Below are 144179 nucleotides of genomic sequence, written 5' to 3'. Positions count from 1 at the left end.
TAAAACTTGTGCCTCTGTGCTTACTGGACTACATTTTGTTTTTACTTGTCTAATAAAAGCAAGTTTTAATCTACTACCCTCCTTGATGCTGGATATTTGCCTTTCTTCAAGTTGTCATTCCGCCCGGGCCTGGGCGTTCCCTGCATCGGTTGGAGTCTGAGAGTGAAGAGGGGTGAGCTGACTATGGTTTTTTGTTTATCTCCCTAAGCTCCCGCTGTCTTTCTAGTGACGCTCGTGGCACCGGTAGTATTTCTGAAAACACCACCTTGGAGGTCCTGGACTTCAGCTTCTCTCCAAGTTCCCTGTAATCATTTTTAAGGACCTTCCACCTGCCTCTAACTTTGTCATTAGTACCAATGTGAACCATGACCGCGGGGTTTTCCCCAGCCCCACCCAGCAATCTGTCTATCCGATCCACAATATGCCGAACCCGAGCACCCGGCAGACAACACACTCTTCGGCATTCATGGTCTCGGCGACAGATGACCCTGTCTGTCCGCCTAATTATAGAGTGGTATGGCCAAACAAAAGCAAAAGACAGCACCTGGCCTATCAATCCAATGGAAACTCATAGGGATCACAGTCCATTAGCCAAGGGAATTTCATGCAGCCTTACAAAGTCCATAGGCCTTGCCTAAGAGTTGAACCCACAATCTCTCGCAGCCTAAGCAAAGAGCCTACCACTACACCAACACAAAGAAGTGGCAGATTGAATCTACATTAATTCACATAATCCTAGTGACTGCGCACACAACATGGCCAAACGAAAGCAAAAGACAGTACCTGGCTTATCAATCCAATGGAAACTCATAGGCAACACAGTCCATTGGACTAGGCAATTACATGCCGCCATACAAAGTCCATGGGCCTTGCCTCAGAATCTAACCCACATCCTCTCGTAGCCAAAGCAAAGAGCCTACCACCACACCAACACAGAGAAGTGGGAGAGGGACTCTACATTAATTCACATAATCCTAGTGACTGCGCACACAACATGGCCAAACAAAAGCAAACGACAGTACCTGGCCAGTCAATCCAATGGAAATTCATAGGCAACATAGTCCATTAGACTAGGCATCTACATGCAGCCACACAAAGTCCATAGGCCTTGCCTCAGAGTCGAACTCACAACCTCTTGCAGCCCAAGCAAAGAACCTACCACTACACCAACACAGAGAAGTGGGAAACTGACTCTACATTAATTCACATAATCCTAGTGACTGCGCACACCACATGGCCAAACGAAAGCAAAAGACAGTACATGGCCTTTCAACCCAATGAAAACTCATAGGCAACATAGTCCTTTGGACTAGGAAATTACATGCAGCCATACAAAGCCCATGTGACTTGCCTCAGAGACGAACCCACAACCTCTCGTAGCCCAAGCAAAGAGCCTACCACTACACCAACACAGAGAAGTGTAGAATTGACTCTACATTAATTCACATAATCCTAGTGACTGCGCACACAACATGGCCAAACGAAAGCAAAAGACAGTACCTTGCCTACCAATCCAATGAAAACTCATAGGTAATACAGTCCATAGGATTAGGCAACTTCATGCAGCCATACAAAGTTCGTGGGCCTTGCATCAGAGTCGAACTCACAACCTCTCACAGCCCAAGCAAAGTTCCTACCACTACACAAACACAGAGAAGTGTGAAACGGACACTACATTAATTCACATAATCCTAGTGACTGCGCACACAAGATGGCCAAACAAAAGCAGAATACAGTACCTGGCCTAACAATCCAATAGAATCTCATAGGCAACACAGTCCATTGGACCAGGCAATTGCATGCAGCCATACAAAGTCCATGGGCCTTGCCTCAAAGTCGAACTCACAATCTCTCGGAGCCCAAGCAAAGAGCCTACCACTACACCAACACAGAGTAGTGGGAAACTGACTCTACATTACTTCACATAATCCTGGTGACTGCGCACACAACATAACCAAACGACAGTACCTGGCCTTTCAATCCAATGGAAACTCATAGGTAACACAGTCCCTTGGACTATGCATTTACATGCAGTCATACAAAGTCCATGGGCCTTGCTTCAGAGTCAAACTCACAACCTCTCGCAGCCCTAGCAAAGAGCCTACCACTACACCAACACAGAGAAGTTTGATATTGACTCTACATTAATTCACATAATCCTAGTGACTGCGCACACAACATGGCCAAACGAAAGCAAAAGACAGTAACTTGCCTATCAATCCAATGAAAATTTATAGGTAACACAGTCCATAGGATTAGGCAATTTCATGCAGCCATAAAAAGTCCACGTGCCTTTCCTCAGAGTCGAACTTACAACCTCTCGCAGCCCAAGCAAAGTTGCTACCACTACACCAACACAGAGAAGTGTGAAACTGACACTACATTAATTCACATAATCCTAGTGACTGCGCACACAACATGGCCAAATGATAGCAAAAGACAGTACCTGGCCTATCAATCCAATGGAAACTCATAGGCAACACAGTCCATTGGACTATGCATTTACATGCAGCCATACAAAGTCCACGGGCCTTGCCTCAGAGTCAAACTCACAATCTCTCGGAGCCCAAGCAATGTGCCTACCACTACAACAACACAGCGTAGTGGCAAACTGACTCTACATTAATTCACATAATCCTAGTGACTGCGCACACAACATGGCCAAACGAAAGCAAAATACTGTACCTGGCCTATCAATCCAATAGAAACTCATAGGCAACATAGTCCATTGGACTAGAAAATTACATGCAGCCATACAAAGTCCATGGGCCTTGCCTCAGAGTCGAACCCACAACCTCTCGTAGCCCAAGCAAAGAGCCTACCACTACACCAACACTGAGAAGTGGGAAACTGGTTCTACAATAATTCACATAATCCTAGTAACTGTGCACACAACATGGCCAAACAAAAGCAAAAAACTGTACCTGGCCTATCAATCCAATGGAAACTCATTGGCAACACAGTCCATTGGATTAAGCAATTACATGCAGCCATACAAAGTCCATGGGCCTTGCCTCAGAATCAAACCCTCAACCTCTCTCAGCCCAAACAAAGAGCCTACCACTACACCAACACAGAGAAGTGGGAAGCTGATTCTACATTAATTCACATAATCCTAGTGACTGCACACACAACATGGCCAAACAAAAGCAAAAGACAGTACCTGGTCTATCAATCCAATGGAAACTCATAGTCAACACAGTCCATTGGACTTGGCATTTACATGCAGCCATACAAAGTCCATGGGCCTTGCCTCAGAGTCGAACCCACAACCTCTACGTAGCCCAAGCAAAGAGCCTACCACTATACCAACACAGAGAAGTGGGAAACTGATTTTGCAATAATTCACATAATCCTAGTGACTGCGCACACAACATGGCCAAACAAAAGCAAAAGACTGTACCTGGCCTATCAATCCAATGGAAACTCATTGGCAACACAGTCCATTGGAATAAACAATTACATGCAGCCATACAAAGTCCATGGGCCTTGCCTCAGAGTCATACCCACAACCTCTTTCAGCCCAAGCAAAGAGCCTACCACTACACCAACACAGAGAAGTGGGAAACTGATTCTACAATAATTCACATAATCCTAGTGACTGCGCACACAACATGGCCAAACAAAAGCAAAAGACTGTACCTGGCCTATCAATCCAATGGAAACTCATAGGCAACACAGTCCATTGGACTAATCAATTACATGCAGCCATACAAAGTCCATGGGCCTTGCCTCAGAGTCATACCCACAACCTCTTTCAGCCAAAGGAAAGAGCCTACCACTACACCAACACAGAGAAGTGGGAAACTGATTCTACATTAATTCACATAATCCTAGTGACTGCGCAAACAACATGGCCAAACAAAAGCAAAAGACAGTAGTTCGCCTATCAATCCAATGGAAACTCATAGGCAACACAGTCCATTGTACTATGCAATTACATGCAGCCTTACAAAGTCCATGGGCCTTGCCTCAGAGTCATACCCACAACCTCTTTCAGCCCAAGCAAAGAGCCTACCACTACACCAACACAGAGAAGTGGGAAACTGGTTCTACATTAATTCACATAATCCTAGTGACTGCGCACACAAGATGGCCAAACAAAAGCAATATACAGTACCTGGCATATTAAACAAAAAGAATCTCATAGGCAACACAGTCCATTGGACTAGGCAATTTCATGCAGCCATACAAAGTCCATGGGCCTTGCCTCAGAGGCGAACCCACAACTTCTCGTAACCCAAGCAAAGAGCCTACAACTACACCAACACAGAGAAATGGGAAGCTGACTCTACATTAATTCACATAATGCTAGTGACTGCGCACACAACATGGCCAAACGAAAGCAAAAGACAGTACCTGGCCTATCAATCCAATGGAAACTCATAGGCAACATATTCCATTGGACTAGAAAAGTACATGCAGCCATACAAAGTCTATGGGCCTTGCCGCAGAGTCAAACCCACAATCTCTTGTAGCTCAAGCAAAGAGCCTACCACTACACCAACACATAGCAGTGGGAAACTGGCTCTACATTAATTCACATAATCCTAGTGACTGCGCACACAACATGGCCAAACAAAAGCAAACGACAGTACCTGGCCTATCAATCCAATGGAATCTCATAGGCAACACAGTCCATCGGACTAGACAATTACATGCAGTCATACAAAGTCTATGGGCCTTGCTTCAGAGTCAAACCCACAACTTCTTGTAGCCCAAGGAAAGAGCCTAAAACTACACCAACACAGAGAAGTGGGAAACTGATTCTACATTAATTCACATAATCCTAGTGACTGCGCACACAACATGGCCTAACTAAAGCAAAAGACAGTACATGGCCTATGAATCCAATGAAAACTCATAGACAACATAGTCCTTTGGACTAGAAAATTACATGCAGCCATACAAAGTCTATGGGCCTTGCCTCAAAGTCGAGCCCACAACCTCTCTCAACCCAAAAAAGGAGCCTATCACTACACCAACACAGAGAAGCAGGAAACGGACTCTACATTTATTCACATAATCCTACTGACTGCGCACACAACATGGCCAAACAAAAGCAAAAGACAGAACCTGGCCTATCAATCCAATGGAAATTCAAAGGCAACACAGTCCATTTGACTAGAAAATTACATGCAGCCATACAAAGTTCATGGGCCTTGCCTCAGAGTCGAACTCACAACCTCTCGCAGCCCAAGCAAAGAACCTACCACTACACCAAAACAGAGAAGTGGGAAACTAACTCTACATTAATTCACATAATCCTAGTGACTGCGCACACAACATGGCCAAACGAAAGCAAAAGACAGTACCTTGCCTATCAATCCAACAGAAACTCATAGGTAACACAGTTCATTGGATTAGGCAATTTCATGCAGCCATTCAAAGTCCATGGGCCTTGCCTCAGAGTCAAACCCACAATCTCTCTCAGCCCAAACAAGGAGCCTACCACTACAACAACACAGTGAAGTTGGAAGTTTATTTTTCATTAATTCACATAATCCTAGTGACTGCACTCACAACATGGCCAAACAAAAGCAAAAGACAGTACCTGGCCTATCAATCCATTGGAAACTCATAGGTAACACAGTCCATTGGACTATGCAATTACATGCAGCCATACAAAGTCCATGGGCCTTGACACAAAGTCGAACCCATAACCACTCGTAGCCCAAGCAAAGAGCCTTCCACTACACCAACACAGAGAAGTGGGAAACTGGTTCTACAATAATTCACATAATCCTAGTAACTGTGCACACAACATGGCCAAACAAAAGCAAAAAACTGTACCTGGCCTATCAATCCAATGGAAACTCATTGGCAACACAGTCCATTGGATTAAGCAATTACATGCAGCCATACAAAGTCCATGGGCCTTGCCTCAGAATCAAACCCTCAACCTCTCTCAGCCCAAACAAAGAGCCTACCACTACACCAACACAGAGAAGTGGGAAGCTGCTTCTACATTAATTCACATAATCCTAGTGACTGCACACACAACATGGCCAAACAAAAGCAAAAGACAGTACCTGGTCTATCAATCCAATGGAAACTCATAGTCAACACAGTCCATTGGACTTGGCATTTACATGCAGCCATACAAAGTCCATGGGCCTTGCCTCAGAGTCGAACCCACAACCTCTACGTAGCCCAAGCAAAGAGCCTACCACTATACCAACACAGAGAAGTGGGAAACTGATTTTGCAATAATTCACATAATCCTAGTGACTGCGCACACAACATGGCCAAACAAAAGCAAAAGACTGTACCTGGCCTATCAATCCAATGGAAACTCATTGGCAACACAGTCCATTGGAATAAACAATTACATGCAGCCATACAAAGTCCATGGGCCTTGCCTCAGAGTCATACCCACAACCTCTTTCAGCCCAAGCAAAGAGCCTACCACTACACCAACACAGAGAAGTGGGAAACTGATTCTACAATAATTCACATAATCCTAGTGACTGCGCACACAACATGGCCAAACAAAAGCAAAAGACTGTACCTGGCCTATCAATCCAATGGAAACTCATAGGCAACACAGTCCATTGGACTAATCAATTACATGCAGCCATACAAAGTCCATGGGCCTTGCCTCAGAGTCATACCCACAACCTCTTTCAGCCAAAGGAAAGAGCCTACCACTACACCAACACAGAGAAGTGGGAAACTGATTCTACATTAATTCACATAATCCTAGTGACTGCGCAAACAACATGGCCAAACAAAAGCAAAAGACAGTAGTTCGCCTATCAATCCAATGGAAACTCATAGGCAACACAGTCCATTGTACTATGCAATTACATGCAGCCTTACAAAGTCCATGGGCCTTGCCTCAGAGTCATACCCACAACCTCTTTCAGCCCAAGCAAAGAGCCTACCACTACACCAACACAGAGAAGTGGGAAACTGGTTCTACATTAATTCACATAATCCTAGTGACTGCGCACACAAGATGGCCAAACAAAAGCAATATACAGTACCTGGCATATTAAACAAAAAGAATCTCATAGGCAACACAGTCCATTGGACTAGGCAATTTCATGCAGCCATACAAAGTCCATGGGCCTTGCCTCAGAGGCGAACCCACAACTTCTCGTAACCCAAGCAAAGAGCCTACAACTACACCAACACAGAGAAATGGGAAGCTGACTCTACATTAATTCACATAATGCTAGTGACTGCGCACACAACATGGCCAAACGAAAGCAAAAGACAGTACCTGGCCTATCAATCCAATGGAAACTCATAGGCAACATATTCCATTGGACTAGAAAAGTACATGCAGCCATACAAAGTCTATGGGCCTTGCCGCAGAGTCAAACCCACAATCTCTTGTAGCTCAAGCAAAGAGCCTACCACTACACCAACACATAGCAGTGGGAAACTGGCTCTACATTAATTCACATAATCCTAGTGACTGCGCACACAACATGGCCAAACAAAAGCAAACGACAGTACCTGGCCTATCAATCCAATGGAATCTCATAGGCAACACAGTCCATCGGACTAGACAATTACATGCAGTCATACAAAGTCTATGGGCCTTGCTTCAGAGTCAAACCCACAACTTCTTGTAGCCCAAGGAAAGAGCCTAAAACTACACCAACACAGAGAAGTGGGAAACTGATTCTACATTAATTCACATAATCCTAGTGACTGCGCACACAACATGGCCTAACTAAAGCAAAAGACAGTACATGGCCTATGAATCCAATGAAAACTCATAGACAACATAGTCCTTTGGACTAGAAAATTACATGCAGCCATACAAAGTCTATGGGCCTTGCCTCAAAGTCGAGCCCACAACCTCTCTCAACCCAAAAAAGGAGCCTATCACTACACCAACACAGAGAAGCAGGAAACGGACTCTACATTTATTCACATAATCCTACTGACTGCGCACACAACATGGCCAAACAAAAGCAAAAGACAGAACCTGGCCTATCAATCCAATGGAAATTCAAAGGCAACACAGTCCATTTGACTAGAAAATTACATGCAGCCATACAAAGTTCATGGGCCTTGCCTCAGAGTCGAACTCACAACCTCTCGCAGCCCAAGCAAAGAACCTACCACTACACCAAAACAGAGAAGTGGGAAACTAACTCTACATTAATTCACATAATCCTAGTGACTGCGCACACAACATGGCCAAACGAAAGCAAAAGACAGTACCTTGCCTATCAATCCAACAGAAACTCATAGGTAACACAGTTCATTGGATTAGGCAATTTCATGCAGCCATTCAAAGTCCATGGGCCTTGCCTCAGAGTCAAACCCACAATCTCTCTCAGCCCAAACAAGGAGCCTACCACTACAACAACACAGTGAAGTTGGAAGTTTATTTTTCATTAATTCACATAATCCTAGTGACTGCACTCACAACATGGCCAAACAAAAGCAAAAGACAGTACCTGGCCTATCAATCCATTGGAAACTCATAGGTAACACAGTCCATTGGACTATGCAATTACATGCAGCTATACAAAGTCCATGGGCCTTGACACAGAGTCGAACCCATAACCACTCGTAGCCCAAGCAAAGAGCCTTCCACTACACCAACACAGAGAAGTGGGAAACTGGTTCTACAATAATTCACATAATCCTAGTAACTGTGCACACAACATGGCCAAACAAAAGCAAAAAACTGTACCTGGCCTATCAATCCAATGGAAACTCATTGGCAACACAGTCCATTGGATTAAGCAATTACATGCAGCCATACAAAGTCCATGGGCCTTGCCTCAGAATCAAACCCTCAACCTCTCTCAGCCCAAACAAAGAGCCTACCACTACACCAACACAGAGAAGTGGGAAGCTGCTTCTACATTAATTCACATAATCCTAGTGACTGCACACACAACATGGCCAAACAAAAGCAAAAGACAGTACCTGGTCTATCAATCCAATGGAAACTCATAGTCAACACAGTCCATTGGACTTGGCATTTACATGCAGCCATACAAAGTCCATGGGCCTTGCCTCAGAGTCGAACCCACAACCTCTACGTAGCCCAAGCAAAGAGCCTACCACTATACCAACACAGAGAAATGGGAAATTGGCTCTACATTAATTCACATAATCCTAGTGACTGCGCACACAACATGGCCAAACAAAAGCATAAGACAGTACCCGGCCTATCAATCCAATGGAAACTCATAGGCAACACAGTCCATTGGACTAGGCAATTAGTTGCAGCCTTACAAAGTCCATGGGCCTTGCCTCAAAGTCGAACCCACAACTTCTCGTAGCCCAAGAAAAGAGCCTACCACTACACCAACACAAAGAAGTGGGAAATTGGTTCTACATTAATTCACATAATCCTAGTGACTGCGCACACAAGATGGCCAAACAAAAGCATAAGACAGTACCCGGCCTATCAATCCAATGGAAACACATAGGAAACACGGTCCATTGGACTAGGCAATTACATGCAATCATACAAAGTCCATGGGCCTTGCCTCAGAGTCGAACCCACAACCTCTCGTAGCAAAAGCCTAGAGCCTACCACTACACCAACGCAGAGAAGTGGTAAACTGATTCTACAATAATTCTCATAATCCTAGTGACTGCGCACACAACATGGCCAAACACAGTACCTGGTCTATCAATCCATTGGAAACTCATAGGAAACACAGTCCATTGGACTAGACAATTACATGCAGCCATACAAAGTCAAAGAGCCTTGCCTCAGAGTCAAACCCACATCCTCTCGCAGCCCAAGCAAAAAGCCTACCACTACACCAACACAGAGAAGTGGGAAACTGACTCTACATTAATTCACATAATCCTAGTGACTGCCACACAAAAGCAAAAGATAGCACCAGGCATATCAATCCAATGAAAACTCATAGGCAACACAGTCCATTGGACTAAGCAATTACATGCAGCCATACTACGTCCATGGGCTTTGTCTCAGAATCAAACCCACAATTTCACTCAGCCCATGCAAAGAGCCTACCACTAAACCAACACAAAGAAGTGGGAAGCTGATTCTACATTAATTCACATAATCCTAGTGACTGCGCACACAACGTGGCCAAACAAAAGCAAAAGACAGTACCTGGCCTATCAATCCAATGGGCACTCATAGGTAACACAGTCCATTGGACTAGGCAATTACATGCAGCCATACAAAGTCCATGGGCCTTGACACAGAGTCGAACCCATAACCACTCGTAGCCCAAGCAAAGAGCCTTCCACTACACCAACACAGAGAAGTGGGAAGCTGACTCTACATTAATTCACATAATCCTAGTAACTGCGCACACAACATAGTTACATAGTTTTACATAGTTACTAAGGTTGAAAAAAGACCTAGGTCCATCTAGCTCAACCTTCCTACATTTGGTCATTAAGTCATTTATAACCAACAATGTTGTGTGTACTGAGGAAATCATCCAGCCCTTTTTTGAAAGCTGTTATAGTATCTGCCATAACTACCTCTTGTGGTAGGGTATTCCACAGTCTGACTGCTCTAACTGTAAAGAACCCTTTCCTATTTAGCTGTCGGAATCGCTTTTCTTCCACTCGCAGTGAGTGCCCCCTGGTCCTTAGTATTGTCTTCGGAAGAAATAAGTCATGTGCCAGTCCTTTATATTGACCCCACATATATTTATACATATATATGAGATCTCCTCTGAGAAGTCTTTTTTCTAAGCTAAACATATCTAACTTTTTCAACCTTTCATCATATCGGAGGCATTCCATTCCTTGTAGTAGTCTAGTTGCCTGCCTTTGAACTGACTCTAACTTCTGAATGTCCTTTTTAAAATGTGGAGTCCAAAACTGGATCCCATATTCCAGATGTGGCCTTACAAGTGATTTATAGAGGGGTAATAATACGTTGGGATCGCGGGATCTAATCTCTCTTTTTATACACCCTAGAATCTTGTTTGCTTTTGCAGCTGCTGCTTGACATTGAGTGCTGCTGCTCAGCTTATTTGTAATGAGAATACCCAAGTCCTTCTCCTGTTCTGTAGTCCCGAGTTTACTTCCATTTAATGTATACGCAGTTATAGGATTACTCCGTCCTAGGTGCATTACTTTACATTTATTAACATTAAATCTCATTTGCCAAGTATCTGCCCATTCTGACATCTTATCCAGATCTTTTTGTAATATTATACTATCAAGGTCAGTTTTTAATATCTTACATAGTTTGGTGTCATCAGCAAAGACTGACACTTTACTATCAATCCCATCCACAAGGTCATTAATAAAGAGATTAAAAAGAATTGGTCCTAGCACAGATCCCTGCGGCACCCCACTGCCTACTATGGCCCATTTAGAGAATGTTCCATTTATGACTACTCTTTGTTTCCTATCTTTTAGCCAATTCCTTACCCAGTTGCATATAGTTTCCCCCAGTCCTTGCTTCTGGAGCTTTAGTATAAGCCTATTATGTGGTACAGTATCAAATGCCTTTGCAAAGTCCAAATAAATCACATCAGCTGCATTACCAATATCCAGGTTTGCACTTACCCCCTCATAGAACCCCAACAGGTTGGTTAGACACGACTTATCTTTCATGAATCCATGCTGTCTGTCAGTTATTATAATATTTTCTGCAACATATTTTTGCATGTCATCCCTTAAAATGCCCTCAAAAACTTTGCATACTACTGATGTCAGGCTTACTGGACGGTAGTTGCCTGGATCTACCCTCTTACCTTTCTTAAATATCGGTACCACATCAGCAATCCTCCAATCCTGAGGCACCAACCCTGTTACAAGCGAGTCTACAAAGATGAGATACAGCGGTCTGTCAATTACGGAGCTCAATTCCCTCAATATTCGTGGATGAATGCCATCTGGCCCTGGGGATTTGTCAATGTTTAATTTACTCAGACGTAGGCGTACTTCTTCTTGTGTTAAATTAATTATATCGGGTGGTGAACTTTCATTTTTCACTTGTTGAATGATGCCTGGTACAGTCAGTTCCTTGGTGAACACAGATGAGAAATGCCTATTTAATATCTCAGTCTTTTGTTTGTCCTCTATAACTAACTTGTTATTATATTTTAAGGGGCCAATACTATCCTTTGTTTTCCTTTTGGCATTAATGTATTTATAAAAGATTTTGGGATTTATTTTAATGTCATTGGCGATTTTTGTTTCAGTAGCTAGTTTTGCTTGTTTGATTTCTTTTTTGAATTGCCTATTGATATCTTTATACTCCTGCAATGCTATTTCTGTATTCTCAGCCTTCAAGATTTTAAACGCCCTTTGTTTTTGTTTTATTATACTTTGTGCAGTCTTATTTATCCATAGTGGTTTCTTTTTATTCCGGGACGTTTTATTACCAGAGGGTATAAGTTTTTTACAGGACTCTAGCAATATATCCTTAAACTTTCCCCATTTATGTTCAGTATCCCCAGTTACCATGACTTTGTCCCAATCTACACATTTAAGCTCTTCCCTTAATTTATTGAAATCAGCTATCCTAAAATTCCAGGTTTTAGCATTTCCCCTTTGAAATGTTCTATTGAATATTACGTTGAAGCTTACCATATTATGATCGCTGGTGCCCAAGTGCTCCCGGACCTGTAGATCTGAAATTATATCCGGTCTATTTGACAGGACCAAATCTAGCAAATTTTCGGTTCATCTACCATCTGAGAGAGGAAATGGTCTTGAATGGTAGATAAGAATTTACAGCTTTTAGTACAACCAGAAGATTCTATGTCCCACTGTATGTCTGGATAGTTGAAATCCCCCATAATAAGAACCCGATTATTATTATTATTAGCTGCCTTTTCAATTTGTTCCAGTATTTCACCCTCTATTTGTTCAAGTATGTTAGGAGGCTTATAGCAAACTCCAATTATCATTTTTCCATTATTCTCCTCCCCATGTACATTTACCCATACTGACTCTACATTGTTGCAGTTCCCCCCAATGTCATCATTCAACACAGGTTTTAGGTTAGATTTGATAAATATACACACCCCAGCACCTTTTTTGTCTTTCCTGTCCCTCCTAAATGTACTATAACCCTGTATGTTTGTCACCCAGTCATGGCTTTCATCCAGCCGGTTTCCGTAATGCCCACCACATCATAATCCATGGTTAACATAAGAGTCTCCAATTCATTCATTTTGTTTGCAAGACTTCTTGCATTTGCCGGTAGACATTTAATCCTATTAACACCTTTATTACTCCTAGCCTCCCTACGTTCCTTGCATGTCCCCCTAATCCTTCATTGACCCCTACCATCTCACTGTCTCTATCTGCTCTATCTATCCCCTTTTTTGCTCCACTACCCTCCCTCCCCCCAGATCTTAGTTTAAAAGCTCCTCCATCCGTCTGACCATTTTCTCCCCCAGCACAGCTGCACCTCCCCCATTGAGGTGCAGCCCGTCCCTACCGTAGACCCTGTAGTCGACTGAGAAGTCAGCCCAGTTCTCCATGAACCCGAACCCTTCCTTCCTGCACCAATTTCTAAGCCACGTGTTTATCTCCCTAAGCTCCCGCTGTCTTTCTAGTGACGCTCGTGGCACCGGTAGTATTTCTGAAAACACCACCTTGGAGGTCCTGGACTTCAGCTTCTCTCCAAGTTCCCTGTAATCATTTTTAAGGACCTTCCACCTGCCTCTAACTTTGTCATTAGTACCAATGTGCACCATGACCACTGGGTTTTCCCCAGCCCCTCCCAGCAATCTGTCTATCCGATCCACAATATGCCGAACCCGAGGACCCGGCAGACAACACACTCTTCGGCATTCATGGTCTCGGCGACAGATGACCCTGTCTGTCCGCCTAATTATAGAGTGGTATGGCCAAACAAGCCGTACCTGGCCTATCAATCCAATGGAAACTCATAGGTATCACAGTCCATTGGACTAGGCAATCACATGCAGCCATACAAAGTCCATGGGCCTTGCCTCAGAGTCGAACCCACAACCTCTCGTAGCCCAAGCAAAAAGCCTACCACTACACCAACACAGAGAAGTGGGCAACTGACTCTACATTAATACACATAATCCTAGTGACTGCGCACACAACATGGCCAAACAAAAGCAAAAACAAGTACCTGGCCTATCAATCCAATGGAAATTCATAGGCAATATAGTCCATTGGACTAGGAATCTACATGCAGCCATACAAAGTCCATGAGCGTTGCCTCAGAGTCAAACCCACAACTTCTTATAGGCCAAGGAAAGAGCCTACAACTACACCAACACAGAGAAGTTGGTAACTGATTCTACATTAATTCACATAATCCTAGTGACTGCGCACACAACATGGCCAAACAAAAGCAAAAGACGGTACCCGGCCTATCAATCCAATGGAAACTCAAAGGCAACACAGTCTATTGGAATAAGCAATTACGTGCAGCCATACAAAGTCCATGGGCCTTGCATCAGAGTCGAACTCACAACCTCTCGCAGCCCAAGCAAAGAACCTACCACTACACCAACACAGAGAAGTGTAAAATTGACTCTACATTAATTCACATAATCCTAGTGACTGCACACACAACATGGCCAAACAAAAGCAAAAGATAGTACCTTGCCTATCAATCCAATGAAAACTCATAGGTAACATAGTCCATAGGATTAGGCAATTTCATGCAGCCATACAAATTCCATGTACCTTGCTTCAGAGTCGAACTTACAACCTCTCGCAGCCCAAGTAAAATTGCTGCCACTACACCAACACAGAGAAGTGTGAAACTGACACTACATTAATTCACATAATCCTAGTGACTGCGCACACAAGATGGCCAAATGATAGCGAAATACAGTACCTGGCCTATCAATCCAATTGAAACTCATAGGCAACACAGTCCATTGGACTATGCAATTACATGCAGCCATACAAAGTCCATGGGCCTTGCCTCAGACTTGATCCCACAACATCTCGTAGCCCAAGCAAAGAGCCTACCAGTACACCAACACAGAGAAGTGGGAAACTGGTTCTACATTAATTCACATAATCCTAGTGACTGTGCACACAAGATGGCCAAACAAAAGCAAAATACAGTACCTGGCCTATCAATCCAATAGAACCTCATAGGCAACACAGTCCATTGGACTAGGCAATTACATGCAGTCTTACAAAGTCCATGGGCTTTGTCTCAGAGTTGAACTCACAACCTCTTGGAGCCCAAGCAAAGAGCCTACCACTACACCAATACGGAGTAGTGGGACACTGATTCTACATTAATTCACATAATCCTAGTGACTGCGCACACAACATGGCCAAACAAAAGCAGAAGACAGTACCTGGCCTATCAATCCAATGGAAACTCATAGGTAACACAGTCCCTTGGACTAGGCATTTACATGCAGCCATACAAAGTCCATGGGCCTTGCTTCAGAGTCAAACTCACAACCTCTCACAGCCCTAGCAAAGCGCCTACCACTACACCAACACAGAGAAGTGGGAAACTGCCTCCACATTAATTTACATAATCCTAGTGACTGCGCACACAACATGGCAAAACGAAAGCAAAAGACAGTACCTGGCCTACCAATCTAATGGGAACTCATAGACAACACAGCCCATTAGCCAAGGGAATTTCATGCAGCCATACAAAGTCCATAGGCCTTGCCTCAGAGTCTATCCCACAATCTCTCGCAGCCTAAGCAAAGAACCTACCACTACACCAACAGAAAGAAACGGGAAACTGACTCTACATTAATTCACATAATCCTAGTGACTGCGCACACAACATGGCCAAACAAAAGCAAAAGACAGTACCTGGCCCTTCAATCCAATGGAAACTCATAGGCAACACAGTCCATCGGACTAGACAATTACATGCAGCCATACAAAGTCCATGGGCCTTGCATCAGAGTCAAACCCACAACCTCTCGTAGCCCAAGCAAAGAGCCTACCACTATACCAACACAGAGAAGTGGGAAACTGATTCCACAATAATTCACATAATCCTAGTGACTGCGCACACAACATAGCCAAACAAAAGCAAAAGACTGTATCTGGCCTATCAATACAATGGAAACTCATCGGCAACACAGTCCATTGGACTAAGCAATTACATGCAGCCATACAAAGTCCATGGGCCCTGCCTCAGAGTCAAACCCACAACCTCTCCCAGCCCAAACAAAGAGCCTACCACTACACCAACACAGAGAAGTGGGAAACTGATTCTACATTAATTCACATAATCCTAGTGACTGCACACACAACATGGCCAAACAAAAGCAAAAGACAGTACCTGGTCTATCAATCCATTGGAAACTCATAGGAAACACAGTCCATTGGACTAGACAATTACATGCAGCCATACAAAGTCCGAGAGCCTTGCCGCAAGGTCAAACCCACATCCTCTCGCAGCCCAAGCAAAGAGCCTACCACTTCACCAACACAGAGAAGTGGGAAACCATCTCTACATTAATTCACATAATCCTAGTGACTGCCACACAAAAGCAAAAGATAGCACCAGGCTAATCAATCCAATGGAAACTCATAGGCAACACAGTCCATTGGACTAAGCAATTACATGCAGCCATACAACGTCCATGGGCTTTGCCTCAGAGTCAAACCCACAACCTCACTCAGCCCAAGCAAAGAGCCTACCACTACACCAACACAAAGAAGTGGGAAACTGATTCTACATTAATTCACATAATCCTAGTGACTGCGCACACAACGTGGCCAAACAAAAGCAAAAGACAGTACCTGGTCTATCAATCCAATGGGCACTCATAGGTAACACAGTCCATTGGACTAGGCAATTACATGCAGCCATACAAAGTCCATGGGCCTTGCCACAGAGTCGAATCCATAACCACTCGTAGCCCAAGCAAAGAGCCTTCCACTACACCAACACAGAGAAGTGGGAAGCTGACTATACATTAATTCACATAATCCTAGTGACTGCGCACACAACATAGTTACATAGTTTTACATAGTTACATAGTTACTAAGGTTGAAAAAAAGACCTAGGTCCATCTAGTTCAGCCTTCCTACATTTGTTCACTTAGTCATTTATAACCAACAATGTTGTGTGTACTGAGGAAATCATCTAGCCCTTTTTTGAAAGCTGTTATAGTATCTGCCATAACTACCTCTTGTGGTAGGGTATTCCACAGTCTGACTGCTCTAACTGTAAAGAACCCTTTCCTATTTAGCTGTCGGAATCGCTTTTCTTCCACTCGCAGTGAGTGCCCCCTGGTCCTTAGTATTGTCTTCGGAAGAAATAAGTCATGTGCCAGTCCTTTATATTGATTACACATATATTTATACATATAAATGAGATCTCCTCTGAGAAGTCTTTTTTCTAAGCTAAACATATCTAACTTTTTCAACCTTTCATCATATCGGAGGCCTTCCTTTCCTTGTAGTAGTCTAGTTGCCTGCCTTTGAACTGACTCTAACTTCTGAATGTCCTTTTTAAAATGTGGAGTCCAAAACTACATCCCATATTCCAGATGTGGCCTTACAAGTGATATATAGAGGGGTAATAATATGTTGGGATCGCGGGATCTAATCTCTCTTTTTATACACCCTAGAATCTTGTTTGCTTTTGCAGCTGCTGCTTGACATTGAGTGCTGCTGCTCAGCTTATTTGTAATGAGAATACCCAAGTCCTTCTCCTGTTCTGTAGTCCCGAGTTTACTTCCATTTAATGTATACGCAGTTATAGGATTACTCCGTCCTAGGTGCATTACTTTACATTTATTAACATTAAATCTCATTTGCCAAGTATCTGCCCATTCTGACATCTTATCCAGATCTTTTTGTAATATTATACTATCAAGGTCAGTTTTTAATATCCTACATAGTTTGGTGTCATCAGCAAAGACTGACACTTTACTATCAATCCCATCCACAAGGTCATTAATAAAGAGATTAAAAAGAATTGGTCCTAGCACAGATCCCTGCGGCACCCCACTGCTGACTATGGCCCATTTAGAGAATGTTCCATTTATGACTACTCTTTGTTTCCTATCTTTTAGCCAATTCCTTACCCAGTTGCATATAGTTTCCCCCAGTCCTTGCTTCTGGAGCTTTAGTATAAGCCTATTACGTGGTACAGTATCAAATGCCTTTGCAAAGTCCAAATAAATCACATCAGCTGCATTACCAATATCCAGGTTTGCACTTACCCCCTCATAGAACCCCAACAGGTTGGTTAGACACGACTTATCTTTCATGAATCCATGCTGTCTGTCAGTTATTATATTATTTTCTGCAACATATTTTTGCATGTAATCCCTTAAAATGCCCTCAAAAACTTTGCATAATACTGATGTCAGGCTTACTGGACGGTAGTTGCCTGGATCTACCCTCTTACCTTTCTTAAATATCGGTACCAAATCAGCAATCCTCCAATCCTGAGGCACCAGCCCTGTTACAAGCGAGTCTAAAAAGATGAGATACAGCGGTCTGTCAATTACGGAGCTCAATTCCCTCAATATTCGTGGATGAATGCCATCTGGCCCTGGGGATTTGTCAATGTTTAATTTACTCAGACGTAGGCGTACTTCTTCTTGTGTTAAATTAATTATATCGGGTGGTGAACTTTGATTTTTCACTTGTTGAATGATGCCTGGTACAGTCAGTTCCTTGGTGAACACAGATGAGAAATGCCTATTTAATATCTCAGTCTTTTGTTTGTCCTCTATAACTAACTTGTTATTATATTTTAAGGGGCCAATACTATCCATTGTTTTCCTTTTGGCATTAATGTATTTATAAAAGATTTTAGGATTTATTTTAATGTCATTGGCGATTTTTGTTTCAGTAGCTAGTTTTGCTTGTTTGATTTCTTTTTTGCATTGCCTATTGATATCTTTATACTCCTGCAATGCTATTTCTGTATTCTCAGCCTTCAAGATATTAAATGCCCTTTGTTTTTGTTTTATTATACTTTGTACAGTCTTATTTATCCACAGTGGTTTCTTTTTATTCCGGGACGTTTTATTACCAGAGGGTATAAGTTTTTTACAGGACTCTAGCAATATATCCTTAAACTTTCCCCATTTATGTTCAGTATCCCCAGTTACCATGACTTTGTCCCAATCTCCACATTTAAGCTCTTCCCTTAATTTATTGAAATCAGCTATCCTAAAATTCCAGGTCTGAAATTATATCCGGTCTATTTGACAGGACCAAATCTAGCAAATTATCTCCCCTCGTCGGTTCATCTACCATCTGAGAGAGGAAATGGTCTTGAATGGTAGATAAGAATTTACAGCTTTTAGCACAACCAGAAGATTCTATGTCCCACTGTATGTCTGGATAGTTGAAATCCCCCATAATAAGAACCCGATTATTATTATTATTAGCTGCCTTTTCAATTTGTTCCAGTATTTCACCCTCTATTTGTTCAAGTATGTTAGGAGGCTTATAGCAAACTCCAATTAGCATTTTTCCATTATTCTCCTCCCCATGTACATTTACCCATACTGACTCTACATTGTTGCAGTTCCCCCCAATGTCATCATTCAACACAGGTTTTAGGTTAGATTTGATAAATATACACACCCCAGCACCTTTTTTGTCTTTCCTGTCCCTCCTAAGTGTACTATAACCCTGTATGTTTGTCACCCAGTCATGGCTTTCATCCAGCCGGTTTCCGTAATGCCCACCACATCATAATCCATGGTTAACATAAGAGTCTCCAATTCATTCATTTTGTTTGCAAGACTTCTTGCATTTGCCGGTAGACATTTAATCCTATTAACACCTTTATTACTCCTAGCCTCCCTACGTTCCTTGCATGTCCCCCTAATCCTTCATTGACCCCTACCATCTCACTGTCTCTATCTGCTTTACCTATCCCCTTTTTTGCTCTATACCCTCCCTCACCCCAGATCCTAGTTTAAAAGCTCCTCCATCCGTCTGACCATTTTCTCCCCCAGCACAGCTGCACCTTCCCCATTGAGGTGAAGCCCGTCCCTACCGTAGAGCCTGTAGTCGACGGAGAAGTCAGCCCAGTTCTCCATGAACCCGAACCCTTCCTTCCTGCACCAATTTCTAAGCCACGTGTTTATCTCCCTAAGCTCCCGCTGTCTTTCTAGTGACGCTCGTGGCACCGGTAGTATTTCTGAAAACACCACCTTGGAGGTCCTGGACTTCAGCTTCTCTCCAAGTTCCCTGTAATCATTTTTAAGGACCTTCCACCTGCCTCTAACTTTGTCATTAGTACCAATGTGAACCATGACCGCTGGGTTTTCCCCAGCCCCACCCAGCATTCTGTCTATCCGATCCACAATATGCCGAGCTCGAGCACCCGGCAGACAACACACTCTTCGGCATTCATGGTCTCGGCGACAGATGACCCTGTCTGTCCGCCTAATTATAGAGTGGTATGGCCAAACAAAAGCTAAAGACAGTACCTGGCCTATCATTCCAATGGAAACTCATAGGTATCAAAGTCCATTGGACTAGGCAATTACATGCAGCCATACAAAGTCCATGGGCCTTGCCTCAGAGTCGAACCCACAATCTCTCGTAGCCCAAGCAAAGAGCCTACCACTACACCAACACAGAGAAGTGGGAAACTGACTCTACATTAATACACATAATCCTAGTGACTGCGCACACAACATGGTGAAACAAAAGCAAAAAACAGTACGTGGCCTACCAATCCAATGGAATCTCATAGGCAACACAGTCCATTGGACTAGGCCAGGGGTGGGGAACCTTTTTACTGCCGGGGGCCATCTGGAAATTTCTACGAACCATCGGGGGCCGCACAAAATTATCAATGTGAAAATTACCCCGCTACATTTGGTCAAGCAATTAATTAACTCACCCCTATTGTGGTGGCCAGAGATGCTTCTGTTTGGCGCAGCGGTTAATTTTAGGTGATATTGATCATGTTGCTTCTCACAGCTGCTTTTCCAGGATTGTCTCTGTCTGGAGCAGTCAACTCTTTGTGATTAATAAGATTGGTAAATCATATACATCACAACTGACACTGGGACTGCTGTGTATATATATATACATCACAGGAGGGGCTGGGGGCATATACATCACATAGGAGACGCTGGAACTACTGTATATACATCACATAGGAGACGCTGGGACAGCTGTATATATATTAAAGGAGATGCCCCAGGCCCTCCTGTGATGTATATGCCACCAGCCCCTCCTGTGATGTATATGCCCCCAGTGTCTCCTGTGATGTGTATGCTCCAGCCCCACCTGTAATATATACATTACAGAAGACAATGGGGCATATACATTTCAGGAGGGGCTGGGGGCATATACATCACAGGATATATGCCCCCAGCCCCTCCTGTGATGTATATTTCCCCAGTGTCTCCTGTGATGTGTATGCTCCAGCCCCACCTGTAATATATACATTACAGGAGACAATGGGGTATATACATCACAGGTGGGGCTGGGAGCATATTCATCACAGGTGGGGCTGGGAGAATATATACGTCACAAAAAAGGCTGAGGACATATACATCACTGGGAGGCATAGATATGGCTTTGGAGCGCAGACAGCACGGGGGGGCACGGACAGCACTAAGGGGGGCACGGACAGCATTGGGGGGGGCATGGACAGCACTGGGGGGGCATGGACAGCAATAGGGGGGCACGGACAGCAATAGGGGGGCACGGGGGAAACTGACAACACATGCAGAGCCCAGACATTGCAACGGGGGCGAAGACAGCATGGGGGAGCATGGACATCACTGGAGGCACAGCACTGGGGGGTGGGGGGGGAGTCACACAGCTCTGGGGGAGTGGGGGGCACACAGCTCTGGGGGAGTGGGGGGCACACAGCTCTGGGGGAGTGGGGGGCACAGACCTAGTGGAGGGGGGGCACACAGACCTAGTGGAGGGGGGCACACAGACCTTGTGGAGGGGGGGCACACAGACCTTGTGGAGGGGGGGCACACAGACCTTGTGGGGGGGGGGCACACAGACCTAGTGGAGAGGGGAGACACACAGACCTAGGGGAGGGGGGGCACACAGCCCTGGGGGCCACACAAACCTGGGGGACACACAACCCTGGGGGACACACAACCCTGGGGGACACACAACCCTGGGGGACACACAACCCTGGGGAAGAAGCACACAACCCTGGGGAAGAAGCACACAACCCTGGTGGAGCGGACACAGAGGGAGCAGGCACACGGCAGCTGGGAAATGAGCACATAGCAGCACAGTGGGAATGGGCACACAGCACAGTGGGAGCGCACACGGGGGAGCGGGTGCGGAGGAGCTGGCACAAAGGAGCGTGCACGGGGGAACTGTAACGGAGAAGCGGGCAAGGGTGAGCGCGCACGGAGAAGCGGGCACGGGGGAGCGAGCACGTGTTAGCTGGCACACAGCACGGGGGAGCGCGCACAGAAGAGCTGGCACGCAGCAGGGGGGGAGCGCGCACTTACTAGTTGAAGCCGTCAAACTGCTGCTGGGCTTCTGTGGGACGGGGCGAAAGTGTTAACCCCGCCCACAAAATAAATCCTCCTGGGCACACATGCACTGACCAGCGTTCAGTAGTGAACGCTGAATGCGCGTCCTCGTAGCGCGCATGGGGATTTAAAGGGCCGGCAACCGGCAAGACGCGGCTGCTGGCAGAGTCCCGGGGGCCGTACAAAAGGTTCCCCACCCCTGGACTAGGCAATTACATTACATGCAGCCATAGAAAGTCCATGGGCCTTGCCTCAGAGTCGAACCCACAACCTCTCGTAGACCAAGCAAAAAGCCTACCACTACACCAACACAAAGAAGTAGGAAACTGCCTCTACATTAATTCACATCATCCTAGTGACTGCGCACACAACATGGCCAAACCAAAGCAAAAGACAGTACCTGGCCTATCAATCCAATAGAAACTCATAGGCAACACAGTCCATTGGACTAAGCAATTACATGCAGCCGTACAACGTCCATGGGCTTTTCCTCAGAGACAAACCCACAACCTCTCGCAGCCCAAGCAAAGAGCCTACCACCGCACCAACACAGAGAAGTGGGAAACTGATTCTACATTAATTCAAATAATCCTACCGACTGCACACACAACATGGCCAAACAAAAGCAAAAGACAGTACCTCGCCTATCAATCCAATAGAAACTCATATGCAACACAGTACATTGGACTAGGCAAATACATGCAGCTATATAAATTCCATTGACCTTGCCTCAGAGTCAAACCCACAACCTCTCGTAGCCCAAGCAAAGAGCCTACCACTACACCAACACAGAGAAGTGTGAAACAAACACTACATTAATTCACATAATCCTAGTGACTGCGCAAACAACATGGCCAAACAAAAGCAAAAGACAGTACTTCACCTATCAATCCAATGAACACTCATATGCAACACAGTCCATTGGACTAGGCAATTACATGCAGCCATACAAAGTCCATAGGCCTTGCCTCAGAGTCAAACCTAAAAACTCTCATAGTCCAAGATAAGAGCCTACCACTACACCAACACAGAAAAGTGGGAAACTGATTCTACATTAATTCACATAATCCTAGTGACTGCACACACAACATGGCCAAACAAAAGCAAAAGACAATACCTGGTCTATCAATCCATTGAAAAATCATAGGTAACACAGTCCATTTGACTAGACAATTACATGCAGCCATACAAAGTCCATGGGCCTTGCCTCTGAGTTGAACCCACAACCTCACGCAGCCTAAGCAAAGAGCCTACCACTACACCAACACAGAGAAGTGGTAAACTGACTCTACAATAATTCCCATAATCCTAGTGACTGCGCAAACAACATGGCCAAACAAAAGCAAAAGACAGTACCTGGCCTATCAATCCAATGGAAAATCATAGGCAACACAGTCCATTGGACTAGGCAATTACATGCAGCCATAAAAAGTCCATGGGCGTTGCCTCAGAGTCGAACTCACAACTTCTCGCAGCCAAAGCAAAGAGCCTACCACCACAGAGAAGTGTGAAACTGACTCTACATTTATTCACATAATCCTAGTGACTGCGCACACAACATGGTTAAACGAAAGCAAAAGACAGTACCTGGCCTATCAATCCTATGGAAACTCATAGCCAACACAGTCCATTGGACTAGGCAATTACATGCAGCCATACAAAGTCCATGGGCCTTGCCTCAGAGTCAAACCCACAACCTCTCGTAGCCAAAGCAAAGAGCCTACCACCACACCAACACAGAGAAGTCAGAGAAGGATTCTACATTAATTCACATAATCCTAGTGACTGTGCACACAACATGGCCAAACAAAAGCAAAAGACAGTACATGGCCTATCAATCCAATGGAAACTCATAGGCAATATAGTCCATTGGACTAAGCAATTACATGCAGCCATACAAAGTCCATGAGCCTTGCCTCAGAGTCTAACCCACAACTTCTTGTAGCCCAAGGGAAGAGCCTACAACTACACCAACACAGAGATGTGGGAAACTGCTTCTACATTAATTCACATAATCCTAGTGACTGCGCACACCACATGGCCAAACAAAAGAAAAAGACAGTACCTGGCCTATCAACCCAATGGAAACTCAAATGCAACAAAGTCCATTGGACTGGGCAATTACATGCAGCCAAACAAAGTCCATGGGCCTTGCCTCAGAGTCAAACCCACAACCTCTCGTAGCCCAAGCAAAGAGCCTACCACTACACCAACACAGAGAAGTGTGAAACTGGCTATACATTAATTCACATAATCCTAGTGACTGCGCACACTATGTGGCCAAACAAAAGCAAATGACAGTACCTGGCCTATCAATCCAATGGTATCTCATAGGTAACGCAGTCCATTGGAGAAGGTAATTATATGCAGCCATACAAAGTCCATGGGCCTTGCCTCAAAGTCGAACTCACAACCTCTCTCAGCCCTAGCAAAGAGGCTTCCACTACACCAACACAGAGAAGTAGGAAACTAATTCTACAATATTTCACATAATCCTAGTGACTGCGCACACAACATGGCCAAACAAAAGCAAAAGACTGTACCTGGCCTATCAATCCAATGGAATCTCATAGGCAACACAGTCCATTGGACTAAGCAATTACATGCAGCCTTACAAAGTCCATGGGCCTTGCATCAGAGTCAAACCAACAACATCTCTCAGCCCAAACAAAGAGCCTACCACTAAACCAATACAGAGAAGTGGGAAGCTGATTCTACATTAATTCACATAATCCTAGTGACTGCGCACACAACATGGCCAAACAAAAGCACAAGACAGTACCTGGTGTATCAATCCAATGGAAACTCTTAGGCAACACAGTCCATTGGACTAGGCAATTACATGCAGCCATACAAAGTCAATGGGCCTTGCCTCAGAGTCAAACCCACAAACTCTCGCATCCTAAGCAAAGTGCCTACCACTACACCAACATAGAGAAGTGGGAAACTAACTCTACAATAATTCACATAATCCTAGTGACTTCGCAAACAACATGGCTAAACAAAAGCAAAAGACAGTACCTGGCCTATCAATCCAATAGAAACTCAGAGGCAACACAGTCAATTGGACAAGGCAATATCATGCAGCCATAAAAAGTCCATTAGCCTTGCCTTAGAGTCGAACCCACAACCTCTCGCAGCGAAAGCAAAGAGCCTACCACTACACCAACACAGAGAAGTGGGAAACTACGTCTACATTAATTCACATAATCCTAGTGACTGCGCACACAACATGTCCAAACAAAAGCAAAACACAGTACCTGGTCCATCAATCCAATGGAAACTCATAAGCAACACAGTCTACTGGATTAAGCAATTACATGCAGTCATGCAAAGTCCATGGGGCTTCCCTCAGAGTCAAACCAACAACCTCTCTCAGCCCAAGCAAAGAGCCTACCACTACACCAACACAGAGAAGTGGGAAACTGATTCTACATTAATTCACATAATCCTAGTGACTGCGCACACAACATGGCCAAACAACAGCAAATTACAGTACCTGGCCTATCAATCCAATGGAAACTCATAGGCCACACAGTCCATTAGACTAGGCAATTACATGCATCCATACAAAGTCCGTGGACCTTGCCTCAGAGTCGAACCCACAACCTCTAACAGCCCAAGCAAAGAGCCTCCCACTACACCAACACAGAGAAATGAGAAACTGATTCTACATTAATTCACATAATCCTAGTGACTGCGCACACAGCATGGCCAAACAAAAGCAAAAGACAGTACCTGGCCTATCAATCTAATGAAAACACATAGGCAACACAGTCCATCAGACTAGGGAATTACATGCAGCCATACAAAGTCCATTGGCCTTGACTCAGAGTCGAAATCACAATCTCTCGCAGCCCAAGCAAAGAGCCTACCACTACACCAACACAGAAAAGTGGGAAACTGATTCTGCATTAATTCACATAATCCTAGTGACTGCGCACACAACATGGCCAAACAAAAGGAAAAAACAGTACGTGGCCAATCAATCCAATGGAAACTCACAGGTAACACAGTCCATTAAACTAGGCAATTACATGCAGCCATACAAAGTCCACGGGCCTTGCCACAAAGTTGAACTCACAACCTCTCGCAGCCCTAGCAAAGAGGCTTCCACTACACCAACACAGAGAAGTGGGAAACTGATGCTACATTAATTCACATAATCCTAGTGACTGCACACACAACATGGCCAAACAAAAGCAAAAGACTGTACCTGGCCTAGCAATCCAATGGAAACTCATAGGCAACACAGTCCTTCGGACTAGACAATTACATGCAGCCATACAAAGTCCGTGGGCCTTGCCTCAGAGTCAAACCCACAACCTCTCGTAGCCCAAGCAAAGAGCCTACCACTATACCAACACAGAGAAGTGGGAAACTAATTCTACAATATTTCACATAATCCTAGTGACTGCGCACACAACATGGCCAAACAAAAGCACAAGACAGTACCGGGCCGATCAATCCAATGGAAACTCTTAGGCAACACAGTCCATTGGACTAGGCAAATACATGCAGCCATACAAAGTCAATGGGCCTTGCCTCAGAGTCAAACCCACAACCTATCGCAGCCAAAGTAAAGAGCCTTCCACTACACCAACACAGAGAAGTGGGAAAGTGATTCTACAATAATTCACATCATCCTAGTGACTGCGCACACAACATGGCCAAACAAAAGCAAAAGACAGTACCTGGCCTATCAATCTAATGAAAACCCATAGGCAACACAGTCCATCAGACTAGGGAATTACATGCAGCCATACAAAGTCCATTGGCCTTGCCTCAGAGTCGAAATCACAATCTCTTGCAGCCCAAGCAAAGAGCCTACCAGTACAGCAACACAGAGAAGTGGGAAACTTATTCTACATTAATTCACATAATCCTAGTGACTGCGCACACAACATGGCCAAACAAAAGCAAAAGACAATACCTGGCCAACCCATCCAATGAAAACTCATAAGAAACACTGACCTTTGGACAAGGCAATTACATGCAGCCATACAAAATCCATGGGCCTTGCCTCAGAGTCAAACCCACAACCTCTGGCAGAACAAGCAAAGAGCCTACCACTACACCAACATAAAGAAGTTGGAAGTTGGGTCTACATTAATTCACATAAACCTAGTGACTGCGCACACAACATGGCCAAACAAAAGCAAAAGACTGTACCTGGCCTATATATCCAATGGAAACTCATAGGCAACACAGTCTATTGGAAAAAGCAATTACATGCAGCCATATAAAGTCCATGGGCCTTGCCTCAGAGTCAAACCCACAACCTCTCGCAGCCCAAGCAAAGAGCCTATCACTACACCAACACAGAGAAGTGGAAAACTGATTCTACATTAATTCACATAATCCTACCGACTGCGCACACAACATGGCCAAAAAAAAGCAAAAGACAGTACCTGGCCTATCAATCTAATGGAAACTCAAAGGTAACACTGTCCATTAGACTAGGGAAATACATGCAGCCATACAAAGTCTATTGGCCTTGCCTCAGAGTCAATCCCTCAACCTCTCGTAGCCGAAGCAAAGAGCCTACCACTACACCAACACAGAGAAGTGGGAAACTGATTCTACAATAATTCACATAATCCTAGTGACTGCGCACACAGCATGGCCAAACAAAAGGAAAAAACAGTACATGGCCAATCAATCCAATGGAAACTCACAGGTAACACAGTTCATTAAACTAGGCAATTAGATGCAGCCATACAAAGTCCATGGTCCTTGCCTCAGAGTCGAAGCCACAATCTCTCTCAGCCCAAGCAAAGAGTCTACCACTACACCAACACAGAGAAGTAGGAAGAAGCCTCTACATTAATTTACATAATCCTGGTGACTGCGCACACAACATGGCAAAAGAAAAGCAAAAGACAGTACCTGGCCTATCAATCCAATGAAAACTCATAGGCAACACAGTCCATTGGACTAGGTAATTACATGCAGCCATGCAAAGTCCATGGGCCTTGCCTCAGAGTCAAACCCACAACCACTCGTAGCCCAAGAAAAGAGCCTTCCACTACACCAACACAGAGAAGTGGGAAAGTGATTCTACAATAATTCACATCATCCTAGTGACTGCGCACACAACATGGCCAAACAAAAGCAAAAGACAGTACCTGGCCTATCAATCTAATGAAAACCCATAGGCAACACAGTCCATCAGACTAGGGTATTACATTACGTGCAGCCATACAAAGTCCATTGGCCTTGCCTCAGAGTCGAAATCACAATCTCTCGCAGCCCAAGAAAAGAGCCTACCACTACACCAACACAGAGAAGTGGGAAACTGCTTCTACATTAATTCACATAATCCTAGTGACTGCGCACACAACATGGCCAAACTAAAGCAAAAGACTGTACCTGGCCTAACAATCCAATGGCAACTCATTGGTAACACAGTCTATTGGAAAAAGCAATTACATGCAGCCATATAAAGTCCATGGGCCTTGCCTCAGAGACAAACCCACAACCTCGCGCAGCCCAAGAAAAGAGCCTACCACTACACCAACACAGAGAAGTGGGAAACTGATTCTACATTAATTCACATAATCCTACCGACTGCGCACACAACATGGCCAAAAAAAAGCAAAAGACAGTACCTGGCCTTTCAATCTAATGGAAACTCAAAGGTAACACTGTCCATTAGACTAGGCAATTACATACAGCCATACAAAGTCCATGGGCCTTGCCTCAGAGTCGACCCCACAACCTTTTGGAGAACAAGCAAAGAGCCTACCACTACACCAAAACAAAGAAGTGGGAAGCTAAGTCTACATTAATTCACATAATCATAGTGACTGCGCACACAACATGGCCAAACAAAAGCAAAACACAGTACCTGGCCTATCAATCCAATGGAAACTCAAAGGTAACACAGTCCATTGGACTAGACAATTGCATGCAGCCATACAAAGCCCATGGGCGTTGCCCCAGAGTCGAACCCACAACCTCTCGTAGCCTAAGCAAAGAGCCTACCACTACACCAACACAGAGAAGTGGTAAACTGATCCTTCAATAATTCACATAATCCTAGTGACTGCGCACACAACATGGCCAAACAAAAGCAAAATATTGTATCTGGCCTAACAATCCAATGGAAATTCATAGGCAGCACAGTCCATTGGACTAAGCAATAACATGACGCCATACAAAGTCCATGGACCTTGCCTCAGAGTCTAACCCACAACCTCTAACATCCCAAGCAAAGAGCCTACCACTACACAAACACAGAGAAGTGGGAAACTGATTCTACATTAATTCTCATAATCCTAGTGACTGCGCACACAACATGGCCAAACAAAAGCTAAAGACAGTACCTGGCCTATCAATCCATTGGAAACTCATAGGTAACACAGTCCATTGGACTAGGCAATTACATGCAGCCATACAACGTCCATGGGCCTTGCCTCAGAATCAAACCCAGAACCTCTCTCAGCCCCAACAAAGAGCCTACCACTACACCAACACAGAGAAGTGCGAAGCTGATTCTACATTAATTCACATAATCCTAGTGACTGCACACACAACATGGCAAAATAAAAGCAAAAGACAGAACCAGGCCAATAAATCCAATGGAAACTCATAGGCAACACAGTCCATTGGACTAAGCAATTACATGCAGCCATACAAAGTCCATAGGCCTTGCCTCAGAGTCGAACCCACAACCTATCGTAGCCCAAGCAAAGAGCCTACCACTACACCAACACAGAGAAGTGGGAAACTGGTTCTACATTAATTCACATAATCCTAGTGACTGCGCACACAAGATGGCCAAACAAAAGCAAAATACAGTACCTGGCCTAACAATCCAATAGAATCTCATAGGCAACACAGTCCATTGGACTAGGCAATTACATGCAGCCATACAAAGTCCATAGGCCTTGCCTCAGAGTCGAACCCACAACCTCTCGTAGCCAAAGCAAAGAGCCTACCACCACACCAACACAGAGAAGTGAGAAACTGTTTCTACATTAATTCGCATAATCCTAGTGACTGCGCACACAACATGGCCAAACAAAAGCAAAAGACAGTACCTGGTCTATCAATCCATTGGAAACTCATAGGTAACACAGTCCATTGGACTAGACAAATACATGCAACCATACAAAGTCCATGGGCCTTGTCTCAGAGTCAAACCCACATCCTCTCGCAGCCCAAGCTAAGAGCCTACTACTACACCAACACAGAGAAGTGGGAAACAGACTCTACATTAATTCAGATAATCCTAGTGACTGCCACACAATATAGCCAAAAAGAAAGCAAAAGACAGTACCAGGCCTATCAATCCAATGGAAAATCATAGGCAACACAGTCCACTGGACTAGGCATTCACATGCAGCCATACAAATTCCATGGGCCTTGCCTCAGAATCAAACCCACAACCTCTCGCCGCCCAAACAAAGAGCCTACCACTACACCAACACAGAGAAGTGGAAACTGATTCTACATTAATTCACATAATCCTCGTTAATGCGCAAACAACATGGCCAAACAAAAGCAAAAGACAGTACTTCACCTATCAATCCAATGAACACTCATAGGCAACCCAGTCCATTGGACTAGGCAATTATATGCAGCCATACAAAGTCCATGGGCCTTGCCTCAGAGTCAAACCTAAAACCTCTCATAGGCCAAGGAAAGAGCCTACCACTACACCAACACAGAGAAGTGGGAAACTGATTCTACATTAATTCACATAATCCTAGTGACTGCGCAAACAACATGGCCAAACAAAAGCAAAAGACAGTACCTGGCCTATCAATCCAATGGAAACGCATAGGCAACACAGTCCATTGGACTAGGCAATTACATGCAGCGATAAAAAGTCCATGGGCGTTGCCTCAGAGTAGAACTCACAACTTCTCGCAGCCAAAGCAAAGAGATTACCAACACAGAGAAGTGTGAAACTGACTCTACAATTATTCACATAATCCTAGTGACTGCGCACACAACATGGCCAAACAAAAGCAAAAGACAGTACCCGGCCTATCAATCCAATGGAAACTCAAAGGCAACACAGTCCATTGGACCTGGCAATTACATGCAGCCATACATGGGCCTTGCCTCAGAGTCGAACCCTCAACTTCTTGCAGCCCAAGGAAAGAGCCTACAACTACACCAACACAGAGAAGTGGGAAACTGACTCTACATTAATTCACATAATCCTAGTGACTGCGCACACAACATGGCCAAACGAAAGCAAAAGACAGTACCTGGCCTATCAATCCAATGGAAACTCATAGGCAACACAGTCTATTGGACTAGGCAATTACATGCAGCCATAAAAAGTCCATGGGCCTTGCCTCAGAGTCTAACCTAAAACCTCTCATAGGCCAAGCAAAGAGCCTACCACTACACGAACACAGAGAAGTGGGAAACTGGTTCTACATTAATTCATATAATCCTAGTGACTGCGCACACAAGATGGCCAAACAAAAGCAATATACAGTACCTGGCATATTAAACAAATAGAATCTTATAGGCAACACAGTCCATTTGACTAGGCATTTACATTCAGCCATACAAAGTCCATGGGCCTTGCCTCAGAGTTGAACCCACAACTTCTCATAAGCCAAGCAAAGAGCCTACCACTACACCAACACAGAGAAGTGGGAAACTGGCTCTACATTAATTCACATAATCCTAGTAACTGCGCACACAACATGGCCAAACGAAAGCAAAAGACAGTACCTGGCCTATCAATCCAATGGAAACTCATAGGCAACATATTCCATTGGACTAGAAAAGTCCATGAGCCTTGCCTCTGAGTCAAACCCACAATCTCTCGCAGCCCAAGCAAAGAGCCTACCACTACACCAACACAGAGAAGTGGGAAACTAGCTCTACATTAATTCACATAATCCTAGTTAATGCGCAAACAACATGGCCAAACAAAAGCAATAGACAGTAGTGATGAGCGAGTACTAAAAAGCTCGGGTGCTCGAAGCTCGGGCCGAGCATCCCAAGATACTCGTGTACTCGGGCCGAGCAACGAGCCCAATGTTATCCTATGGGAGACCCGAGTATTTTTGTGAAATGACCCCCCGGCAGCATGGAGAAACCCTAAAAATGTCACAAAAGTCTCAGAAGAGTGCTCAAATGACATGGCAACAGCATGGGGAAGACCCCTTGAAGCATTTATCACTGAAAAGTCACAGCTGTGAACAATTTTGTCCGCGTTTTACGCCATTTTTACGGACTCACCAGAAAACCTTCCAAAATGACCCCAAAATGATTTTTCATGGCGGAAATATTAAGGGCACATACCCAATAGTGAGATAGAGCTGGTGTATGTTACTTTTTGAGATTAATACATGAAAGATTTTACGTGAAAACATTGTGTGGCACTCCGATGTCCCTGAGAAGAGACGTACATGAAGGCCTCTTGAGTCTAATGTGCCCATTTTGAGGAAGTGAGTCTTTGTAGTATTTTCCTTTGCCAGGGCAGTCCAAAATTGTGAGGTTCACCAATGCCCCTGCATACAGACGTGCATGAGGGCCTGTAAACCTGAAGTGCCCATTGGAAGGAAGTGGGTCTATTATAGTATAGCCCTTAGGCAGGGCAGCCAAAAATTGGGAGGCTCCACGTTGTCCCTGGGTAGAGACGTGCATGAGGGCCTTTAAACCTGAAGTGCCCATTGTAAGGAAGTGGGTCTATTTCAGTATAGCCCTTTGCCAGGGCAGCCAAAAATTGGGAGGCTCCACATTGTCCCTGGGTAGAGACGTGCATGAGGGCCTTTAAACCTGAAGTGCCCATTGTAAGGAAGTGGGTCTATTTCAGTATAGCCCTTTGCCAGGGCAGCCAAAAATTGGGAGGCTCCACATTGTCCCTGGGTAGAGACGTGCATGAGGGCCTTTAAACCTGAAGTGCCCATTGTAAGGAAGTGGGTCTATTTCAGTATAGCCCTTTGCCAGGGCAGCCAAAAATTGGGAGGCTCCACATTGTCCCTGGGTAGAGACGTGCATGAGGGCCTTTAAACCTGAAGTGCCCATTGTAAGGAAGTGGGTCTATTTCAGTATAGCCCTTTGCCAGGGCAGCCAAAAATTGGGAGGCTCCACATTGTCCCTGGGTAGAGACGTGCATGAGGGCCTCAAAACATTAAGTGTCCATTTTAAGGAAGTGGGTGTATTATAGTATAGCCCTTAGGCAGGGCAGCCAAAAATTGGGAGGCTCCACGTTGTCCCTGGGTAGAGACGTGCATGAGGGCCTCAAAACATTAAGTGTCCATTTTAAGTAAGTGGGTGTATTATAGTATAGCCCTTAGGCAGGGCAGCCAAAAATTGGGAGGCTCCACGTTGTCCCTGGGTAGAGACGTGCATGAGGGCCTCAAAACATTGTTCCCATTGCAAAGGAGCGGGTCTCCTGTCGTTGTAATGTCCATTCTGCAAAGAATGGGCGAAAAAATTTACCACTGGGGGTATACCTGAAACAAAGGCCTAAGTATTGCAATTTGTAACGGTCATCATCATGGTGGCGCATGAGGAGAAGGAGGAGGAGTCCAGCGATTATCCAAAGTCCAGAAGTGTGTACCCATGGGTGAGTGGAGGTACATGGCAAACTTTAAATTCCGCTCTCATTTGCTGGTGGTGTGGTGAAGTCTGGCCCAATCCAACCCTTGTTCATCTTGATCAGAGTCAGCCTGTCAGCATTTTCAGTTGACAGGCGGGTGCGTTTATCTGTAATGATTCCACCTGCGGCACTAAAAACACGCTCTGACAAAACGCTAGCAGCAGGGCAGGCCAGGACTTCCAAGGCGTAGAGAGCCAATTCATGCCACGTGTCCAGCTTGGATACCCAATAATTGTAAGGCACAGAGGAATGTCGGAGTACTGTTGTTCGATCTGCAAGGTACTCCTTCAGCATCTGGGCAAACTTAGGATTTCTTGTGGCACTACCCCGCACCTCAGGGGCTGTGGTACGTGAGGGGCTGAGAAAACTGTCCCACATCTTAAAGACTGTTCCCCTACCTCTGGCGGATTGGACTTGTGCCTCTCTCGGCTGTACGCCTCGGTTGTCCACTGATTCATGACCTATGCCGCTAGCGTTTTGTGAGGGGAATGCTTTGCCTACTTCCGTGAGTATGGCCTTCCGAAACTGCTGCATTTTGGTTGACCTCTCCTCCACGGGAATAAGAGACAAAAAGTTCTCCTTGTAGCGTGGGTCTAACAGTGTTACCAACCAGTAATGATTGTCGGCCAAGATGTTCTTAACGCGAGGGTCACGAGACAGGCAGCTTACCATAAAGTCAGCCATGTGCGCCAGACTCTTAACAGCCAGGACTTCAGTAGCCTGACCAACAAGATGACTGAACATGCTGTCCTCCTCCTCCTCCTCCTCCTCCTCATCTACCCTGTCCTCTGGCCAGCCACGCTGAACCGAGGATATGACTGGTGTGCATGTCATATCCTCAATTTGGCCGGAGAGTTGCTCCATGTCTTCATCCTCCTCCTCGTCATAGTCCTCCACTGCACGTTGTGATGAGACGAGGCTGGGCTGTGTGTTATCACCCACACCCACTACTGTTTCTTGCTGCAACTCATCGCGCTCCGCCTGCAATGCATCATGTTTGTTTTTCAGCAGAGACCGTTTTAGAAGGCAGAGTAGCGGTATGGTGACGCTAATAATGGCGTCATCACCACTCACCATCTTGGTGGAGTCCTCAAAGTTTTGGAGGATGGTACATAGGTCTGACATCCATCTCCACTCCTCAGGTGTTATGTGTGGAGTTTGACCCATTTCCCGACGGCTTAGGTGATGCAGGTACTCAACAACTGCCCTCTTCTGCTCACATATCCTGACCAACATGTGCAGAGTTGAATTCCAACGCGTGGGGACATCACACACCAGTCTGTGAGCCGGAAGATGCAAACGGCGCTGAAAGCCGGCAAGGCCGGCTGAAGCAGTAGGTGACTTTCGAAAATGTGCAGACAGGCGGCGAACTTTTACCAGTAGATCAGACAGCTCTGGGTATGACTTTATAAACCGCTGAACCACGAGGTTGAGCACATGGGCCACGCATGGAACATGTGTCAGCTGGCCTCGCCTCAAAGCCGCCACCAGGTTCCGGCCATTGTCACACACGACCTTTCCTGGCTTTAGGTTCAGAGGTGTGAGCCAGTGATCTGCCTGCTGTTTCAGAGCTGTCCACAGCTCTTCTGCATTGTGGGGTTTGTCACCTATGCAGATTAGCTTCAGCACAGCCTGTTGCCGCTTCGCCGAGGCAGTGCTGCAGTGCTTCCAGCTTGTGACTGGTGTGGAGGGCACAGTGGATGAGGATGCGCAGGAGGAGGAGGAGGCTGAAGAGCATGACATTCCGGAGCTGTAGAGTGTGGGTGAAACACTGACTGAGGTAGGGCCTGCAAACCTTGGTGTGGGAAGGACGTGTTCCGTCCCTCGCTCAGACTGGGTCCAAGCTTCCACAATATTAACCCAGTGTGCCGTCAACGAGATGTAGCGGCCTTGCCCACAAGCACTTGTCCACGTGTCTGTGGTTAGGTGGACCTTGGGTGAAACAGCGTTGTTCAGGGCACGTGTGATGTTTTGTGACACGTGGTTATGCAACGCGGGGACGGCACACCGGGAGAAATAGTGGCGGCTGGGGACCGAGTAACGTGGGACAGCTGCCGCCATCAGGTCACGGAATGCTTCAGTCTCCACCAGCCTAAAAGGCAACATTTCCAGCGCAAGCAGTCGCGAAATGTTAGCATTTAGAACTGTGGCATGTGGGGTGTTGGCAGTGTATTTGCGCCTGCGTTCAAAGGTTTGCTGAATGGATAACTGAACGCTGCGCTGGGACAAGGACGTGCTTGATGATGGTGTTCTTTCTGCGTAGGCAACTGCAGGTGCAGGAGTGGAGGAGGCTTGTTCGCAGGCAGCATGGACAGAGGATTGGCTCGCATGCACAACCAGCGAAGACGTAGCAGTGACATCAGCAAGCACTGCTCCTCGACTCTGTTGTACTTCCCACAAAGTCGGGTGCTTGGCTGACATGTGCCTGATCATGCTGGTGGTGGTCAGGCTGCTAGTTTTGGTACCCCTGCTGATGCTGGCACGGCAGGTGTTGCAAATGGCCTTTTTTGAATCATCTGGATCCAACTTAAAAACTGCCAGACTCGGGAAGACCTAACATTTGTACAGGCACCTTGTGTCGTCGTGTTGTTCCGGGGAACGGTTGCCTGACTTCTGCCTGGGGCCACCACCCTGCTTCTTACTGCCTGTTGTGATGCTACGCCTCCCTCCCCCTGTGCACTGCTGTCCTCGCTCTGCATATCCTCCTGCCAGGTTGGGTCAGTTACTGGATCATCCACCACGTCGTCTTCCTCTTCCGCACCCTGCTCCTCCTCCTGACTTGCTGACAATTGTGTCTCATCATCGTCCACCACTTGTTGAGACACGTTGCCAACTTCGTGAGAACGTGGCTGCTCAAATATTTGGCCATCTGTACAGACGATCTCCTCATGACCCACTTCAATATGAGCTGGCGAGAGGCCAGAATGTGTGAATGGAAACGTGAACAGCTCTTCCGAGTGTCCAAGTGTGGGATCATTAATGTCCGAGGAGGACGTGTACTCAGCCTGGTGGTAGGAAGGAGGATCAGGTTCAGAAATGTGCGGTGCAGTATCACGGCTACTGACACTTGACCGTGTGGAAGACAGAGTGTTTGTGGTGGTGCCAATCTGACTGGAAGCATTATCTGCTATCCAACTAACAACCTGTTGACACTGGTCTTGGTTCAAGAGCGGTGTACTGCTGCGGTCCCCAAGAATTTGGGACAGGACGTGCGAGCGACTAGATGTGGCCCTTTGTTGTGGCGAAATTAGAGCTTGCCCACGACCTCGGCCTCTGCCTGCACCACCATCACGTCCACTTCCTTGTTCCTTGCCAATGCCCTTGCGCATTTTGCAATGCTGTGCACTGCTGACGTGTATATTCACTACTTGTGCGTTATATCAAAGTGTGTGGAAATTGCACACAAGTGCACCTGTACGCTGCCACCAACAGGCACACACGTGCGGTTTTAAAAACCAAGCACGGACGCAATAATAACCTAACAGGTTTTTTTTGGGAGCGACAATTACAGACAAGTCAGACACTATCTGGACTGTTTTACACTGTGTACACCAGCCCCAGATATGATGAAGGCTGGTATACGGTCACCACTACCCTGCCTGCCTGCCTGCCTGTATACTGGTACAATAGTCCTGACAAGGACTCTTTTGGTCACTAGCCTGTATTCAGACCTGGCTATACCCTGCCTGTATATAGCAACAGTAGTCCTGAGAAGGACTCTGCTACTGTACTCCGACCTGGCTATACCCTGCCTGCCTGTATACAACTAGAATAGTCCTGAGAAGGACTTTTGGTCACACTGTTTGCAGCCCTGCAACTGAAAAAGCTATAAAGGGCCGCAAAGCTTTCCCTGAATCAGCGACACTCTCCCTACACTGAATGTCTGAATAGCTGTGAGCAGAGCACAGCGCGCCAGCTGATATAAAGGCTCAGTCACGCTGTGCAGGCCGGCCAATCACTGCAATTCCACAACTAACAGGGCTGTGGCATTGCAGTGGTCTGCCAGCCAATCCCTGCATGAGGGCTGGCTCTCAAAAGAGCGCCAACATGCAGGGATGAAGACCACGAGTACAGCACGAGTATCGCGAGATTACTCGGTCCCCGCCGAGCAGCCCGAATACAGCGATACTCGTGCGAGTACCGAGTAGTGACAAGCATGCTCGCTCATCACTAATAGACAGTACTTCACCTATCAATCCAATGAACACTCATAGGCAACCCAGTCCATTGGACTAGGCAATTATATGCAGCCATACAAAGTCCATGGGCCTTGCCTCAGAGTCAAACCTAAAACCTCGCATAGGCCAAGCAAAGAGCCTACCACTACACCAACACAGAGAAGTGGGAAACTGATTCTACATTAATTCACATAATCCTAGTGACTGCGCAAACAACATGGCCAAACAAAAGCAAAAGACAGTACCTGGCCTATCAATCCAATGGAAACTCATAGATAACACAGTCCATTGGACTAGGCATTTACATGCAGCCATACAAAGTCCATGAGCGTTGCCTCTGAGTCGAACCCACAACTTCTTGTAGCCCAAGGAAAGAGCCTATCACTACACCAACACAAAGAAGTGGGAGACTGAATCTACATTAATTCACATAATCCTAGTGACTGCGCACACAACATGGCCAAACGAAAGCAAAAGACAGTACCTGGCCTTTCAATCCAATGGAAACTCATAGGCAACTCAGTCCATTGGACTAGGCAATTACATGCAGCCATACAAAGTCCATGGGCCTTGCCTCAGAGTCGAACTCACAACCTTTCGCAACCCAAGCAAAGAACCTACAACTACACCAACACAGAGAAGTGGGAAACTGACTCTACATTAATTCACATTATCCTAGTGACTGCGCACACAACATGGCCAAACGAAAGCAAAAGACAGTACATGGCCTATCAATCCAATGAAAACTCATAGGCAACATAGTCCTTTGGACTAGGAAATTAAATGCAGCCATACAAAGTCCATGGGCCTTGCCTCAGAGTCAAACCCACAACCTCTACGTAGCCTAAGCAAAGAGCCTACCACTACACCAACACAAAGAAGCGAGAAACTGATTCTACATTAATTCATATAATCCTAGTGACTGAGCACACAACATGGCCAAACAAAAGCAAAAGACAGTACCTGGCATATCAGTCCAAAGAAACGCATAGGTAACACAGTACATAGGATTAGGCAATTTCAGGCAGCTATATAAAGTCCATGTGCCTTGCCTCAGAATCGAACTAACAACCTCTCGCAGCCCAAGCAAAGTTGCTACCACTACACCAACACAGAGAAGTGTGAAACTGACACTACATTAATTCACATAATCCTAGTGACTGCGCACACAACATGGCCAAATGATAGCAAAAGACAGAACCTGGCCTATCAATCCAATGTAAACTCATAGACAACACAGTCCATCGGACTATGCAATTACATGCAGCCATGCAAAGTCCATGGGCCTTGCCTCAGAATCGAACTCACAATCTCTCGGAGCCCAAGCAAAGAGCCTACCACTGCACCAAAACAAAGAAGTGGGAAATTGACTCTACATTAATTCACATAATCCTAGTGACTGCGCACACAACATGGCCAAACGAAAGCAAAAGACAGTACCTGGCCTATCAATCCAATGGAAACTCATAGGCAACATAGTCCATTGGAGTAGAAAATTACATGCAGCCATACAAAGTCCATGGGCTTTGCCTCAGAGTCAAACCCACAATCTCTCGCAGCCCAAGCAAAGAGCCTACCACTACACCAACACAAAGAAGCGAGAAAATGATTCTACATTAATTCACATAATCCTAGTGACTGCGCACACAACATGGCCAAACAAAAGCAAGAGACAGTACCTGGCCTATCAATCCAATGGAAACTCATAGGCAACACGGTCCATCGGACTAGACAATTACATGCAGCCATACAAAGTCCATGGGCCTTGCCTCAGAGTCGAACCCACAACCTCTCTTAGCCCAAGCAAAGAGCCTACCACTACAACAACATAGAGAAGTGGGTAACTGATTCTACATTAAATCACATAATCCTAGTAACTGTGCACACAACATGGCAAAATAAAAGCAAAAGACAGTACCTGGCCTATCAATCCAATGGAAACTCATAGGCAACAGAGTCCATTGGACTAAGCAATTACATGCAGCCATAAAAAGTCCATGGGCCTTGCCTCAGAGTCTAACCCACAACCTCTCGCAGCCCAAGCAAAGAGCCTACCACTACACCAACACAGAGAAGTGGGAAACTGACTCTACATTAATTGACATAATCCTAGTGACTGCGCACACAACATGGCCAAACGCAAGCAAAAGACAGTACCTGGCCTATCAATCCAATGGAAACTCATAGGCAACACAGTCCATTGGACTTGGCATTTACATGCAGTCATACAAAGTCCATGAGCCTTGCCTCAGAGTCTAACCCACAACCTCTCGCAGCTCAAGCAAAGAGCCTACCACTACACCAACACAGAGTAGTGGGAAACTGACTCTACAATAATTCCCATAATCCTAGTGACTGCGCACACAACATGGCCAAACAAAAGAAAAAGACAGTACCTGGCCTATCAATCCAATGGAAACTCATATGCAACACGGTCTATCGGACTAGACAATTACATGCAGCTATACAAAGTCCATGGGCCTTGCCTCAGAGTCGAACCCACAACCTCTCGTAGCCCAAGCAAAGAGCCTACCACTACACCAACACAGAAAAGTGGGAAACTGATTCTACAATAATTCACATAATCCTAGTAACTGTGCACACAACATGGCCAAACAAAAGCAAAAGACTGTACCTGGCCTATCAACCCAATGGAAACTCATTGGCAACACAGTCCATTGGATTAAGCAATTACATGCAGCCATACAAAGTCCATGGGCCTTGCCTCAGAATCAAACTCAGAACCTCTCTCAGCCCAAACAAAGAGCCTACCACTACACCACCACAGAGAAGTGGGAAGCTGATTCTACATTAATTCACATAATCCTAGTGACTGCACACACAACATGGCCAAATAAAAGCAAAAGACAGTATCTGGTCTATCAATCCAATGGAAACTCATAGGAAACACAATCGATTGGACTTGGTATTTACATGCAGCCATATAAAGTCCATGGGCCTTGCCTCAGAGTCAAACTCACAACCTCTCACACCCCTAACAAAGAGCCTACCACTACACCAACACAGAGAAGTAGGAAATTGACTCTACATTAATTTACATAATCCTAGTGACTGCGCACACAACATGGCCAAACGAAAGCAAAAGACAGTACCTGGCCTATCAATCCATTGGAAACTCATAGGCAACATAGTCCATTGGACTATGCAATTACAAGCAGCCATACAAAGTCCATGGGCCTTGCCTCAGAGTCAAACCCACAACCTCTCTCAGCCTAAACAAAGAGCCTACCACTACACCAACACAGAGAAGTGGGAAACTGATTCTACAATAATTCACATAATCCTAATGACTGCGCACACAACATGGCCAAAAAAAAGCAAAAGACTGTACCTGGCCTATCAATCCAATGGAAACTCATAGGCAACACAGTCCATTGGACTAGGCAATTACATGCAGCCATAAAAAGTCCATGGGCGTTGCCTCAGAGTCGAACTCACAACTTCTCGCAGCCGAAGAAAGGAGCCTACCAACACAGAGAAGTGTGAAACAGACTCTACATTAATTCCCATAATCCTAGTGACTGCGCACACAACATGGCCAAACAAAAGAAAAAGACAGTACCTGGCCTATCAATACAATTGAAACTCATAGGTAACACAGTCCATTGGATTAGGCAATTTCATACAGCCAGACAAAGACCATGGGCCTTGCCTCTGAGTCGAACTCACAACCTTTCACGGCCCAAGCAAAGTTCCTACCACTACACCAACACAGATAAGTGTGCAACTGACACTACATTAATTCACATAATCCTAGTGACTGCGCACACAACATTGTTAAACGAAAGCAAAAGACAGTACCTGGCCTATCAATCCAATGGAAATTCATAGGCAATATAGTTCATTGGACTAGAAAATTACATGCAGCCATACAAAGTCCATGGGTCTTGCCTCAGAGTCAAATCCACAACCTCTCGCAGCCAAAGCAAAGACCCTACCACTACACCAACACAGAGAAGTGGAAACTAACTCTACATTAATTCACATAATCCTAGTGACTGCGCACACAACATGGCCAAACAAAACCAAAAGACAGTACCTGGCCTATCAATCCAATGGAAACTCATACGCAACACAGTCCATTGGACTAGGAAATTACATGCAGCCATACAAAGTCCATGGGCCTTGCCTCAGAGTCGAACCCACAATCTTTCATAGCCAAAGCAAAGAGCCTACCACCACACCAACACAGAGAAGTGGGAGAAGGACTCTACATTAATTCACATAATCCTAGTGACTGCGCACACAACATGGCCAAACAAAAGCAAAAGACAGTACCTGGCTTATCAATCCAATGGAAACTCATAGGCAATATAGTCCATTGGACTAGGCAATTACAAGCAGCCATACAAAGTCCATGAGCCTTGCCTCAGAGTCGAACCCACAACTTCTTGTAGCCCAAGGAAAGAGCCTACAACTACACCAACACAGAGAGGTGGGAAACTGATTCTACATTAATTCAGATAATCCTAGTGACTGCCACACAAAAGCAAAGGATAGCACCAGGCCAATCAATCCAATGGAAACTCATAGGCAACACAGTCCATTGTACTAAGCAATTACATGCAGCCATACAAAGTCCATGGGCCTTGCCTCAGAGTCAAACCCACAACCTATCGTAGCCCAAGCAAAGAGCCTACCACTACACCAACACAGAAAAGTGGGAAACTGGTTCTACATTAATTCACATAATCCTAGTGACTGCGCACACAAGATGGCCAAACAAAAGCAAAATACAGTACCTGGCCTAACAATCCAATAGAATCTCATAGACAACACAGTCCATTGGACTAGGCACTTACATGCAGCCATACAAAGTCCATAGACCTTGCCTCAGAGTCGAACCCACAACCTCTCGTAGCCAAAGCAAAGAGCCTACCACCACACCACCACAGAGAAGTGGGAAACTGTTTCTACATTAATTCACATAATCCTAGTGACTGCGCACACAACATGGCCAAATAAAAGCAAAAGACAGTACCTGGTCTATCAATCCATTGGAAACTCATAGGTAACACAGTCCATTGGACTAGACAAATACATGCAACCATACAAAGTCCATGGGCCTTGTCTCAGAGTCAAACCCACATCCTCTCGCAGCCCAAGAAAAGAGCCTACTACTACACCAACACAGAGAAGTGGGAAACAAACTCTACATTAATTCAGATAATCCTAGTGACTGCCACACAAAAGCAAAAGATAGCACCAGGCCAAACAATCCAATGGAAACTCATAGGCTACACGGTCCATTGGACTAAGCAATTACATGCAGCCATACAACGTCCATGGGCTTTGCCTCAGAGTCAAACCCACAACCTCTCGAAGCCCAAGCAAAGAGCCTACCACTACACCAACACAGAAAAGTGGGAAACTGATTCTACATTGATTCACATAATCCTAGTGACTGCACACACAACATGGCCAAGCAAAAGCAAAAGACAGTACCTGGTCTATCAATCCATTGAAAAATCATAGGTAACACAGTCCATTGGACTTGACAATTACATGCAACCATACAATGTCCATGGGCCTTGCCTCAGAGCCCAACCCACAACCTCACGCAGCCCAAGCAAAGAGCCTACCACTACACCAACACAGAGAAGAGGTAAACTGACTCTACAATAATTCTCATAATCCTAGTGACTGCACACACAACATGGCCAAACAAAAGCAAAAGACAGTACCTGGCCTATCAATCCAATGGAAACCCATAGGCAACACAGTCCAGTGGACTAGGCAATTATATGCAGCCATAAGAAGTCCATGGGCGTTGCCTCAGAGTCAAACTCACAACTTCTCCCAGCCGAAGCAAAGAGCCTACCGACACAGAGAAGTGGTAAACTGACTCTACAATAATCCCCATAATCCTAGTGACTGCACACACAACATGGCCAAACAAAAGCAAAAGACAGTTCCTGGCCTATTAATCCATTGGAAACTCATAGGCAACACAGTCCATTGGACTAAACAGTTACATGCAGCCATACAAAGCCCATGGGCCTCGCCTCAGAATCGAACCCACAACCTCTCGTAGCCTAAGCAAAGAGCCTACCACGACACCAACACAGAGAAGTGGGAAACTGACTCTACATTACTTCAAATAATCCTGGGGACTGCGCACACAACATGGCCAAACAAAAGCAAAAGACAGTATCTGGCCTATCAATCCAATGGAAACATAGTGCATTGGACTAGGCAATTACATTACATGCAGCCATACAAAGTCCATGGGCCTTGCCTCAGAATCGAACCCACAACCTCTCGCAGCCCAAGCAAAGTTCCTACCACTACACCAACGCAGTGAAGTGTGAAACTGACATTACATTAATTCACATAATCCTAGTGACTGCGCACACAACATGGCCAAACAAAAGCAAAAGACAGTACCTGGCCTATCAATCTAATGGGAACTCATAGGCAACACAATCCATAAGCTAAGGGAATTTCATGCAGCATTACAAAGTCCATAGGCCTTGCCTTAGAGTCGATCCCACAATCTCTCGCAGCCTAAGCAACGAGCCTACCACTACACCAACACAAAGAAGTGGGAGATTGAATCTACATTAATTCACATAATCCTAGTGACTGCGCACACAACATGGCCAAACGAAACCAAAAGACAGTACCTGGCCTATCAATCCAATGGAAACTCATAGGTAACACAGTCCCTTGGACTAGGCATTTACATGCAGCCATACAAAGTCCATGGGCCTTGCTTCAGAGTCAAACTCACAACCTCTCACAGCCCTAGCAAAGAGCCTACCACTACACCAACACAGAGAAGTGGGAACCTGACTCTACATTAATTCACATAATCCTAGTGACTGCACAAACAACATAGCCAAACAAAAGCAAAAGACAGTACCTGGTCTATCAATCCATTGGAAACTCATAGGAAACACAGTCCATTGGACTAGACAATTACATGCAGCCATACAAAGTCCATGGGCCTTGCCTCAGAGTCAAACCCACATCCTCTCGCAGCCGAAGCAAAGAGCCTACCACTACACCAACACAGAGAAGTGGGAAACCGACACTACATTAATTTACATAATCCTAGTGACTGCCACACAAAAGCAAAAGATAGCACCAGGCCAATCAATCCAATGGAAACTCATAGGCAACACAGTCCATTGGACTAGGCAATTACATGCAGCCATAAAAAGTCCATGGGCGTTGCTTCAGAGTCGAACTCACAACTTCTCGCAGCCGAAGCAAAGAGCCTACCACTACACCAACAAAGAGAAGTGGGAAACTGACTCTACATTAATTTACATAATCCTAGTGACTGCGCACACAACATGGTTAAACGAACGCAAAAGACAGTACCTGGCCTATCAATCCAATGAAAACTCATAGGCAACACAGTCCATTGGACATGGCAATTACATAAAGCCATACAAATTCCATGTGCCTTGCTTCAGAGTTGAACTCCCAACCTCTCACAGCCCTAGCAAAGAGCCTACCACTACACCAACAAAGAGAAGTGGGAAACTGACTCTACATTAATTTACATAATCCTAGTGACTGCGCACACAACATGGCCAAACGAAAGGAAAAGACAGTACCTGGCCTATCAATCCAATGGAAACTCATAGGCAACACAGTCCATTGGACTAGGCAATTACATGCAGCCATAAAAAGTCCATGGGCTTTGCCTCAGAGTCTAACCCACAACCTCTCGCAGCCCAAGCAAAGAGCCTACAACTACACCAACACAGAGAAGAGGGAAACTGATTCTACATTAATTCACATAATCCTAGTGACTGCGCACACAACATGGCCAAACAAAAGCAAAAGACTGTACCTGGCCTACCAATCCAATGCAAACTCATTGGCAACACAGTCCATTGGAGTAAGAAATTACATGCAGCCATACAAAGTCCATGAGCCTTGCCTCAGAGTCAAACCCACAACCTCTCTCTGCCCAAACAAAGAGCCTACCACAACACCAACACAGAGAAGTGGGAAACTGATTCTACATTAATTCACATAATCCTAGTGACTGTACACACAACATGGCCAAACAAAAGCAAAAGACAGTACCTGGTCTATCAATCCATTGGAAAGCATTGGAAACACAGTCCATTGGACTAGACAATTACATGCAGCCATACAAAGTCCATGGGCCGTGCCTCAGAGTCAAACCCCCATCCTCTCGCAGCCCAAGCAAGGAGCCTACCACTACACCAACACAGAGAAGTGGGAACCTGAGTCTACATTAATTCACATAATCCTAGTGACTGCGCACACAACATGGCCAAACAAAAGCAAAAGACTGTACCTGGCCTATCAATCCAATGGAAACTCATTGGCAACAAAGTCCATTGGACTAAGCAATTACATGCAGCCATACAAAGTCCATGGGCCTTGCCTCAGAGTCAAACCCACAACCTCTCTCAGCCCAAACAAAGAGCCTACCACTACACCAACACAGAGAAGTGGGAAACTGATTCTACATTAATTCACATAATCCTAGTGACTGCCACACAAAAGCAAAAGATAGCGCCAGGCCAATCAATCCAATGGAAACTCATAGGCAACACAGTCCATTGGACTAAGCAATTACATGCAGCCATACAAGGTCCATGGGCTTTGTCTCAGAGTCAAACACACAACCTCACTCAGCCCAAGCAAAAAGCCTACCACTACACCAACACAAAGAAGTAGGAAACTGATTCTACATTAATTCACATAATCCTAGTGACTGCGCACACAACATGGCCAAACAAAAGCAAAAGTCAGTACCTGGCCTATAAATCCATTGGAAACTCATAGGCAACACAGTCCATTGGACTATGCTATTACATACAGCCATACAAAGTCCATGGGCCTTGCTTCAGAGTCAAACCCACAACCTCTCGCAGCCCAAGTAAAGAGCCTACCACTACACCAACACAGAGAAGCTGGAAACTGACTCTACATTAATTCACATAATCCTAGTGACTGCGCACACAACATGGCCAAACAAAAGCAAAAGACAGTACCTGGCCTATCAATCCAATGGAAACGCATAGGTAACACAGTCCATAGGATTAGGCAATTTCATGCAGCTATACAAAGTCCATGTGCCTTTCCTCAGAGTCGCACTTACAACCTCTCGCTGCCCAAGCAAAGTTGCTACCACTACACCAACACAGAGAAGTGTGAGAGTGACACTACATTAATTCACATAATCCTAGTGACTGCGCACACAACATGGCCAAAAGATAGCAAAAGACAGTACCTGGCCTATCAATCCAATGGAAACTCATAGGCAACACAGTCCATTGGACTAGGCAATTACATGCAGCCATAAAAAGTCCATGGGCCTTGCCTCAGAGTCAAACCCACAACCTCACTCAGCCCAAGCAAAGAGCCTACCACTACACCAACACAAAGAAGTGGGAAACTGATTCTACATTAATTCACATAATCCTAGTGACTGCGCACACAACGTGGCCAAACAAAAGCAAAAGACAGTACCTTGTCTATCAATCCAGTGGGCACTCATAGGTAACACAGTCCATTGGACTAGGCAATTACATGCAGCCATAAAAAGTCCATGGGCCTTGCCACAGAATCGAACCCATAACCACTTGTAGCACAAGCAAAGAGCCTTCCACTACACCAACACAGAGAAGAGGGAAGCTGACTCTACATTAATTCACATAATCCTAGTGACTGCGCACACAACATAGTTACATAGTTTTACATAGTTACATAGTTACTAAGGTTGAAAAAAGACCTAGGTCCATCTAGTTCAACCTTCCTACATTTGGTCACTAAGTCATTTATAACCAACAATGTTGTGTGTACTGATGAAATCATCCAGCCCTTTTTTGAAAGCTGTTATAGTATCTGCCATAACTACCTCTTGTGGTAGGGTTTTCCACAGTCTGACTGCTCTAACTGTAAAAAACCCTTTCCTATTTAGCTGTTGGAATCGCTTTTCTTCCACTCGCAGTGAGTGCCCCCTGGTCCTTAGTATTGTCTTCGGAAGAAATAAGTCATGTGCCTGTCCTTTATATTGACCACACATATATTTATACATATAAATGAGATCTCCTCTGAGAAGTCGTTTTTCTAAGCTAAACATATCTAACTTTTTCAACCTTTCATCATATCGGAGGCCTTCCATTCCTTGTAGTAGTCTAGTTGCCTGCCTTTGAACTGACTCTAACTTCTGAATGTCCTTTTTAAAATGTGGAGTCCAAAACTGGATCCCATATTCCAGATGTGGCCTTACAAGTGATTTAAAGAGGGTTAATAATATGTTGGGATCGCGGGATCTAATCTCTCTTTTTATACACCCTAGAATCTTGTTTGCTTTTGCAGCTGCTGCTTCACATTGAGTGCTGCTGCTCAGCTTATTTGTAATGAGAATACCAAAGTCCTTCTCCTGTTCTGTAGTCCCGAGTTTACTTCCATTTAATGTATACGCAGTTATAGGATTACTCCGTCCTAGGTGCATTACTTTACAGTTATTAACTTTAAATCTCATTTGCCAAGTATCTGCCCATTCTGACATCTTATCCAGATCTTTTTGTAATATTATACTATCAAGGTCAGTTTTTAATATCCTACATAGTTTGGTGTCATCAGCAAAGACTGACACTTTACTATCAATCCCATCCACAAGGTCATTAATAAAGAGATTAAAAAGAATTGGTCCTAGCACAGATCCCTGCGGCACCCCACTGCTGACTATGGCCCATTTAGAGAATGTTCCATTTATGACTACTCTTTGTTTCCTATCTTTTAGCCAATTCCTTAACCAGTTGCATATAGTTTCCCCCAGTCCTTGCTTCTGGAGCTTTAGTATAAGCCTATTATGTGGTACAGTATCAAATGCCTTTGCAAAGTCCAAATAAATCACATCAGCTGCATTACCAATATCCAGGTTTGCACTTACCCCCTCATAGAACCCCAACAGGTTGGTTAGACACGACTTATCTTTCATGAATCCATGCTGTCTGTCAGTTATTATATTATTTTCTGCAACATATTTTTGCATGTCATCCCTTAAAATGCCCTCAAAAACTTTGCATACTACTGATGTCAGGCTTACTGGACGGTAGTTGCCTGGATCTACCCTCTTACCTTTCTTAAATATCGGTACCACATCAGCAATCCTCCAATCCTGAGGCACCAACCCTGTTACAAGCGAGTCTAAAAAGATGAGATACAGCGGTCTGTCAATTACGGAGCTCAATTCCCTCAATATTCGTGGATGAATGCCATCTGGCCCTGGGGATTTGTCAATGTTTAATTTACTCAGACGTAGGCGTACTTCTTCTTGTGTTAAATTAATTATATCGGGTGGTGAACTTTGATTTTTCACTTGTTGAATGATGCCTGGTACAGTCAGTTCCTTGGTGAACACAGATGAGAAATGCCTATTTAATATCTCAGTCTTTTGTTTGTCCTCTATAACTAACTTGTTATTATATTTTAAGGGAACAATACTATCCTTTGTTTTCCTTTTGGCATTAATGTATTTATAAAAGATTTTGGGATTTATTTTAATGTCATTGGCGATTTTTGTTTCAGTAGCTAGTTTTGCTTGTTTGATTTCTTTTTTGCATTGCCTATTGATATCTTTATACTCCTGCAATGCTATTTCTGTATTCTCAGCCTTCAAGATTTTAAACGCCCTTTGTTTTTGTTTTATTATACTTTGTACAGTCTTATTTATCCATAGTGGTTTCTTTTTATTCCGGGACGTTTTATTACCAGAGGGTATAAGTTTTTTACAGGACTCTAGCAATATATCCTTAAACTTTCCCCATTTATGCTCAGTATCCCCAGTTACCATGACTTTGTCCCAATCTACACATTTAAGCTCTTCCCTTAATTTATTGAAATCAGCTATCCTAAAATTCCAGGTTTTAGCATTTCCCCTTTGAAATGTTCTATTAAATATTACGTTGAAGCTTACCATATTATGATCGCTGGTGCCCAAGTGCTCCCGGACCTGTAGATTTGAAATTATATCCGGTCTATTTGACAGGACCAAATCTAGCAAATTATCTCCCCTCGTCGGTTCATCTACCATCTGAGAGAGGAAATGGTCTTGAATAGTGATGAGCGAGTACTAAAAAGCTCGGGTGCTCGAAGCTCGGGCCGAGCCTCCCAAGATACTCGTGTACTCGGCCCGAGCAACGAGCCCAATGTTATCCTATGGGAGACCCAAGTATTTTTGTGAAATGACCCCCCGGCAGCATGGAGAAACCCTAAAAATGTCACAAAAGTCTCAGAAGAGTGCTCAAATGACATGGCAACAGCATGGGGAAGACCCCTTGAAGCATTTTTCACTGAAAAGTCAGAGCTGTGAACAATTTTGTCCGCGTTTTACGCCATTTTTACGGACTCACCAGAAAACCTTCCAAAATGACCCCAAAATGATTTTTCATGGCGGAAATGTTAAGGGCACATACCCAATAGTGAGATAGAGCTGGTGTATATTACTTTTTGAGATTAATACATGAAAGATTTTACGTGAAAACATTGTGTGGCACTCCGATGTCCCTGAGAAGAGACGTACATGAAGGCCTCTTGAGTCTAATGTGCCCATTTTGAGGAAGTGAGTCTTTGTAGTATTTTCCTTTGCCAGGGCAGTCCAAAATTGTGAGGTTCACCAATGCCCCTGCATACAGACGTGCATGAGGGCCTGTAAACCTGAAGTGCCCATTGTAAGGAAGTGGGTCTATTGTAGTATAGCCCTTAGGCAGGGCAGCCAAAAATTGGGAGGCTCCACATTGTCCCTGGATAGAGACGTGCATGAGGGCCTGTAAACCTGAAGTGTCCATTGTAAGGAAGTGGGTCTATTGTAGTAAAGCCCTTAGGCAGGGCAGCCAAAAATTGTGAGGCTCCACATTGTCCCTGGATAGAGACGTGCATGAGGGCCTGTAAACCTGAAGTGCCCATTGGAAGGAAGTGGGTCTATTGTAGTATAGCCCTTAGGCAGGGCAGCCAAAAATTGGGAGGCTCCACGTTGTCCCTGGGTAGAGACGTGCATGAGGGCCTCAAAACATTAAGTGTCCATTGTCAGGAAGTGGGTGTATTATAGTATAGCCCTTAGGCAGGGCAGCCAAAAATTGGGAGGCTCCACGTTGTCCCTGGGTAGAGACGTGCATGAGGGCCTCAAAACATTAAGTGTCCATTGTAAGGAAGTGGGTCTATTGTAGTATAGCCCTTAGGCAGGGCAGCCAAAAATTGGGAGGCTCCACGTTGTCCCTGGGTAGAGACGTGCATGAGGGCCTCAAAACATTAAGTGTCCATTGTCAGGAAGTGGGTGTATTATAGTATAGCCCTTAGGCAGGGCAGCCAAAAATTGGGAGGCTCCACGTTGTCCCTGGGTAGAGACGTGCATGAGGGCCTCAAAACATTGTTCCCATTGCAAAGGAGCGGGTCTCCTGTCGTTGTAATGTCCATTCTGCAAAGAATGGGCGAAAAAATTTACCACTGGGGGTATACCTGAAACAAAGGCCTAAGTATTGCAATTTGTAACAGTCATCATCATGGTGGCGCATGAGGAGAAGGAGGAGCAGTCCAGCGATTATCCAAAGTCCAGAAGTGTGTACCCATGGGTGAGTGGCGGTACATGGCAAACTTTAAATTCCGCTCTCATTTGCTGGTGGTGTGGTGAAGTCTGGCCCAATCCAACCCTTGTTCATCTTGATCAGAGTCAGCCTGTCAGCATTTTCAGTTGACAGGCGGGTGCGTTTATCTGTAATGATTCCACCTGCGGCACTAAAAACACGCTCTGACAAAACGCTAGCAGCAGGGCAGGCCAGGACTTCCAAGGCGTAGAGAGTAGAGTTGAGCGCGGTTCGTGGTTCGTGGTTCTCCAGTTCTAGGCTCGAGTGATTTTGGGGCATGTTCTAGATCGAACTAGAACTCGAGCTTTTTTCAAAAGCTCGATAGTTCTAGAAACGTTCGAGAACGGTTCTAGCAGCCAAAAAACAGCTAAATCATAGCTTGGTTTCTGCTGTAATAGTGTAAGTCACTCTGTGAATCAAACTATTATCACATTTCAGTGTATAGTGTGCGTGAACAGCGCCTTCAGATCACTGCTGTTTCTATAATGGCGATCGCCATTTTTTTTTTTTTTTTTCTTGTCTTCCTTCCCTAAGCGCGCGCGTCTTGTGGGGCGGGCCAGCATGTCAGCCAATCACAGACACACACACAGCTAAGTGGACTTGGAGCCAGAGAAGCAACGGCATGTGTGATAGGATCTGCATGTCACATGTCCCTGCATTATAAAACCGGACATTTTCTTCACGGACGCCATTATCTGCCTTCTGCGTCTTTGGTGTCAGACATCACTGTCGCAGCTCCGTCTTGAGTCCTATCGCTGATACAGCTGTATGCGCTGCATACACAGCGTTAGACAGCATAGGGAGAGCACTTTATAGCAGTCCTTTTAAGGGCTCAAACCGGCAGGGTCAGAGTTAAGGTGACAGGTCCTGAAAACAGCGCCAGCGTCTGTGTAGCCAAGGTCAGGGATTTCCTACCTGCATTTCACCATTAGGAGGGAATAGAAAGGGAGGCTTCCATTCCTTTACCCAGAGCACCACAATCCTGCCACTGTACCCTCTTGTCCTCTGCATACTCCAACTCATTATAACTAAGCCATTATACTAGCAAACACTCAGTGTACCTAGTGGCATCCTATCTGTGGCTATTGGACTTTGCTATAGTCCCACTAGTGCCAAGACATTTGCAGAGCGCATCTGCCTGCGTTGCACACTCCAACTAATTATAACTAAGCCATTATACTAGCAAACACTCAGTGTACCTAGTGGCATCCTATACGTGGCTATTGGACTTTGCTATAGTCCCACTAGTGCCAAGACATTTGCAGAGCGCATCTGCCTGCGTTGCACACTCCAACTAATTATAACTAAGCCATTATACTAGCAAACACTCAGTGTACCTAGTGGCATCCTATACGTGGCTATTGGACTTTGCTATAGTCCCACTAGTGCCAAGACATTTGCAGAGCGCATCTGCCTGCGTTGCACACTCCAACTAATTATAACTAAGCCATTATACTAGCAAACACTCAGTGTACCTAGTGGCATCCTATACGTGGCTATTGGACTTTGCTATAGTCCCACTAGTGCCAAGACATTTGCAGAGCGCATCTGCCTGCGTTGCACACTCCAACTAATTATAACTAAGCCAATATACTAGCAAACACTCAGTGTACCTAGTGGCATCCTATACGTGGCTATTGGACTTTGCTATAGTCCCACTAGTGCCAAGACATTTGCAGAGCGCATCTGCCTGCGTTGCACACTCCAACTAATTATAACTAAGCCATTATACTAGCAAACACTCAGTGTACCTAGTGGCATCCTATACGTGGCTATTGGACTTTGCTATAGTCCCACTAGTGCCAAGACATTTGCAGAGCGCATCTGCCTGCGTTGCACACTCCAACTAATTATAACTAAGCCATTATACTAGCAAACACTCAGTGTACCTAGTGGCATCCTATACGTGGCTATTGGACTTTGCTATAGTCCCACTAGTGCCAAGACATTTGCAGAGCGCATCTGCCTGCGTTGCACACTCCAACTAATTATAACTAAGCCATTATACTAGCAAACACTTAGTGTACCTAGTGACATCCTATACGTGGCTATTGGACTTTGCTTTAGTCCCACTAGTGCCAAGACATTTGCAGAACGCATCTGCCTGCGTTGCACACTCCAACTAATTATAACTAAGCCATTATACTAGCACACACTCAGTGTACCTAGTGGCATCCTATACGTGGCTATTGGACTTTGCTATAGTCCCACTAGTGCCAAGACATTTGCAGAGCGCATCTGCCTGCGTTGCACACTCCAACTAATTATAACTAAGCCATTATACTAGCAAACACTTAGTGTACCTAGTGGCATCCTATACGTGGCTATTGGACTTTGCTATAGTCCCACTAGTGCCAAGACATTTGCAGAGCGCATCTGCCTGCGTTGCACACTCCAACTAATTATAACTAAGCCATTATACTAGCAAACACTCAGTGTACCTAGTGGCATCCTATACGTGGCTATTGGACTTTGCTATAGTCCCACTAGTGCCAAGACATTTGCAGAGCGCATCTGCCTGCGTTGCACACTCCAACTAATTATAACTAAGCCATTATACTAGCAAACACTTAGTGTACCTAGTGGCATCCTATACGTGGCTATTGGACTTTGCTTTAGTCCCACTAGTGCCAAGACATTTGCAGAACGCATCTGCCTGCGTTGCACACTCCAACTAATTATAACTAAGCCATTATACTAGCACACACTCAGTGTACCTAGTGGCATCCTATACGTGGCTATTGGACTTTGCTATAGTCCCACTAGTGCCAAGACATTTGCAGAGCGCATCTGCCTGCGTTGCACACTCCAACTAATTATAACTAAGCCATTATACTAGCACACACTCAGTGTACCTAGTGGCATCCTATACGTGGCTATTGGACTTTGCTATAGTCCCACTAGTGCCAAGACATTTGCAGAGCGCATCTGCCTGCGTTGCACACTCCAACTAATTATAACTAAGCCATTATACTAGCACACACTCAGTGTACCTAGTGGCATCCTATACGTGGCTATTGGACTTTGCTATAGTCCCACTAGTGCCAAGACATTTGCAGAGCGCATCTGCCTGCGTTGCACACTCCAACTAATTATAACTAAGCCATTATACTAGCAAACACTTAGTGTACCTAGTGGCATCCTATACGTGGCTATTGGACTTTGCTATAGTCCCACTAGTGCCAAGACATTTGCAGAGCGCATCTGCCTGCGTTGCACACTCCAACTAATTATAACTAAGCCATTATACTAGCACACACTCAGTGTACCTAGTGGCATCCTATACGTGGCTATTGGACTTTGCTATAGTCCCACTAGTGCCAAGACATTTGCAGAGCGCATCTGCCTGCGTTGCACACTCCAACTAATTATAACTAAGCCATTATACTAGCACACACTCAGTGTACCTAGTGGCATCCTATACGTGGCTATTGGACTTTGCTTTAGTCCCACTAGTGCCAAGACATTTGCAGAACGCATCTGCCTGCGTTGCACACTCCAACTAATTATAACTAAGCCATTATACTAGCAAACACTCAGTGTACCTAGTGGCATCCTATACGTGGCTATTGGACTTTGCTATAGTCCCACTAGTGCCAAGACATTTGCAGAGCGCATCTGCCTGCGTTGCACACTCCAACTAATTATAACTAAGCCATTATACTAGCAAACACTCAGTGTACCTAGTGGCATCCTATACGTGGCTATTGGACTTTGCTATAGTCCCACTAGTGCCAAGACATTTGCAGAGCGCATCTGCCTGCGTTGCACACTCCAACTAATTATAACTAAGCCATTATACTAGCAAACACTTAGTGTACCTAGTGACATCCTATACGTGGCTATTGGACTTTGCTTTAGTCCCACTAGTGCCAAGACATTTGCAGAACGCATCTGCCTGCGTTGCACACTCCAACTAATTATAACTAAGCCATTATACTAGCACACACTCAGTGTACCTAGTGGCATCCTATACGTGGCTATTGGACTTTGCTATAGTCCCACTAGTGCCAAGACATTTGCAGAGCGCATCTGCCTGCGTTGCACACTCCAACTAATTATAACTAAGCCATTATACTAGCAAACACTTAGTGTACCTAGTGGCATCCTATACGTGGCTATTGGACTTTGCTATAGTCCCACTAGTGCCAAGACATTTGCAGAGCGCATCTGCCTGCGTTGCACACTCCAACTAATTATAACTAAGCCATTATACTAGCAAACACTCAGTGTACCTAGTGGCATCCTATACGTGGCTATTGGACTTTGCTATAGTCCCACTAGTGCCAAGACATTTGCAGAGCGCATCTGCCTGCGTTGCACACTCCAACTAATTATAACTAAGCCATTATACTAGCAAACACTTAGTGTACCTAGTGGCATCCTATACGTGGCTATTGGACTTTGCTTTAGTCCCACTAGTGCCAAGACATTTGCAGAACGCATCTGCCTGCGTTGCACACTCCAACTAATTATAACTAAGCCATTATACTAGCACACACTCAGTGTACCTAGTGGCATCCTATACGTGGCTATTGGACTTTGCTATAGTCCCACTAGTGCCAAGACATTTGCAGAGCGCATCTGCCTGCGTTGCACACTCCAACTAATTATAACTAAGCCATTATACTAGCACACACTCAGTGTACCTAGTGGCATCCTATACGTGGCTATTGGACTTTGCTATAGTCCCACTAGTGCCAAGACATTTGCAGAGCGCATCTGCCTGCGTTGCACACTCCAACTAATTATAACTAAGCCATTATACTAGCACACACTCAGTGTACCTAGTGGCATCCTATACGTGGCTATTGGACTTTGCTATAGTCCCACTAGTGCCAAGACATTTGCAGAGCGCATCTGCCTGCGTTGCACACTCCAACTAATTATAACTAAGCCATTATACTAGCAAACACTTAGTGTACCTAGTGGCATCCTATACGTGGCTATTGGACTTTGCTATAGTCCCACTAGTGCCAAGACATTTGCAGAGCGCATCTGCCTGCGTTGCACACTCCAACTAATTATAACTAAGCCATTATACTAGCACACACTCAGTGTACCTAGTGGCATCCTATACGTGGCTATTGGACTTTGCTATAGTCCCACTAGTGCCAAGACATTTGCAGAGCGCATCTGCCTGCGTTGCACACTCCAACTAATTATAACTAAGCCATTATACTAGCACACACTCAGTGTACCTAGTGGCATCCTATACGTGGCTATTGGACTTTGCTTTAGTCCCACTAGTGCCAAGACATTTGCAGAACGCATCTGCCTGCGTTGCACACTCCAACTAATTATAACTAAGCCATTATACTAGCAAACACTCAGTGTACCTAGTGGCATCCTATACGTGGCTATTGGACTTTGCTATAGTCCCACTAGTGCCAAGACATTTGCAGAGCGCATCTGCCTGCGTTGCACACTCCAACTAATTATAACTAAGCCATTATACTAGCACACACTCAGTGTACCTAGTGGCATCCTATACGTGGCTATTGGACTTTGCTATAGTCCCACTAGTGCCAAGACATTTGCAGAGCGCATCTGCCTGCGTTGCACACTCCAACTAATTATAACTAAGCCATTATACTAGCACACACTCAGTGTACCTAGTGGCATCCTATACGTGGCTATTGGACTTTGCTATAGTCCCACTAGTGCCAAGACATTTGCAGAGCGCATCTGCCTGCGTTGCACACTCCAACTAATTATAACTAAGCCATTATACTAGCAAACACTTAGTGTACCTAGTGGCATCCTATACGTGGCTATTGGACTTTGCTATAGTCCCACTAGTGCCAAGACATTTGCAGAGCGCATCTGCCTGCGTTGCACACTCCAACTAATTATAACTAAGCCATTATACTAGCAAACACTCAGTGTACCTAGTGGCATCCTATACGTGGCTATTGGACTTTGCTTTAGTCCCACTAGTGCCAAGACATTTGCAGCACGTCTGCCTGCGTTGCACACTCCAACTAATTATAACTAAGTTACATTGTCAGGGATATTTATTCTTTATTATTCTGCTGTTAATAAAGCTAGACCACCACTGCAATCTTCACCACCTCTCAATTTTTACTACCACATTTTCAGTCCACAATCTTGTCGCAATCAACATGAGTGGCAAAATGACAGATGCTGGTGGAAAGGGGAAGAGGCGTGGTGGAAAAGGCAAAAAAGGTTTTGTCAGTGGGGAAGGTGGCAAAGCTCCATTATCATCTGCTGCAGATAGACCATCTACTAGCAAAAGTAAGATGTCTACTACTTATTGTGGACAATCCGATGTGCTCCCTTTTTTACGGACACGAACAAGAGGAACAAAGGTAGATGATGGGCACAAAAGGAAAATGCTTGAATGGATCTCAAGTGGTCCAACAAGTGCCCTCTCAGCCACTTCAAGTACCGCATCCAAAAAACACCAGTCCTCTGAGTTGTCATCCCAATCACACTTGATTTCTCCCAGCTCTGAAGTCTCCATCAGCCCTGCACAGTATGGTGGAACTGAGATGGCTGAGTCTGCAGAGCTGTTCAGTCACACTATAGCCTGGGAATCAGAGGTCTGCTCCCAAGCTACAGTGAGTACAGAACAGGAAATGGTCTGCAGTGATGCCCAGAACCTTTGTGACTCTGATTCAGGCCGTGAGGACCAAGTTTCTGAGCATAATGTTGACCCTTTGTCACAAACTGTAACACCTGTGGTTATAGACAATGAGGAACATACTGATGAAGATGAGACGCAGATACCCGATTGGGATGACAACTTAAATATCCGGTCAGGGCAAGAAGAGGCTCGGTCTGAGGGGGAGGGGAGTGCAAACACAACAATTGATGATGACGTTCTAGATCCCACCTACTGTCAACCCCCAGTCAGGCACTCGAGGAGGTCAACAGAGGCGGTGGAGGAGGATGCAACCGACGACGAAGTTACCTTGCGCCTTCCTGGACAGAGTCGGAGCACTGGTAGCACGTCTACAACTGCATCCTCAGCCACCACTCTGCCTATGAGCATTATTCGGGGTGGATCAACAGGTCGCATGGCCTCTAAGCCTTGCCTAGCCTGGTCCTTTTTTCACATCGAAAAAGATCGCCCAACTCATGTGATATGTAACATTTGTCATGATTCTGTTAGTAGAGGTCAAAACCTCAGCAGTTTGACAACTTCTTCCATGAATCGTCACATGACTAAATATCATAAGTCCTGGTGGGAAGCTCACCGTGCTGCAATGCGGCCTAGCGGAGCGAACCATCCACCGCCCGCCCCTTCCAGTGCATCCGCGCGCTCTTCATCTTCTAGGACTGTGGGGACAGCTGTCACACCTGTTTTTCCACGCAAAACTTCCACCACTGTAACCGCAACAGGCAGTTTGCTTGTAAGGTCGTCAGTTGGTTTGGAAGGGGAAACAAGTGAGTGTGTACAGCTCTCTCAGACATCGATAGCACCAACGTTGGATGAAGGCAACATCATGTCTCCGCCTGCACTTTCCTCACAAACCTGCATTTTTCCAGGGACACCCTACTCAACACCATCTACACACAGCAGCCAGATCTCTGTCCCTCAGATGTGGTCAAATAAAAGGCCACTTCCTCCGACCCATGACAAAGCTAAGAGGTTGACTCTATCCCTCTGTAAGCTGTTGGCTACCGAAATGCTGCCTTTCCGCCTAGTGGACACACAGGATTTTAGAGACCTTATGTCTGTCGCTGTGCCCCAGTACCAGATGCCTAGTCGCCACTACTTCTCTAAGAAAGGTGTGCCCGCGCTACACCAGCATGTCGCACACAACATCACCGCTTCCTTGAGAAACTCTGTGTGTGAACGGGTGCATTTCACCACCGATACTTGGACCAGTAAGCATGGACAGGGACGTTACATGTCGCTGACTGGGCACTGGGTAACTATGGTGATAGATGGTGAAGGGTCTGCTGCACAAGTCTTGCCATCCCCACGACTTGTGTGTCAATCCTCTGTCTGTCCAAGTTCCGCCACTGCTTCTGCATCCTCCACCTCATCTGGGTCCTCCACCTCCGCCCCAAGCCTGCCTGGTCAGGCCACCAGCGTTCTCACTGCGCAGAAGGAATCACGCACCCCTCATTACTATGCTGGCAGCAGAGCGCAACGGCATCAGGCGGTCTTTAGCTTGACATGTCTTGGTAATAAGAGTCACACAGCTGAGGAGTTGTGGTCAGCTCTGCGGTCCGAGTTTAATAAATGGTTGTCTCCACTCAACCTGCAGCCTGGTAAGGCCGTGTGCGACAATGCTGCAAACCTGGGTGCGGCCCTTCGCCTGGGCAAGGTGACACACGTACCTTGTATGGCTCACGTGTTGAACCTTGTCGTGCAGCAATTTTTAACACACTATCCCGGCCTAGATGGCCTTCTGAACAGGTCACGAAAACTGTCTGCTCACTTCCGCCGTTCAAGCGCCGCAGCTGAGCGACTTGCATCGCTCCAGAAGTCTTTCGGCCTGCCGGTTCATCGCCTGAAATGCGATGTGGCGACACGCTGGAATTCAACTCTCCACATGTTACAGCGACTGTGGCAGCACCGCAGAGCCCTGGTGCAATACGTCATGACGTATAGCCTGGGCCAACGAGATGCAGAGGTGGGGCAGATCACCCTGATGGAGTGGTCTCAGATCAAGGACCTATGCACCCTTCTGCACAGTTTCGACATGGCGACGAATATGTTTAGCGCTGACAATGCTATTATCAGCATGACGATTCCAGTCATTTACATGCTGGAGCACACGCTAAACACTATTCGGAGTCAGGGGGTGGGACAACATGAAGGGGAGGAACTACAGGAGGATTCATATGCGCAAGGGACAACAACATCACCAAGGTCCAGACGTTCATCATCACCAACGCAGCAGGCATGGGACCAAGGGGGACAGGGATCGACAAGGGCGCATAGTAGCAGGCGAAATGTTGAGCAAGGTGCAGGAGAACATGAAGAAATGGAGGACGAACTGTCCATGGACATGGAAGACTCAGCGGATGAGGGAGACCTTGGTCAAATTTCAGTTGAAAGAGGTTGGGGTCAGATGTCAGAGGAAGAAAGAACGGGTAGCACCTCTATGCCACAAACACAGCGTGGACTTGGTCCGCATGGCTGCGCAAGACACATGAGTGCCTTTTTGTTGCACTACCTCCAACATGACAGTCGTATTGTCAAAATTAGAAGTGATGATGACTACTGGATTGCCACACTATTAGATCCCCGGTACAAGTCCAAATTTTGTGACATAATTCCAGCCATAGAAAGGGACGCACGTATGCAGGAGTATCAGCAGAAGCTGTTACTAGATCTTAGCTCGGCTTTTCCACCAAACAACCATGCAGGTGCAGGGAGTGAATCTCCCAGTTGTAACTTGACAAACATGGGACGGTCTCGTCATCTTCAACAGTCTACCCGTACCAGTAGGACCGTATCTGGTGCCGGTAACAGCAATTTTATGGAATCTTTTCATAATTTTTTTAGACCCTCTTTTGCAAGGCCACCAGAGACAACAAGTCTGACACATAGTCAACGGCTGGAGAGGATGATACAGGAGTATCTCCAAATGAACATCGATGCCATGACTGTGCAACTGGAGCCTTGCTCCTTTTGGGCTTCAAACCTAGAAAAATGGCCAGAGCTCGCAACTTACGCCTTGGAGATTTTGTCGTGTCCAGCTGCCAGCGTTGTCTCTGAACGTGTATTCAGTGCTGCTGGGTGTGTGCTGACAGATAAGCGCACGCGTCTGTCCAGTGACAATGTGGACAGACTGACGTTCATCAAAATGAACAAGTCATGGATCCAGAAGGAATTTACTACCCCTGTGTCATCCTGGGGAGAGTAAATGCTTGTTGATTTGGAATGTGCTTGATGCAAATCAAAACATCCTGTTTGCAACTAGGGCACAAGTGCTGCCACTGAATGGGTGGGTGTGTGGGGCCCAATTTTTGGAAAAAAAGGGAGACTCCGCTTGGAGTAACCCTTGCTTACATTGTTTTTAAAAGAAGCCAAGATGAACAGAGCTGGGATCAGGAAAGACTTTGCTACCTACCCTGGTGTCATCCTGGGGACGGTTAATTATGGCGTATTTTTGAATGTGCTTGATGCAAATCTAGCTGTGAAGTGTACAACTGGGGCACAACTGCTGCCACTGAATGGGTGGGTGTGTGGGGCCCAATTTTTGGAAAAAAAGGGAGACTCCGCTTGGAGTAACCCTTGCTTGCTGTGTTTTTAAAAGAAGCCAAGATGAACAGAGCTGGGATCAGGAAAGACTTTGCTACCTACCCCGGTGTCATCCTGGGGACGGATAAGAATGACGTATTTTTGAATGTGCTTGATGCAAATCTAGCTGTGAAGTGTACAACTGGGGCACAACTGCTGCCACTGAATGGGTGGGTGTGTGGGGCCCAATTTTTGGAAAAAAAGGGAGACTCCGCTTGGAGTAACCCTTGCTTGCTGTGTTTTTAAAAGAAGCCAAGATGAACAGAGCTGGGATCAGGAAAGACTTTGCTACCTACCCCGGTGTCATCCTGGGGACGGATAAGAATGACGTATTTTTGAATGTGCTTGATGCAAATCTAGCTGTGAAGTGTACAACTGGGGCACAACTGCTGCCACTGAATGGGTGGGTGTGTGGGGCCCAATTTTTGGAAAAAAAGGGAGACTCCGCTTGGAGTAACCCTTGCTTGCTGTGTTTTTAAAAGAAGCCAAGATGAACAGAGCTGGGATCAGGAAAGACTTTGCTACCTACCCCGGTGTCATCCTGGGGACGGATAAGAATGACGTATTTTTGAATGTGCTTGATGCAAATCTAGCTGTGAAGTGTACAACTGGGGCACAACTGCTACCACTGAATGGGTGGGTGTGTGGGGCCCAATTTTTGGAAAAAAAGGGAGACTCCGCTTGGAGTAACCCTTGCTTGCTGTGTTTTTAAAAGAAGCCAAGATGAACAGAGCTGGGATCAGGAAAGACTTTGCTACCTACCCCGGTGTCATCCTGGGGACGGATAAGAATGACGTATTTTTGAATGTGCTTGATGCAAATCTAGCTGTGAAGTGTACAACTGGGGCACAACTGCTGCCACTGAATGGGTGGGTGTGTGTGGGGCCCAATTTTTGGAAAAAAGGGAGACTCCGCTTGGAGTAACCCTTGCTTGATGTGTTTTTAAAAGAAGCCAAGATGAACAGAGCTGGGATCAGGAAAGACTTTGCTACCTACCCCGGTGTCATCCTGGGGACGGATAAGAATGACGTATTTTTGAATGTGCTTGATGCAAATCTAGCTGTGAAGTGTACAACTGGGGCACAACTGCTGCCACTGAATGGGTGGGTGTGTGGGGCCCAATTTTTGGAAAAAAAGGGAGACTCCGCTTGGAGTAACCCTTGCTTGCTGTGTTTTTAAAAGAAGCCAAGATGAACAGAGCTGGGATCAGGAAAGACTTTGCTACCTACCCCGGTGTCATCCTGGGGACGGATAAGAATGACGTATTTTTGAATGTGCTTGATGCAAATCTAGCTGTGAAGTGTACAACTGGGGCACAACTGCTGCCACTGAATGGGTGGGTGTGTGGGGCCCAATTTTTGGAAAAAAAGGGAGACTCCGCTTGGAGTAACCCTTGCTTGCTGTGTTTTTAAAAGAAGCCAAGATGAACAGAGCTGGGATCAGGAAAGACTTTGCTACCTACCCCGGTGTCATCCTGGGGACGGATAAGAATGACGTATTTTTGAATGTGCTTGATGCAAATCTAGCTGTGAAGTGTACAACTGGGGCACAACTGCTGCCACTGAATGGGTGGGTGTGTGGGGCCCAATTTTTGGAAAAAAAGGGAGACTCCGCTTGGAGTAACCCTTGCTTGATGTGTTTTTAAAAGAAGCCAAGATGAACAGAGCTGGGATCAGGAAAGACTTTGCTACCTACCCCGGTGTCATCCTGGGGCCGGTTAAGTATGGCGTATTTTGAATGTGCTTGATGCAAATCTAGCTGTGAAGTGTACAACTAGGGCACAACTGCTGCCACTGAAGGGGTGGGTGTGTGTGGGGCCCAATTTTTGGAAAAAAGGGAGACTCCGCTTGGAGTAACCCTTGCTTACATTGTTTTTAAAAGAAGCCAAGATGAACAAGTCATGGGTCAGCAAAGACTTTGCTACCTACCCCGGTGTCATCCTGGGGATGGATAAGAATGGCGTATTTTTGAATGTGCTTGATGCAAATGTAGCTGTGAAGTGTACAACTAGGGCACAACTGCTGCCACTGAAGGGGTGGGTGTGTGTGGGGCCCAATTTTTGGAAAAAAGGGAGACTCCGCTTGGAGTAACCCTTGCTTGATGTGTTTTTAAAAGAAGCCAAGATGAACAGAGCTGGGATCAGGAAAGACTTTGCTACCTACCCCGGTGTCATCCTGGGGACGGATAAGAATGACGTATTTTTGAATGTGCTTGATGCAAATCTAGCTGTGAAGTGTACAACTAGGGCACAACTGCTGCCACTGAAGGGGTGGGTGTGTGTGGGGCCCAATTTTTGGAAAAAAGGGAGACTCCGCTTGGAGTAACCCTTGCTTACATTGTTTTTAAAAGAAGCCAAGATGAACAGAGCTGGGATCAGGAAAGACTTTGCTACCTACCCCGGTGTCATCCTGGGGACGGATAAGAATGACGTATTTTTGAATGTGCTTGATGCAAATGTAGCTGTGAAGTGTACAACTAGGGCACAACTGCTGCCACTGAAGGGGTGGGTGTGTGTGGGGCCCAATTTTTGGAAAAAAGGGAGACTCCGCTTGGAGTAACCCTTGATTGCTGTGTTTTTTATAAATGATCCAAGCTGCACAGAGCTGGGATCAGGAAAGACTTAGCTACCTACCCTGGTATCATCCTGGGGACGGTTAATTATGGCGTATTTTTGAATGTGCTTGATGCAAATCTAGCTGTGAAGTGTGCAACTGGGGCACAAGTGCTACCACTGAAGGGGTGGGTGTGTGTGTGGCCCAATTTTTGGAAAAAAGGGAGACTCCGCTTGGAGTCACCTTGCGGTGTTTTACATGATTTTAGAAGGGCGTGCCATGCCTATATCTGTGTGTCCTCCTCTTTTTCCTTGTCCAGCTGTTTTGTTTTCGCATGAGTATATGTCCTTGTCACTTTCCAATGTGTTTGAGTTGTTTGTCACCTTTAGGACACCTTTGAGGGTGTTTTCTAGGTGTTTTTCTGTGTTTGTGATTGCCTGCCATTGTTTCCTATGCAGTTCGAGTTCGGTTCGTCGAACGTTCGACGAACCGAACTCGAACGGGAGGTCCGTTCGGCGAACCAACCTCGAGCCGAACCGCGACCGGTTCGCTCATCTCTAGTAGAGAGCCAATTCATGCCACGTGTCCAGCTTGGATACCCAATAATTGTAAGGCACAGAGGAATGTCGGAGTACAGTTGTTCGATCTGCAAGGTACTCCTTCAGCATCTGGGCAAACTTAGGATTTCTTGTGGCACTACCCCGCACCTCAGGGGCTGTGGTACGTGAGGGGCTGAGAAAACTGTCCCACATCTTAAAGACTGTTCCCCTACCTCTGGCGGATTGGACTTGTGCCTCTCTCGGCTGTACGCCTCGGTTGTCCACTGATTCATGACCTATGCCGCTAGCGTTTTGTGAGGTGAATGCTTTGCCTACTTCCGTGACTATGGCCTTCCGGAACTGCTGCATTTTGGTTGACCTCTCCTCCACGGGAATAAGAGACAAAAAGTTCTCCTTGTAGCGTGGGTCTAACAGTGTTACCAACCAGTAATGATTGTCGGCCAAGATGTTCTTAACGCGAGGGTCACGAGACAGGCAGCTTACCATAAAGTCAGCCATGTGCGCCAGACTCTTAACAGCCAGGACTTCAGTAGCCTGACCAACAAGATGACTGAACATGCTGTCCTCCTCCTCCTCCTCCTCCTCATCTACCCTGTCCTCTGGCCAGCCACGCTGAACCGAGGATATGACTGGTGTGCATGTCATATCCTCAATTTGGCCGGAGAGTTGCTCCATGTCTTCATCCTCCTCCTCGTCATAGTCCTCCACTGCACGTTGTGATGAGACGAGGCTGGGCTGTGTGTTATCATCACCCACACCCACTACTGTTTCTTGCTGCAACTCATCGCGCTCCGCCTGCAATGCATCATGTTTGTTTCTCAGCAGAGACCGTTTTAGAAGGCAGAGTAGCGGTATGGTGACGCTAATAATGGCGTCATCACCACTCACCATCTTGGTGGAGTCCTCAAAGTTTTGGAGGATGGTACATAGGTCTGACATCCATCTCCACTCCTCAGGTGTTATGTGTGGAGTTTGACCCATTTCCCGACGGCTTAGGTGATGCAGGTACTCAACAACTGCCCTCTTCTGCTCACATATCCTGACCAACATGTGCAGAGTTGAATTCCAACGCGTGGGGACATCACACACCAGTCTGTGAGCTGGAAGATGCAAACTGCGCTGAAAGCCGGCAAGGCCGGCTGAAGCAGTAGGTGACTTTCGAAAATGTGCAGACAGGCGGCGAACTTTTACCAGCAGATCAGACAGCTCTGGGTATGACTTTAGAAACCGCTGAACCACGAGGTTGAGCACATGGGCCACGCATGGAACATGTGTCAGCTGGCCTCGCCTCAAAGCCGCCACCAGGTTCCGGCCATTGTCACACACGACCTTTCCTGGCTTTAGGTTCAGAGGTGTGAGCCAGTGATCTGCCTGCTGTTTCAGAGCTGTCCACAGCTCTTCTGCATTGTGGGGTTTGTCACCTATGCAGATTAGCTTCAGCACAGCCTGTTGCCGCTTCGCCGAGGCAGTGTTGCAGTGCTTCCAGCTTGTGACTGGTGTGGAGGGTACAGTGGATGAGGATGCGCAGGAGGAGGAGGAGGCTGAAGAGCATGACATTCCGGAGCTGTAGAGTGTGGGTGAAACACTGACTGAGGTAGGGCCTGCAAACCTTGGTGTGGGAAGGACGTGTTCCGTCCCTCGCTCAGACTGGGTCCCAGCTTCCACAATATTAACCCAGTGTGCCATCAACGAGATGTAGCGGCCTTGCCCACAAGCACTTGTCCACGTGTCTGTGGTTAGGTGGACCTTGGGTGAAACAGCGTTGTTCAGGGCACGTGTGATGTTTTGTGACACGTGGTTATGCAACGCGGGGACGGCACACCGGGAGAAATAGTGGCGGCTGGGGACCGAGTAACGTGGGACAGCTGCCGCCATCAGGTCACGGAATGCTTCTGTCTCCACCAGCCTAAAAGGCAACATTTCCAGCGCAAGCAGTCGCGAAATGTTAGCATTTAGAACTGTGGCATGTGGGGTGTTGGCAGTGTATTTGCGCCTGCGTTCAAAGGTTTGCTGAATGGATAACTGAACGCTGCGCTGGGACAAGGACGTGCTTGATGATGGTGTTCTTTCTGCGTAGGCAACTGCAGGTGCAGGAGTGGAGGAGGCTTGTTCGCAGGCAGCATGGACAGGGGATTGGCTCGCATGCACAACCAGCGAAGACGTAGCAGTGACATCAGCAAGCACTGCTCCTCGACTCTGTTGTACTTCCACCAAAGTCGGGTGCTTGGCTGACATGTGCCTGATCATGCTGGTGGTGGTCAGGCTGCTAGTTTTGGTACCCCTGCTGATGCTGGCACGGCAGGTGTTGCAAATGGCCTTTTTTGAATCATCTGGATCCAACTTAAAAAACTGCCAGACTCGGGAAGACCTAACATTTGTACAGGCACCTTGTGTCGTCGTGTTGTTCCGGGGAACGATTGCCTGACTTCTGCCTGGGGCCACCACCCTGCTTCTTACTGCCTGTTGTGATGCTACGCCTCCCTCCCCCTGTGCACTGCTGTCCTCGCTCTGCATATCCTCCTGCCAGGTTGGGTCAGTTACTGGATCATCCACCACGTCGTCTTCCTCTTCCGCACCCTGCTCCTCCTCCTGACTTCCTGACAATTGTGTCTCATCATCGTCCACCACTTGTTGAGACACGTTGCCAACTTCGTGAGAACGTGGCTGCTCAAATATTTGGCCATCTGTACAGACGATCTCCTCATGACCCACTTCAATATGAGCTGGCGAGAGGCCAGAATGTGTGAATGGAAACGTGAACAGCTCTTCCGAGTGTCCAAGTGTGGGATCATTAATGTCCGAGGAGGACGTGTACTCAGCCTGGTGGTAGGAAGGAGGATCAGGTTCAGAAATGTGCGGTGCAGTATCACGGCTACTGACACTTGACCGTGTGGAAGACAGAGTGTTTGTGGTGGTGCCAATCTGACTGGAAGCATTATCTGCTATCCAACTAACAACCTGTTGACACTGGTCTTGGTTCAAGAGCGGTGTACTGCTGCGGTCCCCAAGAATTTGGGACAGGACGTGCGAGCGACTAGATGTGGCCCTTTGTTGTGGCGAAATTAGAGCTTGCCCACGACCTCGGCCTCTGCCTGCACCACCATCACGTCCACTTCCTTGTTCCTTGCCAATGCCCTTGCGCATTTTGCAATGCTGTGCACTGCTGACGTGTATATTCACTACTTGTGCGTTATATCAAAGTTTGTGGAAATTGCACACAAGTGCACCTGTACGCTGCCACCAACAGGCACACACGTGCGGTTTTAAAAACCAAGCACGGACGCAATAAGAACCTAACAGGTTTTTTTGGGGAGCGACAATTACAGACAAGTCAGACACTATCTGGACTGTTTTACACTGTGTACACCAGCCCCAGATATGATGAAGGCTGGTATACGGTCACCACTACCCTGCCTGCCTGCCTGCCTGTATACTGGTACAATAGTCCTGTCAAGGACTCTTCTGGTCACTAGCCTGTATTCAGACCTGGCTATACCCTGCCTGTATATAGCAACAGTAGTCCTGAGAAGGACTCTGCTACTGTACTCCGACCTGGCTATACCCTGCCTGCCTGTATACAACTAGAATAGTCCTGAGAAGGACTTTTGGTCACACTGTTTGCAGCCCTGCAACTGAAAAAGCTATAAAGGGCCGCAAAGCTTTCCCTGAATCAGCGACACTCTCCCTGCACTGACTGTCTGGATAGCTGTGAGCAGAGCACAGCGCGCCGGCCGGTATAAAGGCTCGGTCACGCTGTGCAGGCCGGCCAATCACTGCAATTCCACAACTAACAGGGCTGTGGCATTGCAGTGGTCTGCCAGCCAATCCCTGCATGAGGGCTGGCTCTCAAAAGAGCGCCAACATGCAGAAATGAAGACCACGAGTACAGCACGAGTATCGCGAGATTACTCGGTCCCCGCCGAGCAGCCCGAGTACAGCGATACTCGTGCGAGTACCGAGTAGTTACAAGCATGCTCGCTCATCACTAGTCTTGAATGGTAGATAAGAATTTACAGCTTTTAGCACAACCAGAAGATTCTATGTCCCACTGTATGTCTGGATAGTTGAAATCCCCCATAATAAGAACCCGATTATTATTATTATTAGCTGCCTTTTCAATTTGTTCCAGTATTTCACCCTCTATTTGTTCAAGTATGTTAGGAGGCTTATAGCAAACTCCAATTAGCATTTTTCCATTATTCTCCTCCCCATGTACATTTACCCATACTGACTCTACATTGTTGCAGTTCCCCCCAATGTCATCATTCAACACAGGTTTTAGGTTAGATTTGATAAATATACACACCCCAGCACCTTTTTTGTCTTTCCTGTACCTCCTAAATGTACTATAACCCTGTATGTTTGTCACCCAGTCATGGCTTTCAGCCAGCCGGTTTCCGTAATGCCCACCACATCATAATCCATGGTTAACATAAGAGTCTCCAATTCATTCATTTTGTTTGCAAGACTTCTTGCATTTGCTGGTAGACATTTAATCCTATTAACACCTTTATTACTCCTAGCCTCCCTATGTTCCTTGCATGTCCCCCTAATCCTTCATTGACCCCTACCATCTCACTGTCTCTATCTGCTCTATCTATCCCCTTTTTTGCTCCACTACCCTCCCTCCCCCCAGATCCTAGTTTAAAAGCTCCTCCATCCGTCTGACCATTTTCTCCCCCAGCACAGCTGCACCTTCCCCATTGAGGTGCAGCCCGTCCCTACCGTAGAGCCTGTAGTCGACTGAGAAGTCAGCCCAGTTCTCCATGAACCCGAACCCTTCCTTCCTGCACCAATTTCTAAGCCACGTGTTTATCTCCCTAAGCTCCCGCTGTCTTTCTAGTGACGCTCGTGGCACCGGTAGTATTTCTGAAAACACCACCTTGGAGGTCCTGGACTTCAGCTTCTCTCCAAGTTCCCTGTAATCATTTTTAAGGACCTTCCACCTGCCTCTAACTTTGTCATTAGTACCAATGTGCACCATGACCGCTGGGTTTTCCCCAGCCCCACCCAGCAATCTGTCTATCCGATCCACAATATGCCGAACCCGAGCACCCGGCAGACAACACACTCTTCGGCATTCATGGTCTCGGCGACAGATGACCCTGTCTGTCCGCCTAATTATAGAGTGGTATGGCCAAACAAAAGCAAAAGAAGGTACCTGGCCTATCAATCCAACGGAAACTCATAGGTGTCACAGTCCATTGGACTAGGCAATTACATGAAGCCATACAAAGTCCACGGGCTTTGCCTCAGAGTCATACCCAAAACCTCTCGTAGCCCAAGCAAAGAGCCTACCACTACACCAACACAGAGAAGTGGGAAACTGACTCTATATTAATACACATAATCCTAGTGACTGCGCACACAACATGGCCAAACAAAAGCAAAAAACAGTACCTGGCCTATCAATCCAATGGAATCTCATAGGCAACACAGTCCATTGGACTAAAGAGTTACATGCAGCCATACAAAGACCATGGGCCTTGCCTCAGAATTGAACCCACAACCGCTCGTAGCCTACGCAAAGAGCCTTCCACGACACCAACACAGAGAAGTGGGAAACTGACTCTACATTACTTCACATAATCCTGGTGACTGCGCACACAACATGGCCAAACAAAAGCAAAAGACAGTTTCTGGCCTATCAATTCAATGGAAACATATAGGCAACACAGTCCATTGGACTAGTCAATTACATTACATGCAGCCACACAAAGTCCATGGGCCTTGCCTCAGAATCGAACCCACAACCTATCGTAGCCCAAGCAAAAAGCCTACCACTACACCAACACAAGGAAGTAGGAAACTGATTCTACATTAATTCACATCATCCTAGTGACTGCGCACACAACATGGCCAAACAAAAGAAAAAGACAGTACCTGGCCAGTCAATCCAATGTAAATTCATAGGCAATATAGTCCATTGGACTAGGCATCTACATGCAGCCATACAAAGTCCATGAGCGTTGCCTCAGAGTCGAACCCACAACTTCTTGTAGCCCAAGGAAAGAGCCTACAACTACACCAATACAGAGAAGTTGGTAACTGATTTTACATTAATTCACATAATCCTAGTGACTGCGCACACGACATGGCCAAACAAAAGCAAAAGACAGTACCTGGCCTATCAACCCAATGGAAACACAGTACATTGGAATAAGCAATTACATGCAGCCATACAAAGTCCATGGGCCTTGCCTCAGAGTCGAACTCACAACCTCTCGCAGCCCAAGCAAAGAACCTACCACTACACCAACACAGAGAAGTGGGAAACTGACTCTACATTAATTCACATAATCCTAGTGACTGCGCACACAACATGGCCAAACGAAAGCAAAAGACAGTACATGGCCTATCAATCCAATGAAAACTCATAGGCAACATAGCCCTTTGGACTAGGAAACTACATGCAGCCATACAAAGTCCATGGGCCTTGCCTCAGAGTCGAACCCTCAACCTCTCGTAGCCCAAGCAAAGAGCCTACCACCACACCAACACAGAGCAGTGTGAAATTCACTCTACATTAATTCACATAATCCTAGTGACTGCGCACACAACATGGCCAAAGGAAAGGACAGTACCTGGTCTATCAATCCAATGGAAGCTCATAGGGAACACAGTCCATCGGACTAGACAATTACATGCAGCCATACAAAGTCCATGGGCCTTGCCTCAGAGTCGAACCCACAACCTCTCGCAGCCCAAGCAAAGAGCCTACCACTACACCAACACAGAGAAGTGGGAAACTGGTTCTACATTAATTCACATAATCCTAGTGACTGCGCACACAAGATGGCCAAACAAAAGCAAAATACATTACCTGGCCTATCAATCCAATAGAATCTCATAGGCAACACAGTCCCTTGGACTAATCAAATACATGCAGCCATACAAAGTCCATGGGCCTTGCCTCAGAGTCGAACTCACAACCTCTCGGAGCCCAAGCAAGGAGCCTACCACTACACCAACACAGAGTAGTGGGAAACTGAATCTACATTAATTCACATAATCCTAGTGACTGCGCACACTACATGGCCAAACGAAAGCAAAAGACAGTACCTGGCCTATCAATCCTATGGAAACTCATAGGTAACACAGTCCCTTGAACTAAGCATTTACATGCAGCCATACAAAGTCCATGGGCCTTGCCTCAGAGTCGAACTCACAACCTCTCGCAGCCCTAGCAAAGAGCCTACCAATACACCAACACAGAAAAGTGGGAAACTGACTCTACATTAATTTACATAGTCCTAGTGACTGCGCACACAACATAGCCAAATGAAAGGAAAGGACAGTACCTGGCCTATCAATCCAATGGAAACTCATTGGCAACACAGTCCATTAGACTAAGCAATTACATGCAGCCATGCAAAGTCCATGGGCCTTGCCTCAGTGTCAAACCCATAACCTCTCTCAGCCCAAACAAAGAGCCTACCACTACACCAACACAGAGAAGTGGGAAACTGACTCTATATTAATACACATAATCCTAGTGACTGCGCACACAACATGGCCAAACAAAAGCAAAAAACAGTACCTGGCCTATCAATCCAATGGAATCTCATAGGCAACACAGTCCATTGGACTAAACAGTTACATGCAGCCATACAAAGACCATGGGCCTTGCCTCAGAATTGAACCCACAACCTCTCGTAGCTTACGCAAAGAGCCTTCCACAACACCAACACAGAGAAGTGGGAAACTGACTCTACATTACTTCACATAGTCCTGGTGACTGCGCACACAACATGGCCAAACAAAAGCAAAAGACAGTATCTGGCCTATCAATCCAATAGAAACATATAGGCAACACAGTCCATTGGACTAGGCAATTACATTACATGCAGCCACACAAAGTCCAGGGGCCTTGCCTCAGAATCGAACCCACAACCTCTCGTAGCCCAAGCAAAAAGCCTACCACTACACCAACACAAGGAAGTAGGAAACTGACTCTACATTAATTCACATCATCCTAGTGACTGCGCACACAACATGGCCAAACAAAAGATGAAGACCGTACCTGGCCAGTCAATCCAATGTAAATTCCTAGGCAATATAGTCCATTGGACTAGGAATCTACATGCAGCCATACAAAGTCTATGAGCGTTGCCTCAGAGTCGAACCCACAACTTCTTGTAGCTCAAGGAAAGAGCCTACAACTACACCAATACAGAGAAGTTGGTAACTGATTCTACATTAATTCACATAATCCTAGTGACTGCGCACACAACTTGGCCAAACAAAAGCAAAAGACAGTACCTGGCCTATCAACCCAATGGAAACTCAAAGGTAACAAAGTACATTGGAATAAGCAATTACATGCAGCCATTCAAAGTCCATGGGCCTTGCCTCAGAGTCGAACTCACAACCTCTCGCAGCCAAGCAAAGAACCTACCACTACACCAACACAGAGAAGTGGGAAACCGACTCTACATTAATTCACATAATCCTAGTGACTGCACACACAACATGGCCAAACGAAAGCAAAAGACAGTACATGGCCTATCAATCCAATGAAAACTCATAGGCAACATAGCCCTTTGGACTAGGAAACTACATGCAGCCATACAAAGTCCATGGGCCTTGCCTCAGAGTCGACCCCTCAACCTCTCGCAGCCCAAGCAAAGAGCCTACCACCACACCAACACAGAGCAGTGTGAAATTTACTCTACATTAATTCACATAATCCTAGTGACTGCGCACACAAAATGGTCAAACGAAAGCAAAAGACAGTACCTTGCCTATCAATCCAATGAAAACTCGTAGGTAACACAGTCCATAGGATTAGGCAATTTCATGCAGCCATACAAAGTCCATGGGCCTTGCATCAGAGTCGAACTCACAACCTCTCGCAGCCCAAGCAAAGAGCCTACCACTACACCAACACAAAGAAGCAGGAAACTGACACTACATTAATTCACATAATCCTAGTGACTGCGCACACAACATGGCCAAACAAAAGCAAGACACAGTACCTGGCCTATCAATCCAATGGAAACGCATAGGTAACACATTCCATAGGATTAGGCAATTTCATGCAGCCATACAAAGTCCATGTGCCTTGCCTCAGAGTCGAACTTACAACCTCTAGCAGCCCAAGCAAAGTTGCTACCACTACACCAACACAGAGAAGTGTGAAACTTTTACTACATTAATTCACATAATCCTAGTGACTGCGCACACAACATGTCCAAATGATAGCAAAAGACAGTACCTGACCTATCAATCCAATGAAAACTCATAGGCAACACAGTCCATTGGACTATGCAATTATTTGCAGCCATACAAAGTCCATGGGCCTTGCCTCAAAGTCGATCCCACAACCTATCGTAGCCCAAGCAAAGAGCCTACCACTACACCAACACAGTGAAGTGGGAAACTGGTTCTACATTAATTCACATAATCCTAGTGACTGCGCACACAAGATGACAAAACAAAAGCAAAATACAGTACATGGCCTTAGAATCCAATAGAATATCATTGGCAACACAGTCCATTGGACTAGGCAATTACATGCAGCCATACAAGGTCCATGGGCCTTGCCTCAGAGTCGAACTCACAATCTCTCAGAGCCCAAGCAAAGAGCCTACCACTACACCAACACAGAGTAGTGGGAAACTGGCTCTACATTACTTCACATAATCCTGGTGACTGCGCACACAACATGGCCAAACAAAAGCAAAAGTCAGTACCTGGCCTATCAATCCAATGGAAACTCATAGGTAACACAGTCCTTTGGACTAGGCATTTACATGCAGCCATACAAAGTCCATGGGACTTGCTTCAGAGTCGAACTCACAACCTCTCACAGCCCTAGTAAAGTCATATATATAGAAATAGAAAAACGGGTTTTAGCCGCGCTGAAAAACCACTGGTGCAGGATTAATGAATAAGTTTCTTTTTTATTACAGCATTTCCAACGCGTTTCAGAGACTGGAACCGTCTCCTTCCTCAGGGAAAAAAGAAATCATGCAGCTGTCTAACAGTCAAGTGCTATAAAGGAGGGTAAAGACTGCCACGTTGACAGTCATGACGTCATCCACCCAAGGGGCATTTTTTAAAGACGTTCTGTGACTTGGTGTTGTCAGATCTTAAAGAAGCCATCAATCAAAAAAGGAAAACTAAATATAATTTATCTTTTTGTGAAAGAGAAGCCCTGTTAGCCTTAAAAAATAACGGCGCCATAGTCATTAGAGCAGCCGACAAAGGAGGTGGAATTGTCATTCAAAATCGTACTGACTACCTTAAAGAGGCATATCGGATCCTGTCAGACCCGATTTACTATAAAACTGCAGATAGAGTGGAATATGATCAGGCCATTGCTGCCTATAATATGCTCATCCAGAAAGCAATTGGAAATAATATTTTAAATCCCACTGAAAAGAGATTCCTGCAAATTAAAAATCCAATAATGGCATTCTTTTATCATCTACCCAAGATCCACAAAGATATTCAAAACCCCCCAGGTAGACCTATAATTGCAGGTATTGATTCTTTGACTTCCAATCTTGCTAACTATATGGATTTATTCCTGCAACCATATGTGTTAAGATTAAATAGCCACATCAGGGACTCTGCTCATCTTATAGAGAATATTAGCGATATTGTGTGGAAAGACTCTTACGTGTTTGTAACCATAGATGTGGCTTCTTTATAATCAAATATACAGCATCACCTTGGCTTGTTCTGTATTTCCCTGTTCCTAGAGGATGATATTAATATTCCACCTATACAAAGGAGTTTTATTCTGGAAGGCATGAATTTCATTCTCCACAATAATTTTTTACTTTCAACAATATAATATACCATCAGCGACTCGGAACGGCCATGGGGTCGAAAGCTGCATGTTCCTATGCAAATTTATTTATGGGGATTTTTTAAATGATCTACATCACGGGTGGCCGGCATAAAGAGGGTATTGTCCTTTATAAAAGGTTCATAGACGACCTGTTTATTATCTGGGATAGCAGCTATTCTGACATCACAGTTCTCCTTGATGACCTTAACCCCTTCACGACCGCGGGCAGTAAAATTACGTCCTATTTTAACGTGACTTAACGACCAGGGACGTAATTTTACTGCCTAAACTTCATTTGATTGCCGTGGCCATAGCAACGGCTTTCAAATGATGTCCCCTGCTGTTTCTTACAGCAGGGGACCTTTGCTTGACCCCAGGGGGGGTGGCATCGCCACCCCCCATAGGCGATCGATGTGATTGGCTGTTCAAATCTGAACCGCCAACCACATCGTTCGCACTAATTTCGGCAAAAATAATGCCGGAATTAGTGCGATCCTGTGAGATCCAGCTATGAGATGCCACAGCTGCTGCAGCATATCATAGGTGGACCTCAAACATGTCGCCCCCAGCCCCTGCAGCACTGATTGGAGCGATCGTGCTATGACGCGCAATCGCTCCAATCAGTGTGCAGTGGGGCGGTCTGATCTGGAGGTGGCCGCCCTCCCCAGGCCTGTCCTGGTCTGGGGACCCTCCCCCAACATGTCTGCAGCGTGGTGTGGCTGGTACTTTTGGTACCACGCCACCGCTGCTGCCGCCGCAGACGCCGCCTCTGCTGTCACCGCGCCTGCTCCAATGGTAAGTATTGCGCTTCGGCGATGGCCCCTGCGCGCTCCCGAGAAGGCCCCAGCGCGCTCCCGTGAAGGCCCCTGCCCGTGCCCCCCCCGATCTGCCCCCCTACGCCCCGATCTGCCCCCCCTACGCCCCGATCTGCCCCCCGGCATCCCGATCTGCTCCCCACGCGCTCTGCCTGCCTCCTCTGTCATCTGCTTCCAAGGTTCCTTCCTTCTGCTTTTGCTTCTCCGCCCCCTCTGCTCTCCCTCTGCCCCCCCCATCTGCCCCCCCTCTCCCCATCCCCCCCCCATCCCCCTCTGCTCCCCCCCGACGTCCTCTTACCTGCCTTCACGGGTCGTCCGAGGTCTTCACTGGCCCGATCACATCTGCCTCCATCGCTGGGTCCTTCTGCTGATCTGTTCAACGTCCTGCCTGCTGCTCCTGTAAAGCTGTCCATCTCACTGCCTTCTTGTTCCTCTGCAGCTCTTCTGGTCAGTGATCCTCCTGGTACTGTGAGTATAACTTTTTTTTTTTCTTGTATCCTGTCCATTTTTACACCTCATCCGTCCGTGCGTCCCGCCAAGCGCTGATCAGGGATGCCGATAACGGATCGGCATCCCTGCTCAATTTTTGGCGTGACTTTTTTCCGTATTTGCGACGCTTTTTGTATCGCGTCCGTCCGTGCGTCCCGCCGAGCGCTGATCAGGGATGCAGATAACGGATCGGCATCCCTGCTCAATTTTTGGCGTGACTTTTTTCCGTATTCACGACGCTTTTTGTATCGCGTCCGTCTGTGCGTCCCGCCGAGCGCTGATCAGGGATGCAGATAACGGATCGGCATCCCTGCTCAATTTTTGGCGTGACTTTTTTCCGTATTTGCGACGCTTTTTGTATCGCGTCCGTCCGTGCGTCCCGCCAAGCTCTGATCAGGGATGCAGATAACGGATCGGCATCCCTGCTCAATTTTTGGCGTGACTTTTTTCCGTATTTGCGATGCTTTTTGTATCGCGTCCGTCCGTGCGTCCCGCCAAGCTCTGATCAGGGATGCAGATAACGGATCGGCATCCCTGCTCAATTTTTGGCGTGACTTTTTTTCCGTATTCACGACGCTTTTTGTATCGCGTCCGTCCGTGCGTCCCGCCGAGCGCTGATCAGGGATGCAGATAACGGATCGGCATCCCTGCTCAATTTTTGGCGTGACTTTTTCCGTATTTGCGACGCTTTTTGTATCGCGTCCGTCCGTGCGTCCCGCCAAGCGCTGATCAGGGATGCACATAACGGATCTGCATCCCTGCTCAATTTTTGGCGTGACCTTTTTTTTTTTCCGTATCCCCAACGCTTTTTGTATCTCATCCGACCGTGCATCCTGCAGCGGCCGATCATTGTACCGCGTCTGTGTGTTTGAAAAGTTAAATGGCGTTCCTTCTCTTCTGAGCCCCGCCGTGCGCCCAAACAATTACTTTCCACCACATATGAGGTATCTGCGTACTCAGGAGAAATTGCACAATACGTTTTATGGCGCAGTTTTTCCTGAAACCGTTGTAAAAAAAAAAGCTACCTGGTTGATACAAAAATTTTGTGGTTAAAAAAAAAAAAAATAATTTTCACGGTTCAACGTTATCAACTTCTGTGGAGCCCCAGAGAGTACAAGGGGCTCACCAAACATCTAGATAAATTCCTTGAGGGGTCTAGTTCCGAAATGGGGTAATTTGTGGGGGAGCTCCACTGTTTAGGCACCATAGGGGGTCTCCAAACGTGACATGGCGTCCGCTAATGATTCCAACCAATTTTGCTGTCAAATGGCGCTCCTTCTCTTCTGAGCCCCGCCATGCGCCCAAACAATTACTTTCCACCACATATGAGGTATCGTCGTACTCAGGAGAAATTGCACAATACGTTTTATGGTGCATTTTTTCCTGATACCCTTGTGAAAAAAAAGCTACCTGGTTCAAGTAACAGTTTTGTAATGAGAAAAAAAAAATTGTATTCATGGCTCAACATTATCAACTTCTGTGGTGCCCCTTGGGGCTCGCTAAACATCTAGATAAACTCCTTGAGGGGTCTAGTTTCCAAAATGGGGTCACATGTGGGGGAGCTCCACTGTTTAGGCACCATAGGGGTATCCAAAACGTGACATGGCGTCCGCTAATGATTCCAACCAATTTTGCTGTCAAATTGCGCTCCTTCTCTTCTGAGCCCCGCCATGCGCGCAAACAATTACTTTCCACCACATATGAGGTATCTGCGTACTCAGGAAAAAATGCACTATAAATTTTATGGTGAATTTTTTGCTGATACCCATGTGAAAAAAAAAGCTACCTAGTTGAAGCAACAGTTTTGTGGTAAAAAAAAATTTTTTTCTTTTCACGGCTCAACGTTATAAACTTCTGTGAAGCCCCCAGGTGTTCAAAGTGCTCACCAAACATCTAGAAAAAATATTTGAGGGCTCTAGTTTCCAAAATGGGGTCACTTGTGGGGGAGCTCCATTGTTTAGGCACCTCAGGGGGTCTTCAAACCCGACATGGTGTCCGCTAATGAGTGCAGCTAATTTTGCACTCAAAAATTCAAATGGCGCTCCTTGCCTTCCGAGCACTGCCGTGTGTCCAAACATTTGATTTCCACCACATATGAGGTATCTGCGTACTCAGGAGAAAATGCACAATACGTTTTATGGTGCATTTTTTCCTGATAGCCTTGTGGAAAAAAAAGCTACCTAGTTGAAGCAACCTATTTGTGGTAAAAAAAAAAAAATTTCTTATCACGGCTCAACGTTATAAACTTCTGTGAAGCCCCCAGGTGTTCAAAGTGCTCACCAAACATCTAGAAAAAATATTTGAGGGCTCTAGTTTCCAAAATGGGGTCACTTGTGGGGGAGCTCCATTGTTTAGGCACCTCAGGGGGTCTTCAAACTCGACATGGCGTCCGCTAATGAGTGCAGCTAATTTTGCACTCAAAAATTCAAATGGCGCTCCTTGCCTTCCGAGCACTGCCGTGTGTCCAAACATTTGATTTCCACCACATATGAGGTATCTGCGTACTCAGGAGAAAATGCACAATACGTTTTATGGTGCATTTTTTCCTGATAGCCTTGTGGAAAAAAAAGCTACCTAGTTGAAGCAACCGTTTTGTGGTAAAAAAAAAAATTTTTCTTATCACGGCTCAACGTTATAAACTTCTGTGAAGCCCCCAGGTGTTCAAAGTGCTCACCAAACATCTAGAAAAAATATTTGAGGGCTCTAGTTTCCAAAATGGGGTCACTTGTGGGGGAGCTCCATTGTTTAGGCACCTCAGGGGGTCTTCAAACCCGACATGGCGTCCGCTAATGAGTGCAGCTAATTTTGCACTCAAAAATTCAAATGGCGCTCCTTGCCTTCCGAGCACTGCCGTGTGTCCAAACATTTGATTTCCACCACATATGAGGTATCTGCGTACTCAGGAGAAAATGCACAATACGTTTTATGGTGCATTTTTTCCTGATAGCCTTGTGAAAAAAAAAGCTACCTAGTTGAAGCAACCGTTTTGTAGTAAAAAAAAATTTTTTTCTTTTCACGGCTCAACGTTATAAACTTCTGTGAAGCCCCCAGGTGTTCAAAGTGCTCACCAAACATCTAGAAAAAATATTTGAGGACTCTAGTTTCCAAAATGGGGTCACTTGTGGGGGAGCTCCATTGTTTAGGCACCTCAGGGGGTCTTCAAACCCGACATGGCGTCCGCTAATGAGTGCAGCTAATTTTGCGTTCAAAAATTCAAATGGCGCTCCTTGCCTTCCGAGCACTGCCGTGTGTCCAAACAATTGATTTTTACCACATATGGGGTATCAGCGTACTCAGGAGAACATGCACAATAAATTGTATTGTGTACTTTCTCTTTTCTCCCTTGTGAAAATGAAAATTTTATGGCTAAAGTAACATTTTTGTGTTAAAAAGTAAAATTTTCATTTTTTCCTTCCACATTGCTTTGGTTCCTGTGAAGCACCTAAAGGGTTAATAAACTTTTTGGATGTGGTTTTGAGCAGAGTGAGGGGTGCAGTTTTTAGAATGGGGTCACTTTTGGGTATTTTCTGTCACCTCGGCCTCTCAAAGTCACCTCAAATGTGATGTGGTCCCTAAAAAAAAATATTTTCTAAATTTTGTTGGAAAAATGAGAAATCGCTGATGACCTTTGACCCCTTCTAACTTCCTAACGAAAAAAAATTTTGTTTTGAAAATTGCGCTGATGTAAAGTACACAAGTGGGAAATGTTATTTAGTAACTATTTTGTGTGACATATCTCTCAGATTTATGGGCATAAATTTTCAAAGTTTGAAAATTGCGAAATTTTCAAAATTTTTGCAAAATTTCCTAAATTTTCACAAATAAACGCAAAAATTATCGGTTTAAATTTACCACTGACATGAAGTACAATATGTCACGAAAAAACAATCTCGGAATCGCCAGGATCCGTTGAAGCGTTCCAGAGTTATAACCTGTCAAAGTGACACTGGTCAGAATTGCAAAAAATGGCCCGGTCATTAGGGTGTTTTAGTGGCCAGGGGTGAAGGGGTTAATAGCAACAATTGGGGTCTTAATTTCACATCATCAGTATGTCATGATAGCATACACTTTTTAGATTTAGTCATTTTCCATCAGGACCACAAGATTTTTACTAAAACCCATTTCAAAAAGGTTGATGCTAATAGCTACATTGACTACAATAGTGAACATTACAATAAATGGCTGCAGAATATCCCTCTAAACCAGTATAAAAGAATCAGGAGGAACTGTACTCAGGATAATGATTTTAATGATCAGGTGGTTATATTGAAACAACGTTTTGAGGAAAAAGGATATCCCAAACCTCTCATTTGGAGGGCTTATCAGGAATCCTCTAAACTAAAACAAATAGATCTTATCAAGACCCGTTCAAGTATGCCCCCCATTGAGCAAAGAAATGATAAAAACACTCTCACTAATGAATGTGTAAGAAAAAAGGCCAAGCAGGATTTCAGCCTGAATCTCATCACTACCTTTAGTAGTGACAATATGTCAATCAAAAATATTCTGGCCAAACATTGGGATATCCTACAAAATGACCCCATCCTGAGTCCTATACTTCCTCCCACCCCGGGTGTGACATTTAGACGAGCACCCACTATTAAAAATATATTAGCCCCCAGCAAATTAAGGACAAAGCCCACCTCAAAAAACTTTCTTTCAGCCCCAGTGGGTGTATTCAGATGCGGTTCTAGGAATTGTTTGTGTTGTAAAATCATTCACCATGGGAGAACTTCTTTTTGCGCGTCCAATGGGAAGGAATTGTTTAAGATAAAAAATCATTTGACATGCCAATCAAATTTTGTTATATATCTGGTTGATTGTATATGCGGCAAACAGTATGTGGGTAGAACGAGCCAAGCACTGCACAACAGATTGAATTCGCATCGCCACAATATTAAAACGGGCTTTCTTTTACATGGCCTTTCTAAACACTGTGTTCTACAGCATAATAAAAATCCTGATTTTAAAATCACACCGATTGAACAGATTGACCCTGTTGTACATAATAGGGCTGAAACCCTCAGCAGGAAAGAGACTTTCTGGATTTATAAATTGAATACCCTGAAACCCTTTGGCCTTAATGAAGTCTCTGATTTATTTTATTAACCCATCTCCATGCCAATGTGTTGTTTTAATACACTTATGTCCGACTTCAGTGTCTTTTAAGCCTAATTTAAAATCAGTGTTTTATGGTCTATTTTAAGTTTTTTACAGCCCTGGCAATGCAGGTTGCCCTAAGGTTCTTGCGACCCATGTCTATGGGAAAGATCTTTTATATTTTAAAATTTTTATGGTGCAGTTTTTTGAATGGCTATGCCATAATACAAAAAGAGACAAATATCCTTTCTTATGATCAAAGGGGAGTTAATCCTCTTTAGTGCTTTTTGGCACGTTTTTTTACATGATTTTATATGATTTATTAGTTTCATTCTTATCCAGCGTGCTTCCACTCTAATTTCAAAGTATTAATTAATATTGAACACTTTCCCCTTCTAATAATATTAAATGATAATAATGATTGGTATTAATTGATGCCTTTTTATTGTTATTATTTTTCATATTGAATACATTTTAATATTTACAAACATATTTGGTCCCTCTTTTCTTCTCCTCTATAGAGATGTTGTTGGTATTACCGCTAGTTCCGCACACTTCTCATCCCCGTATGGTGCACATTTTTATATTGTCATTATCTTGGTGTAATAGCCCTTTTTGGAGTGTTTTAATTTCACAAGTAATTTTCTTTTCCCCTGTTTCTGGTATCCATCAGTCATCCTGATAATTTTATCAGTATAATCATTAGTTCCGAACACCCTTCATCCCTGCACAGTGCACTTTCACTTGTGTATTCACCCACTACTCTGTATCACTGAGCACATTTCCTCGCAGTCTGAACTTTCGTTACCCCGGCAGGGTTATACTTTCCCCATGCGCTTGCGCAGTCTGTTTTTTTCCCACGGTCTGAACCCATTTCACCCCGTCACCACTGGAACTTGCTTCCTTCTATAGATGCGGTTTCTTTCCACCTTAGTTTTGACTCTTTCACATCAGCACCTCTTTGATTCAAATTGTTTCTCATTTTGATATTTGATTCTTCTAAGCAGGAAAGCTTGATATGTCAAATGGATCTTACATTTATCACGTCTATGCACTTACACAGATCTACAGTTCATATACATATAGTTACTTATCAAGTTCTCACGTTTTTCTGAGGGCATTTTGCCTTTATTAACTGATCCTTCAGAGTCACTTTATGACATCCCATCCCCATTTCCACCAAGCTCACTAGATGTATTTGGAGGAATGGTTTGGTGGTTTAATCCCTTTGTATACTAGTACTTGTCCATAGGTTCGCACCTTTCCATTTTCATTTAACTTTTTCTCATGAATTATACCTGCAAATCTAAAATTTTATATGTTAAAAATGGACCACAAAAAACTTTTTTTAACAACTTTTATTTTTATCGCATGCAGTTATTTGTGTTTTACAATAATTTGATGTATTTAATTGTGATTTTTTTTGTATGTTCTCCACGTGTCTATGAGTCATTGCCCTGCAAACAGAGTGGGTGGATGACGTCATGACTGTCAACGTGGCAGTCTTTACCCTCCTTTATAGCACTTGACTGTTAGACAGCTGCATGATTTCTTTTTTCCCTGAGGAAGGAGACGGTTCCAGTCTCTGAAACGCGTTGGAAATGCTGTAATAAAAAAGAAACTTCTTCATTAATCCTGCACCAGTGGTTTTTCAGCGCGGCTAAAACCCGTTTTTCTATTTCTATATATATGACATCCGCTATTTACGGGGCCGCTGCTTTTAAACCAAGCTGACACTCACATGCGATTTTAGGAGTTGTGACTGGCACAACCAGATCAGGTGAGTGTAATCATAACTTTTCGTCATTTCTAGTCATACCGGGTAAGACCCTATTTGCGCCTTCTGTCTCCCCACCTCTAGCACCTGTATAGCCCTAGTAAAGAGCTCACCACTACACCAACACAGAGAAGTGGGAAACTGACTCTACATTAATTTACATAATCCTAGTGACTGCACACATAACATGGCCAAAAGAAAGGAAAAGACAGTACCTGGCCTATCAATCCAATGGAAACTCATAGGCAACACAGTCCATTGGACTAGGCAATTACATGCAGCCATAAAAAGTCCATGGGCCTTGCCTCAGAGTCTAACCCACAACCTCTCCCTGCCCAAGCAAAGAGACTACCACTACACCAACACAGAGAAGTGGGAAACTGACTCTACATTAATTCACATAATCCTAGTGACTGCGCACACAACATGGCCAAACAAAAGCAAAAGACAGTACCTGGCCCATCAATCCATTGGAAACTCAGTCCATTGGACTAGACAATTACATGCAGCCATACAAAGTCCATGGGCATTGCCTTAGAGTCAAACCCACATCCTCTCGCAGCCCAAGCAAAGAGCCTACCACTACACCAACACAGAGAAGTGGGAAACTGACTCTACATTAATTCACATAATCCTAGTGACTGCCACACAAAAGCAAAAGATAGCACCAGGCCAATCAATCCAATGGAAACTCATAGGCAACACAGTCCATTGGACTAGGCAATTACATGCAGCCATAAAAAGTCCATGGGCGTTGCCTCAGAGTCGAACTCTCAACTTCTCGCAGCCGAAGCAAAGAGCCTACCAACACAGAGAAGTGTGAAACTGACTCTACATTAATTCACATAATCCTAGTGACTGACACACAAAAGCAAAAGATAGCACCTGGCCAATCAATCCAATAGAATCTCATAAGCAACACAGTCCATTGGACTAGGCAATTACATGCAGCCATAAAAAGTCCATGGGCGTTGCCTCAGAGTCGAACCCACAACTTCTTGTAGCTCAAGGAAAGAGCCTACCACTACACCAACACAAAGAAGTGGGAGGTTGAATCTACATTAATTCACATAATCCTAGTGACTGCGCACACAACATGGCCAAACGAAAGCAAAAGACAGTACCTGGCCTACCAATCCAATTGAAGCTCATAGGTAACACAGTCCCTTGGACTAGGCATTAACATGCAGCCATAAAAAGTCCATGGGCCTTGCCTCAAAGTCTAACCCACAACCTCTCCCTGCCCAAGCAAAGAGACTACCACTACACCAACACAGAGAAGTGGGAAGTTGAGTCTACATTAATTCACATAATCCTAGTGACTGCGCACACAACATGGCCAAACAAAAGCAAAAGACTGTACCTGGCCTATCAATCCAATGGAAACTCATAGGCAACACAGTCCATTGGACAAAGCAATTATAGGCAACCATACAAAGTCCATGGGCCTTGCCTCAGAGTCAAACCCACAATCTCTCACAGCCCAAGCAAAGAGCCTACAACTACACTAACACAGAGAAGTAAGAAGCTGACTCTACATTAATTCACATAATCCTAGTGACTGCGCACACAACATGGCCAAAGAAAAGCAAAAGACAGTACCTGGCCTATCAATCCAATGGAAACTCATAGGCAACACAGTCCATTGGACTAGGCCTCAAAATGCAGCCATGCAAAGTCCATGGGCCTTGCCTCAGATTCAAACCAACAACCTCTCGTAGCCCAAGCAAAGAGCCTACCACTACACCAACACAGAGAAGTGTGAAAGTGATTCTACATTAACTCACATAATCCTAGTGACTGCGCTCACAAAATGGCCAAACAAAAGCAGAATGCAGTACCTGGCCTATCAATCCAATGGAAACTCATAGGCAACACAGTCCATTGGATTAGACAATTACATGCAGCCATACAAAGTTCATTGACTTTGCCTCAGAGTCAAACCCACAACCTCACGCAACCCAAGCAAAGAGCCTACCACTACACCAACACAGAGAAGTGGGAAACTGACTCTACATTAATTCACATAATCCTAGTGACTGCGCACACAACATTGCCAAACAAAAGCAAAAGATAGTATCTGGCCTATCAATCCAATGGAAACTCATAGGCAACACAGTCCATTGGACTAGGCAATTACATGTGTGGCGCCCCAGGACCTGGTCGCCACAACAGTATTGCCTTTCCAAAGGGTTAATGCTGAGCCTGGAGGTAATTGGGAGGTCCATTGGCCAGCAAGTTTTAACACCCAACGCAGTTCTCCCTCCGGCCAGCAGGGGGAGCTCTGAACCTGGAATTCCAGGGAGCCTTCCCCAAGTCTGACCTGAGGCAGGAAGTAGCAGTCAGTCTGTAGAGAGAAGTGATAGTGAGCAGACGCATAGTGTGCTGTCCTGTGGATCTGGGGCCTAGAGCTAGAGTAGCTTGGCCCAGGGAAGCAGGAGGAGCAGAGAGGCAGCGAAGAGACTCGGACATCGGAGTCTGTGGCCACCAGGGCTTAAAATACTCCCTGGTAGCAGAATCCGAAGGGCAGGAGAGCTGCAAGCACCTGGCCCATATACATCCCGAAGATACAGCTGCAGCATCAGGGCCCGGTGTGGACTCCAGCAGAGAAGCACCAGAGAGGGCCTGCGCAGCCTGCTACAGAGGGAAAGGGACGTACCATCGGTCCCAGCAGCAAAGAGTGCCATTGCTGGATTCAGAGAAGCAGGGTCCTATCATAACAAAGAAAAGCACAGGAGTAGGCCTCATACTCAGCTGGCCAGAAAGATCACCCCAAGTACTTCCAGGCCGACCGTATCCCCATCACCACCTGTAACGGTCTCCCAGGGCTGGACTGTTTCCAAAGTAAAAGAGGAAAAGGTAAAGAGACTGTTGTTTGTGCCTGGTTCTTTCATTGCCTGTCGGCCCTGCACCGTGTTAGCCACACAACACCATAGACTTTCACGAGCACTAACAGTGTCCCCAGGGCTCCGCTCCACCTGTGGGGAGCAGTACCACCATCGCTGCTATATCATCACCCCGGAGACTTCACACAGCAGCGGCGGCTTATTAGCCGCAGACCACAGGTGGCGTCACGAACACAAACTTTATTCATCAAGCCACATATTCTACTGACACCCACCAGGGCCACGGAGCCAGGCCCAGCCACCACCGACTACCCCCGGACTAGTCCGGCCCGGCACCGGGTGTCCCATAGCCCTGGGGTGGGAGAGTCAACTTTGGCGTCACGAACAGGATTTCGTGCCCGGTCCCACCGGGTACTGTGCGCCTGCAGAAATTGTGCTTAAAAGACTGTGTTACTGTTTGCAAACTGCCGCCGCCATTAGCCTCGCCGAGCGCAGGAGGAAAGGGGGCGTGCCTGACAAAGAGCGCGAAGGGAGCGCGCCATCAGAGCAGAGCGCTGTTAACCCCGCGCGACCCAGAAGGGAATTTGAAAAGTGAACGGAACCTGGTAAGGTTCACTAAGGGGGAGGAAGATGTCCGACTCAGAGGGAGAGCAGGTGGCTGCCATAGCCCGAGGCGCCGCAGCACCGGCCGAAGCAATCCCAGTCGCCGCCGCCCCAGCCCCCGCTGTAGCGCCGGTAATGCCGATCACAATGCCGTACATCCCGGGAGCAGAATGGCTGCCGCAGTACTCTGGGGAGTCCCATACCTTGAGCGACTTCAGAGAAAGCCTGCACAGCTTGTTCCGGGTGTATCCGCTGACTGAGAGCCAGAAGGTGGGCATGTTAATGGGGCAGCTAGCCGGCGCAGCCCAGCGTGAAGTGAAGTCCTGGCCTGATACAGAAAAAGGGACAGTAACCCAGATACTGGCCAAGCTAAAGAGTACTTTTGACACCCGCACCGCAGCGGAAATAAAGATGAGATTCTTTGGGTGCAAGCAGCGGGCCACAGACAGCATACGGGACTATGCCTTAAACTTGCAGGAGGCCCTGAAAGCAGTTAAACAGGTGGACCCAGAGAGTGTACGAGAAGGAGACAAACTCCTAACTGAGCAGTTCATAGAGGGGCTCCTGTCAGATGACCACAGGACACAGCTGCGTATCATGGTTCTACAGAACCCTGCTCTGGACTTTGCAAAGTTTAAGGACCAGGCCATCCGGGTACTGAGAGAATCTACACCGAATGACCCAGTACCCCTCCGGCCTCTTGCTATCACGTACCCCGGGGTGGTGCCTGCAACACGAGCTGCTGCAGGGGCCGAGGCGCAGTCCCTGGATAAGGATCCCACTGCAGAGCTCAGACAGCAGGTCCAGGAGCTGACCAAGACTGTAGCTGCCCTTGCCAAGACCGTGCAGTCTCTACAAGTGACCCCATCGCCTGCAAGAATCGAGTTGGCCTCCAGTCCAGATGACGTCCCATGGATGCGACAGAGGAGGATTCCGCCGACCCGAGGAAAAGACACAGACCGGTATGATTCAACAGGACAACCGATCTGCCGCCGCTGCAGCCAGGCGAGCCACATTGCACGACACTGTCCTTTAAATGGGCCGAGCCTGGGGCCAGGAGCCAACCCCCAGGTGTAAGGAAGCCCGGCTCAACCCCCAGCCGCAGCAAGTATGTGGGAGGACGACCGGTCCTTCCTATTGTGCTGGATGGGATCCCTTTGAATGCCCTCCTGGATACGGGGTCCCAGGTAACAACCATCCCTTATAAACTGTACAAAAGATATTGGGCTGATTCAGACATTGACCATGGCCCAGATGATGATTTAACAATTGTGGCCAGTAATGGTCAGCCCTTACCTCAAATTGGGTACAAAGAAGTAACCATTAAAGTGGGGCGGGTAGAATTGCCATGTCAGGGGATGATAATTGTAGATATTGATCGCAAAGAATCTGCCCCACTGCTAACCATTGGTACAAATGTGATAGAAAATTGTCTTGCCGAGGTGATAATTTTGTTGCAGCAGGCGGCTGAAACTGCCAGCTCTGGGCAGCAGCGTGCCCTACAGAGGGAAATCAGAGCCCTGATGAGGAGGCAGCAGGTAGAGCTGGCCGGAGGAGAAATTGGCAGTGTGAGGGTAAGTGACCCCCTCCCCATCGCAATACCCCCAAGAAATGAAATGTTGATATGGTGTCGGGCAGCAATAGGCCTCAAGGGTCAGGATTACCATGCCTTGGTAGAACCGGTGTATTCAGACAGTAGGCCTGGAGTCCTGGTAGCAAGAGGGGTAGCAGACGTCCGCAAGGGGAGAGTGCCCGTCCGTGTCCTGAATTGTGGGGAGGAGGAGGCCAAATTGCCCCGGTACGCCACTGTAGCAAAACTGTACACTGTCAGCAACTATACCATCAAAGCAGTGGAACCCTTGATCCCGTCTGACCAGGCGGAAGACAATGGCTCCAAGGGGCAGCTGGAAGAATAACAATGCTGATGCGCTGTCCAGAATGCCTCACTTACCCGAGTCTGGAGAAGACCTGGATGAACTCGAAGAGATAGAGTTACCGGCTTTCCATCACCAAGGTGTTTCCCAGTGTGAGCATGCTGTAGGAGTGAAGCGCTCAAGCCAGCACGAGGTCTCGGTCAACCCATTACTCCACCATAATTGGGAAGAGACACAGAACGGTGACCCGGCCGTGCGATTGGTCAAAGAAAAGCTAGCACAAGCTGAGACCCATCTTGGCCCAGATGCTCCAGAAGAAGCCCAGCAGCTGTGGAAGGAGAGGGGACGACTGTTCACCTACCAAGGCAAGCTCTGCAAGAGATATGTCAACTGGCGAACGAATGAACTCGTCTGGCAGATAGTGGTCCCGCAGAGGGATGCGCCAATGGTCCTAGCAGCTTATCATGATAACGCAGGACACTTCGGGTGGAAGAAGTTGGAGACCCTACTCCGTGATCGGTTCTACTGGGTGCACATGAGAAAGACAGTCGAAAAGTGGTGCCGAGACTGTGGTCCGTGTAACCTGAGGCGGAAAGATGATGCCAGCCAGAGGTCTCCCCTACAGCCAATTGTCACGAAGCAGCCCCTGGAGTTGGTGGCCCTGGACCACGTGAAGTTAACACCAAGCCGGTCAGGCTATGTGTACGCCCTCACCATTGTGGACCATTACTCTCGTTTCCTGGTAGTAGTGCCCGTGAAGGACCAGACAGCCAGAACAGCAGCAAGAGCATTTCAGGCATACTTTTGTCGACCTCACGGTTACCCTGAAAGGGTACTGACTGATCAGGGTCCTGCATTCGAGGCAGAAGTGTTCCGAGAGTTCTGTAACATGTACGGTTGTAAGAAAATCAGAACCACACCGTACCACCCCCAAACCAATGGATTGTGCGAGAAGATGAACCATGTGGTTATTGATATGCTCAAGACTCTACCTTTGGAAGAAAGAAACCAATAGCAGAGAAGTTACCAGATCTGGTAGACTTGTACAACCATATCCCGGTAAATTTGACCAACTGCAGCCCTGCTTACCTGATGCGAGCCAGACCTGGCAAGTTACCTGTAGACTTTGAGATGGGGACTGTGTCACCTGAGGCGGTTCAGGAAATAGAGGATTGGGATACAGAGCGGCAGCAGCAGTACCGTAAGGTCCAGGAATGCGTAGAAAGGAGCCTGTCTCAAGCAAGAACGAGACAAGAGCAGCATTACAATCAAACAGCCCCGGCAACTCCCTTAGCACCTGGAGAACAAGTCCTCAAGAAGAAGCGGAGGGCGCATAAATTGGATGATAAGTGGGAGAATGAACCCTACACCATTATCCCCTCCAACTTTGACAATAGTAAGGTATGCCTCATAAGCAAGGATGAAGGCAAGACCTATCAAGCAGTTTCTCGAGACCACCTGAAAGCGTGCCCTGAACGGTGCAGGATTCAAAGGGAAGTGGAAGAAGTACAAGAAAGTGCCCAAAGTCAAGAAAAAGAGGAGGAGATGATCCAAACAATCCTTGGAAAATTCCCCAAAACTTGGACCCAAATAAACAATGCCATAGTGGTACCAGTTTTGACGTTCCCACAGTTGGTCGAGCCAGAAACAGAAGAGCTTCCAGATCCACCTAAAGAACCGTCCGCTCCAACACAAGATGACATGCCAGCAGTGGAACAGGAGGTTCAACCCCCTGCCAGTGGCGAACCTGCCGTACCCTTGGCAAATCTGAGATCCCGTAGGCAACCAACGTGCATCCCTGTCAGGGTTAGGCCTACCAATAACACGGGGGGGGGGCAGACACTCCAAGTAGTCAGGGACAAACCCCAGAGCTACGCCGGTCCCAACGTAGCACTCGGGGACAGCCCCCTCCAAGGTATAGAACATAGAAAATAAAATACCTAACAGAATGTAAATAGTTATGTGAAATGTCTGTCATGTTGTGTATAAAATGCTTTTTGTCTTAGGTGATTAAGTAAATGGACAATTGGGCCACTGGACTATGGGTGGCCAACACCTAAATTGTTCATAGTTAGCACCAGTGTGCTCAACACCCCTGAAGAAAAACCCGTCCGGCGTGCATAGAGTGGGGTCATCAATGCTCTGACGCACGCCCAGAGCCTACATTGGGGGTTTGATCGCGGCGGGTCCCCCATGGAGCCGTGTAATGGACACCCGGCAGGGAGCCACACTGGACTCTATAGTAGTGTTTAAGTTGTAACGTTTAAGTAATGCGCCTCCCACAATGGGATGAAATGTTGTAACCTGTTTTGTTTTGTTTCTACAGTCTGGGAGTACTGAATTTAACTAAGGGGGAGTGTGGCGCCCCAGGACCTGGTCGCCACAACAGCATTGCCTTTCCAAAGGGTTAATGCTGAGCCTGGAGGTAATTGGGAGGTCCATTGGCAAGCAAGTTTTAACACCCAACGCAGTTCTCCCTCCGGCCAGCAGGGGGAGCTCTGAACCTGGAATTCCAGGGAGCCTTCCCCAAGTCTGACCTGAGGGAGGAAGTAGCAGTCAGTCTGTAGAGAAAAGTGATAGTGAGCAGACGCAGAGTGTGCTGTCCTGTGGATCTGGGGCCTAGAGCTAGAGTAGCTTGGCCCAGGGAAGCAGAAGGAGCAGAGAGGCAGCGAAGAGACTCGGACATCGGAGTCTGTGGCCACCAGGGCTTAAAATACTCCCTGGTAGCCGAATCCGAAGGGCAGGAGAGCTGCAAGCACCTGGCCCATACACATCCCGAAGATACAGCTGCAGCATCAGGGCCCGGTGTGGACTCCAGCAAAGAAGCACCAGAGAGGGCCTGCGCAGCCTGCTACAGAGGGAAACGGACGTACCATCGGTCCCAGCAGCAAAGAGGGCCATTGCTGGATTCAGAGAAGCAGGGTCCTATCATAACAAAGAAAAGCACAGGAGTAGGCCTCATACTCAGCTGGCCAGAAAGATCACCCCAAGTACTTCCAGGCCGACCGGATCCATATCACTACCTGTAACGGTCTCCCAGGGCTGGACTGTTTCCAAAGTAAAAGAGGAAAAGGTAAAGAGACTGTTGTTTGTGCCTGGTTCTTTCATTGCCTGTCGGCCCTGCACCGTGTTAGCCACACAACACCATAGACTTTCACGAGCACTAACAGTGTCCCCGGGGCTCCGCTCCACCTGTGGGGAGCAGTACCACCATCGCTGCTATATCATCACCCCGGAGACCTCACACAGCAGCGGCGGCTTATTAGCCGCAGACCACAGGTGGCGCCACGAACACAAACTTTATTCATCAAGCCACATATTCTACTGACACCCACCAGGGCCACGGAGCCGGGCCCAGCCACCACCAACTACCCCGGCCCGGCACCGGGTGTCCCATAGCCCTGGGGTGGGCGAGTCACATGCAGCAAAATAAAGTCCATGGGCCTTGCCTCAGAGTCAAATCCACAGCAAAGAGCCCAGCACTACACCAACACAGAGAAGTGGGAAACTGACTCTACATTAATTCACATAATCCTAGTGACTGCGCACACAACATGGCCAAACAAAAGCAAAAGACAGTACCCGGCCTATCAATCCAATGGAAACTCATAGGCAACACAGTCCATTGCACTAGGCAATTACATGAAGCCATTCAAAGTCCATGGGCCTTGCCTCAGAGTCAAACCTATAACCTCTCGAAGCCCAAGCAAAGAACCTACCACTACACCAACACAGAGAAGTGGGAAGCTGCCTCTACATTAATTCTTCTAATCCTAGTGACTGCACACACAATATAGCCAAACAAAAGCAAAACACAGTACCTGGTCTATCAATCCAATGGAAAATCATAAGCAACACAGTCCATTGGACTAAGCAATTACATGCAGCCATACAAAGTCCATAAACCTTGCCTCAGAGTCAAACCCACAACCTCGCGTAGTCCAAGGAAAGAGACTACCACTACACCAACACAAAGAAGTGGGAAGCGGAGTCTACATTAATTCACATAATCCTAGTGACTGCACACACAATATAGCCAAACAAAAGCAAAAGACTGTACCTGGTCTATCAATCCAATGGAAACTCATGAGCAACACAGTCCATTGGACTAAGCAATTACATGCAGCCATAGAAAGTCCATGGGCCTTGCTCAGAGTCAAACCCACAACCTCTCTCAGCCCAAGCAAAAAGCCTACCACTACACCAACACAGAGAAGCGGGAAACTGATTCTACATTAATTCACATAATCCTAGTGACTGCGCACACAACATGGCCAAACAACAGCAAAAGACAGTAACTGGCCTATCAATCCAATGGAAACTCATAGGCAACACAGTCAATTGGACTAGGCAATTACATGCATCCATTCAAAGTCTGTGGGCCTTGCCTCAGAGTCGAACCCACAACCTCGCGCAGCCCAAGCAAAGAGCCTACCACTACACCAACACAGAGAAATGGAAAACTGTCTCTACATTAATTCACATAATCCTAGTGACTGCGCACACAACATGGCCAAACAAAAGCAAAAGAAAGTACCTGGCCAATCAATCCAATGGAAACTCATAAGCAACACAGTCCATTGGACTAGGCAATTACATGCAGCCATACAAACTCCATGGGCCTTGACCTCAGAGTCAATCCCTCCACCTCTTGTAGCCGAAGCAAAGAGCCTACCACTACACCAACACACCAACACAGAGAAGTGGGAAACTGATTCTACATTAATTCACATAATCCTAGTGACTGCACACACAACATGGCCAAACAAAAGCAAAAGACAGCACCTGGCCTATTAATCCAAAGGAAACTCATAGGCAACACAACATGGCCAAACAAAAGCAAAAGACAGTACCTGGCCTATCAATCCAATGGAAGTTCACAAGCAACACAGTCCATTGGAATAGGCAATTACATGAAGCCATACAAAGTCAATGGGCCTTGCCTCAGAGTCGAACTCAAGCAAAGAGCCTACCACTACACCAACAAAGAGAAGTGGGAAACTGACTCTACAATAATTCACATAATCCTAGTGACTATGCACACAACATGGCCAAACAAAAGACAGCACCTGGCCTTCCAATCCAATGGAAACTCATAGGTAACTCAGTCCATTGGACTAGGCAATTACATGCAGCCATACAAAGTCCATTGGCCTTGCCTCAAAGTCGAACCCACGACCTCTCGCAGCCCAAGCAAAGAGCCTACCACTACACCAACACAGAGAAGTGGGAATCTGATTCTACAATAATTCACATAATCCTAGTGACTGCGCACACAACATGGCCAAACAAAAGCAAAAGATAGTGCCTGGCCTATCAATTCAATGGAAATTCACAAGCAACACAGTCCATTGGAATAGGCAATTACAAGAAGCCATACAAAGTCAATGGGCCTTGCCTCAGAGTCGAACCCAAGCAAAGAGCCTACCACTACACCAACAAAGAGAAGTGGGAAACTGACTCTACAATAATTCACATAATCCTAGTGACTATGCACACAACATTGCCAAACAAAAGACAGCACCTGGCCTTCCAATCCAATGGAAACTCATAGGCAGCACAGTCCATTGGAATAGGCAATTACATGCAGCCATACAAAGTCCATGGGCCTTGCCTCAGAGACAAACACACAACCTCTTGTAGCCCAAGCAAAGAGCCTACCACTACACCAACACAGAGAAGTGGGAAACTGCCTCTACATTAATTCACATAATCCTAGTGACTGCGCACACAACATGGCCAAACACAAGCAAAAGACAGTACCTGGCCTATCATTCCAATGGAAACTCATAGGCAACACAGTCTATTGGACTAAGCAAATACATGCAGCCATACAAAGTCCATGGGTCTTGCCTCAGTGTCGAACCCACAACCTCTCAAAGCCTTAGCAAAGAGCCTACCACTACACCAGCACAGAGTAGTGGGAAACTGACTCTACATTAATTCACATAATCCTAGTGACTGCGCACACAACATAGCCAAACGAAAGCAAAAGACAGTACCTGGCCTATCAATCCAATGGAAACTCATAGGCAACATAGTCCATTGGACTAGAAAATTACATGCAGCCATACAAAGTCCATGGGCCTTGCCTCAGAGTCAAACCCACAACCTCGCGCAGCCCAAGTAAAGCACCTACCACTACACCAACACAGAGAAGCAGGAAACTGACTCTACATTAATTCACATAATCCTAGTGACTGCGCACACAACATGGCCAAACAAAAGCAAAAGACAGTACCTGGACTATCAATCCAATGGAAACTCATAGGCAACACAGTCCATCGGACTAGACAGTTACATGCAGCCATACAAAGTCCATGGGCCTTGCCTCAGAGTCGAACCCATTACCTCTCGTAGCCCAAGCAAAGAGCCTACCGCTACACCAACACAGAGAAGTGGAAAACTGGTTCTACATTAATTCACATAATCTTAGTGACTGCGCACAGAGGATGGCCAAACAAAAGCAAAATACATTACCTGGCCTATCAATCCAATAGAATCTCATAGGCAACACAGTCATTTGGACTAAGCAATTACATGCAGCCATACAAAGTACATGGGCGTTGCCTCAGAGTCGAACTCACAACCTCTCAGAGCCCAAGCAAAGTGCCTACCACTACACCAACACAGAGTAGTGGAAAGCTGACTCTACATTAATTCACATAATTCAAGTGACTGCGCACACAACATGGCCAAACGAAAGGAAAAGACTAGTGATGAGCGAGCATGCTTGTTACTACTCGGTACTCGCACGAGTATCACTGTACTCGGGCTACTCGGCGGGGACCGAGTAATCTCGCGATACTCGTGCTGTACTCGTTGTCTTAATTTCTGCATGTTGGCGCTCTTTTGAGAGCCAGCCCTCATGCAGGGATTGGCTGGCAGACCACTGCAATGCCACAGCCCTGTTAGTTGTGGAATTGCAGTGATTGGCCGGCCCGCACAGCGTGACCGAGCCTTTATACCGGCCGGCGCGCTGTGCTCTGCTCACAGCCATCCAGACAGTCAGTGCAGGGAGAGTGTCGCTGCTTCAGGGAAAGGTTTGCGGCCCTTTATAGCTAGTTCCGGAGCAGGGCTGCAAACAGTGTGACCAGAAGTCCTTCTCAGGACTATTCTAGTTGTATACAGGCAGGCAGGGTATAGCCAGGTCGGAGTACAGTAGCAGAGTCGTTCTCAGGACTATTGTTGCTATATACAGGCAGGGTATAGCCAGGTCGGAATACAGGCTAGTGACCAGAAGAGTCCTTGTCAGGACTATTGTAGCAGTATACAGGCAGGCAGGCAGGCAGGCAGGGTATATAGCCATTCCTAGTGGTGACCGTATACCAGCCTTCATCATATCTGTGGCTGGTGTACACAGTCTAAAACAGTCCAGATAGTGTCAGACTTCTCAGTAATTGTCGCTCCTAAAAACCTGTTAGGTTCTTATTGCGTCCGTGCTTGCATTTAAAAACCGCACGTGTGTGCCTGTCGGTGGCAGCGTACAGGTGCACGTTTTTCACAAACTATTATATAACGCACAAGTCTAGTGAATAATACACGTCAGTCAGCAGTGTCTGATAGTGTCAGACTTCTCAGTAATTGTCGCTCCTAAAAACCTGTTAGGTTCTTATTGCGTCCGTGCTTGCATTTAAAAACCGCACGTGTGTGCCTGTCGGTGGCAGCGTACAGGTGCACGTTTTTCACAAACTATTATATAACGCACAAGTCTAGTGAATAATACACGTCAGTCAGCAGTGTCTGATAGTGTCAGACTTCTCAGTAATTGTCGCTCCTAAAAACCTGTTAGGTTCTTATTGCGTCCGTGCTTGCATTTAAAAACCGCACGTGTGTGCCTGTCGGTGGCAGCGTACAGGTGCACGTTTTTCACAAACTATTATATAACGCACAAGTCTAGTGAATAATACACGTCAGTCAGCAGTGTCTGATAGTGTCAGACCTCTCAGTAATTGTCGCTCCTAAAAACCTGTTAGGTTCTTATTGCGTCCGTGCTTGCATTTAAAAACCGCACGTGTGTGCCTGTCGGTGGCAGCGTACAGGTGCACTTGTGTGCGTTTTTCACAAACTATTATATAACGCACAAGTGTAGTGTATAATACACGTCAGTCAGCAGTGGCTGATAGTGTCAGACTTCTCAGTAATTGTCGCTCCTAAAAACCTGTTAGGTTCTTATTGCGTCCGTGCTTGCATTTAAAAACCGCACGTGTGTGCCTGTCGGTGGCAGCGTCAGGCTCCATATTGTCCCTGGATAGAGATGTGCATGAGGGCCTCAAAACATTGTTCCCATTGCAAAGGAGCGGGTCTCCTGTCGTAATGCCCATTCTGAAAGAATGGGCGAAAAAATTTACCACTGGGGTATACCTGAAACAACGGCCTAACTATTGTAACGGTCATCATGATGGCGCATGAGGAGAAGGAGGAGCAGTCCAGCGATTAGCCAAAGTCCAGAAGTGTGTTACCATGGGTGAGTGGAGGTACATGGCAAAATCCCGTTACAAACTTTAAATTCCGCTGTCATTTGCTGGTGGTGTGGTGAAGTCTGGCCCAATCCAACCCTTGTTCATCTTGATCAGAGTCAGCCTGTCAGCATTTACAGTTGACAGGCGGGTGCGTTTATCTGTAATGATTCCACCTGCGGCACTAAAAACACGCTCTGACAAAACGCTAGCGGCAGGGCAGGCCAGGACTTCCAAAACGTAGAGAGCCAATTCATGCCACGTGTCCAGCTTGGATACCCATTAATTGTAAGGCACAGAGGAATGTCGGAGTACAGTTGTTTGATCTGCAAGGTACTCCTTGAGCATCTGGGCAAACTTAGGATTTCTTGTGGCACTACCCCGCACCTCAGGGGCTGTGGTATGTGAGGGGCTGAGAAAACTGTCCCACATCTTAAAGACTGTTCCCCTACCTCTGGCGGATTGGACTTGTGCCCCTCTCGGCTGTACGCCTTGGTTGTCCACTGATTCCTGACCTATGCCGCTAGCGTTTTGTGAGGGGAATGCTTTGCCTACTTCCGTGACTATGGCCTTCTGGAACTGCTGCATTTTTCCTGACCTTTCCGCCTCGGGAATAAGAGACATAAAGTTCTCCTTTTAGCGTGGGTCTAACAGTGTTACCAACCAGTAATGATTGTCGGCCAAGATGTTCTTAACGCGAGGGTCACGAGACAGGCAGCTTACCATAAAGTCAGCCATGTGTGCCAGACTCTTAACAGCCATCACTTCAGTATCCTGACCAACACGATGACTGAACATGCTGTCATCCTCCTCCTCCTCCTCCTCCTCATCATCTACCCTGTCCTCTGGCCAGCCACGCTGAACCGAGGATATGACTGCATGTCATATCCTCAATTTGGCCAGAGAGTTGCTACATGTCTTCATCCTCCTCCTCGTCATAGTCCTCCACTGCACGTTGTGATGAGACGAGGCTGGGCTGTGTGTTATCACCCACACCCACTACTGTTTCTTGCTCAAACTCATCGCGCTCCGCCTGCAATGCATCATGGTTGTTTTTTGAGCAGAGACCATTTTAGAAGGCAGAGAAGCGGTATGGGGACGCTAATAATGTCGTCATCGCCGCTCACCATCTTGGTGGAGTCCTCAAAGTTTTGGCGGATGGTACATAGGTCGGACATCCATCTCCACTCCTCAGGTGTTATGTGTGGAGTTTGACCCATTTCCTGACGGCTTAGGTGATGCAGGTACTCAACAACTGCCCTCTTCTGCTCACATATCCTGACCAACATGTGCAGAGTTGAATTCCAACGCGTGGGGACATCACACACCAGTCTGTGAGCCGGAAGATGCAAATGGCGCTGAAAGCCGGCAAGGCCGGCTGAAGCAGTAGGTGACTTTCGAAAATGTGCAGACAGGCGGCGAACGTTTACCAGCAGATCAGACAGCTCTGGGTATGACTTTAGAAACCGCTGAACCACGAGGTTCAGCACATGGGCCACGCATGGAACATGTGTCAGCTGGCCTTGCCTCAAAGCCGCCACCAGGTTCCGGCCATTGTCACACACGACCTTTCCTGGCTTTAGGTTCAGAGGTGTGAGCCAGTGATCTGCCTGCTGTTTCAGAGCTGTCCATACCTCTTCTGCATTGTAGGGTTTGTCACCTATGCAGATTAGCTTCAGCACAGCCTGTTGCCGCTTCGCCGAGGCAGTGCTGCAGTGCTTCTGTGTCGCCCTGGACAAGCCAGGGGCCACAGAGCACAACACTTACACACCCCACACTCCCTGCAGGCATATCATAGTCAAAACACAAAATCCTTGTTGCCTTCCCCAGGGGCTGTTGTCCACACCAGGGGGTGGAGCCAGGCAGTTGGTCTCCACCCACCAAGGAGGAGGGAAAACACAGGCAGTGAGAGTTAAGCTAAGGAAGTGGAAGGAGGAAAGTAGTAGAGAGGAGAAAAGTGACAGCAAAGAGCCTGAAGTTGGTCCGGGTGTGTGGCCCGGACAGGACAGCAAGGTTGGCAGGATGTGGTGACCGTCTGCAGTGGAGGCCGATTGGAGTCTGCCGTAAGGACCGTGGACGGGTGGTGACCCGGCCGTACCGGACCGGTATACAAAGAGAAGCCAGCACCATTGGCAGGGGCCTTTCGGATCCCGGCAAGGCTTGGTGTCGCCGTGAATTTGCCAAATCCGTTAGTGAAGGGGACCTCAGGGTTTCCAAACAGCCAAGTCACGATAGAAGGCAACCGTCCAACCGTGAAGGGGAGACACCGCCACCGCCAAGGGCAACCGTCTCCCAGGGCCAGCGCCTGTGGGCAAAAGGGGCTCCTCCGGCCCATATCCAGGTCGGGGAGCGGGTTACCGGTGGGAAACCATCACTACCAACACTGAACTTAGGTGCAGGGAGAGACAGTCATCACTAACCTGCAGGGAGGAACAACCGCAGCCGTCCGAGGGACCCGTCCATCCAGCCACTTGTTTTACCGTGAACTGTGTCATCATCATTGGGCTGAGTGAGTACCTCCGTGCCGTGCGGCACAGCGCTGCCCCTGCGACCCTGCACCTCATCAGGCCCCGCAACCCGCCTGTCATCCATCTCTACCCCATCACCGGGCCCTGGGACAACCAACCCCCCTACCCACGGAGGGGAGAAATAACAACAAAGCTGCTCCCTGTCACAGGCTCCCGGGATCCCCGTCCAGAGCAGCGGTGGTGTCCACACAATCACCACAACCGTGGGTGGCGTCACGGACAATATCCCCAAAACCCAAACGACCCCTTTTCACTCACGGGCGATGAGCGCCGCTCGAGTCCCCGGGATCCGGCCATCGCTCGAGCCACCGAGCAGCAGCAGCCGTAGAGCAGCGGCAGCCGGACCCGAGCAGTGGTAGAGCGCAGCGTCCCCTCCTCCGCCCACGACACTTCCAGCTTGGGACTGGTGTGTAGGGTAAAGTGGATGAGGATGCGCAGGAGGAGGAGGAGGCTGAGGAGCATGACATTCCGGAGCTGTAGAGTGTGGGTGAAACCCTGACTGAGGTAGGGCCTGCAAAACTTGGTGTGTGAAGGACGTGTTCCGTCCCTCGCTCAGACTGGGTCCCAGCTTCCACAATATTAACCCAGTGTGACGTCAACGAGATGTAGCGGCCTTGCCCACATGCACTTGTCCACGTGTCTGTGGTTAGGTGGACTTTGGCTGAAACAGCGTTGTTCAGGGCACGTGTGATGTTTTGTGACACGTGGTTATGCAATGCGGGGACGGCACACCGGGAGAAATAGTGGCGGCTGGGGACCGAGTAATGTGGGACAGCTGCCACCATCAGGTCGTGGAATGCTTCTGTCTCAACCAGCCTAAAAGGCAACATTTCCAGGGCAAGCAGTCGTGAAATGTTAGCATTTAGAAGTGTGGCATGTGGGGCGTTGGCAGTGTATTTGCGCCTGCGTTCAAAGGTTTGCTGAATGGATAACTGAACGCTGCGCTGGGACAAGGACGTGCTTGATGATGGTGTTATTTTTGCGTGGGCAACTGCAGGTGCAGGGCCGGAGGAGGCTTGTTCGCGGGCAGCATGGACAGGGGATTGGCTCGCATGCACAACAAGCGAAGACGTAGCAGTGACATCAGCAAGAACTGCTCCTCGACTCTGTTGTACATCCCACAAAGTCGGGTGCTTGGCTGACATGTGCCTGATCATGCTGGTGGTGGTCAGGCTGCTAGTTTTGGTACCCCTGCTGATGCTGGCACGGCAGGTGTTGCAAATGGCCTTTTTAGAATCATCTGGAGCCAACTTAAAAAACTGCCAGACTCGGGAAGACCTAACATTTGTACAGGCACCTTGTGTCGTGTTGTTCCGGGGAACAGTTGCCTGACGTCTGCCTGCGGCCACCACCCTGCTTCTTACTGCCTGTTGGGATGCTACGCCTCCCTCCCCCTGTGAACTGCTGTCCTCGCTCTGCATAGCCTCCTGCCAGGTTGGGTCAGTTACTGGATCATCCACCACGTCGTCTTCCTCTTCCGCACCCTGCTCCTCCTCCTGACTTCCTGACAATTGTGTCTCATCATCGTCCACCCCTTGTTGAGAAACGTTGCCAACTTCGTGAGAACGTGGCTGCTCAAATATTTGGGCATCTGTACATACAATCTCGTCATGGCCCACTTCAACAGGAGCTGGCGAGAGGCCAGAATGTGTGAATGGAAACGTGAACGAACAGCTCTTCCGAGTGTCCAAGTGTGGGATCAGTAATGTCCGTGGACGTGTACTCGGCCTGGTGGTAGGAAGGAGGATCAGGTTCTGAAATGTGCGGTGCAGTATCACGGCTACTGACACTTGACCGTGTGGAAGACAGAGTGTTTGTGGTGGTGCCAATCTGACTGGAAGCATTATCCGCTATCCAACTAACAACCTGTTGACACTGGTCTTGGTTCAAGAGCGGTGTACTGCTGCGGTCCCCAAGAATTTGGGACAGGACGTGCGAGCGACTAGATGTGGCCCTTTGTTGTGGCGAAATTAGAGCTTGCACACGACCTCGGTCTCTGCCTGCACCACCATCACGTCCACTTCCTTGTTCGTTGACAACAGCCTTGCGCATTTTGCAATGCTGTGCTGATGTGTATTCACTAGACTTGTGCGTTATATCCAAGTTTTTGCAAAACGCACACAAGTGCAGCGGAAAGCTGCCACCAACAGGCACACACGTGCGGTTTTTAAATGCAAGCACGGAGGCACTAAGAACCTAACAGGTCTCTATCCAGGGACAACGTGGAGCCTCCCAATTTTTGGCTGCCCTGCCAAAGGGCTATACTACAATAGACCCACTTCCTTACAATGGGCACTTCAGGTTTACAGGCCCTCATGCACGTCTCTATCCAGGGACAACGTGGAGCCTCCCAATTTTTGGCTGCCCTGCCAAAGGGCTATACTACAATAGACCCACTTCCTTACAATGGGCACTTCAGGTTTACAGGCCCTCATGCACGTCTCTATCCAGGGACAACGTGGAGCCTCCCAATTTTTGGCTGCCCTGCCAAAGGGCTATACTACAATAGACCCACTTCCTTACAATGGGCACTTCAGGTTTACAGGCCCTCATGCACGTCTCTATCCAGGGACAACGTGGAGCCTCCCAATTTTTGGCTGCCCTGCCAAAGGGCTATACTACAATAGACCCACTTCCTTACAATGGGCACTTCAGGTTTACAGGCCCTCATGCACGTCTCTATCCAGGGACAACGTGGAGCCTCCCAATTTTTGGCTGCCCTGCCTAAGGGCTATACTATAATACACCCACTTCCTGACAATGGGCACTTCAGGTTTACAGGCCATCATGCACGTCTCTATCCAGGGACAACGTGGAGCTTCCCAATTTTTGGCTGCCCTGCCTAAGGGCTATACTATAATACACCCACTTCCTGACAATGGGCACTTCAGGTTTACAGGCCATCATGCACGTCTCTATCCAGGGACAACGTGGAGCCTCCCAATTTTTGGCTGCCCTGCCTAAGGGCTATACTATAATACACCCAATTCCTGACAATGGACACTTAATGTTTTGAGGCCCTCATGCACGTCTGTATGAAGGGGCATTGGTGAACCTCCCAATTTTGGACTGCCCTGGCAAAGGAAAATACTACAAAGACTCACTTCCTCAAAATGGGCGCATTAGACTCAGAGGCCTTTATGTACGTCTCTTCTCAGGGACATCGGAGTGCCACACAATGTTTAACGTAAAATCTTTCATGTATTGATCTCAAAAAGTAACATACATTAGCTCTATCTCACTATTGGGTCTGTGCCCTTAACATTTCCACCATGAAAATTCATTTTGATGTCATTTTGAAAGGTTTTCTGGTGAGTCCGTAAAAATGGCGTAAAACGCGGACAAAATTGTTCACAGCTGTGACTTTTGAGTGATAAATGCTTCAAGGGGTCTTCCCCATGCTGTTGCCATGTCATTTGAGAACTCTTCTGAGACTTTTGTGCCATTTTTAGGGTTTCTACATGCTGCCGGTGGTCATTTCACAAAAATTCTCGGGTCTCCCATAGGATAACATTGGGCTCGGTGCTCGGGCCGAGTACACGAGTATCTTGGGATGCTCGGCCCGAGCCTCGAGCACCCGAGCTTTTTAGTACTCGCTCATCACTAGAAAAGACAGTACCTGGCCTATCAATCCAATGGAAACTCATAGGCAACACAGTCCATTGGACTAGGCAATTACATGCAGCCATAAAAAGTCCACGGGCTTTGCCTCAGAGTCTAACCCACAACCTCTCGCAGCCCAAGCAAAGAGCCTACCACTACACCAACACAGAGAAGCGGGAAACTGACTCTACATTAATTCACATAATCCTAGTGACTGCGCACACAACATGGCCAAACAAAAGCAAAAGACAGTACCTGGCGCATCAATCCAATGGAAACTCATAGGCAACACAGTGCATCGGACTAGACAATTACATGCAGCCATACAAAGTCCATGGGCCTTGCCTCAGAGTCAAACCCACAACCTCTCGTAGCCCAAGCAAAGAGCCTACCACTATACCAACACAGAGAAGTGGGAAACTGATTCTACAATAATTCACATAATCCTAGTGACTGCGCACACCACATGGCCAAACAAAAGCAAGAGACTGTACCTGGCCTATCAATCCAATGGAAACACATTAGCAACACAATCCATTGGACTAAGCAATTACATGCAGCCATACAAAGTCCATGGGCCTTGCCTCAGAGTCAAACCCACAAACTCTCTCAGCCCAAACCAACAGCCTACCACTACACCAACACAGAGAAGTGGGAAACTTGTTCTACATTAATTCACATAATCCTAGTGGCTGCACACACAACATGGCCAAAAAAAAGCAAAAGACAGTACATAGTCTATCAATCCATTGGAAACTCAGTCCATTGGACTAGACAATTACATGCAGCCATACAAAGTCCATGAGCCTTGCCTCAGAGTCATACCCACATTCTCTCGCAGCCCACGCAAAGAGCCTACCACTACACCAACACAGAGAAGTGGGAAACTGACTCTACATTAATTCACATAATCCTAGTGAATGCCACACAAAAGCAAAAGATAGCACCAATCCAATGGAAGCTCATAGGCAACACATTCCATTGGACTAAGCAATTACATGCAGCCATACAACGTCCATGAGCCTTGCCTCAGAGTCAAACCCACAACCTCACTCAGCCCAAGCAAAGAGCCTACCTCTACACCAACACAAAGAAGTGGGAAACTGATTCTACATTAATTCACATAATCCTAGTGACTGCGCACACAACGTGGCCAAACAAAAGCAAAAGACAGTACCTGGTCTATCAATCCAATGGGCACTCATAGGTAACACAGTCCATTGGACTACGCAATTACATGCAGCCATACAAAGTCCATGGGCCTTGCCACAGAGTCGACCCCATAACCACTCGTAGCCCAAGCAAAGAGCCTTCCACTACACCAACACAGAGAAGTGGGAAGCTGACTTTACATTAATTCACATAATCCTAGTGACTGCGCACACAACATAGTTACATAGTTTTACATAGTTACATAGTTACTAAGGTTGAAAAAAGACCTAGGTCCATCTAGTTCAACCTTCCTACATTTGGTCACTAAGTCATTTATAACCAACAATGTTGTGTGTACTGAGGAAATCATCCAGCCCTTTTTTGAAAGCTGTTATAGTATCTGCCATAACTACCTCTTGTGGTAGGGTATTCCACAGTCTGACTGCTCTAACTGTAAAGAACCCTTTCCTATTTAGCTGTCGGAATCGCTTTTCTTCCACTCGCAGTGAGTGCCCCCTGGTCCTTAGTATTGTCTTCGGAAGAAATAAGTCATGTGCCAGTCCTTTATATTGACCACACATATATTTATAGATATAAATGAGATCTCCTCTGAGAAGTCGTTTTTCTAAGCTAAACATATCTAACTTTTTCAACCTTTCATCATATCGGAGGCCTTCCATTCCTTGTAGTAGTCTAGTTGCCTGCCTTTGAACTGACTCTAACTTCTGAATGTCCTTTTTAAAATGTGGAGTCCAAAACTGGATCCCATATTCCAGATGTGGCCTTACAAGTGATTTATAGAGGGGTAATAATATGTTGGGATAGCGGGATCTAATCTCTCTTTTTATACACCCTAGAATCTTGTTTGCTTTTGCAGCTGCTGCTTGACATTGAGTGCTGCTGCTCAGCTTATTTGTAATGAGAATACCCAAGTCCTTCTCCTGTTCTGTAGTCCCGAGTTTACTTCCATTTAATGTATTCGCAGTTATAGGATTACTCCGTCCTAGGTGCATTACTTTACATTTATTAACATTAAATCTCATTTGCCAAGTATCTGCCCATTCTGACATCTTATCCAGATCTTTTTGTAATATTATACTATCAAGGTCAGTTTTTCGTTTAATATTTCTTTATTATTTCAAAAGTTTTAATATAACAGAAGATAAAAAAAAAATGCATAAGGGTCTTTCATGTTACCCAATGTTACAGTATATGAAGATTATAAAATAACCTATGTCTTTAAGTCTCGTAAAACGTATGGTACTATGAAATATATCGCAAATCATGTGGAAGGTAAAATCTGTAAAACATCCTATAGAACATCTTAATTTTAACATGTAATAATCTTCTATCTTTATATTTATTCCGTGTAAAGTGTTAAAGGCAACTTCCTTCTGTATAGTCTGGTTCAATAGGTATGAAAACATGACCCTATGTATATCAATTAGGTGAGAAAGAGATATAGAGAGAGGGAGAGAAAGATAGGTAGAGAAAAAGGGAAGGAGGGGAAGACATGGGGAAATGGGGGGGGGGGGGGAGAAGGTCTGTATTGTGATGCCGCGCCACTCCTGTGTCCGGGAGCCCATCCCAGCTTCTTGAATATTTATTGTGATAGAGCGCCTGTGAGTAACCAGATTTGGAATTGCTGTGTTTCTCTATACTGAAGCCACGGATACCAAACCGAGAAACACAAGGAGTCTTTCCCTTCGTCAAACGCTCTCAACTCCTCCAGACGCCGCAGGCCATCCATAGCCTCTACCCAGTCTGCTCTCCTCAATGTACAGGGGGATCTCCAATGTCTCGGTATGATTTGCCTCATTGAAGTCATATGGTACGAGAGCAAGCCTTTCTTCGCCTTGGAGACTGCCCCTGTATACATTGATAAGAGGGCCACTTCCAGTGAGGGTGTCACTTCCGTGTGATGTAAATGGTTATAGAGAGCAAAGACATCTTTCCAAAGACCCTGTATCCCTGGGCAGGTCCACCAGATATGTAGCATTGTGCCCACTGAGGTCTGGCACCTCCAACAGGCGTCCGATACCTCTGGGAACATTTTATGTAGTCTGGCGGGTGTCCTATACCACCGTGAGAGGATTTTATAATTGAGTTCCTGCATTCTACAAGAAATGGTGGATTTATGTGTTAGGTTAAATGACTTACACCATTGTGCCTTGGGAAAAGTCTGGCACAATTCTGTTTGCCAATGTCTAACGTAGTCAGGCAAGTCGTCTCCTCCACCCCCCTCGGGCACTGCTATGTTGTAAATTATTGAGACTATGTGAGGGGGTGTTTCTCTAAGGAAGCATAATTTTTCAAATGGAGTCAGATTCTTATGTATCTCAGATCCCGGAGCCAGAGAATCTATGAAACTACGTAGTTGTAGATATTGGAACCAGTAGCCTGGTTCCTGTGGCCGGTCTCCAAGCAGGGATATCAGTGGTTTGCATCCCTGTTGGGTAATTACGTCTTTAACTCGTGGAATCCTTCCCATTGGCGTTGAAATCAGTCTGGGATGAGGTTCGTGAAACCAGCATTGAAACGCGGGGTTGCCCACCAGAGGCGTCATAGGACCCGGTTCTCCTGTCAATCTATATCGTCTATTGGCTGTCCTCCACGCTGTAGCCAGGGACAAGAGGATCGGGGAAACTCCCAGGGTCCCAAGGTTAGTTCTAGATGACAACCAGAAGATTCCGTGTGCCATATTCGGGCATAGGTCACATTCAATCTCCACCCACAATTTTCTGTCTTTACTGTGCAGGAGATCCAATATGCAACCACCCACCGCTGCTGCGTGATAAGCTTTAAGATCCGGGAGCCCCGCCCCTCCGTCCCAGCGAGATTTAGTCAGCATTGAGTATTTCAGTCGGGGTTTGGTGCCACGCCATATAAAATTGCTGATCATCTTCTTTAACTTGAGGAAGACATTTTCTCCTAGGTTCAGTGGGATAGTTTGAAACAGGTATAGTATTTTAGGTAGGACATCCATTTTAATTGTATTGACCCTGCCGAACCAGGAAATGGGGAGGTTATGCCATGCTATGAGGTCTTTGTGGATATTTTTTAAAAGGTCTGGGAAATTGTAATTATATAGATCTTGGTGGTTGGGAGAAACCCTAATCCCCAGATATTTAATGTAATTGCTGGCCCACTTAAAGGGGAAGGCGGGTTTGAGAGTATTCTCTTCTACGGATGGTAGCGATACATTTAAGATCTCTGTTTTTTGTAGGTTTACTTTAAAATTGGAGAGTCTGCCAAAGATCTCAAACTCCTGCAGTATGTTGGGCAAACTAGTCTTCGGCTGTGTCACATATATCAAGAGATTGTCCGCAAATAGTGCTAATTTATGAGATGTTTGTCCTATCTGTATCCCTTTTATCGAAGGGTTTTTCCTGAGTGCATTTGCTAGGGATTCCATTACCAGAATGTATAGGTATGGCGATAGGGGGCATCCCTGTCTGGTACCGTTTCTAATATTAAATGGAGCTGACAGGCGTCCGTTCACGCCCACTTGTGCCGTTGGTTCATGATATAATGCTTTTACCCATTGTAGTAAGCGCGAACGGACGCCGATTGCCTGCATCGTGGCTTCTAAAAAAAACCAATGGACTCTGTCAAATGCCTTTTCGGCATCGACTGTCAAGAGGCACATTGGGATTTGACGCTGACGTGCCTGGGCCACTAGGGACAGGGTTCTAATAGTGTTGTCCCGTGCCTCCCTCCCTGGGACAAATCCCACCTGGTCTTTGTGGATTAGTTTGGGTATGAGGGGGCCTAGTCTCAGGGCTATCATTTTAGAGTACAATTTAATATCCACATTTATTAGTGAGATAGGTCTGTAATTAGAGCAGGTCAGTGGGTCCCTGCCAGGCTTGGGGATTACAGTTATTCGTGCTTGGAGTGTCTGTTTAGGGAACTGGCATGTATTGGTTATGGAATTGAAGGCTTTCAGCATTATAGGGCTGCAGGCCCCTCCACATATTTTGTAGAACCGGGGGGTGAACCCATCAGGACCAGGGCTTTTACCCACTTTAAGGGTTTTAATGGCATCGCTTAGCTCTGTGTCTGAGAAATCCTCGTCTATGTCTTCAGCTACCGCATCTTCAAGGGGGTCTGGGGCATATTTGTTTAAGTATTCCCAAATGTCGCGATGTCTCGCATCAGGTGATGGGGCATGTGGGGATGGGATGTTATAAAGTTTTGTATAGTAGTTTCTGAATTCTTCTAATATGTCAGGGGTGGAATGTATCTGGGTTCCTGTCTGTGAGTTTAACGCGAGTATTGGGGTTTGTGCCTGTCTGGGGTGAAGGGTCCTGGCTAACAATCGTCCACTTTTATCTCCAAACTCAAAGATACTCCTACGAAATTTATCTCTGATACACAGTGATTTTCGGTCAAGGATAGATAATATTTGGTGGCGGATAGTAGAAATTTCCGTTTTAATGGTGTCACTGGATTTGGTTTTGTTTATCGTTTCTTTATGGCCTAGTTGTGCTAACAGTTCTTTTAGTTCCCTTGCACTTTCTTTTTTAATTCTGGATCCATGGGATATGCAGAACCCCCTGATCATACATTTCAACGCTTCCCATTTGACCGGGGCAGGTGTGGGATCTGCCATATGATCTATTTTGAAGTTTGCAATGGTTTTATGAATATCCTCCAGGCATTGCTCATTTTTGAGCAGGTTGTCGTTCAGTCTCCATGTGTGTCCCACCCCCCCCATATCTCTCACCCCAATTTCCCCATATACTGGTGCGTGGTCCGACCAGAGAAAAACATCCATTGAACAACCCGGGGATTTGTCTAGCAGCTCGTGGGATATGAAAATGTGGTCTAGTCTGGTGTAGCTATTATGAACTGTGGAATGAAAACTGTAGTCTCTGACTCCGGGATGTAAGACCCTCCAAAGATCGACTAGTTTAAGGGATGTTAGTTCTCGTTTTAATCTGCGTAGTGCCGAGGAGGGGATTGCAGACCTACCAGAGGACGAATCCATGGCTGGATCCAGCACAAGGTTGAAGTCTCCTCCCAAGATGATACAGGTGCCACCCGCAAACACTGCCAGCTTCTCCAGAGTCTCCACTCCAAAGGATACCTGGTCCTGATTTGGGAAATAGATGTTAGCGATTGTATAAGTATTATTCAGGAAAGATATTTTAAGAAATAGCCAGCGTCCCTCCGGGTTAGTGAGCGTGTCGAGAACTGTTGGCTGGAATGTCTTGTGAAAAGCAATGGAAATCCCACATGCCTTCTTGTTGGGGTGTGGGCCATGGAACCATGTCGGGTAATTCTTGGTTTTACAGTTGGGAGTGTTGGAGGCTATGAAGTGTGTCTCTTGAAATAGGGCTATTTTAACTCCCTTCCTGTGCAGGCGATATAGGATCTGACTTCTCTTTTCGGGTTTATTTAAGCCTTTAGTATTGTAAGTGCAAAAGGTGAGGTGCGACATCACAGAAAAGGGTAGGCAGGGTATAGGGAAAACCAAGGAGAGAAGAGAGAGAGCAGAGATAAGATAGTGGTGAAAGGTAAAATTAGATAAGCTAAGTAGGACTAGGGTGCCTACTGATCTTAGGTATCTACTGGTAGACTATTGTCTAATGTGGCACTCTGCCACGTCCCTAATAGAGGTGCGGGAAAGCCTACGGTCTTTCAGGAACTCCCCCCTGAGTGAGACAATAAAAATAAATAAATAAATAAATAAATAAAAAATAAAATATGAAGTGGTGTAGGGCAAAGGACCAGGGGGGAGGACGTGGGGTGAAGTGGGAGGACGGAGTGTAGGAGGCGTATGGAGGGGTGTATGTAGAGAGCATGTCTAAGAGGGGGGGGAGAGGAAGGGGGTAGAAATTAGTGTAGGGCATGTGTCCTTCGTCAGTATGTGTGCAGGGGAGGGGAAGATGGGTTGAGTTGAGTTAGTTTGTAGGAAGTAGTGCGCTCATAAAAGGTGTGTGAAGAGGAAGACGCAAGGTGGGAATGATACGAAGGAAGAGGTATAAGGGGAGGGGAGAGGGGGCGAGTGGAGGGGAGTAGGGAGAGAGAGAGAGAAAGAAAGAAAAAAAAAAAAAAAAGGGGGGGGAGTAGGAAAGTAAGCGCTTTATAAACTGGTAAGCAGTCCAATACAATCAATTTATATCTCGCCTCCTGGTTTTCCAAGAAGTTTTGTCAGCGATGGTCAGCGATGTTCAGCGGTGTATATCCCGGGGGGATCCTCCACCCCTTCTGTTCTGGACTTGTCGCCAGTGCTCTCTTGGTGGCAAGGGTGCAGGGCCTCCCAGGGTTGGCCAATCTGGCAGGCTGATCATAGGCAGTTCAAAAGTCCCTAGGAAGTCGGGGAGGTCTCCCAAGGACCGGAAGACCGCCGACTTCCCATTTTTCTTTGCTGTGAGCTGGAACGGATATCCCTGCGATATGGAACATCCTTATCTTTGAGGGATTGGAGTAGTGGTCTTAAGGCTTTGCGTAGTTGCAGTGTCCTCCGTGCTAGGTCTGGTAGGACAATCAGAGGTGTCCCTTTATATGTACCCGCTCCTTTCTCTCTGCATCTTTGTAGTATGGCCTCCTTTTCTTTATAGAAGTGGACCCGACATATCACATCTCTTGGTCTGGCCGGATCAGGAGATTTGGGGCCTAGGGATCTGTGGATGCGGTCCAGTTCTATGCGTTGTTCTGGGTCGCGTTGAAGGAGACGGGTAAAGAATTTTTGTGCCCATTCATCTAGCTGTGGTGGTGCCACTGCTTCTGTGAGGCCTCTAATCCTTAAGTTATTACGGCGATGTCGGTTTTCAATATCGTCTAAGTGGGTCAGAATGTCCTGTATCTGGGCCGTGTGCTCTGATAGGACTTGTTGATGTGATTCTATATGGGAAAATATCTGTTCCTGCACCTCTTCTGTAGCTGCTACACGCTGGCCAATTTGTTTGATCTCTGATTGTATAGAGGCCATGTCTTGCTTATGGGATTCCCTCAGTTTCCCCAGCAAAGAGTCCATTTCCTGCCTGGTTGGAATTGATCTGATATGTGCTTTCCAATCCCAATCTTCTTCTTGTTCCTGTGTCTGGTCTGATTTATTCTTCTCTCCCTTGTTTCTGCGGGTGGAGGTGTTGGAGGTGGGGAGTCTTTGTTCTACAGGTGATGTGTGCTGTTGTTGTGGTATTACAGGCTCCTCTCCGGGTGTCACAGATCTGCTTCCCATGGCTGCTGGGGTCTGCTGTATCACAGAGCTGGGGCCCTGCTCTGCCTGCAGTTCACCTGGGAGTCGATTTTGTGGCTGGGACAGGGGGTTTTCAACACTCCCTTCTGTGGTGTCCTGCTGTGCCTTATCTATGTTTATGGCTGAGCTGGCTGCTGTTATGTGAGGAGGCAGTGAGGTCGCTCCCTTGCATGTTTGCTGAGCGTTATCTCCTGCCTCAGTGTCTGCCTGCGCCATGTTGGAGAGAGCAGAGGTGTCAGGCTGGGAGGCTGAGGTCCCGAAAAAGCGGGCGATATCTGTACCTTCCCCCTCTGGAGTCTGCACACTCGTCGCCCGTCCTCTCCTGCGTGCCATTACTGATCCTGGACCCGGTGAGTGCCTTTGAAATGTGAGAATTCACCGCGGGTATGTGGGAGCTCCTTCTTCCAGCGTCTCAGTGTGCCATCGGCTAGCTCCGCCCCCCCCAAGGTCAGTTTTTAATATCCTACATAGTTTGGTGTCATCAGCAAAGACTGACACTTTACTATCAATCCCATCCACAAGGTCATTAATAAAGAGATTAAAAAGAATTGGTCCTAGCACAGATCCCTGCGGCACCCCACTGCTGACTATGGCCCATTTAGAGAATGTTCCATTTATGACTACTCTTTGTTTCCTATCTTTTAGCCAGTTCCTTACCCAGTTGCATATAGTTTCCCCCAGTCCTTGCTTCTGGAGCTTTAGTATAAGCCTATTATGTGGTACAGTATCAAATGCCTTTGCAAAGTCCAAATAAATCACATCAGCTGCATTACCAATATCCAGGTTTGCACTTACCCCCTCATAGAACCCCAACAGGTTGGTTAGACACGACTTATCTTTCATGAATCCATGCTGTCTGTCAGTTATCCCTTAAAATGCCCTCAAAAACTTTGCATACTACTGATGTCAGGCTTACTGGACGGTAGTTGCCTGGATCTACCCTCTTACCTTTCTTAAATATCGGTACCACATCAGCAATCCTCCAATCCTGAGGCACCAACCCTGTTACAAGCGAGTCTAAAAAGATGAGATACAGCGGTCTGTCAATTACGGAGCTCAATTCCCTCAATATTCGTGGATGAATGCCATCTGGCCCTGGGGATTTGTCAATGTTTAATTTACTCAGACGTAGGCGTACTTCTTCTTGTGTTAAATTAATTATATCGGGTGGTGAACTTTGAGTTTTCCCTTGTTGAATGATGCCTGGTACAGTCAGTTCCTTGGTGAACACAGATGATAATATCTCAGTCTTTTGTTTGTCCTCTATAACTAACTTGTTATTATATTTTAAGGGGCCAATACTATCCTTTGTTTTCCTTTTGGCATTAATGTATTTATAAAAGATTTTGGGATTTATTTTAATGTCATTGGCGATTTTTGTTTCAGTAGCTAGTTTTGCTTGTTTGATTTCTTTTTTGCATTGCCTATTGATATCTTTATACTCCTGCAATGCTATTTCTGTATTCTCAGCCTTCAAGATTTTAAACGCCCTTTGTTTTTGTTTTATTATACTTTGTACAGTCTTATTTATCCATAGTGGTTTCTTTTTATTCCGGGACGTTTTATTACCAGAGGGTATAAGTTTTTTACAGGACTCTAGCAATATATCCTTAAACTTTCCCCATTTATGTTCAGTATCCCCAGTTACCATGACTTTGTCCCAATCTACACATTTAAGCTCTTCCCTTAATTTATTGAAATCAGCTATCCTAAAATTCCAGGTTTTAGCATTTCCCCTTTGAAATGTTCTATTGAATATTACATTGAAGCTTACCATATTATGATCGCTGGTGCCCAAGTGCTCCCGGACCTGTAGATCTGAAATTATATCCGGTCTATTTCACAGGACCAAATCTAGAAAATTATCTCCCCTCGTCGGTTCATCTACCATCTGAGAGAGGAAATGGTCTTGAATGGTAGATAAGAATTTACAGCTTTTAGCACAACCAGAAGATTATATGTCCCACTGTATGCCTGGATAGTTGAAATCCCCCATAATAAGAACCCGATTATTATTATTATTAGCTGCCTTTTCAATTTGTTCCAGTATTTCACCCTCTATTTGTTCAAGTATGTTAGGAGGCTTATAGCAAACTCCAATTAGCATTTTTCCATTATTCTCCTCCCCATGTACATTTACCCATACTGACTCTACATTGTTGCAGTTCCCCCCAATGTCATCATTCAACACAGGTTTAAGGTTAGATTTGATAAATATACACACCCCAGCACCTTTTTTGTCTTTCCTGTCCCTCCTAAATGTACTATAACCCTGTATGTTTGTCACCCAGTCATGGCTTTCATCCAGCCGGTTTCCGTAATGCCCACCACATCATAATCCATGGTTAACATAAGAGTCATTCATTTTGTTTGCAAGACTTCTTGCATTTGCCGGTAGACATTTAATCCTATTAAGACTGGAAAGACAAGGGGGCGGAGCGCACCACTACAATAGATACAAGGTCAGGAAGAGGTGCACCCTGGTGCAGAAAAGGGAAGCAATATACAAAGGAGAAAAGATTCTGCACAGGAAATCAGGGGCACACTGAATGAAAGTAAATATCAAAAAACCCTTTATTAAGTACACAAATAAGACATGTTAAAAACATTTAAAACTGACATGAAGACAAAAACATCCACTTGGCGGTGCCAAGCCCAAAGTGTAACACCAAAATACCAATATGTGTGCAAAAAAAGGGGGGAATCCAACAATATAAACACAACAGATTGTGCAGTATCAAATATTATTCAACATTAGAACCCGCTGGTAATATCATGAAGTAAAAAAGGCTGCATTAATAAATGTAAACAATCCTGGAGCAAGGAGGAAACGTAACATATAAATAGCAATAAATAATTTGTACATATACAGCCATGGTAAAGACAGATGCTCTAGGAAGACCAGTGAATAAATATAGTGTCACAATGACAACAATAAGTATCAGAGCATATGCCCCAAAGGATGGCAAATAATGAAGCGCTATGGCATAAATACAGAAGCCCAGTGTGAGAGGGCATGAACAAATTATTACGAACCTATATGGGAGAGAGCTCCAAGGCTACACAATGGTAGATTGAATGCCAGAACACGGCAGGAAAGAGACAAGATGAAAAAAATGTCAGCAGAGAAATCACCAGGGGTAGGGTAATTAAGCACACATGGTATGAGGTGGGGCGAGGCGGGATGTGCTGCTCAAAGTGGCTGGCCCGACGCGTATCGCCGCCGGAGCGGCTTCATCAGGGAAAGTGAGACAAGTACCAAACAAGGGAGTATATATATGCACAAACAAAGTAGATAAATACACACACCTGTGCAGCAGCACATGTGGCAGGCGCTGTATAATGCCATGTAGGCGTCTGCGCAGTATGGAACGGCAGGAGGATGTGTAAATCAGCAGGCTACAGGTGAGGCAGCGAAGCAGGCATAGTTGGAGTAATATGGTGTGCGCACCTGCGCAGTACACAGGGACGGGGCGGCAGGGAGATCAAAAGACTGCTGGAAGCAAAGGCATAGAGGGCGCGCATGCAGGAAGTATGTAAACAAAACCCACATGGCATTATTAGCGCGATGCACAAATGCAAGTGATCTACCGCATTAGATCACAGAACACAGCCAGTGGTGGAGCGTGCATATATGGTAATTAACGCTAATTGTAAAGACACATCACAGCTAGAGAGTAATGTCAATAAGCATGACAATAGATAAGGGTGTCAAGGAACTGCAAAATCAGAATGAGACAATGGTATTTGTGTGTATATGTAAGTAGTAATGTGCCAGCAGTGTGGACCCACACAAACAATGTTTTGCATCGAGAATATATTCATATGAGGAGAATGTAAATGGATAAACCCTCATATAACAGCAATAACATAAGAGTATACTAGGATTTTGTTGATATGCATGTGTCAAGGACTCATGAGAGTGTGGCCCTGCCAACACTGTAACCAAAGTAAATAGGGAAGCAGAATGCATGGGCAGGAGGATATTTCAGAGACCTCCAAAATCCAATGCATAAAACATGCGCACGCAATATAAATTACCTAGGGAATTTATTATAGAACTAAAATGAATATAACAAAAATTACGAGTCGCTGAGCAACAAGCAGGTCATAACACGTGCAATGGTATACGGACGTCATGAGTATGTAAAAACCTGAGTACAAGGTAGTACAGGTATATATACTCAAGTGGAAAAAAAATTGTAAATTGCTAATCAAGCCCAAAAATATGGCGTGGATAGCAGATCACCAAAGCAGCAATCATGATATATCAAATAATGCCCTAAGCATAATGGACCAAACATAAACGATGTAAGTTCCATGATGATTCAGCATAGCTGAATTATCCGTCATGCATGACGTGACAAAGGATTAGGGCAAGGGTACAGAGAATACAAGCAGACGCTCATATACCCACATACACACAAAAAAGTCAAGTGTGCAAGCAGTGTAAATAGAAAGAGTAACTATTCAGTAGTGGGCGATAACCCAGTGCGCCGCAGTTGGAACATAATACCCTTAATATAGATAATGATATATTTGATACTGCACAAGAATAACATGAAGACAGGTATACTATAACAGCTAAGAATAGCTGGCAAATAAACAACCAGGTTATATATTAGCGAAAAAATAGACGCAAATGTCTCAGAGGGCAAGAAATATAATATAACAGTAATAAGAAGCTCCAGAGCACACGGGCATAAATTAGATGAACCAGAGTCCAGTACTCAACTAAGGTAGTGATCCTGAAAGTTGAAGGAACCTACAGGATTACAGAGGGATGTTTGGCGAGCTGGTAAGATGCCACGTTCAAGACGAAGCCAGAGCACATGAGCATAAGTTGGATGAGCCAGAGTCCAATGCTCGACTTGGGTGGTGGTCCTGAGAGTTGAAGAAACCTACAGGATTACAGAGAGATGTTTGGCGAGCTGGTAAGATGTCACGTTCAAGACGAAGCCAGAGCACATGAGCGTGAGTTGGATGAGCCAGGGTCCAATGCTCGACTTGGGTGGTGGTCCTGAAAGTTGGAGAAACCTACAGGATTACAGAGAGATGTTTGACGAGCTGGTAAGATGCCACATTCAAGACGAAGCCAGAGCACATGGGCGTAAGTAGGATGAGCCAGGGTCCAATGCTCAACTTGGGTGGTGGTCCTGAGAGTTGAAGAAACCTACAGGATTGCAGAGGGATGTTTGGCGAGCTGGTAAGATGCCACGTTCAAGACGACGCCAGAGCACATGAGCGTAAATTGGATGAGCCAGAGTCCAATGCTCAGCTTGGGTGATGGTCCTGAGAGTTAAAGGAACCTACAGAATTGCAAAAGGATATTTTGACGGAGGTGTACCTATTAGGAAGGGGAGAGGAGAAAAGAAGAATAAATGGTATGACAAAAATGGTATAATAATATATATAATATATATATATATATATATATATATATATATATATATATATATATATATATACCATATTATATTATATTAGAATAAAAAAATATATAAGTCAACCAAGAAAACCAGTGAAAAGGAGTTCCTCATTCAACCCTGATGGAGCCATGGAGTTTAATTTAAAAATCCATCTGGATTCGTTTTGAAGGAGCCATTTAGTGCACGTGCCCCCTCTGGCATTGGTGCTACATTTTTGTAGCCCATATACATGAAGACCACGTGGGCTACCATGATGTTGTTGTAAAAAATGTGCTGCCAATGGAGTGATGGATTTACCTTTTAAGGAATCCGAGGCAGCCAGATTGATTGTCGAGATGTGTTTCTGAATCCTCTTCCTGAGCTCCTGCGTGGTCTGGCCCACATACACTTTGTCACACGGGCATATGATACCATATATAACATTCTTGGTCTTGCAATTGATATAGGCCTTAATATGATGATTTGTAGAGTCCTGTGGATTGTAAAAAACATTATGGGTGGCCCTCACAAAGCCACAAATGTTGCATTCGCCACATGGAAAGGAGCCCTTAAGAATGACACCACGATGCAGTTTGGTCGTGGGTCTAACAAAATGGCTGCAAGTCAGGAGATCTCTGAGGTTGGGTGCCCGACGTGCAGTAATTAAAGGTTGTGGAGAAACCACCGACGAGGTCTGTGTATCTGTGGTAAGAATAGGTCAGTGTCTTTGTAGAATATTTCTCACCTGTTTCCATTCGTCGTTAAATGTGGTTATAAATCTGACATGCCTGTCCTTCAACTTCGGTTTGGGTATAACGAGAGATGCTTGTGTTTCACTTCTAGCCCTTTGGTACGCCTGAGAGATTGTCTTCTTAGGGTAGCCACGATCCAGAAACCTGGAGGTAAGATTGAGAGCCTGTTTACTGAAGTCGCCATCTTCGCTACAATTACGTCTGATTCGGAGAAATTGTCCAGTAGGTATACCAGATCTAATGTGTCGCGGATGGAAGCTTGTAAAATGGAGCAGGCTATTGGTAGCTGTGGCCTTCCTATACAGAGTTGTAGAGAGGCCGTCATCCTTGATAGAGATCTCCAGGTCCAAAAAATTCACCGCTGTGGATGAGATATGATGGGAAAGGAAGATATTAAGGTTGTTAACATTCAAGCTGGAAATAAAAGCACAGCATTCCTCCTCCAGGCCGTCCCATATAAAGAAAATGTCATCAATATAACGATGCCAATGAGGGACGTGTTCTTTAAACGCCTGGGATTGGAAGACGATGGTTGACTCCCACCAACCTAAAAAAAGGTTGGCGAAGGAAGGCGCACAACGAGCACCCATCGCCACTCCCGAGACCTGTCTGTAATATGTCCTGTCAAAAAGAAAATAATTATGACATAGGACAAAGTCGAGAAGGTCAATCAGGAAGGAATCATGCATACGGTCAGAGCGGAGTTGTAAGTCCAAAAAATATGTGACCGCATGCATGCCATCTGGGTGCCGGATACTGGTGTATAGCGATTCAACGTCGCATGTTACCAGGAGGGCACCGGGGGGGAGTGTGATACCTCTGCAAATTTGAACAAAATTCATGGTGTCCTGAATGAAAGAGGGAAGCTTACTGACAAGAGATTGTAGAAAGAAGTCCACATAGGTGCTAGCTCTCTCACACAGGCTCCCTATGCTTGCCACAATGGGTCGGCCAGGGGGCCTGGAGGTAGATTTGTGGACTTTAGGCAGTAAGTAAAAGGTGGGAACAATGGGGTCAGTAACCCACATATATTTCTTCTCCTTGTCAGAAATGACACCTAGACGTTGGGCAGAGTGGAGAAGGTGATGGAGTTTTGAAGTAAACACCTTTGTAGGATCGGATGGAAGTTTGATATAAAACGAAGTGTTGTTGAGCTGCCTATGAGCTTCTTCGAGATACATATCAGTGGGCCAGAGCACCACGTTCCCACCTTTATCGGCTTCTTTAATAAGAAAATCACTGTTGTTCTTTAATTTTGAAATAGCCAGTCTTTCCTGGGTGGACAGGTTGGGTGCCCTGGGAGATCGAGATGTTAATTTGGTCATGTCTGCTCTGGCCAACTCAAAGAAAATTTTGATGGCAGGTACCAGGGCAAATGAAGGGGTGGTGATAGATTTATTTTTGAGTGGGAAACGTTTCCTACCTGGTTCGTCCGAGTTTTCATCCAGTAGGTCCAGTAGATCCTGAAAGGTTTGTTGTTCATCGGGTGCTAACTGGTCCATAATTTGAGGTCGCCTGTAAATAACCTGGAAGACGAGGTTTCGGCAAAAGAGATAGAGATCTTTGATTAGAGAAAATTTGTCAAGTGAGTGTGTAGGTGAAAAGGTGAGTCCTCTTTCCAACACTGAAATCTCTTGTTGGGATAAGTCATAGGTGGACAGGTTAATAATCTGCAAAGAGTCTCTTACCTGAATGTCCACATCCACACTCGGAATGTTGTTGTCCCCACTTAAAATCGGTACCTCGTCTTCCTGAAAGGTAATTGGCGGTTCTTGTAACTTTGTTTTCTTACGGTTTTGCCCCTTGCGGCCACCTCTTCTGACCCTACGTCGGGGTCGCTGCTGGTGGATAAAAAATCACTGGAACTATTTTCCTGTGCCGAGGGAAAGGTGTTAGTGGCATTCCTGTAGGAACGATTAGTGTTGTGACCTCGGGAGTTGCCTCTGTGCCTCCATCTAAAGGCCACCTTATTGTCAAAATCAGCCCTGTCGCGCTGGAACTTCCCGCATTTCCTATCCACAATTTCTTTCTCATATTTGTCCATCTGTTCTTTAAGTCTGGACTGAAATGAGATGACCTGTGAGCGGTCCTCAAGTTTGGCCATTTTGGACTCAAGGTCCTTAATGTTGGTCTTTGTAGTAGCCAATAATACTCTGTCATGTTCAAGCAACATGTTTATAAGTACGTTGGAACAACGAAGGAGTCCCTGTTCCCAGGTATCCTGGAATGCAATGGAGGGTTCCCAGGCAGGAAAGATGTTAATGCAGAGGCCGCGTGGAACAATACCAGCCTTGAGGTATTCCTCAAGGCTGCGTATGTTCCACCATAGACGTATGCCAGTTTTATGAGCTGATGTCAAATCTGACGTAAGAAGAGAAAACTCGTCAGAAACCTTGGCCGGGGGTACAGAAGAGAAGACGTTGTCGGAGTGCTGCTGCCACGTCGCCTCACGTGAGTCCCAATCCATGCTGATGGAAAAGGCCCAACACAAACCACAGTACGATGCTGTAACACAAGCAGGTGAGTCACCAAACACATGTATTGGTGACAATATTCAACAGGTAATTCAAAATAGACGTTTATAATAAAACGGTGTGCTGCTCCAGAACTGTAACCCCATGTGGGGAACAGAGAGGAAACGACTGGAAAGACAAGGGGGCGGAGCGCACCACTACAATAGATACAAGGTCAGGAAGAGGTGCACCCTGGTGCAGAAAAGGGAAGCAATATACAAAGGAGAAAAGATTCTGCACAGGAAATCAGGGGCACACTGAATGAAAGTAAATATCAAAAAACCCTTTATTAAGTACACAAATAAGACATGTTAAAAACATTTAAAACTGACATGAAGACAGAAACATCCACTTGGCGGTGCCAAGCCCAAAGTGTAACACCAAAATACCAATATGTGTGCAAAAAAAGGGGGGAATCCAACAATATAAACACAACAGATTGTGCAGTATCAAATATTATTCAACATTAGAACCCGCTGGTAATATCATGAAGTAAAAAAGGCTGCATTAATAAAGGTAAACAATCCTGGAGCAAGGAGGAAACGTGACATATAAATAGCAATAAATAATTTGTACATATACAGCCATGGTAAAGACAGATTTAATCCTATTAACACCTTTATTACTCGTAGCCTCCCTACATTCCTTGCATGTCCCCCTAATCCTTCATTGACCCCTACCATCTCACTGTCTCTATCTGCTCTGACTATCCCCTTTTTTGCTCCACTACCCTCCCTCCCCCCAGATCCTAGTTTAAAAGCTCCTCCATCCGTCTGCCCATTTTCTCCCCCAGCACAGCTGCACCTTCCCCATTGAGTGCAGCCCGTCCCTACCGTAGAGCCTGTAGTCGACTGAGAAGTCAGCCCAGTTCTCCATGAACGGATACAAAGGAAAAAGAAGTCATTCATTTTGCCAAGGTGCCTACATACCTCAAAACCAAAAGCAAAAAATAGTCAAATGCACTAGTGTGCAGATAAAAAATTATTTTAATGAACAAGCAGTAGTACAATACAAAGGCATGGATATAATGTATAAATAGGTTACAAAGACATAGGGGGTGATAAGAATCCCCACATGTGGATGCATGCAAAATCGTATCACATAGGTCACTTATAGCTCACTGGTATGGTCAGTGCTGAAGAAAACATATACCAACATAGTGCAGACAAAGGAAATACCAGCTGAAAGAATCAGCATGCCGACTACACATTGTAAATAAACAACACAGCAAAAGACCAGAGACCAGTATGGAGCTTACCAGGGTAACAGGAGAAAAAGCGTGCAGGCACACACAGGGATAGTCCCGACACGTGTTTCGTGTGGTGACTGCTTCAGGGGACTGTGGACAACAGGACAAAGCGTGAGTCTAATATACCTGCCATACTCATACTGGATTAGCAACACCTGTCGCAGTTCAATGGGGCGGAGAGGCGCAGCGTCAGTATGGGCGGCTGCTCAAGCGTCATCTGGGTGGAGGGAAATCCCTTATTGACGTCAAGAACCCAGAGGACGCCGGGAAGAGAGCCGCACCCACCGCGCATGCGCGATCCCGCAACCAGGAAGTGCGATCGCGAAAACCATATTGAGTACTGGCAGCAATGAAGGCAAAGAGATACAGATGGAACTCCCAGAGAAGAGTGTCATATATAATAATAACTCAGGAAAGGTGGCTCAAGTGTGCCACAGTAAACATGCATAGCTATGCAAATTAGTAAGAACAGGAGCAGACCAATTGTATTTAGGCTGCTTGGTATATGCAATATACCGGACTTAAGCATATATAAGTATATCATAGCTAAAAATGCATATATTAAATATATATAACATCCCAACCAGGTACAGAAATGAAAACATCTGCTTTAATTAGATTGTGGAGCGAAGCATTTGCTGCGATGATAATCCAGAGTAGTTTTTATGAGAAACTCCATTTTCTGTAGTTCATATAGATATTCAATGTTCTGATTACTGTAACTTCAGAAGAGGTGGCATGGTAAACATCCGGCAAGTATATTAGAGAAACGAAAAAGTGGACTGTGAAGAAGGTAAAAAACACAGAAGGTGAAATTAAAAAATGAGACATAAAAATTTTTTTTAAAAAGACTCAAAAGAGCATGAACAGCACATGGGAATTGCAACCAACCAGCAAAGAACATTATCACAGCCCGCAAAGGAGGAGACGTGCTGGTTTACAGAAATGACGCAAACGTTTGTCTTTCATTCAATCCGTTGGGTACCACCGACTCAAGCAGAAAGATCCACCGACATTCTGCCCTTGCCAACATCTTATGTATATCCCCACCCCTGAGTCCAAGGTGCACCTGGTCAATTCCCCTCACCTTAAAACCTGAAGGGTCCGACCGATGGTGCACCCTAAAGTGGCGGGGAATAGTCTTGAGAGTGTCAACATCCTCAAGTTTAACTTGTTTTGCGGCAATTATATCTCTCACATGTTCCCTAGTGCGGACTTTAAGTTCACGGCTAGTTAGCCCGACATATATTAGGTTGCATTCACACGTGGCATAATAAATTATGCCAGTGCTGTTGCAAGAAATATAATGTCGAATGTCCTAGAGCCACTAGAGGACATGAAAGATGTTGCCCGGACGATATTACCGTGGCGGCAGGCGATGCATGATCCACAGGGGAACGAACCAACTAAGGGCCGCCCAATAGGAAAGGGTAGTTTGTTATGTCTTGAATAGTGACTGTGGACCAGCATATCGCGTAGGCTACGGCCACAACGAGCCGTCATAAGAGGGCGTTCAGGCAGAGTGTTTCTCAACACGGGCTCAGTTTGTAAAACGGGCCAGTGTTTGGAAAGGATGCCTCTGATGTGTTCCCACTGACGGTTGAACGATGACACAAAACGGATCTTGGGTTCGGTGCAGCGTGTCGTATTGGGATTAAATCTCAAAAGGAGCTGGTCTCGTGGAGCAGACCTTGCGCGTTTGTATGCCTTTTTTATAGATCTTGCACTATAACCTCTTGCCCTAAACCTGTCACGCATCTCATTGGCCCGATCCTCAAATACCCCCGTCTCAGAGCAAATCCGTTTAAGACGGATAAATTGACCTGTAGGGATGGCATTGATAGTGAATTTCGGATGGCCAGAGGATGCGTGAAGAAGGGCGTTAACAGAGGAGGGCTTACGATAGATGTCAGTAGACAAAAGGCGCTGGTCAGTAAGGGATATATTAATATCCAAAAAGTCCACCTTATTGGGGTCAGCATGGAAAGTAAGATAGATGTTAAAAGAGTTGGAGTTCAAGTGACGCACAAAGCCCTCAAGCTCCGAGGTGGTTCCCCCCCAGATGACAAAGATGTCATCAATGTAGCGGAGCCAGCACTGCGCATGGGAGCTAGCCGGCACGCCACCGCCGAAAACCTCTCTCTCCCAGTATCCCAGGAAGAGGTTTGCGTACGATGGCACGCAAGCCGCTCCCATCGCAGTGCCACGCCGCTGGAGGTAGAACCGTTCCCCGAAGGTGAAGACATTGTGCGTCAGTATGAACTCCAGTAACTCCAAAATCAGCTGTTGTAGAGGGGGTGCCCAGTTGCTCATACTCAAAAAATACTCCACCGCCTGCAAACCATGTTCGTGACAAATGTTGGTATATAGTGTCTCCACATCCAAGGTCACCAGCAATACACCCACGTCCGCCGTCAGGCCATTAAGCCTCCTAAGGACGTCCGAGGTGTCTCTGACATGGGAGGGCAGCGTCTCAACCAAAGGTTGGAGGTAAAAATCTATAAACTTGCAAACTGCATCGCATAGCCCTCCCATACCAGAGACAATCGGACGCCCAGGGGGAACCCGAGGGTTCTTATGTATTTTTGGCAGTAGGTAGAACGTGGGCGTTACCGGCAGCCTTGGAAGGAGACCATCATAGATCTTTTTTGTTATGGTGCCTGCGGTAAGAGCATTTTCGAGTATGAGAGTCAACTGGGTTAGATAGGCATTAGTCGGATTCGAGGGAAGCAACTGGTAGAAGTCAGCATTCTTCAATTGCCTATATACCTCGCGCTCATACATGGTGGTTGGCCAAATCACCACGTTACCCCCCTTATCCGCTGGTTTAATCACGACCCCCTCTAGCTTCTTCAATTCCTCAAGAGCCCGTTGATGTTTAACCAAAAGATTGTTGGATAGGTTGCTCCTTGAGAGAGATTTCAGGTCTCCCATGACCAAGTCATGAAAGATCTGAACCTGGGGGCAAAGCGAAAGCGGGGGGAACGTGGTGGAGCGCGGGTACAAATGTGTAGGGAAGATACCAGACAACTCACCAGATGCCTGACCCTCGAGTTCTTCAAGTGTACGTGTTGCCTCCTCCTCGGCCTCAGTGATGGACAGGCCCGGACCAGACGTCTTAGAATGCAGCTTGTGGAGGATCAGCCTTCTGAGGAACAGGTTCAAGTCCTTTGCAACTGTAAATAGGTCAAAATTGCAATCAGGTACAAAAGTTAGCCCCAATTTTAACACTTCAACCTGATCATCAGAAAGTGCAAGTTGGGACAAATTAACCACCTCCAGTTCATTGGAGCTGCCCTTTTTGGCGATTGCACCCGGAGTTGGTCTCGGGGGGCCAGGGGGTGCCTTGTTAGGTCGATTTTTCCCCATAAACCCTCTGGTCAAGGGTCTCGAGAAAACTTGCGAAGTCACATTCTCGTCCTCCACTGAAGAAACCGAGGAGGCGGATACAGAGGCTGCCAAACCGGCAAAGTGCCTTCTACGGCGTGTGTTCCCCCTCCAACGGTATACCTGCTGATTCTTATGGTCGGTGACGTCCCGTTGATATTTTTTAGTTTTATTCGAGACCAGTTCCTTTTCCCATTTAGTAAATTCTTTATCCATTGTTTCATTGAAACTGGATAGTTCCGTGGGCGTTAATTCCTTAGGCAGCCGGTCCAATAGGGTAGCAATCTCTCCATCAAGGTCACGGAGAGAGGCCTCATTGTTTTTAATCAATAAAAGCATAAAGGACTTAGAGCAAGCCGAAGCTGCGTCCTCCCAGTCTCGTTTAAAGGCTTCATCCGTGACATTAAAAGAGGGGAAAACTTGCACCCTAAGACCTCTTGGTATTAAATCTCGATCGACATAGCGCTGCATAAACGCTTTATTCCACCACAATCTCATCCTGCGGTTATATAAAAGCTTAAGTTGGTTGCAAAGTTCCCTGTGCGATCTGGAGTCAGTCGTGTTGTCCAATTCACCCTCGGTGTCAAAAACCTTGTTCAACTGGGTCTGCCACGTAGTTTCGCGGACCCTATAATCCATACTGTTCAATAATAATACTGTGAAAAAACACAGAAAAATACAATTGAAAACCGTAGAACAGTGTAACTGGATCTTAACAACAGTAAAGGGCAAAGACTTCTGGAAGCATAAATGGATACAAAGGAAAAAGAAGTCATTCATTTTGCCAAGGTGCCTACATACCTCAAAACCAAAAGCAAAAAATAGTCAAATGCACTAGTGTGCAGATAAAAAATTCTTTTAATGAACAAGCAGTAGTACAATACAAAGGCATGGATATAATGTATAAATAGGTTACAAAGACATAGGGGGTGATAAGAATCCCCACATGTGGATGCATGCAAAATCGTATCACATAGGTCACTTATAGCTCACTGGTATGGTCAGTGCTGAAGAAAACATATACCAACATAGTGCAGACAAAGGAAATACCAGCTGAAAGAATCAGCATGCCGACTACACATTGTAAATAAACAACACAGCAAAAGACCAGAGACCAGTATGGAGCTTACCAGGGTAACAGGAGAAAAAGCGTGCAGGCACACACAGGGATAGTCCCGACACGTGTTTCGTGTGGTGACTGCTTCAGGGGACTGTGGACAACAGGACAAAGCGTGAGTCTAATATACCTGCCATACTCATACTGGATTAGCAACACCTGTCGCAGTTCAATGGGGCGGAGAAGCGCAGCGTCAGTATGGGCGGCTGCTCAAGCGTCATCTGGGTGGAGGGAAATCCCTTATTGACGTCAAGAACCCAGAGGACGCCGGGAAATGAGCCGCACCCACCGCGCATGCGCGATCCCGCAACCAGGAAGTGCGATCGCGAAAACCATATTGAGTACTGGCAGCAATGAAGGCAAAGAGATACAGATGGAACTCCCAGAGAAGTGTGTCATATATAATAATAACTCAGGAAAGGTGGCTCAAGTGTGCCACAGTAAACATGCATAGCTATGCAAATTAGTAAGAACAGGAGCAGACCAATTGTATTTAGGCTGCTTGGTATATGCAATATACCGGACTTAAGCATATATAAGTATATCATAGCTAAAAATGCATATATTAAATATATATAACATCCCAACCAGGTACAGGTATATTAGACTCACGCTTTGTCCTGTTGTCCACAGTCCCCTGAAGCAGTCACCACACGAAACACGTGTCGGGACTATCCCTGTGTGTGCCTGCACGCTTTTTCTCCTGTTACCCTGGTAAGCTCCATACTGGTCTCTGGTCTTTTGCTGTGTTGTTTATTTACAATGTGTAGTCGGCATGCTGATTCTTTCAGCTGGTATTTCCTTTGTCTGCACTATGTTGGTATATGTTTTCTTCAGCACTGACCATACCAGTGAGCTATAAGTGACCTATGTGATACGATTTTGCATGCATCCACATGTGGGGATTCTTATCACCCCCTATGTCTTTGTAACCTATTTATACATTATATCCATGCCTTTGTATTGTACTACTGCTTGTTCATTAAAAGAATTTTTTATCTGCACACTAGTGCATTTGACTATTTTTTGCTTTTGGTTTTGAGGTATGTAGGCACCTTGGCAAAATGAATGACTTCTTTTTCCTTTGTATCCATTTATGCTTCCAGAAGTCTTTGCCCTTTACTGTTGTTAAGATCCAGTTACACTGTTCTACGGTTTTCAATTGTATTTTTCTGTGTTTTTTCACAGTATTATTATTGAACAGTATGGATTATAGGGTCCGCGAAACTACGTGGCAGACCCAGTTGAACAAGGTTTTTGACACCGAGGGTGAATTGGACAACACGACTGACTCCAGATCGCACAGGGAACTTTGCAACCAACTTAAGCTTTTATATAACCGCAGGATGAGATTGTGGTGGAATAAAGCGTTTATGCAGCGCTATGTCGATCGAGATTTAATACCAAGAGGTCTTAGGGTGCAAGTTTTCCCCTCTTTTAATGTCACGGATGAAGCCTTTAAACGAGACTGGGAGGACGCAGCTTCGGCTTGCTCTAAGTCCTTTATGCTTTTATTGATTAAAAACAATGATGCCTCTCTCCGTGACCTTGATGGAGAGATTGCTACCCTATTGGACCGGCTGCCTAAGGAATTAACGCCCACGGAACTATCCAGTTTCAATGAAACAATGGATAAAGAATTTACTAAATGGGAAAAGGAACTGGTCTCGAATAAAACTAAAAAATATCAACGGGACGTCACCGACTATAAGAATCAGCAGGTATACCGTTGGAGGGGGAACACACGCCGTAGAAGGCACTTTGCCGGTTTGGCAGCCTCTGTATCCGCCTCCTCGGTTTCTTCAGTGGAGGACGAGAATGTGACTTCGCAAGTTTTCTCGAGACCCGTGACCAGAGGATTTATGGGGAAAAATCGACCTAACAAGGCACCCCCTGGCCCCCCGAGACCAACTCCGGGTGCAATCGCCAAAAAGGGCAGCTCCAATGAACTGGAGGTGATTAATTTGTCCCAACTTGCACTTTCTGATGATCAGGTTGAAGTGTTAAAATTGGGGCTAACTTTTGTACCTGATTGCAATTTTGACCTATTTACAGTTGCAAAGGACTTGAACCTGTTCCTCAGAAGGCTGATCCTCCACAAGCTGCATTCTAAGACGTCTGGTCCGGGCCTGTCCATCACTGAGGCCGAGGAGGAGGCAACACGTACACTTGAAGAACTCGAGGGTCAGGCATCTGGTGAGTTGTCTGGTATCTTCCCTACACATTTGTACCCGCGCTCCACCACGTTCCCCCTGCTTTCGCTTTGCCCCCAGGTTCAGATCTTTCATGACTTGGTCATGGGAGACCTGAAATCTCTCTCAAGTAGCAACCTATCCAACAATCTTTTGGTTAAACATCAACGGGCTCTTGAGGAATTGAAGAAGCTAGAGGGGGTCGTGATTAAACCAGCGGATAAGGGGGTAACGTGGTGATTTGGCCAACCACCATGTATGAGCGCGAGGTATATAGGCAATTGAAGAATGCTGACTTCTACCAGTTGCTTCCCTCGAATCCGACTAATGCCTATCTAACCCAGTTGACTCTCATACTCGAAAATGCTCTTACCGCAGGCACCATAACAAAAAAGATCTATGATGGTCTCCTTCCAAGGCTGCCGGTAACGCCCACGTTCTACCTACTGCCAAAAATACATAAGAACCCTCGGGTTCCCCCTGGGCGTCCGATTGTCTCTGGCATGGGAGGGCTATGCGATGCAGTTTGCAAGTTTATAGATTTTTACCTCCAACCTTTGGTTGAGACGCTGCCCTCCCATGTCAGAGACACCTCGGACGTCCTTAGGAGGCTTAATGGCCTGACGGCGGACGTGGGTGTATTGCTGGTGACCTTGGATGTGGAGACACTATATACCAACATTTGTCACGAACATGGTTTGCAGGCGGTGGAGTATTTTTTGAGTATGAGCAACTGGGCACCCCCTCTACAACAGCTGATTTTGGAGTTACTGGAGTTCATACTGACGCACAATGTCTTCACCTTCGGGGAACGGTTCTACCTCCAGCGGCGCGGCACTGCGATGGGAGCGGCTTGCGCGCCATCGTACGCAAACCTCTTCCTGGGATACTGGGAGAGAGAGGTTTTCGGCGGTGGCGTGCCGGCTAGCTCCCATGCGCAGTGCTGGCTCCGCTACATTGATGACATCTTTGTCATCTGGGGGGGAACCACCTCGGAGCTTGAGGGCTTTGTGCGTCACTTGAACTCCAACTCTTTTAACATCTATCTTACTTTCCATGCTGACCCCAATAAGGTGGACTTTTTGGATATTAATATATCCCTTACTGACCAGCGCCTTTTGTCTACTGACATCTATCGTAAGCCCTCCTCTGTTAACGCCCTTCTTCACGCATCCTCTGGCCATCCGAAATTCACTATCAATGCCATCCCTACAGGTTAATTTATCCGTCTTAAACGGATTTGCTCTGAGACGGGGGTATTTGAGGATCGGGCCAATGAGATGCGTGACAGGTTTAGGGCAAGAGGTTATAGTGCAAGATCTATAAAAAAGGCATACAAACGCGCAAGGTCTGCTCCACGAGACCAGCTCCTTTTGAGATTTAATCCCAATACGACACGCTGCACCGAACCCAAGATCCGTTTTGTGTCATCGTTCAACCGTCAGTGGGAACACATCAGAGGCATCCTTTCCAAACACTGGCCCGTTTTACAAACTGAGCCCGTGTTGAGAAACACTCTGCCTGAACGCCCTCTTATGACGGCTCATCGTGGCCGTAGCCTACGCGATATGCTGGTCCACAGTCACTATTCAAGACATAACAAACTACCCTTTCCTATTGGGCGGCCCTTAGTTGGTTCGTTCCCCTGTGGATCATGCATCGCGTGCCGCCACGGTAATATCGTCCGGGCAACATCTTTCATGTCCTCTAGTGGCTCTAGGACATTCGACATTCGACATTATATTTCTTGCAACAGCACTGGCATAATTTATTATGCCACGTGTGAATGCAACCTAATATATGTCGGGCTAACTAGCCGTGAACTTAAAGTCCGCACTAGGGAACATGTGAGAGATATAATTGCCGCAAAACAAGTTAAACTTGAGGATGTTGACACTCTCAAGACTATTCCCCGCCACTTTAGGGTGCACCATCGGTCGGACCCTTCAGGTTTTAAGGTGAGGGGAATTGACCAGGTGCACCTTGGACTCAGGGGTGGGGATATACATAAGATGTTGGCAAGGGCAGAATGTCGGTGGATCTTTCTGCTTGAGTCGGTGGTACCCAACGGATTGAATGAAAGACAAACGTTTGCGTCATTTCTGTAAACCAGCACGTCTCCTCCTTTGCGGGCTGTGATAATGTTCTTTGCTGGTTGGTTGCAATTCCCATGTGCTGTTCATGCTCTTTTGAGTCTTTTTAAAAAAAAAATTTATGTCTCATTTTTTAATTTCACCTTCTGTGTTTTTTACCTTCTTCACAGTCCACTTTTTCGTTTCTCTAATATACTTGCCGGATGTTTACCATGCCACCTCTTCTGAAGTTACAGTAATCAGAACATTGAATATCTATATGAACTACAGAAAATGGAGTTTCTCATAAAAACTACTCTGGATTATCATCGCAGCAAATGCTTCGCTCCACAATCTAATTAAAGCAGATGTTTTCATTTCTGTACCTGGTTGGGATGTTATATATATTTAATATATGCATTTTTAGCTATGATATACTTATATATGCTTAAGTCCGGTATATTGCATATACCAAGCAGCCTAAATACAATTGGTCTGCTCCTGTTCTTACTAATTTGCATAGCTATGCATGTTTACTGTGGCACACTTGAGCCACCTTTCCTGAGTTATTATTATATATGACACTCTTCTCTGGGAGTTCCATCTGTATCTCTTTGCCTTCATTGCTGCCAGTACTCAATATGGTTTTCGCGATCGCACTTCCTGGTTGCGGGATCGCGCATGCGCGGTGGGTGCGGCTCTCTTCCCGGCGTCCTCTGGGTTCTTGACGTCAATAAGGGATTTACCTCCACCCAGATGATGCTTGAGCAGCCGCCCATACTGACGCTGCACCTCTCCGCCCCATTGAACTGCGACAGGTGTTGCTAATCCAGTATGAGTATGGCAGGTATATTAGACTCACGCTTTGTCCTGTTGTCCACAGTCCCCTGAAGCAGTCACCACACGAAACACGTGTCGGGACTATCCCTGTGTGTGCCTGCACGCTTTTTCTCCTGTTACCCTGGTAAGCTCCATACTGGTCTCTGGTCTTTTGCTGTGTTGTTTATTTACAATGTGTAGTCAGCATGCTGATTCTTTCAGCTGGTATTTCCTTTGTCTGCACTATGTTGGTATATGTTTTCTTCAGCACTGACCATACCAGTGAGCTATAAGTGACCTATGTGATACGATTTTGCATGCATTCACATGTGGGGATTCTTATCACCCCCTATGTCTTTGTAACCTATTTATACATTATATCCATGCCTTTGTATTGTACTACTGCTTGTTCATTAAAAGAATTTTTTATCTGCACACTAGTGCATTTGACTATTTTTTGCTTTTGGTTTTGAGGTATGTAGGCACCTTGGCAAAATGAATGACTTCTTTTTCCTTTGTATCCATTTATGCTTCCAGAAGTCTTTGCCCTTTACTGTTGTTAAGATCCAGTTACACTGTTCTACGGTTTCCAGTTCTCCATGAACCCGAACCCTTCCTTCCTGCACCAATTTCTAAGCCACGTGTTTATCTCCCTAAGCTCCCGCTGTCTTTCTAGTGACGCTCGTGGCACCGGTAGTATTTCTGAAAACACCACCTTGGAGGTCCTGGACTTCAGCTTCTCTCCAAGTTTCCTGTAATCATTTTTAAGGACCTTCCACCTGCCTCTAACTTTGTCATTAGTACCAATGTGAACCATGACCGCGGGGTTTTCCCCAGCCCCACCCAGCAATCTGTCTATCCGATCCACAATATGCCGAACCCGAGCACCCGGCAGACAACACACTCTTCGGCATTCATGGTCTCGGCGACAGATGACCCTGTCTGTCCGCCTAATTATAGAGTGGTATGGCCAAACAAAAGCAAAACACAGCACCTGGCCTTTCAATCCAATGGAAACTCATAGGTATCACAGTCCATTAGCCAAGGGAATTTCATGCAGCCTTACAAAGTCCATAGGCCTTGCCTAAGAGTTGAACCCACAATCTCTCGCAGCCTAAGCAAAGAGCCTACCACTACACCAACACAAAGAAGTGGCAGATTGAATCTAAATTAATTCACATAATCCTAGTGACTGCGCACACAACATGGCCAAACGAAAGCAAAAGACAGTACCTGGCTTATCAATCCAATGGAAACTCATAGGCAACACAGTCCATTGGACTAGGCAATTACATGCAGCCATACAAAGTCCATGGGCCTTTCCTCAGAATCTAACCCACATCCTCTCGTAGCCAAAGCAAAGAGCCTACCACCACACCAACACAGAGAAGTGGGAGAGGGACTCTACATTAATTCACATAATCCTAGTGACTGCGCACACAACATGGCCAAACAAAAGCAAACGACAGTATCTGGCCAATCAATCCAATGGAAATTCATAGGCAATATAGTCCATTAGACTAGGCATCTACATGCAGCCACACAAAGTCCATAGGCCTTGCCTCAGAGTCGAACTCACAACCTCTTGCAGCCCAAGCAAAGAACCTACCACTACACCAACACAGAGAAGTGGGAAACTGACTCTACATTAATTCACATAATCCTTGTGACTGCGCACACAACATGGCCAAACAAAAGCAAAAGACAGTACCTGGCCTATCAGTCCAACTGAAACATATAGGCAACACAGTCCATTGGACTAGACAATTACATTACATGCAGCCATACAAAGTCCATGGGCCTTGCCTCAGAATCGAACCCACAACCTCTTGTAGCCTAAGCAAAGAGCCTACCACTACACCAACACAGAGAAGTAGGAAACTGGTTCTACATTAATTCACATAATCCTAGTAACTGCGCACACAAGATGGCCAAACAAAAGCAAAAGACAGTACCTGCCCTATCAGTCCAATGGAAATTCATAGGCAACACAGTCCATCGGACTAGACAATTTCATGCTGCCACACAAAGTCCATGAGCCTTGCCTCAGAGTCGAACCCACAACCTCTCGAAACCCAAGCAAAGAGCCTACCACTACACCAACACAGAGAAGTGGGAAACTGGTTCTACATTAATTCACATAATCCTAGTGACTGCGCACACAAGATGGCCAAACAAAAGCAAAATACATTACCTGGCCTATCAATCCAATAGAATCTCATAGGCAACACAGTCCATTGGACTAGGCAATTACATGCAGCCACACAAAGTCCATGGGCTTTGCCTCAGAATCGAACTGACAACCTCTCGGAGCCCAAGCAAAGAGCCTACCACTACACCAACACAGAGTAGTGGGAAACTGACTCTACATTAATTCACATAATCCTAGTGACTGCGCACACAACATGGCCAAACGAAAGCAAAAGACAGTACCTGGCCTATCAATCCAATGGAAACTCATAGGTAACACAGTCCCTTGGACTAGGCAATTACATGCAGCCATACAAAGTCCATGGGCCTTGCTTCAGAGTCGAGCTCACAACCTCTCGCAGCCCTAGCAAAGAACCTACCACTACACCAACACAGAGAAGTGGGAAACTGACTCTACATTAATTTACATAATCCTAGTGACTGCGCACACAACATAGCCAAACAAAAGCAAAAGACTGTACCTGGCCTATCAATACAATGGAAACTCATCGGCAACACAGTCCATTGGACTAAGCAATTACATGCAGCCATACAAAGTTCCTGGTGCTTTGCCTCAGAGTCAAACCCACAACCTCTCCCAGCCCAAACAAAGAGCCTACCACTACACCAACACAGAGAAGTGGGAAACTGTTTCTACATTAATTCACATAATCCTAGTGACTGCACACACAACATGGCCAAACAAAAGCAAAAGACAGTACCTGGTCTATCAATCCATTGGAAACTCATAGGAAACACAGTCCATTGGACTAGACAATTACATGCAGCCATACAAAGTCCGAGAGCCTTGCCTCAAGGTCAAACCCACATCCTCTCGCAGCCCAATCAAAGAGGCTACCACTTCACCAACACAGAGAAGTGGCAAATGGAATCTACAATAATTCACATAATCCTAGTGACTGCCACACAAAAGCAAAAGATAGCACCAGGCTAATCAATCCAATGGAAACTCATAGGCAACACAGTCCATTGGACTAAGCAATTACATGCAGCCATACAACGTCCATGGGCTTTGCCTCAGAGTCAAACCCACAACCTCACTCAGCCCAAGCAAAGAGCCTACCACTACACCAACACAAAGAAGTGGGAAACTGATTCTACATTAATTCACATAATCCTAGTGACTGCGCACACAACGTGGCCAAACAAAAGCAAAAGTCAGTACCTGGTCTATCAATCCAATGGGCACTCATAGGTAACACAGTCCATTGGACTAGGCAATTACATGCAGCCATACAAAGTCCATGGGCCTTGCCACAGAGTCGAACCCATAACCACTCGTAGCCCAAGCAAAGAGCCTTCCACTACACCAACACAGAGAAGTGGGAAGCTGACTATACATTAATTCACATAATCCTAGTGACTGCGCACACAACATAGTTACATAGTTTTACATAGTTACATAGTTACTAAGGTTGAAAAAAGACCTAGGTCCATCTAGTTCAGCCTTCCTACATTTGTTCACTTAGTCATTTATAACCAACAATGTTGTGTGTACTGAGGAAATCATCTAGCCCTTTTTTGAAAGCTGTTATAGTATCTGCCATAACTACCTCTTGTGGTAGGGTATTCCACAGTCTGACTGCTCTAACTGTAAAGAACCCTTTCCTATTTAGCTGTCGGAATCGCTTTTCTTCCACTCGCAGTGAGTGCCCCCTGGTCCTTAGTATTGTCTTCGGAAGAAATAAGTCATGTGCCAGTCCTTTATATTGATTACACATATATTTATACATATAAATGAGATCTCCTCTGAGAAGTCTTTTTTCTAAGCTAAACATATCTAACTTTTTCAACCTTTCATCATATCGGAGGCCTTCCTTTCCTTGTAGTAGTCTAGTTGCCTGCCTTTGAACTGACTCTAACTTCTGAATGTCCTTTTTAAAATGTGGAGTCCAAAACTACATCCCATATTCCAGATGTGGCCTTACAAGTGATATATAGAGGGGTAATAATATGTTGGGATCGCGGGATCTAATCTCTCTTTTTATACACCCTAGAATCTTGTTTGCTTTTGCAGCTGCTGCTTGACATTGAGTGCTGCTGCTCAGCTTATTTGTAATGAGAATACCCAAGTCCTTCTCCTGTTCTGTAGTCCCGAGTTTACTTCCATTTAATGTATACGCAGTTATAGGATTACTCCGTCCTAGGTGCATTACTTTACATTTATTAACATTAAATCTCATTTGCCAAGTATCTGCCCATTCTGACATCTTATCCAGATCTTTTTGTAATATTATACTATCAAGGTCAGTTTTTAATATCCTACATAGTTTGATGTCATCAGCAAAGACTGACAGTTTACTATCAATCCCATCCACAAGGTCATTAATAAAGAGATTAAAAAGAATTGGTCCTAGCACAGATCCCTGCGGCACCCCACTGCTGACTATGGCCCATTTAGAGAATGTTCCATTTATGACTACTCTTTGTTTCCTATCTTTTAGCCAATTCCTTACCCAGTTGCATATAGTTTCCCCCAGTCCTTGCTTCTGGAGCTTTAGTATAAGCCTATTACGTGGTACAGTATCAAATGACTTTGCAAAGTCCAAATAAATCACATCAGCTGCATTACCAATATCCAGGTTTGCACTTACCCCCTCATAGAACCCCAACAGGTTGGTTAGACACGACTTATCTTTCATGAATCCATGCTGTCTGTCAGTTATTATATTATTTTCTGCAACATATTTTTGCATGTAATCCCTTAAAATGCCCTCAAAAACTTTGCATAATACTGATGTCAGGCTTACTGGACGGTAGTTGCCTGGATCTACCCTCTTACCTTTCTTAAATATCGGTACCAAATCTGCAATCCTCCAATCCTGAGGCACCAGCCCTGTTACAAGCGAGTCTAAAAAGATGAGATACAGCGGTCTGTCAATTACGGAGCTCAATTCCCTCAATATTCGTGGATGAATGCCATCTGGCCCTGGGGATTTGTCAATGTTTAATTTACTCAGACGTAGGCGTACTTCTTCTTGTGTTAAATTAATTATATCGGGTGGTGAACTTTGAGTTTTCCCTTGTTGAATGATGCCTGGTACAGTCAGTTCCTTGGTGAACACAGATGATAATATCTCAGTCTTTTGTTTGTCCTCTATAACTAACTTGTTATTATATTTTATGGGGCCAATACTATCCTTTGTTTTCCTTTTGGCATTAATGTATTTATAAAAGATTTTGGGATTTATTTTAATGTCATTGGCGATTTTTGTTTCAGTAGCTAGTTTTGCTTGTTTGATTTCTTTTTTGCATTGCCTATTGATATCTTTATACTCCTGCAATGCTATTTCTGTATTCTCAGCCTTCAAGATTTTAAACGCCCTTTGTTTTTGTTTTATTATACTTTGTACAGTCTTATTTATCCATAGTGGTTTCTTTTTATTCCGGGACGTTTTATTACCAGAGGGTATAAGTTTTTTACAGGACTCTAGCAATATATCCTTAAACTTTCCCCATTTATGTTCAGTATCCCCAGTTACCATGACTTTGTCCCAATCTACACATTTAAGCTCTTCCCTTAATTTATTGAAATCAGCTATCCTAAAATTCCAGGTTTTAGCATTTCCCCTTTGAAATGTTCTATTGAATATTACGTTGAAGCTTACCATATTATGATCGCTGGTGCCCAAGTGCTCCAGGACCTGTAGATCTGAAATTATATCCGGTCTATTTGACAGGACCAAATCTAGCAAATTATCTCCCCTCGTCGGTTCATCTACCATCTGAGAGAGGAAATGGTCTTGAATGGTAGATAAGAATTTACAGCTTTTAGCACAACCAGAAGATTCTATGTCCCACTGTATGTCTGGATAGTTGAAATCCCCCATAATAAGAACCCGATTATTATTATTATTAGCTGCCTTTTCATTTTGTTCCAGTATTTCACCCTCTATTTGTTCAAGTATGTTAGGAGGCTTATAGCAAACTCCAATTATCATTTTTCCATTATTCTCCTCCCCATGTACATTTACCCATACTGACTCTACATTGTTGCAGTTCCCCCCAATGTCATCATTCAACACAGGTTTTAGGTTAGATTTGATAAATATACACACCCCGGCACCTTTTTTGTCTTTCCTGTCCCTCCTAAATGTACTATAACCCTGTATGTTTGTCACCCAGTCATGGCTTTCATCCAGCCGGTTTCCGTAATGCCCACCACATCATAATCCATGGTTAACATAAGAGTCTCCAATTCATTCATTTTGTTTGCAAGACTTCTTGCATTTGCCGGTAGACATTTAATCCTATTAACACCTTTATTACTCCTAGCCTCCCTACGTTCCTTGCATGTCCCCCTAATCCTTCATTGACCCCTACCATCTCACTGTCTCTATCTGCTCTATCTATCCCCTTTTTTGCTCTATACCCTCCCTCACCCCAGATCCTAGTTTAAAAGCTCCTCCATCCGTCTGACCATTTTCTCCCCCAGCACAGCTGCACCTTCCCCATTGAGGTGAAGCCCGTCCCTACCGTAGAGCCTGTAGTCGACTGAGAAGTCAGCCCAGTTCTCCATGAACCCGAACCCTTCCTTCCTGCACCAATTTCTAAGCCACGTGTTTATCTCCCTAAGCTCCTGCTGTCTTTCTAGTGACGCTCGTGGCACCGGTAGTATTTCTGAAAACACCACCTTGGAGGTCCTGGACTTCAGCTTCTCTCCAAGTTCCCTGTAATCATTTTTAAGGACCTTCCACCTGCCTCTAACTTTGTCATTAGTACCAATGTGAACCATGACCACTGGGTTTTCCCCAGCCCCACCCAGCATTCTGTCTATCCGATCCACAATATGCCGAGCTCGAGCACCCGGCAGACAACACACTCTTCGGCATTCATGGTCTCGGCGACAGATGACCCTGTCTGTCCGCCTAATTATAGAGTGGTATGGCCAAACAAAAGCTAAAGACAGTACCTGGCCTATCATTCCAATGGAAACTCATAGGTATCAAAGTCCATTGGACTAGGCAATTACATGCAGCCATACAAAGTCCATGGGCCTTGCCTCAGAGTCGAACCCACAATCTCTCGTAGCCCAAGCAAAGAGCCTACCACTACACCAACACAGAGAAGTGGGAAACTGACTCTACATTAATACACATAATCCTAGTGACTGCGCACACAACATGGCCAAACAAAAGCAAAAGACTGTACCTGGCCTATCAATCCAATGGAAACTCATAGGCAACACAGTCCAATGGACTAGGCAGTTACATTACATGCAGCCATACAAAGTCCATGGGCCTTGCCTCAGAGTCGAACCCACAACCTCTCGTAGCCCAAGCAAAGAGCCTACCACTACACCAACACAAAGAAGTAGGAAACTGCCTCTACATTAATTCACATCATCCTAGTGACTGCGCACACAACATGGCCAACCAAAAACAAAAGATAGTACCTGGCCTATCAATCTAATGGGAACTCATAGGCAACACAGACCATTGGACTAAGCAATTACATGCAGCCATTCTACGTCCATGGGCTTTGCCTCAGAGTCAAACACACAAACTCTCTCAGCCCAAGCAAAGAGCCTACCACTACACCAACACAGAGAAGTGGGAAACTGATTCTACATTAATTCACATAATCCTAGTGACTGCGCACACAATATGGCCAAACAAAAGCAAAAGACATTACCTGGCCTATCAATCCAATGGAAACTCATAGGCAACACAGTCCATTGGACTAAGCAATTACATGCAGCCGTACAACGTCCATGGGCTTTTCCTCAGAAACAAACCCACAACCTCTCTCAGCCCAAGTAAAGAGCCTACCACTACACCAACACAGAGAAGTGGGAAACTGATTCTTCATTAATTCACATAATCCTAGTGACTGCGCACACAATATGGCCAAACAAAAGCAAAAGACAGTACCTGGCCTATCAATCCAACGGAAACTCAAAGGCAACACAGTCCATTGGACAAGGAATTTACATGCAGCCACACAAATTCCATGGGCCTTGCCTCGGAGTCAAACCCACAACCTCTCGCAGCCCAAGCAAAGAGCCTACCACTGCACCAACACAGAGAAGTGGGAAACTGATTCTACATTAATTCACAAAATCCTACCGACTGCACACACAACATGGCCAAACAAAAGCCAAAGACAGTACCTCGCCTATCAATCCAATAGAAACTCATATGCAACACAGTACATTGGACTAGGCAAATACATGCAGCTATACAAATTCCATTGACCTTGCCTCAGAGTCAAACCCACAACCTCTCGTAGCCCAAGCAAAGAGCCTACCACTACACCAACACAGAGAAGTGTGAAACAAACTCTACATTAATTCACATAATCCTAGTGACTGCGCAAACAATATGGCCAAACAAAAGCAAAAGACAGTACTTCACCTATCAATCCAATGAACACTCATATGCAACACAGTCCATTGGACTAGGCAATTACATGCAGCCATAAAAAGTCTATGGGCGTTGCCTCAGAATCGAACTCACAACTTCTCGCAGCCGAAGCAAAGAGCCTACCAAGACAGAGAAGTGTGAAATTGACTCTACATTAATTCACATAATCCTAATGACTGCGCACACAACATGGTTAAACGAAAGCAAAAGACAGTACCTGGCCTAACAATCCAATAGAATCTCATAGGCAACACAGTCCATTGGACTAAGCAATTACATGCAGCCATACAAAGTCCATGGGCCTTGCCTCAGTGTCAAACCCACAACCTCTCTCAGCCCAAACAAAGAGCCTACCACTACACCAACACAGAGAAGTGGGAAACTGATTCTACATTAATTCACATAATCCTAGTGAGTGCACACACAACATGGCCAAACAAAAGCAAAAGACAGTACCTGGTCTATCAATCCATTGGAAACTCATAGGAAACACAGTCCATTGGACTAGACAATTACATGCAGCCATACAAAGTCCATGGGCCGTGCCTCAGAGTCAAACCCACATCCTCTCGTAGCCCAAGCAAAGAGCCTACCACTACACCAACACAGAGAAGTGGGAAACTGACTCTACATTAATTCACATAATCCTAGTGACTGCGCACACAACATGGCCAAACAAAAGCAAAAGACTGTACCTGGCCTATCCATCCAATGGAAACTCATTCGCAACACATTCAATTGGACTAAGCAATTACATGCAGCCATACAAAGTCCATGGGCCTTGCCTCAGAGTCGAACCCACAACCTCTCTCAGCCCAAAAAAAGAGCCTACCACTACACCAACACAGAGAAGTGGGAAACTGACTCTACATTAATTCACATAATCCTAGTGACTGAAAAACAAAAGCAAAAGATAGCACCAGGCCAATCAATCCAATGGAAACTCATAGGCAACACAGTCCATTGGACTAGTCAATTACATGCAGCCATACAAAGTCCATGGGCCATGCCTCAGAATCAACCTCACAACCTCTCGTAGCCTAAGCAAAGAGCCTACCACTATACCAAAACAAAGAAGTGGGGAACTGACTGTACATTAATTCACATAATCCTAGTGACTGCGCACACAACATGGCCAAACAAAAGCAAAAGACAGTACCTGGCCTACCAATCCAATGGAAACTCATAGGTAACACAGTCCATTTAACTAGGCAATTAAATGCAGCCATACAAAGTCCATGGGCCTTGCCTCAGAGTCAAACCCTCAACCACTCGCAGCCCAAGGAAAGAGCTTACCACTACACCAACACAGAGAAGTGGGAAAATAATTCTACATTAATTCACATAATCCTAGAGACTGCGCACACAACATGGCCAAACAAAAGCAAAAGACAGTACCTGGTCTATCAATCCAATGGAAACTCATAGGTAACACAGTCCATTGGACTAGGAAATAACATGCAGCCAAACAAAGTCCATGGGCCTTGCCTCAGTGTCGAACCCACAACCACTCACAGCCCAAGCAAAGAGCCTACCACTACACCAACACAGAGAAGTGGGAAAATAATTCTACATTAATTCACATAATCCTAGTGACTGCGCACACAACATGGCCAAACAAAAGCAAAAGACAGTACCTGGCCTATCAATCCAATTGAAACTCATTGGCAACACAGTCCATTGGACTAGGCAATTACGTGCAGCCATACAAAATCCAATGGCCTTGCCTCAAAGTAAAACACACAACCTCTCACAGCCCAAGCAAAGAGCCTACCACTACACCAACACAGAGAAGTGGGAAACTGACTCTACATTAATTCACATAATTCTAGTGACTGCGCACACAACATGGCCAAACAAAAGCAAATGAAAGTACCTGGCCTATCAATCAAATGGAAACTCATAGGCAACACAGTCTATTGGACTAAGCAATTACATGCAGCCATACAAAGTCCAGGGCCTTGCCTCAGAGTCAAACCCACAACCTCTTGAAGCCCAAGCAAAGAGCCTTCCACTACACCAACACAGAGAAGTTGGCAACTGACTCTACATTAATTCACATAATCCTAGTGACTGAGCACACAACATGGCCAAACAAAAGCAAAAGACAGTACCTGGCCTATGAATTCAATAGAAACTCTAAGGCAACACAGTCCATTGGACTAGGCAATTATATGCATTGGTTGTGCGTTTGGCTCTGAGGCAAGGCCCATGGACTTTGTATGGCTGCATGAAATTGCCTAGTCCAATGGACTGTGTTTCCTATTATTTTTCCATTGGATTGATAGGCCAGGTACTGTCTTTCATTTGGCTATGTTGTGTGCGCAGTCACTAGGATTATGTGAATTAATGTAGATTCAGTTTCCCACTTCTCTGTGTTGGTGTAGTGGTAGGCTCTTTGCTTTGGCTACGAGAGGTTGTGGGTTCGACTATGAGGCAAGGCCCATGGACTTTGTATGGCTGCATGCAATTGCCTAGTCCAATGTAATGTGTTACCTATGAGTTACCATTGGATTGATAAGCCAGGTACTTGCTTTTGTTTTTGTTTGGCCATGTTGTGTGCGCAGTCACTAGGATTATGTGCATTAATGTAGAGTCAATTTCCGACTTCTCTGTGTTGGTGTAGTGGTAGGCTCTTTGCTTGGGCTACGAAAGCTTGTGAGTTCGTCTCTGAGGCAAGGCCAATGAACTTTTTATGGCTGCATGCAATTGCCTAGTCCAATGGACTATGTTGCTTATTAGTTTCCATTGAATTGATAGGCTGGGTACTGTCTTTTGCTTTTGTTTGGCCATGTTGTGTGTTCAGTCACTAGGATTATGTGAATTAATGTAGAGTCAGCTTCCCACTTTTCTGTGTTGGTGTAGTGGTAGGCTCTTTGCTAGGGCTGCAAGAGGTTGTGGGTTCAACTCTGAGGCATGGCCCATGGACTTTGTATGGCTGCATGTAATTGCCTAGTCCAATGGACTGTGTTGCCTATGAGTTGCCATTGGATTGAAAGGCCAGGTACTGTCTTTTGCTTTTGTTTGGCCATGTTGTGTGCGCAGTCACTAGGATTATGTGAATTATTGTAGAGTCAGTTTCACACTTCTCTGTTTTGGTGTAGGGGTAGGCTCTTTGCTTGGGCTGTGAGAGTTTGTGGGTTCCACTCTGAGGCAAGGCCAATGGACTTTGTATGGCTGCATGTAGTTGCTTAGTCCAATGGACTGTGTTACCCATGAGTTACCATTGGATTAATAGGCCAGGTAATGTCCTTTGCTTTCGTTTGGCCATGTTGTGTGCACAGTCACTAGGATTATGTGAATTATTGTAGAGTCAGTTTCACACTTCTCTGTGTTGGTGTAGTGGTAGGCACTTTGCTCGTGCTGCGAGAGTTTGTGGGTTCCACTCTGAGGCAAGGCCCATGGACTTTGTACAGCTCCTTGTTATTGCCTAGTCCAATGGACTGTGTTGCCAATGAGTTACCATTGGATTAATAGGCCAGGTAATGTCTTTTGCTTTCGTTTGGCCATGTTGTGTGCGCAGTCACTAGGATTATGAGAATTACATTAATCATTATCCCACTTCTCTGTGTTGGTGTAGTGGTAGGCTCTTTGCTTGGGCTGTGAGAGTTTGTGGGTTCCACTCTGAGGCAAGGCCCATGGACTTGGTATGGCTGCATGTAATTGCTTAGTCCAGTGGACTGTGTTGCCTATGAGTTTCAATTGGATTGATAGGTTAGGTACAGTCTTTTGCTTTTGTTTGGCCATGTTGTGTGCGCAGTCACTAAGTATATGTGAAT

This window comes from Anomaloglossus baeobatrachus, chromosome 1 (genome assembly GCF_048569485.1).
Source record: "Anomaloglossus baeobatrachus isolate aAnoBae1 chromosome 1, aAnoBae1.hap1, whole genome shotgun sequence".
NCBI classification, from domain to species: domain Eukaryota; kingdom Metazoa; phylum Chordata; class Amphibia; order Anura; family Aromobatidae; genus Anomaloglossus; species Anomaloglossus baeobatrachus.
This window is presented reverse-complemented; position numbering follows the sequence as displayed.